This window comes from Sitophilus oryzae, unplaced genomic scaffold (genome assembly GCF_002938485.1).
Source record: "Sitophilus oryzae breed Bouriz unplaced genomic scaffold, Soryzae_2.0 scaffold_1716_pilon_pilon, whole genome shotgun sequence".
Taxonomy (NCBI): domain Eukaryota; kingdom Metazoa; phylum Arthropoda; class Insecta; order Coleoptera; family Curculionidae; genus Sitophilus; species Sitophilus oryzae.
Window position 1 is genome coordinate 1905260 of NW_022146409.1, and position 144179 is coordinate 2049438.

General features: G+C 32.2%; 3 protein-coding genes, 1 long non-coding RNA gene and 1 pseudogene across 6 annotated transcripts in view; 1 reads left to right on the forward strand and 4 right to left on the reverse strand.

The window, feature by feature from the left end:
* Positions 1-4110: 4110 nt before the first annotated feature.
* On the reverse strand, positions 4111-5514 carry LOC115881325 (annotated as a pseudogene).
* Positions 5515-21068: 15554 nt separating this feature from the next.
* LOC115881319 (A disintegrin and metalloproteinase with thrombospondin motifs 18-like) lies at positions 21069-97759 on the reverse strand. 2 transcript variants are annotated; one of them, XM_030898754.1, is made up of 18 exons: positions 97578-97759; positions 88974-89123; positions 86900-87155; positions 83096-83427; positions 80261-80388; positions 75211-75419; positions 71754-71882; positions 70713-70865; positions 60972-61088; positions 49928-50060; positions 47672-47838; positions 47185-47366; positions 44420-44541; positions 44232-44364; positions 41013-41269; positions 40476-40741; positions 38867-39122; positions 21069-21444 (listed from the first exon to the last, which is right to left on the reverse strand). In XM_030898754.1, the coding sequence occupies exons 1-18, from the start codon at positions 97645-97647 to the stop codon at positions 21103-21105; spliced, it is 3402 nt and encodes a 1133-aa protein (XP_030754614.1). In that variant the 5' UTR covers positions 97648-97759; the 3' UTR covers positions 21069-21102. The 2 variants fall into 2 exon arrangements, with proteins under 2 accessions (XP_030754614.1, XP_030754615.1); XM_030898755.1 differs by lacking the exon at positions 71754-71882.
* On the reverse strand, positions 54317-55156 carry LOC115881320. The gene is made up of 3 exons (XR_004050024.1): positions 55124-55156; positions 54769-54835; positions 54317-54407 (listed from the first exon to the last, which is right to left on the reverse strand). It is a non-coding gene; the product is annotated as an uncharacterized LOC115881320 (long non-coding RNA).
* Positions 97760-100187: 2428 nt separating the features above from the next.
* Positions 100188-144179, reverse strand: part of LOC115881311 — a 74896-nt gene continuing 30904 nt past the window's right edge. The window contains exons 1-4 of one of the 2 annotated variants that reach the window (XM_030898740.1): positions 104743-104823; positions 103242-103381; positions 100826-100989; positions 100188-100511 (exon numbers count right to left, since the gene is read on the reverse strand). In XM_030898740.1, the coding sequence (XP_030754600.1) occupies positions 100272-100511; positions 100826-100989; positions 103242-103245 (408 nt within the window). In that variant the 5' untranslated portion in view covers positions 103246-103381; positions 104743-104823 and the 3' untranslated portion in view covers positions 100188-100271. Of the gene's footprint in view, positions 100512-100825; positions 100990-103241; positions 103382-104742; positions 104824-144179 lie in introns of those variants that run through there. The other variant, XM_030898739.1, reaches the window with a different exon arrangement.
* LOC115881309 (cytochrome P450 6k1-like) lies at positions 104109-129166 on the forward strand. The gene is made up of 7 exons (XM_030898737.1): positions 104109-104975; positions 107045-107394; positions 109769-109798; positions 109853-110070; positions 116107-116319; positions 124643-124894; positions 128843-129166. The coding sequence occupies exons 1-7, from the start codon at positions 104715-104717 to the stop codon at positions 129007-129009; spliced, it is 1491 nt and encodes a 496-aa protein (XP_030754597.1). The 5' UTR covers positions 104109-104714; the 3' UTR covers positions 129010-129166.

Consider the following 144179-nt stretch of genomic DNA (forward strand, 5'->3'; position numbering starts at 1 on the left):
CTGCCATAATAATTGCCATATTGCTATCAGTACACTGCACTGATAATATCATTTTTTTAATTGAATATAATTTTTCAGTAAATGTTGTTATAATGTGCAAAAGTTGATAAGAAACTAATATTTTTATAATAAAAGAAGCACTAGAGTTAGGATTCTTGCGTTTATTCTAACTATACTTTCTAAAATTTCTCTATACAGGGTGAGTCGAGTTATAGGTGGTAAATTCGACCCCAGAAACACGTATGAGTTTGTTTTTTGCCAAAAAAAAATGTTGGAAATCTTGGCTTGAAATGAGGTATGAAATGAATTTTCTTTTAAATTTTCCTGTATATTTTAGAAAACTTTTTAGAACTGCCTGTTTGCCGCAAATTTTCCAAATCTCTGATATTGCCATGGTTATGGCTTTTAACCAAAAACTTAAACGTTACGGCACTAAAAGGGATGCAAATACAGAAAAAATTCGGTGGCTCTCATTTTTTTTAAATAGTATATTGTTTTATTAGGAGTAAAAATGACACTTCTCGCGGGGAGGCTGTAAGTTTGACATTGCCACGTATACCGACACAGCCGAGGCACAAAAAGTCATGTTTACTCCGAATAAAACATGTTTTATTTTTTTCAAATACCACAAGTTTTTAAACAATTTCAAACTTACCAAATTATAGAAAAAGTTTTAAATGTCATACCTTGTATGTAATTATATATAGGGAAACTTACGGGGCTCGTTGAATTTGATACTTGTCAGTTTAATAATATATTTTCGTACTTTTATGCTTAGGCGTAAAAGTGCTTTACTTTTATGACTACTAAAATGACTTTTTAAAATTGTCAATCACGTCGCAAAAATTAATACTTTTGTGACGTTTGAAAAAAAAAATTATCATTTGTATTTTTAAATTTTAATAACTCGGTTATTTTGGACTTTTGAAAGATTGATTTTGGATTTGAAAAATAAGCTCTCTTCGATGTCACTTTTAAAAACAAAGGAAGTGAATTAGACTGCGGAAATTACCGGGCAATGTCACTATTGGCTATCAGAGGAAAAATTCTTGCAAAAATTATGTCAAATTGCCTTCACCCACATATAGAAAAAAATCATTCCAGAATCGCAAACGGGTTTTCGCACCAACCGTGGTACCGTCGATTCCATATTTTCCATCCGCCAACTACAGGAAAAAGTAAAAGAGCAGCAGTCTAAACTTTATGTCGCATTCATCGATCTAACAAAATCATCATCGGCTGGTCACATATGCAGAATGCACGAAAACCGCATACCAAAATCTCTGCTTTACGGTGAGCTTGTAGACGGTAAGAGGAGGCCAGGTGGACAACTCAAAAGGTACAAAGACATTTTCCACGAAAACTTAAAGGGAAAACTTAAAGGATTAACATGCAAAATCATTGGGAAGAAGCAGTTCACAATAGAACTCAATGAAGAAGAATTGTAAACTCAGTTAACAGCTACAACCAAAAAGTAAAGAGGCAACAAAGCAATGAGATTTTTGAATGTCCGGAGTGCGGTAGGCAAATAACATCACATATCGGGCTTTTCAGTCACAGAAAAGCTCACGAAAGAAAACGCCTTGTGTAACCATCTTTTGATGCGTGTCGAATACTCGTCAGCGAGAAATGGCAGTATGTCTGTATGTAAAGGAAAGTGATAAGCAGAGAATAAACGTCTTGGAGATGTGGGTATATCGACGGGTGCTGGGAATACCATGGACGGCTCATGGAACAAACATTTCCATTATTAAAGAACTAAAAATTGAGACATGTCTGGTTGCCAAATTAAATCAGTCAATCCTCCGATATTTTGGCCATATTGCCAGGAATGGCACCTCAATTGAGAGACTGATGGTGGAGGGGAAGGTAGAGAGAAGGCGATCACGTGGAAGGTCACCTAAGTGGTGGGTAGACCAAGTCAAAACCCTAGTAGGCCACAACCTCCCCGAAGCCTCACATATGGCGCAGTGTCGAACTACTTGGTCCGAGGAAGTGAGGGGAATCAACACATGATGTCACCATACTCTCACGTAGGGTGAAGAACTGAAGAGAGAGAGACTTTGGATAGCTGGAATGAATACTATTCAAGATGATACCTAACATTACACAAAATTACAGAAAATATAATTTGCCTGTGAATGAAAACGACAGATGTAACTATTACGGTCAGGATGGACTATAATATAAAGATTGTTAAATAATTCTTTTAACAATTTTCAGTTTATCTCACACATTGTTTTAACAAACAATTTTGGTGCTTGTCAGATATAACACCCTCCGAATTTGGCATTTATTTATATATCAGTCGAAAGCATACACTTAAATAAGAATTTTAAGCAAAAAAAAATTGCGGATGAACCACAATTTATTGAAAAATAAATAAATTAAAAGTGCATTTTTAGGTTATGGTGAAGTTGTATAAGCGTGTAATTATTGTAAAATATGACGATTATATGCATTTTTTATTAATATAAACGTCAGACTTAATCATTGAGAATCATTAATAAGTCATAAATCAAAAACAGAGTTGCTGATATCTTTTGTAATATTTGCCTGATCGATTTACTCTTTCGATTCGAACTTGCCGCCGGAGCCGTCTGTCACCATTTGTTGTTAAGGATGTAAGCTGTGTAAGCCACAGAACACACTAAAGAAGAACGCTAACTCCCATGCATTTTTTAGTTTCAAAACGGTTTCAAATTTGTAAAGAAATCTGTAATCTGTATATTGAAGTGGCGCCATCTAGCCACCCAGGAAAGTAACAAAGGTGGCGGCAAATTTAAATAGATGCAATTTATTTTTAAGCAAGACGTATTAACTTGTTCGCCAATTAGAGCCAATCAGATTTCTACAAAATAATGTGTAGTCATCTGATTGGTCCCAAGTTAGCAAACAAGTCAAATGGTAAAAAACAAGGATTTATATATAAGGTTAAACCAGGTTAAACTATTGTAAAGTGTTAAATGGTTTGCTTATATCATTCTATGTGCATAAAAACCTACAATAAATAATTTATTTTAATTTACAGAAAATTATACCATGAAACATTTTACAAACAAATAAAACAACAGATTAAAAAGTATAATATTTATTATAGTACCAGATTTAAGAACACATAACAAATATCGTTGGAATGCAAGAGAAAGTGACGTCCATTAGAAACAATGTTTTATTTACGTGTATTTTTTACATATGGACTTGAACAATTGTGTAATATCACAAATATCACAGTTTATGTACAAAAATATGGAGTTGATCAATTTTTTTTTGTAAAAATATATGGCGTTGTAAATATTACATTGTTAAAAAATAAAATTCACGAATATTTGGACTTGGTTAGGTTACCTCACCTCACTTTCTCGGATTATTAAATAAAATTGTTAGATAAATCAAAGACCTTTAACTTAAACCTTACCTTTAATAAAGATCTTAAAAATCAAACACAAAACAAAGTTCAAAAAAATTCAAAAATACAAAATCACGATTGTAAAATGAAGATTGCAAAAAAACACAACCAAACAACCAGAAAGCAGCGAAACGCACATCCCCGTTCAATTGCAAAACACAACTGAAGAGGAAGCAGTGCTGCCAGATCTAAAATGGCCAAGGCGGTAGATTCAACGTATAGAAAACGGTAGATTCGGATTGAAAACGGTAGCCATCATATTATGATAACATGACGTCATAATTTCGTGCCTGCCGAAACCTATTCCGCGACCTATTCACACTATAGCCGATTTTAAGCGAATAACAGGAATAACCTAATGGTTATGGTTCAGGTTCACAAACAAACAATGCTTTAAACGTCAGTTGTCAAACGATCAATAAACAAAGGACGTTTAAATCATTGTTTATCTCTGTGGTTTATCTGTCAACGTCAATCATAACCAATTATACGCTTTTAAAATCGACTAATCTAGCAAGATTTTTAGTATATTTTCGTAAATTTTTCTATTTAATATTTTTGCAAGAGAAATTAAAAACTGGTAATATGTTTAATTAAATTTTTATTAGACTAAAGGAAAAATAATTTTTAAAATTTATAATATATCTTAACATAAAAACTCAACACTTAAATAATCTAAAACAAAATAAAACTTAGGTACGTAATATTAATAAAGAAAAATAGTTTAATACATTATTCCGAATCGGAATATTCATCAGATTTTTTATACAAGTGATTACTGTTATGGTATGACAACAACTCATTGGATATATTTATGTCATAACATTTTGTTTCGATATATTCTTTGCTATGCATTAGTCCAACTATAGTGCTTGTTGACAACGAATTCCTCTGCTTCGTCTTAAGCAGATTAATTTGGGAAAACTTTCTTTCTGCATTTGCAGAAGAATGCGGCAAACTTAGCAAATTAAATGCAAAGGATGAAAGAAAAGGAAACATTTGTGTTTTATCGGCATATTTTTGTTCCTGGACTTTTAACCAAAAGGATATTACGGACTCATCGTTTTTAAAGTTTCGAATTAGATCTGAATTTTTAAGAAGTCTCCACTCATTGTCCAATTTTTGAAGGTCATTTGGCAAAACTAAATTAGGAAAATGTACGGCTAGAGGGACTAGGGACTCATCATTACATTTTATTATATATTCCGGATTTATTAAACACATAGATTTTAATACATCATTGTCAAAATCATATCTTTTAGATAATTGCTCTGCGGCCTCTATATAAAAATCTAGACAACGCACGCGAAGAATATGTATTTCTTCAGCCGATAAATTATTATTTAGGATATATTGAATAAGATTGGCTCCTAAATATATGTTTTCGATATTCTTATAATTCTCTGGATTTTTGACATTTATTTTTTGTAATTGGGTATTACTTTCCAGTACATTTTTTTTAATAAAATAATCCAGAAGGGTTCTGTAAGTTTCACACATGCGAATATGTAGATTGTATAATTTTGGTTCGATCGACTGCATCTCCTTATTTAAACTATTAAAAAGCGGCAAGATATGTTGTAAAAATAACAGAAAAGCCAAGGTTAAAGGGTCTTGAAGGACTTTCAAAATATTTTCTGCTGCCAACAATTTGTCATTTGTGACAGCATCAATGAAATAGAGTTTCAGGGCATTAAATTGTTCAATAATCCTACACACAACCGCCTCTAAAGAAAGCCAACGGGTTTGAGAAGGGTGGAGAATTTTGTGGATTTTTGTATGCGTAAAATTTTGAAATTCCTTTAAGGTTTCAATTCTTTTGGGACTATTTGCTATGTAATTATAAATATTTCTAATGCAGTCTTCAACTGCCCTTGGAAGTTTCATACAAGCACTTGATGAACATAACGCAAAACTGTGACAAACACATTTCATTAAAAAATATGAGGAATGTCAGTTTTTAACTTTGCCATTACTGATTCGTGTGCCCCAGCCATCACATTGGCACCGTCTGAGGCAAACCCAATTAAGTTGTTTAAAAAAGGTACATTATTTTTATTTAGAAAACTTACAATCTCCCTGTAAATATCAACAGCTTTGGAACTCTTCATTGCTATTAGAGTTAGGAATCAATCTCGTATTCTAAAATAAATAAATAATAACTTGATATATTCGAGACTAAAATATAAAATAACACTTTTTAAATATAAAACTAAATGTTTAGTAGTGCTTAAATCAGTGGATTCATCTATTATTAGTGAGAATTTGACAGATTTCAATATGTCATAAATATTTTTCGAACTTAGCTTCCCAATAATATTTTTTACTATAGATGTGGTCTTGGTCCGACTGCATTTAATATTTTTGGCCACATCTGAGTCGCAACAAACTTTTGCCAGAAGTTGAGGAATGTGTTCCGTGACAGTAAATGGCAAATTATGTTCTGCCACAAAAGCAGAAATATACAAATCTGCTCTTTTGTGGCCACATCTAAACTCGTCCGTTCTTTTCCAGTTTTTATAAGCGATGTTAAAGTTGGCTGTTTTTTACGGACTTGCATTTTTTCCGATGTGCCTCGCTGTCTTGATGTCTTACAAGTTGTAATTTTCCCGAACTGACGCTAATATTCTTTTGGCAAACTATGCAATAGCCCTCAGTATCCGTTTTCCCAGGTGCTAGCCAGTTTTTAAATTCTGATTCCCATTCGCTCTTAAATTTTTGTGCATATTTTTTTCTTTTTGGCCTTACTGGAGGTAGGAACCGATGGGTCATCAGTTAAATAAGATTCATCAGAACTAATAATATAATACATTATAGATGCTTAGAATGTCGATATTGCATATTAAATTACTTACCTCATGGTCGAAATATTAAAAAACCGCACACAAGCTACGTTACACGATACGAATCATATACGAATCAAAATCAAGGGATAAAATATATTACTATTACCCTTGATTATGTATACTATTACGAAACAACATGAACTCAGCTGGCTGGTCGTTTCTGGGAATTCCCGAAATATCTACTTCAATTGTGACTTGTGACGTCTGCATAGAGATGAGGCACCGAATCGTTATTCATAGTTTTATCGATAGTAGATTTATAATAATATTATAATATGCTTTTTAATTTATTTTTTAAAAATTCGATAATAAATTCTGGTAACTTTCTCTCCTTTTAAAATTGCGGTAGAATTAGTAGTCTGTGCGGTAGAACGGTAACTACTAGGGTGAAAACGGTAGATCTACCGTAAAAACGGTGGGTCTGGCAGCACTGAGAGGAAGGAGGAAGCCGGAAACGGAAAACTGATTTGACATACAGAACAATGACAGAACATAATTAATAGGCCTATTTAGGCAACTATAAAAACAATTTTGTACGCAATTGTTAGGCAACTAGAAAAATTAAAATAAAAATATGCCATCTAGCGCCCCAGGAAATTACTACCCCAAAAATAAATCGTTCAAGGTCGTATATCTCAGTTGACTGGCCCTGGTGTAAACGTTGTTGCCAAAGTTATTTCTTGTTTGTATGATACATAATACCGTATGATCGAAAAAAAACGGCGTCCATTTGGCTTGGAAGTGACGATCGATGACATTCCCCATATAATTTTACATATAAAATGACAGCGATGTTCATTTCATAGCCATGGGCTGACGCCGTTTTTTTTCGATCATACGGTACGTTACATGATACAAAAAAAGAGTTGAAACCGAAAGAGTTTTGATTGCGTTGGTTTCAACCTTTTCGTGAGGGTGTTAATCTTTTGTTTTGTTTTTTATTTTAGTACGAATCTGATTGCTTTCACTTGATTTTACGTGCCGGTCGCCGGACGAACAAATCCTTATACAGTAGCGCTGTTACGATAAGAACAGATTATAACTTTGTTAATCAAGACATTGAAAACACTCAGATTCGTATTAAAATAAAAAAAAACAACAGATTAACCCCCAAAGAAGTTGAAACCAACGCAATCAAAACTCTTTCGTGCAACTTTGTAGTTATAAATAGTCAAATCTCGTAGGCAAAATATCAGCTATGTGTAGGAGCAATTCCTCAAACGATCGCCTTTTCTTGATTTTAAAATAATTTATAATCTGTTCTTAACGCGAGTTTTCTTCCGACCAGCACGTGTTTTTTTAATGAACCTTTCAAGAAGAAATGAATGAATCTGTCAACGCCGACAAAATTTGGAGGAGTTTTCGCATAGAAAGTAGCCTGTTGTAGCAATAATTAGATGTTTATTTTTTCATTAAATTATGGATCATCCACACTTTTTTTTGACTTGGAATACTTATTTCGATGTATGCTTTCGAGTGATATAAAAAAAAGTATAAAATTCGGAGGGTGTTATATCTGACAAGCACCAACAATTTTACTTTCATTCCCCTCAAAAACGAAATTGATTAATGTAATCCAATATCAAATCTATTGTGGCTACTACATGTTTCCGCTTTATCAGATGATTTGGAAGCAAATAGATAAAAAAGTTTATTGCCAGAAGTAGACGTCAGTATCCCGTATCATAAATAAATAAAATAAAAATCTCGCAGCCAGTTAATTCAATAAGATAATCCGAGTATTGTTTATATCTTATATGATTATTAATAAATTATTTCTAATCCCAACAATGCGATATCGAAATAATCCTATCGCACACTTGGAAGTTAGACGATAAACACGATAAGATTAAATATGACAATAGCCAACTATTTGTTGTGGTACTATAAATCATTTTGAGAAATTTGAAACTAAATATTTCAAATATTTGCTTGTGAAATTGTTTTCTAACAGGATGATCCCAGGAGTTTTGAATTTAACATACATAAAGCCCATTATTTATTATATATTGTCTTTGTTAATTATTATTACAAATTCGTTTTAAGGAAAGGATGTAAAATTCATGTGTGATATGCATTTTTTGAAAACATAGATAATACGCCTTATATCAACGAAGTTATAACGAAAATATTTTTTAGTAAAAGTAGCAAGTAATTTAAAAATAATAAATTTTGTGAATATACACACATGGCCAAAATATTATTTTGGACCTAAGATGATTTTTTTTATATTTTTGGACATATTGGCTTACTACACGACTAACTAATATAAAATTAAAAATCTAAGTACAACTAGGCTGTTATAATTTTATTTCATAATGATTGAAAATCAACAAAAACAAATTTCATTTTAAACAGAAAATATTGAAAACAATTTTAATTATTTCTCACAACTAATAGGCTGTATTGCCTCCTCGAACCTCAATGCAAGCTGTGAGACGACGTGGCATGCTCTCAATCAAGTCGTCCAGAAGATATTGAGGCATGGCTTGCCATGTTTCGCGCGCAGCAATTTTCAATTCATTTAAGGTACGGGGGGGATCAGTCCTTTTGGCAGTATGGCGTTTTAGCATGTCCCAAGCATGCTCGATCACATTCATATCTGGAGACATCGATGGCCACCACAGTTTTCCTTATACCCTCTTACTCGCAAAATTCGCGAACCGCTAAAGTGTGATGGGAGGAGCATTATCGTCCATGTAAACAAATTCATCTCCCACTGCCCCTCGAAATGGACGTAAATGGCTCTAAAACGTCTCTAAGATATGAGGCACGTGTCATTGTGCCATCAATAAAAACAAGAGGAGTTCGAGCTCCGTGCATTATACCTGCCCATACCATAATGCTTCCCCCTTGAAACGGGACACGGGGTTGAGCTGCATTCAAGCTTGCTCGTCTTCCAGATGCTCTCCAGACCAAAGTTCGTCGCGAGTCTGACACTAGGCCTATTCTTGTTTCATCACTAAACATGACGAAATTCCAATTAGGTCCATTTGCTCTCATCTCCTCAGCCCATTGTAATCGCGTAATTTTGTGCTGTAAATTAAGATTCGGAACATGTAGATGCCTCCTTAAATGTAGTCTCTGTCATGGAGTCTTCTTGCTATGGTCTTCCTTCAAGGCGAACTAATTTATTTTTAATAGCAGTACTAGAAAGCAGGGGATTGCGTCGTGCAATTATGGATATTTGACGGTCTTGCACAGCAGTAGCAACTCTCTTTCTACCTCTTCCAGGCCGGTCTGTAACCTCGTTTGTCTCCCTTGTTGATTTTTTTTAATATTTGCGAAACATCGCTTTGGTTAACTCCTACAATTTCAACTATTGCAAGTTGCCGGTAGCCCTGTTGAGACAGTGTTAATATTCTGACTCTATTAAACTGTGAAATAATGTTTCTAGGCATTTTAAGGCCAAAACAATAGTCAAATTTCTTCTGAAACCCAAGAAACCACACGTCGAAATGTGCAAGAATTTGTAATAATATTGGGTTTGAACGACAAACATTGTTTACCATATCCATTTTAATAAAAAAATGTTTATTACTGATTATCAAAGCTATGTATAAAAAAAGATTCTTTAAATTCCTTTCCGTATATTTTTAAACGATACATAGCTACAATACTTTTGGCCATTATATTTAGTAAAAAATATTCAATTGAATTTTGAATTAATAGTAATGAAAATATTATCATATAAATTTAACACTTTTTACTAATCATAAAATAAATAAAAAATTGTGTGTGCATATTTACTTCTTCTTACTTCCGTCTGTCTGTGTGTCCATCTGCCCGTCTGTCCCCCTGTGCATCTGTATGTCTGAAGACTCTATTCGGGTACCTTTATCCACGTGCCGAGTTTGGTTGCAATCAACCCATAAGTAAGAAAAATCCTGATGATTGCGTCCATTTAGAGGCATTAGTTCGAACCGTCGAGGTCGTCATCCTGCAGCCCTTCCCCAATTATGCAGAAATTGACCCACATTTTTCTTCAATATCAAATCCATAGCCCCACCCTTATGAGGATGTGAACAAAACGTCGTATCCACCTTTGCAGGGTGGGACCGTCGCTCATATAGCCTACCCACCAAATTTGGTCGCGATCGGACCACATTAACTTTTGAAGTTTCTTATATCAAAACTAACTATTACAGTGACACGTGTCGTACACGGTTAAGTTGGCCTTGGTCCAATCTATCGACATACCAAATTTTATTTAAATCGGACAATTTTTTGATTTGATTCATTGATGATGGGGTTTCATAGTGCACGAAACGTCGTCAGAATATCATCAAAAGATAGAGCTCTTTGAGCCCCATTTACATTCTGAGTTTGAGCTCTGTAGCTCACATATGGCTCGAGTTACGACGCTCCAAAGAGCCATCTCAACTTCCTCATTGACCACTTTTTTTCACGCTAGCTCGTATGTCAAGGCCGCGTCGTGTCTCGGCCTCGAATATATTAATCCCATCGCGCCTAAATAAGTTTTACTTCAAAAATGTCTATGCGTCTGTGGCGGATTCATTCCTTCAAAAAATCTAATGGGTATTTCGCCACTTGTACTGTAAGAAAATCTATAAAATAAAATAGTTATTTTTGTAATCACTGCTACGTTAAGCCAACGAAGACCAGCTTGTCAGTAGTGATTTACTAATAAACAAATTTGCCTAATCTCTTGCCGTCGTCGGAAGTAAAATAACACAAAGAACAAAGAAAAAATCTATTTAAAATATCTAAATACAACTATTCAAGAGCAACGGGGAAATCTTCAAAGATTTGACACAATTAACCAATAACTTTATAACTGGATAATTGAACGTCTTTGTGAATAACTTTTCAACAATAAGCACAATACAGGGTGCTACACATTCGAGGTACGAGCTAAATGTATCTCGATAACCGTAATAGATACGAACATGGCTAAATTGGGGCAAAGTTGCGCTTTGGGATGTTCACCAGGATGTCATTAAAAAAGTTTTAAAAATGTCAAGGATTGCTGAGTTTTTTGGTAAAAACGGATTTTTTTTGGAAATCAATTTTATTTTTTCCTCTCGTTACTTTTTAGAAAATCAAAAAACTAGTTGCACATTCTCATAGCCATTTTATTAGGGCTATCTGATAGTATTTTTAGATTTTCAAATTAGCTTATAATTTTTGAGATACAGAGGCAAACTAACTTTTTTTAAATACGGACCTGCATTTTTTTTCAGATTTTGAGAGAACTCGGTCTCACTCGAACTTGAACTACGGTGAGTACAATGATATGCCACACTTAATTTTTTTTTGTTCAGGCATTTGAACACAATTATTTAAACTAATTTCAAGTCCGGCTCTGTTTTTTTTATATTCAATCTATTCATCGTTACAATATTGAGATAAGCTTTCAAACCTAACAATGACGTGGGGTAAAACATTGAATACGGAAAATCAAATGCAATAAAATAATTAATATAAATATAATATAATAGTAGAGTAGTACAATGTCCAGCGAGGTTCCTGGACCTATCGCTACATTATTTGATGTCATTTGTAAAAGTAAAATCAATTCATCTCAACATTTACAACAAAGAATACAAAATGCATTCGGAAGTATAAGAAGAAAGTTCAAAGAGCTATAAATAAAATTGAGCGAAAAATAAATTTGCGCAATAGGGAGGGTGGTAACCCTTTCGAAAATGCAGAACATTAGAAACTAGTTTGTAGAAGTTGATTTATTTATAATAAATACGATTAATAATATGCATGTTATTAAATCGCACACTGAAATTTCAAATTCACAATAAAAGAGTTAAAAATAATAACTTCTTCTGACATGGATATTATTTATTTGAATCTTCCAATTGGCTCGATTTTCCTTATTCAATGTTAATTAGCGCTCATCAATATTCTTGCGATGAATATAATCAGATTAAATAATTTAAGAAACCAGAGTCGGACTTGACATTATTTTAAATAATAATTAAATAGTTTTGCTGCTGTTAAGGTCTCCAAAACAAAAAAAAAAGTATAAAATGTGGCATATCATTGTATTCAGACCGATTTATTTCAAAGCATGAAATAAAAAATGCAGGTCCGTATTGAAAAAAATTAAGTTGGTCTCTGTATCTCACAAATTATCAGCTAATTTGAAAATCTAAAAATTCTATCAGATAGCCCTAATAAAGAATGTGCAATTAGTTTTTTGATTTTCTAAAAACTAACGACAGGAAATAATAAAATTGATTTTCAACAAAATCAGTTTTTTCCAAAAAACTCAGCAAATCTTTAAAATTTTTAAAACTTATTTGATGGCATCTTGATGAACATTTCCAATACGGTAACTTTGCCTCAATTTAACCATGTTCGTATCTATTGCGGTTACCGAGATACCAATGCTCGTACCTCGAATTTGTAGCACCCTGTATACAATGATTTAATTTCAAATTTGTCATATTTTCCAGTGTAAATCAAAATAGAAAATAATTTATCACGTAAGGTGCTTTTCTCCATACAAATGAAAAATATAAAATTGTTATTTATATCGTAATTTATTTACTTTAAGATTTAGGTATACAAGGATTTAAAAAGATCTGCTAATAAAATTAAGTAAATAGGCTTCTCTCAAAATGAGCCAATAATTATTTTGCATAAATATTTTTAATCTGAAATATTTAATTCGATTAATAACATATTGAGAAATACCCAGAATTTTCAACTGAAATAAATACTTTTTATTTCCATCAAGTAGATATTCAAAATAAAAAAATCTTCATCAAAATACAGCCTTCACAGTTAATTTAGGATACTTAAATTCTTTTAAGAAATAACTATTTTCGACTGCTACACAAAATGATTGACATTTGTGGAATTTGCACTAATAAACAATACTGAAATAATTTTATAATGCTATTCAACTTAAGTGTTCGCTTGTAAGAGAGTATTAGATAAACTTCCTTATTATAAAGGTTCTTTAAAAATAGCAAATGCGTAAGAGTTCAATAAAAAATACTCATATGAGTACTTTCGAACGAGATAGATGTCTATCTGGTCAATTTTTTCGTTTTTGGTTCACTTGGGGAAGTGAATTATGAATTGTTTCGTCTTTATTTTGTTATGATTACATGCGCTTTATCAATATGTCTGTCCATTACGGTCACAGATGTGCCTGTCATTTTAATTTACAAGTAAATGTTATTTTCTGTCATTTTCTGAATGTAATTTGTCGAAATCTTCCCTCACTCGTTGGAAAGACTTTAGCTCATGCTAATTTTATATGCAACGGGTAAATTCGATTAGAAATATTGGTATATAACGTTCAATATTTAAATTTATTAATAAAATTAAAGCATCAAAACGAAAGTGTGTAGTAACTAAAGAAATACTTAAAGATTGCTTTTCTATTAACAAAGAATAATAAGATTCTCATGTTATTTGTAACGTATAGGCAGTACAAATCATGGTGCTACTGACAACGGCAAAAGGGTATACCGGTTGAGTCTCAAAAATGGCTCACCCCTATACCTTTTTATTTTTTAGTTAAAAACCGAGATTTGGTATGTTAGTAGATGACATAAATTAGGATTGATTGACGTATTCAATTGTTTTCGGTCACTTCCGGGTTCACCGGAAATGACTAAAACTTTTGATTTTTAAATTATACCCCCGGTATTTTTTTACTTTATTCGATAGAAAATGTCACTCTGACTAAAATGATATATCATATGTCAACTTTTGATATTTTTGCATATGGTTTATTTGAAATTATAACTATGTGGTTCGTAACGAAAATTTGACTCGAAATACCAAGTGTGTGGTATCAAATTATTCATAAAAAAATGCTTTTTCCAAATATGCTAATGAGTCACCCTCGTTCCATTTGAAAAAATTGAGACATGATTAAAAATACGATTTGAGCATTTTCTAACCGGCCAGGAGAAGACATTAAAAACATTAGAGGATCAAATCTATTTTTCTAAGGCTCCTTGATTAATAATTAGCGTTTTTAACATAGCCATGGCACTCTAGATTGAATTTTAAAATACAATTTTTTATTAATCGAGAATGTCAAAAGTTGACATATGATATGTCATTCTATTTAGAATGTCATTTTCTATCGAATAAAGTAAAAGAATACCGAGGGTGCCATTTAAAAATCAAAAGTTGTAGTCATTTCCGGCGAAACAGGAAGTGACCAAAAACAATTGAATACACCAATCAATCTTAATTTATGTCATATACTAACATACGAAATCTCGTTTTTTTATCTGAAGAAATAAAAAAGTTATAGAGGTGACCTACTTTTGAGACGCACCCGGTAAGATACTTAACACTTTTTCAAAAATTTTTAAACTTATTTGATGGCATCTTGATGAACATTCCAATAAGGCAACTTTGCCTCGATTTAACCATGTTCGTATCTATTAGGGTTACCGAGATACCAATGCTCGTACCTCGAATTTGTAGCACCCTGTAGGTATACAATGATTTAATTTCAAATTTGTCATATTATACAGTGTAAATCAAAATAGAAAATAATATATCACGTAAGGTGTTTTTCTCCATACAAATGAAAAATATGAAATTGTTATTTATATCGTAATTTATTTACTTTAAGATTTAGGTATACCAGGATTTAAAAAGATCTGTTAATAAAATTAAGTATATAGGCTTCTCTCAAAATGAGCCAATAATTATTTTGCATAAATATTTTTAATCTGAAATATTTAATTCGATTAATAACATATTGAGAAATACCCAGAATTTTCAACTGAGATAAATACTTTTTATTTCCATCAAGTAGATATTCAAAATAAAAAAATCTTCATCAAAATACAGCCTTCACAGTTAATTTAGGATACTTAAATTCTTTTAAGAAATAACTATTTTCGACTGCTAGACAAAATGATTGACATTTGTGGAATTTGCACTAATAAACAATACTAAAATAATTTTATAATGTATTCAACTTAAGTGTTCGCTTGTAAAGAGAGTATTAGACTTCGCTTATTATAAAGGTTTCTTTAAAATAGCAAAATGCGTAGAGCTCAATAAAAGTACTCATATGAGTACTTTCGAACGAGATAGATGTCTATCTGGTCAATTTTTTCGTTTTTGGTTCACTTGGGGAAGTGAATTATGAATTATTTCGTCTTTATTTTGTTATGATTACATGCGCTTTATCAATATGTCTGTCCATTACGGTCACAGATGTGCCTGTCATTTTAATTTACAAGTAAATGTTATTTTCTGTCATTTTCTGAATGTCATTTGTCGAAATCTTCCCTCACTCGTTGGAAAGACTTTAGCTCATGCTAATTTTATATGCAACGGATAAATTCGATTTGAAATATTGGTATATAACGTTCAATATTTAAATTTATTAATAAAATTAAAGCATCAAAACGAAAGTGTGTAGTAACTAAAGAAATACTTAAAGATTGCTTTTCTATTAACAAAGAATAATAAAATTCTCATGTTATTTGTAACGTATAGGCAGTACAAATCATGGTGCTACTGACAACGGCAAAAGGGTATACCGGTTGAGTCTCAAAAATGGCTCACCCCTATACCTTTTCTATTTTTTTAGTTAAAAAACCGAGATTTGGTATGTTAGTAGATGACATAAATTAGGATTGATTGACGTATTCAATTGTTTTCGGTCACTTCCGGGTTCACCGGAAATGACTACAACTTTTGATTTTTAAATTATACCCCGGTATTTTTTTACTTTATTCGATAGAAAATGTCACTCTGACTAAAATGATATATCATATGTCAACTTTTGACATTTTTGCATATGGTTTATTTGAAATTATAATTTGCGGTTCGTAACGAAAATTTGACTCGAAATACCAAGTGTGTGGTATCAAATTATTCATAAAAAAATGCTTTTTCCAAATATGCTAATGAGTCACCCTCGTTCCATTTGAAAAAATTGAAATATGATTAAAAATACGATTTGAGCATTTTCTAACCGGCCAGGAGAAGACATTAAAAACATTAGAGGATCAAATCAATTTTTCTAAGGCTCCTTGATTAATAATTAGCGTTTTTAACATAGCCATGGCACTCTAAATTGAATTTTAAAATACAATTTTTTATTAATCGAGAATGTCAAAAGTTGACATATGATATGTCATTCTATTTAGAATGTCATTTTCTATCGAATAAAGTAAAAAAATACCGAGGGTGCCATTTAAAAATCAAAAGTTGTAGTCTCATTTCCGGCGAAACAGGAAGTGACCAAAAACAATTGAATACACCAATCAATCTTAATTTATGTCATATACTAACATACGAAATCTCGTTTTTTATCTGAAGAAATAAAAAAGTTATAGAGGTGACCCACTTTTGAGACGCACCCGGTAAACTACTTAACACTTTTTCAAATGCTTTTGATTTCCCTTTTAAAATAAAGTCTGTTCATCTGCCTAAAGAGCCAGAACGGAAGAAGATTAGAAGAATATTGTCGACATCCAAACAATAACAGAAAATACAATTTGTCTGTGAATTAAAATGACAGACAACAATTCAGGAAAAAAGAAAATGGTAAACCTATATTATTAAAAGCGTAGGAAAATGTCGTGTTTTTATATTTTTATCACGTATTTACGTTGGTCTTACTGTTAGCATTATTTTGCGTTTATAAGAATAAAATCCTATTTAATATGTATTTATTTATGTCACATAATCAAACAGAAAAATTACTGATATTTTTGTTGTTTATGTATTAATTTCCTTGAAGAACTATTAAATTCTAGTTACTTGTGTATATTTATCTAGGTTTCTCAAAAGTGGCTCACCTCTATGATTTTTATATTTTTTTCAGAAAAATAAACAAGATTTGGTACGTTAGTATATGACATAAATCAGGATTGACTGACGTATTCAATTGTTTTCGGCTTTTTTTTTTACTTTAATTCGATAGAAAATGAAACTGAGTAGAATGACATGTCATATGCCAACTTTTGATATCTTCGCTTAAAAAAAAATTGTATTTTAAATTTCAATCTCCTGGGCCTGTGTTAAAAACACTAATTTTTATTGATTTAATAATTTGATCTTTAATGTTTTAGTGTCTTGTCCTAAGACCTAATTTGTTTCACATGGAACGAGGGTGGCTTATTAGTATATTTGGAGAAAGCATTTTTTATGAATAATTCGGTACCACACACTTGAGTCAAATTGTCGTTACTTTTATAGTCATGGCACTCTAAATGGAGATATAAAATGCTATTTTTTTAATGAAAATGTCAAAAGTTGATATATGAGACGTCATTCTAGTCAGAATGTAATTTTCTATCAAATGAAGTAGAAAATATCGAGGGTTCTATTTCAAAAATCAAAAGTAAATTTATGTAATATATTAACCGAGATATTAACCTACCAAATCTCGGTTTTTAAATGAAAAAATAAAAAAGTTATATGAGCCACTTTTTAGAAACACCCGGTATTTCAAGTTCTCTGAAACCAATGTGATTGATTTAAATACACTTCGTCGCATAAAACCAATTATAAAATTAAGAAGAAATAATAAAAAATATAAATACACAAAAGTCCAAACCGCCTAAATTAAAACTTCACGTACTAAATTGAAAATTTTTAAGAAGTATAACAAAACAGACTAACAAAGAATTTAAATGAAGATGATTCCTACTCTAATGCACAAATATATACTACTAGCACACTACTAGCGTGTACCAGCGACTTCGTTCGCGTCGAATTAATCATTTGTAATGGTGATGATAAAGCAAAGCAAGAATTTCCATTAACATACAAACTGGATAAAATTTTCTCACATTTATGTCAGAATGAGAAAAAACAATATGGCGATATTATTATATAACTTGGTAATATTTGAGGGGTAATTTCATCTCGTTGGAATTTGACTTTCGAAAAATCCGTTTGCCTAAAATAAGCTTTTTACGTCAAGCAGTTTAAAAAAGCTTAAGTTTTAAAATAAGCTTTTTGGAACACCCTGTATGATTTTTTTAAAAATTTCAAAATATGTAAAAAAACCAAATGAAATATGCTTGTCCAAGCGTTTTCCCGAAAGACTAACCGTTTTTTAAATAACAAATATTGTAATATCTGAGGGGCGTTTTCACCCTCTTGGAATTTGAGATTCGAGAAACCCCTCCTTATCGAACCTCTACACCCCACAGTCAATCTGTTTGCCAAAAATCAGCTTTAAACGTTAAACAGTTTAAGCAGAATCGTGATTACTCAATGGTCATATTTTATGAAACACCCTGTATAAATTTAAAAAAAATCTTAAAATTTGTAAAACAACAAAATAAAATATACGTGTTTAAGAGTTTTTCCGAAAAACTCACCGGTTTTTAAATAAAAAATATTTTAATATTTGAGGTATATTGATAGTTTCACCCCCTTAGAATTCGAGTTTTGAAAAATCCCTTCTTATCGAACCTCTACACCCTAAAGTCAATCTGTTTTCCAAAAATCAGCTTTTTACGTCAAGCGTTTTAAGCAGGATCGTGATTAATCAATGACCAGATTTTTCGAAACACCCTGTATACATTTTTAAAAAATCTTAAAATATGTAAAAAAACAAAATAAAATATACGTGTTTAAGCGTTTTTTCGGTAACTTGACCGTTTTTTAAATAAAAATATTGTAATATTTGAGGGGTGGTTTCACCCTCTTCCAACTGGAATTTCGAAAAATCCCTTCTTATCGAACCTCTACACCCTAGAATCAACCTGTATGCCAAAATTGAGCTTCTTACGTTGAGTGGTTTGAGCAGGATCGTGATTAATCAGTATGTGAGTCACTTAAGAATAGGATAAGAAATTTTAGTTTTAAGTACGCCTATGACCGAAAGCGAACGTCTACCTCCCGCTTCTAATCAGCGGCCATATTTGGATGGAATCAGGGATGAGTAAATATAAAGGACCCTAAAATTAATAAATTTTGCTCGTCTGCTCTGTTCAAACACGTAAGAAATATTTATTGATGGATCAGTATGGCAGAGAACTAATAAAAAGGCCGTTATTATGAATAACAAAATGGTATTTGAACATCATATTATAATCAAATTGAATTGACAATAGATTAATTTATCAGCTATCCGCAGAAAATTGACAATAATAATAGAAACATGACACATGGCAATTAATATAATTCCAAATTCAAAATCGATAAGAGTTCTCATTCATAATAGTAATATAGGTATATTTCAAAGAACTTTACTTAAAATTAACTTTTTTAATTTTGTACTAGTTTATGGCACTTGGTGGTATAACTTAACAAAATAATATCAATCATTAAATAAAGCATAAACGAACCAATAAATAAACAAAAAGGTTAATTTATTTAATAAAACGTACAACGTACAGCTTTGGATGCCGATTGTCGTGTGTATGAAGAATACAGTCAACGTGTGTTCAGTACAATACGATATACTGAAAGAGAAAAGACTATAAAATACGGGAGAAAAATGAGAAGTTTATTACCTATCCACTTAATCCGGATCGGTCGACAATAGAATTTGTGATATTTACAACATTATGTAATTAATTGATTATCGGTCCTATTATGTAACTGAGGATGTACGTAACTACGTAATAGGGCATATTTTTTGGTTAGTTTATTTAATGAAGCGTACACACGGCATTGGTTGCTGATTCTCGTGTGTCAACGTGTTCAGTACAATACGATATACTGAGAGAGATGCTGATGCTCTATTACGTAGACACGTACATCCCTAGTTGCATAATAAGACAGATAATCTATTAATTACAAAACGTATTAAAAGCGCAAATTCTGTTGTCGAACGCTGTAATCAGTATAAGATTATGTATTAAATAATTATGGAGGTGCATATGAAACATTAAACAATTCATCATTGTGTTAAGTTATACCACGTAATTTAAAAAAAAAGATCAATCATTTAATATCTCACTTCACACTGTCTCACTCCATTATTATTTAATACTGATTAGAATGGTCGACAATAGAATTTGCACTATTTACTACGTAATACAGCATATTTTTTGGTTAGTTTATTTAATGATATAACCGATAATGTACACACGGCTTTGGGTGCCGATTGTCGTGCACAGAGTCTATAGACTCTGTTATTGTATAAATGAACAAAGAGAAAAGAGCAAGAATTTTCCCAAGCGCATGAAGTTGAGCTCCGGGTTAAGTGGATAGGTAATAATTTTCTCTCCCCGACTTACAAGATTGCCATAGCGATTCACTTCTAGACATGTAGGTAAATGATGACTAAAATAAACGACCCAAGATTTTCTCTTGCCGACCAGTATATTATCGTATTCTTAAAGAAATTAGAATAAAATTAACTATGTAAAAAATTTCATGTATACTACTAAAATGAAGATAACATATCTAAGCTGAATGTAATCTATTACAGTTGTAGTAAAATGAGTAACTAATTGTCGAAAATCCAGATCCAACCCTAGATGCGACATTTTTTTGAAACGTCTACTTATGCGGTTTGAAATTTTGATGCAAAATCTGGCAATACCGCTCAGAAGAAATGTATCCACCCGTACCCACCCAACTTTTTTCTCTTTTTAATACATTTGATTTGCCATTAAGCTGCCTACATCACTGTCTTAAACGTTAAAATCCTATACACAGAGTTGACCTGTCCCGATGTGTATAGTATTTGAAAATGTAGAATAAATACTCAGTCTAATCTTTAATTTGAACCAGGTCTCTTTGAGAAGAATGGACGCCTTCTTTAAATTTCATATAGTATTTGGCTTCTTGCTGTTTTTTTTTAATTAATGTAAGGAACCAAAATATATAAAAAAAACATAATATAATATATTTTATTACACATATAAAAGATACATAATATTATTCTAGTAATATCTGCGAGGTTTATATCATATTCTGATAGGTCAAAACTTGAATATCATCATGAAAATTATTAACATTCGTAATTCTATCTCTCTTAATATAGTCAGAACAAGATTTGCAACATAAGCTTCTAAATCCTCTCAGCTCACAGTATCTTTGAAGGAGTTCAAAAGCGCAGTATTTCGATGTGTCCTCTTTACACCTCTTCAATCTTCTGCCTTTGCATAGTTTGTTGTTGTGACGAGTGTAGTCTCCTAGGCAGATCTGTCGTTGAGGTGGTGGTGGTTCTCCACAGGTACCATTTTCGTCTGCTGGACAATGTGCCGTTCTGGAAGTAATTCCTGTTCCGCAGGATTCTGAACACTAAAAATAAAAAAAAATATGTTATAAATGACTTCTAGTTATAAAATGCTTGCCAAAAACTTCTTACAAATTAGAGTGATTTTTATTGCTGGACTTTTGAAAAAGGTTGTTATTATAGGAAATCAATGCCAAAAGGGCATAACAGAGTAGTGTATAATGTTGATTTTCGTTACTTTTGACTACTCGTTACTAATCGTTACTCCACTATTATAATCATTTCAAATGTTCGTTACTGTGATTACTTTGTACTCTTTGTACTGATCTGTAGTGTCCAACCGAATGTCAGTTTTTGGCCGAAGCCGATGATTCGACTTTTGCCATAACCTTCGGCAAAAGCCGAAGCCGCAGTCGAAGCCGAAGTCAAAGTCGGAGCCGAAGGTTTAATTAGACTTAATACTACTTAATATCAATGTTGAGTATGCTTACAATAAATAAATTACATTTACAAAAACGATAACTCCGTTTTAATTTTTATTCAAAATATGTGTTTATTAAAATGCAACATAAAGGTAACATAACACCAAACACACAAACAAAACCTGATTTTCTAAAGTAAATTAAATATCATTAAACAAATCATAAACAAAAAAAGTATAAACAAAATAATAATGGCTAATATTCAAAATCAAACAACCTAATGTTATGCCGGGTCCAAACCAAGCAGACAAAACAACGACAAGACATAAACATTCATGTTTTACGACAAAATTGCGACAAATCCAATACATTTCTGCGACATTTTTGACTCATTTTTGTTTTGTTTCAAAATTCGGAGACTTTTCAATGTCCCGTCTCGAGTCAGTAAAGATCAAAGTGTCTATATTTTGTTCATATATTTTACGACAAGTTGTCGGCGCAGTGTGGATGGCGTGTGCTGCCAACAGTAGGAGACCAGTGAAATCACACATGGTTAATAAAACTCATTCGCAACAAGTAAACTTTTGACTTTGTCCTTGAGGACTTTTGTCCTTGCGGTATGGACAATTTGTCTCAAGTTTGTCTTTTCAGAATTCTCCATTTTTTGTCTCAAAATCGTGTTTACTTTTTGTCGCCTTGGTCTGGACCGGGCATTATACGTTGAAAACAAAAGTTTATCAACATTTTCGCCATGTAAATTAGCTCTTCTTTCGTCATAAATTTGACCATCAAAACTGAACAAATTCTTCACTAGAAACACTAGTGGGAGGAGCTGATAAATATTTGGTTGCAATTAGTCTTAAGTGTATATACGGACTGGAATATGGACCAATACTCAAAAATGTCAGCGGTTCTAAGCAGCAAAGGTTCCTTCAAATAGCAAGTCAAATGTTCTTCAAAAGGCACGTGGGAATAGTCAGAATCTTCAGATGCAGTGACATTCAAAGGCATTTTGTCGTGGGTATCTCATAAATGGTCGTTTGAGGAGTGGTTTGAGGTATTTCCAGGAGAGGGGTCTGATCTTGAACAAGAGGGTCCAGGTTCCTCAACATCCACATTCATATATGATCTGTTCGATTTGTTGGTGCACAGTTTTCACGTAGAAATGTCAAAATGTCGGGCTTTGCATTTTTTTTCAATTTCAGTTTCGTCGCTAGTCAAATATTTTGTTTTAAACCTTGGATCGATTAGAGTGGCAATTAACAACGATGAAGTATTTCAACATAAGCAAATCTCTTGTTAACAAACTCACACAAGCGGCTTATCAAAAGTTTTATATCTTCAGTGTCTTCATCCTTCTGAGCAAGTTTTGCATTTAGCATAGCAATCAATGGTATGATTAAGGATACTGAAGAAGAATCGGCCAAAAAGTTCAGTTTCGGTGGCTCCAACGGTCTAAGACACTAGAAAAAAATTCTTAGAACTTACGACCGATAAAAATTAAAGATTTTCTTTGATTTATGTAAGAACAATCTACGGATTGTAACGAGGTTGTCGAGGTTTCGAGGATTAGGACACTGTGTCCTCAACGAATACCTCATTAGATTGAAGCTGAGAAGCAACGGTGAATGCAGATTCTGTGGCGAAAAAAGGGAAACACCAGAACACCTCATCACTAAGTACATCGTGACGACAACCGTTCGTGCCATTAACTTTGGTAAGGCTAATGTCGGAGATTTGGCCTCTGTAGAGCCTCTCAGATTCTAGCTTTTGTCAAAGCCCTGGGTTCTTCAAGAATCTCAAGAAAGGGGAACTACCCCCTAACCTAACACACTAGATCTATAATATTGCGTTGATTAATCCCCCTCGTAAACATTCCACATTCTACGTCCAATAATAATGGCTAGCTTAATAGCATGCTATACAGGGTAAATTGTAAATATTAATTGAGTCAAAAACTTTACATTTTCTTCGAAAATTGCTTTTTAGATAATTTAGCATTGTATTCATTTTGACATTCTTCTTTATAAAAATATTTTTAAAAATCTGGATTAAAAAATATAGAATTATATAGATATTTCTGTATGTGTGTAATTTATAAAATTTCTAACAGATTTCTATTACCTTCAAGCATATACAGGGTCCGGCAATAGTGCGTCAGGCATCTGTAGCTCATAGAATAAATAACTTGAGAATTTTGTTTAAGTGCAAACCTAAAGTATGTACCAGGATGTATTTCAGGAAAATATTTTAACTTCTATAGGGTGGCTCAAAAAAGTGTCAGTGGACCTGGATGATTTTTTTTTTAATGGAACACCCTGTATATAATTGCATTTTTGGCTTCCTTTCAGATCACTTTACATAACCCTAAGATATGAATAAATATATTTCGATAGTTTCAGAGATATTAAAAAATAAATAAAAAATATGTATATTTATTTATATATTTTTCAGCCCTTCTTAAAAAAATTATTAAAAATACAAGAACTGTTCTGAAATCAAAACCATATTAGGTATTTACTTTAGATAGTCTGTTCTTAGTTTGTTATAAATATGGTAATGGTATATCATACAGGATGTTCAATATTCTACGCCAAACTTTCTAAAATATAAAATAATTTTTCTTTGTTATTTTAAATGGAACACCCTGTATATTATATTTTTATTAGATGGAGAGTTAAAAAATAAACATTTTTTGTATTTAGAGTACTTCAAAATTTTGAACGGTTTCGCAGACAGGCGCAGTATTATTTCATATGGCGCTTTCAATGGTAAAATACGAGAAAAAAATCATTGGGTGGCTTTGATAAAAATTTACTGTGGAAAATTCCATATGAAATATAAAACCGCAAATATCTGCGAAACCGTTAAAAATTTTGAAATACTCTAAATACAAAAAATGTTTAAATAATGGTAAAATACGAGAAAAAAATCATTGGGTGGCTTTGATAAAAATTTACTGTGGAAAATTCCATATGAAATATAAAACCGTAAATATCTGCAAAACCGTTAAAAATTTTGAAATACTCTAAATACAAAAAATGTTTAGATAATGGTAAAATACGAGAAAAAAATCATTGGGTGGGTTTGATAAAAATTTACTGTGGAAAATTCCATATGAAATATAAAACCGCAAATATCTGCGAAACCGTTAAAAATTTTGAAATACTCTAAATACAAAAAATGTTCATTTTTTAATTCTCGGTCTATTGAAAAAATAATATACAGGGTATTCCATTTAAAAAAATGAGGAAAAATTATTCTATATTTTAGAAAGTTTGGCGCAGAATTTTGAACATTCTGTATAATTTACGATTTTCATATTTATAGCAAAGTAAGTACAGACCATCTAAAGTAAATACCTAATATAGTTTTGATTTCAGGACCGGTTCTTGTATTTTTAATAATTTTTTTAAGAAGGGCTGAAAAATATATATTTTTGATTTATTTTTTAATATCTCTGAAACTATCAAAATATATTTATTCATATCTTAAGGTTATGTAAAGTGATCTGAAAAGAAGCCAAAAATGCAATAATATACAGGGTGTTCCATTTAAAAAAAATCATCAAGGTCCACTCACACTTTTTTGAGCCACCCTATAGAAGTTAAAATATTTTCTTGAAATACATCCTGGCACATACTTTAGGTTCGCACTTAAACAAAATTCTCAAGTTTTTTATTCTAGGAGCTACAGATGCCCGACGCACTATTGCCGGACCCTGTATATACTGAATCAAATTATATTTCATCATACAGTACAAAATTACCAGATAATAGTAAACAACCATTTGACTTATTATTATTGTAGAAAGCTCCGAAACTGAAAGCTGTAAAATTTTACGCTACACTTTTGAAAAGCAAAAGATAATAAACACTGCACCTGATCAAAAGACTATTTAACTTGGAGTATATTTTAGGCCTGTCAAGCATTTAGAAATGTTTGGGAAGAGAGTTAAAAATATTTTCGTGAAGTTATAGGTGGCTACAGTTTAAATCCTTTTACTGAAAAGTAAATTCAAATATTACACCTACGAATATACCTATTAAAGTTTTTTGACACCTTGAAATACCGTCTTATCATACCATTTCTATTTGCGTTGTGAAATGTTCTAGTTTAAATATTGATAGTTTATTAAACATTCAACAATTCAACATAACTAAATTCTATTTTTAACAAGCAATTGAGAAAAAACTAAGGCTTGTTAATAATAATTTTCTGCTAATTTATAATTGGTTTTATGTAAAATTTATAAATGTAGAAAGACATTTACATCGGTTTGAATTAGGCCAGTATTAGACTGTAAAATATATTTAAACAATGTCTTTGATGATATTTCTCTTATCTAAAATTATTTTCGCTAATTTCATTATAGGCCAGTCAAATAAGATCTATTATAGGGGTCACCAGGAAAATAGTGTTGGAAAGCTCATGTTTTGATTTCTTCAGTTGGCATGAAAGATAATTATCCTAGTTTTGCACGGTTGCTCGACCGCCGCGGCCGCGCCGCTCCACTCAGGAGGACCAAAAGATGGTAAAATTCTTGGACTTTTTTCAGATCTTTGTCTATAATTCCGAAACGTTGCGTTCTAGCGAATATTATATTATTACAAAAATTGAAGACTATTAAATTCTGCGTATAATAAGTATTAATTCGTTAAATTGGCAGAAATCTAAAGATGAAGAATGGTGATATTTACCAATATTGCTTTTTATCAGCATTAAAGTGGCATTCAAACGTTCGTCACACGGAAATGACCATTCTAAATAATAAATCATACAATAAAAGTTGCAGAGCATCAAATTATCATTTTACATCAAATATTTGTGCCCAACTCTCCATGAAATTTCTTAATAGAGTAAGATTCCAGAGCGAGCTGACATAACTTATTTTCACAAGGATGAAACCTTAGGCTCTCAGTAGTGCTCTCATGTGCTGTGAATACCGGCGTGTTTGTGAGTTTCGCCCTGTGAGACCTTGGCAGATACAGGTTGAGAAAGGTAAAACTAAAAGGACTTATATTTATAAATAAGGTAAATATATACATTTTCTCACATAAAACATCATCATCATCATCATCATCATCACGCAGCCCCCTTTCACGTCCATAGTTGAACATAGGCCTCCTCCAAACGTCTCCAGTTCTCGCGGTTTTTAGGTGTTGCAATCCAGTTAGTTGTTATTCGTTTCAGGTCGTCGGTCCATCGGATGGGAGGTCTGCCTTGGCTACGCTTGTCGGCTCTCCGCTCTATAAGTCTTTTGGTCCATCTCCCGTCTGCCCTTCTAGCAATGTGTCCAGCCCATCTTCACTTTTGTTTTGTGATTCGCTGGATAATGTCATCCACTCCCGTACGTCGGCGTATCTCTTCATTTCTTACTCGATCTCTCAAAGTCAGGCCAATCATAGATCTCTCCATCCGCCTCTACAGATTGTGGAAACATTCTATGAAACACTATACACCAACCATTCCACAGGTACCTACAGGGAAAGGTTCAAAATCAGTGTTCTGAGGATGTTCCAGAAATCTCTGTAAGTGAAATTTACAATGAAGATGAAGAACAATAAAGCTCCGGGGGATGATGGTGTCGTCACAGAAGCGATAAAGATGGGAGGAACACTATTAATGACCAATATTCAACGGCTGTTCAATCTCTGTCTGGAAAATCAAAATATCCCTACAAAGTGGAATAACTCAATAATTATCCTCTTACATAAAAAAGGAGAAATAGCAGATCTGGAAAATTACAGGCCAATTAGCCTTCTTAACCATCTTTATAAACTATATACCCGAATTATAACAAATAGACTAGAGGCAAAATTGGACTTCTATCAACCTAAAGAGCAAGCTCGTTTCCGTTCCGAATTTGGTACCAACGATCATCTGCAGTGTTTAAAAACCTTAATAGAAAAAACCATCGAATACAATCGTCCCCTAGCACTGATATTTGTCGATTTTAAAAAGCGTTCGATACGGTAGAATTACCTGCCATCCTAACAGCGCTACAAGAATGTAGAATCGACCATCGATATTGTAACATAATACAAAAACATATATGACAATGCTACAACAACTGTAAATCTACATTCCACAACTAACCAGATAAAAATAAAAAGGGGAGTTAGGCAGGGCGATACCATGTCGCCAAAATTGTTTATTACTGTTCTTGAGCATGCATTCAAAATGCTAGCTTGGCAACAAAAAGGAATAGTTATCGATGGAGAGAGACTCAACCACCTACGCTTTGCGGATGATATCGTTATAATGTCAGATAGTCTGGGAGAGATGAAAGACATGCTTCAAGAACTTAACGATGCATTACACGAGATTGGACTAACAATAAATTTTGACAAAACTAAGATAATGACTAATATGGTGCCCAGCGAACACAAACAAATTCACAACAACAGAATAGAATTAGTCCACAAATATGTATACTTGGGCCATGAGATCAAAATAAGCAGAGATAACCAAACCTGTGAACTGGCTAGACGAATTACCTTGGGATTGGCGGCTTACGGAAAAATGAGGGACATCTTTAGAGCAAATATCCCAATACACCTGAAAAGAAAGGTATTTAACCAATGTATCCTCCCGATTTTGACCTATGGCGCAGAGACACTCACTCTAACAAAAGCAACCGCAGAAAATTGAGAACATAAAACAACCTAGTTTAAAAGAGTATTATTTTATTTAATTTAACCAGGTAATTTTTCTTTCTATCATTTTTTTTTCATAAACTGCACTGAAAATGAGCTTATGCAGCCAAACAAACAAGACTTTACGAACAAATATAGTGTATACAAAACTCACTTTTTTAGAAAATCAGAATGTAGATTACATCTTTTCATATTTTGATCAAATCAAAAAATCGTCCGATTTAAATAAAATTTGGTATGCTGATAGATCAGACCAAGGTTAACTTGACCGTGTACGACACGTGTCCCTGTGACAGCTTTGACGTAAAAAGCGTCAATAGTTGATGTCCGATGGCGACCAAAATTGGTGGGTTGTCTGTGAGCGACGATGCAAACGGTCCCACCTTGCAAAGTTGGATACGACGTTTCGTTTACATCTTCATCAGGGTGGGACTAACAATTTAATATTAAACAAAAATGTGAGTCGATGCGAATGACGCCCTCGACGTTTTGAGCCTCTGAGTTGACGAAATCATCAGAATTTTTCTTAATTAATGGGTCAATTGGAACCAAACTCGGCACGTGGATAGAGGTACCCGAATGGAGCCCAGAGAGGTAGACAGACAGACAGACGTAAGAAGAATTTTCATTTCAAATATGCGCATATAGTATTTTTTAAAATATTTTTTAACACTTTTCACTCCTTTCTTATCATCCTTATTTCTCCAAGAGTTATTTTATATGATACGAGTATGTCCAATCTGCTGATTGTAGAACATTTCAAGTCTTTAGAATTCAGATATTAATAATTTTATTGCAGAATTCACCAAAGCAACTTCTGCGCCATGTCGTTTCGAAAGTGTAAAATCTTTTTATATCACTATTTTTTTTTGTATCACAATTTTTACATCACTATTTTTTTTAATATTTCAGTTACGTTCAGTTACGTTTCATAACACAACTAGTGGTGTTATGAATCTATAACACAACTAGTTTTTATAATAATGAAAAACAACTACGAACACTTGAAACAAAAACATTTTTCTTCAGTGATATTGTGGCTCGCAACATAGAATAAAACGTCCATAGACTTGATGCGCTGTATTTCCGTGCAAGATTATCAAAATATACTAAAATTACTTTTTCATTGCATTGATTTTTCACCTTTTTGTTATCACACCATGTCAAAAACTGGTTGTATGTTTTTTCATATTTTGGTCGCGACTTTTCCGACAATAATGATTCCGTAGCACGTACTGCGGCAAGTTCTACATCTGAAGGGAGACTTTCGGAATCGCTCATCGTAATTTTTAAAATTATTTTTCTGGGCAAAAAGTGCTCGCGTTTACTTGACAGGGCAAACTGACTTTTCAGAAAAAAAAACTCTCTACTTGATAGACAACGTTTGTAACTATAGTCTGAAGCAGGTAACAATTCCCCACAATTATAATTAAAAAAAATATGACAAATGTTATAGTTAAAGGTGGGCGACTAATAAACGAAAATTAAAACAGCATTTTCTTATTTTTCGGTTGTAGATAAAATGTTGTACATGACACGTGCGTTTAAACATGATTACAACAACGAGTGTGAACGGCTAGAACGACGAGGTCGTAGACCGAGTCGTTCTAATCACACGAGTGTTGTAATCATGTTTAAACATTTTATCTGTACAACATTAGATGTACAACATTTTATCTCCAACCGAAAAATAAGAAAATCCTTTTTTAACTTTCGTTTATTAGTCGTTCATAAACACACTTGTACTGTAAATAACTATTATCAAATATAATAGCTTGGCATTACTTTTTATAAAAGATCTTTTATAAAAGATTTTTGAAAGAAAATGTTATAATCTAATACCGGCTTTGCAATAATATTATTGTGAAAAAAAAATGATAACATATTTTATACCATCAACGGAGTCAAGCATCTTGGTGCACACAGGCTTGTCGTATATGACGAACACCAAATTAGCTTTAATCGAGACTGGTTATAGCACTATTCTCTAGTAATCAATCAATTCTCGTATAAATTAAACAGTTTATAATATAATTTAGCAAATACTAACACATTGTTTATGAAAGAGTTATTGTTCCCACACAATTTAATATTCAGTAGATGTACAGGGTGGGTCAAATTCGACGCTTTTAAATGGAAACACCCTTTTCTATAGGAGATAGACGAAAACTAATATCGGTGTCTGGAGCTCAATTTTCATCAAAAACATGATGGTGAAAACCGGACATCAATATCTGTTATCGTTTCGGAGTTACGGGGTGTTTTTCAAAAATGTGCATTTTTAACAAATCGCTGTAACTTTTTTGCTATGGAAAATTTTGTATTTCTATGAAAACATTTCCAAAGCAACTTTTTACGTAGAATTTAATGGTTTAAGTATAATTTTTTTAAAATTAATAATTTAAGAGTTATCAACAGAAAATTGATTTTTTATTTGGGACACCCTCTATATTTTTAATTAACTGAAATGAATTTAAAATTACCTTTCCAAAAATATAGCACACTTGATATTTTGTTATAATCCCCTTTCAAAATACAGAATTTTTAAAAGTTCGCCACTTTTAACTAGTAGGCTTTGGACCCCTTATTGATGATATGCCTTTAATGGAACTCGAAAACATATTTTTCCAGGAAGACGACGGGCGCACCGCCTCTGAACGCTGAATTTTTGCAGCCAATTTCAAGAATAATTGAATAGCTAACCAAGATTTCAGCCGTTGGCCGTCGAGGCCGCCTGACTTAGTGTCCATGGATCTAATCATATGGATATATTTGCGGAAGAATAAAGGTTCATTATTCTTCCGTATAATCTAGACAAAAATTAGAAATACTTAGCAGTTATGAGAGGGTATCTTTCACCCCCACTGAGTTAATGAATTCCGCGAGAAAAGTTCAAAAACTGCCCCGTCTGTCATAACAGAAGACGGTTGATATGTCGAACACCTGTAGCAAAATTTCATGTCTTGGTTTGCTATTTATTTTTAATGTTATTAGATATAGTTTAAATGTGTTGATGTTGGTTAAATATATTTTAAATTGTTATAAAATTCTGCATTTCTCACAGCAAATATTATTTTCGTTTTAATTGATGCTCACAGCTAGAATTTTTTTGCATTACAGCCGGTGCCGTTCAAAGTAGAGATGAGCAGAAAATCGCAAACTGCGATTTAATCGCAGCGATTGTAAATTCGCAATCGCAACCTGTGATTCCTTTCCATAGCAAACTGCGACTTGCGATTGAAACATATATCTGCCGATTTTGGATTTTTAGACAACCAATATTACACCAGTTGCGATTTGCAATCGCAGTGGGCACGCGAACGAAGAGCTGCGAACGAAAATCACAGCATTGCGATTTTCGTTCGCACCGGTGTTGCATCGACACGGCACTGAGAAGCCGAACGATGAGCTGCGAACGAAAATCGCAATATTGCGATTCTCGTACGCCCCGGCCGGCGGCGGCGCGTCTTCAACATGGCAGTGGACAGGCGAACGAGGAGCTGAACGAAAATCGCAGCTCATGCCAGCATTGCGATTGCGATTTTCGTTGGCACCGGCGCGGCATCGGGAGTGGGCACGCCAACGAAGAGCGGCGATTGCGATTTTCGTTCGCAGCTCCCAACACATCGGCCTAGACTAGATCGCAAAATCACATTCGCAATCAGGGCCCCGTAATTTTTATGAAGCGTTGGAAAATAGGCTTATATATGTTTATATACCGCATAATATATATATAATTTATTAGTTTTAAATTTTGATAATAGTTTCAGATTTATAATATAATTATGGATTGAGAAGGTTAAAAAATTCTTGTTTTCGGTTATGACTAATTATAGTTACAGTTGCTCCCAGGTAATGATTCAGGTAAAATGATTCATAAGGACAGTTTTGGATTCAAATTATAAAAAATTATCTATTTTTATCCTTTATTGATTAGAAGATATAGAACACGGAAAGGAAACAGCCCTTTTTATTTATTATATTTTGTTATATATTATATTATTATAAACATTTTTATAACAATCCATAATATAATATAATTTTCTGAAGATACTAACAGTTGTGGATCGGCTGCTATGTTAATTTAAATACATCCTTTACAATCAGTTTTTTCATTTTAGAGAAATTGTAAATATAATAAAATGTGATATTGTCCTTTTATTTATCTAAAAGTTCGAAAGTTTGCACTTGCACTGGACGGGCCGTATCAAAGCCGTCGGCGTCGGCTTCTTTTGAGTTACATATAAAGAAAATGTTTTTAAAAGAAAACAAGATAAAATAAACAGTTTTTTTTTCTAGTTATCTGAATAAAGGTTGGCGGCAACCTTTTTTATAATAAATTTTTCGTTATTATAACTACTGTCTAAAAGCACATTCGAATATTTTATGTATTTTTAATTTCCCTTTTAAATTTATTCGGTCTGTTCTAATCAAAAATGTTTAAAAAAAAAGAAACTAAGTTATTTGTGGATTTTTTTTTGGTAGGTAATTGATGAAAATTTTAAGTGCAATATGTGTGCAGCAAAAATATCATAAAAAACACGCACTACAAATTTTAAAAGGCACATAGCATCGAAACACCCAACAGTTTCTTATTAAAAAAAATTATTCCGCTATTTATTCTGTTTTTTATTAGAAATTTTGGGATTGAGCTTCCCAGATTACAGCGTACCAATTTAAAAATATCAAAATCGCAATCGCAGGTTACAGTCGCAGCGATTTATAAATCACAATCGCAGTTTCAACTGCGATTGGAAAATCGCAGTTTTGCTCATCTCTAGTTCAAAGCCTACTTATTTAAAGCGGGCGAATTTTTATATACTCTATATCTCGAAGAGGAATCGAGCAAAATATCAAGTGTGTTATATTTTTGGAAAGGTAATTTGAAATTCTTTTCAATAAATTACAAATATACAGGGTGTCTCATATAAAAAATCAAATTTTCTGTTGATAATTCTTAAATTATTAATTTTAAAAAAATTATACTTAAACCATTAAATTCTACGTAAAAAGGTGCTTTGGAAATATTTTCATAAAAATACAAAATTTTCTATAGCAAAAAAGTTACAGCGATTTGTTAAAAATGCATATTTTTGAAAAACACCCCGTAACTCCGAAACGGTAACAGATATCGATATGCGGTTTTCACCATCATGTTTTTGACAAAAATTGAGCTCCAGACACCGATATTAGTTTTTGTCTATCTCCTATAGAAAAGGGTGTTTCCATTTAAAAGCGTCGAATTTGACCCACCCTGTACATGCAGGGTGACTAAGTCTGTGACCGAAAAATTATTTTTTTTCTGAATTATTTTGATAATATTTTTGTCAACGAGCACGTATTACCTTTTTAAATTATTAGAAACGTTATTTACACTACATTTTCTGCTAATATGTTTTTGAGATCATAGTATGCTAATTAATGCCAAACTCTTATGCCGGGTCCAGACCAATCAGTCAAAACAACGACAAGACAGAAACATTCAGGTTTTACGACAAAATTGCGACAAATCCAATAGATTTCTGTGACATTTTTGTCTCATTTTTGTTTTGTTTTTGTTTCAAAATTCGGAGACTTTTCAATGTCCCGTCTCGAGTCGGTAAAGATCAGAGTGTCTATGTTTTGTTCGTATATTTTACGACAAGTTGCCGGCGCAGTGTGGATGGCGTGTGCTGCCAACAGTAGGAGACCAGTGAAATCACACATGGTTCTCATGCGCAACAACTAAATTTTTGACTTTGTTGTACTTTTGTCCTTGCGGTGTGGACATTTGTCTCAAATTTGTCTTGTCAGAATTCCCCATTTTTTGTGGCAAGTTTGTCTTGTTTCCTCAAAATCGTGTTTACGTTTTGTCGTCTTGTACAAGTAAAAAATCCGAAAAATAAATATATAATACAGGAAATGCATAAATTGCGATTTTAATCGTTAAGAAAGCTTTAAGTACGAAATTTTTTAAATGCACATTTCTTGTCAAATTTTATTAAATAAAATACAGCATTTGAGACGCAAGGAGAAATCAAATCAGCCTTGTAATGAATTCGTCCATTAAGTTGCGTATCTTCCCAATTCTTTCAATCAACGTTGATACACTTACAGCACCACCTCAACTCAAGGCCAATCAACATAATATGGGCAAGGCAAATATGGCGGCGAAGGCAGCGCATTATTAAATTGTTTACCTTTAACCTGAAAAGCCGGTAGTAGTTTCTCGTTCCGATTGCATACCAGAAATAATTAATTATCTCTAGTTTGTTGTGCTTCTGCAACACGTTTGTTTAGTTCTTAGTGTTCAGTGCATGGTGTGATCAGAAAATTGTGATAAAATAAGAGTGCAATAAAAATCCAAACCAGACATTCCACATAGGGAACTTCAAACTTTTGTGCTTCTCGTACTCCTGTATTATTAATTATTTTAAGGTAAGAACTAGAAGTATTTATCAAGATATTACACCTAAATGAGTAAACCGCCAGTTTGCATAGTACTTTATAATGGTTACTTACAATAATCAAAAGATAGGTATGAAAGGGTTAACATATTATTGTAGCATGCCTTTTACATGCTCTGTTCCAAATTGTCACGGGAATTATAGAGGGGGTCTCAAGGTTTCTGCTTTTATATTCCGCAAAAATGACGTACATCGTAGAAAATGGTTGACAGCTATTAAAAGAGATAATTTCACTCCTACTAGTAGTTCTCGGGTAAGAAAATTGCCTGGAAACTTATATGGTGAAATTTTGATAAAATAATTTAGTACACACTAAAAACACGGTATGTCGCTTGTGGTAGGAGAAATATAGTAGGAATCACACCACAATTTTTTTAGACTAATTAGAAAATACTCTGTATATTGTCAACTTGACAATGATTGCTGATAAATCAAAAAATACCTTTTCAGTGAAATAAGCCCAATTTTCGCAGGAAAAATTTTGATTTTTATTGAATTTGGGCCTGCATCTGGAAATACTCATTTGTTTTTTAGTTCTCTATCTATCTAAATTTTAAATATCATAGTCAGAAATAGTTTTATTATTTATTAACTGTAAAAATGGTGTTTTCTTGTTGCGTTGCATCTTGCAAAGAAACTAACGAAACTGCAAAAATGCACGTGTTTCCAAAAGACGATAAGGTATGTATCATAGATAAAAGAAAAATATATTGTATGTATTCGTTGCTTGATTTTTTTTGTTCGGTTTAAAATCTATAAATCTCGGTCTATTCACAGCCAATCGACTTACGATCATTTACATGAAACTCTGTAAAATAAATAAAAAAATAAACTGTAAAATATATTATATTCTTATGTTTTATTAAAGTTACCCTGAGATACTAATATATCAGTGTAACTTTAAAAATAAATCCTTTGAATTCAAATATAAACATAAAAAACATTTACAGCAGAAAAGGCGAAGGCGCTGGTTAAAACGTTTCATATCTATCTTAATAGTAGATTATTTTCTTTTATCTATGGGTAAGAAGTGCATTAAATATGCCTCAAAAACGCCAAAGCCTCTGTTACCCTAGTGAGGATGTAGTTATGGCTACTGCTTACACTTACTCACTATAAGTAAATTATTGGAAGAAGAATCAAGCTTTTTACATCAAAAAGACCACAGAAAGATATTGATAACATTGACATTTGGAAATATAAATGGCCTGGATGTAAGTCTTTTTTAGGTCACAATTGCCCCTCACATACGTCAGAATTATTATTAAATCCATCTTGTTCAGAATATCCAATATTTTACTGAAGAACTATGAAAAAAAAAAGGAATGACGTCTTTACCACAAAGACAATGCCCTATGTAAGCAAAGAAAACTAAGCTAAGCGTAAGGTTTACTTACGAACCCCCAAAAAGGTATTTAGTTTTTTCTCTATATAAAATCTTGAAACACATATTATACAGGGTGTCCCAGAAATAAGTGCAAATATTTTAAGGGGTGGTAGATCTGGTCAAAAGAAACATTTTTTCTCTTTACCATTTTTCAGATAAGTTCTAAATATCCGAGTTATTTTACTTTTTTGCTTAAATTTTGAGAACCACTGGATTTTTTCTGGATTTTCTTTCATGTAAATTTAATATACTACCTCTGTTGCCATATTATCAAGAAATTATGCTTTTTAACTTAAAACTAAAAAAAAATCCAAAAATTTTTTCAAGAAATTACAAATTTTCAATTTTTTTTGCAAAAAAAAACTTATAGGCGTGTTTCTGATGCTGAAATATACTACCAGTTAAAATATTTGCACTTATTTCTGGGACACCCTGTAGTTTTTAATTTCCTCACCTATTATAGTTTAAATTTATTCCCATTTGTGTAATTATTGCTGCAATACATAGAAAAAATATTCCATATTTTTTGATCCAAGCCAGTGTAGTTTATAATTCCAAGAGCATTTACGAAGGCTTTAACTAAGACAAGTAACTTCCTATACTCTCCATAATAGTATATATTTATCAAACGTTCAGTAAATTCTAAACTATGGTAGGTAAGTGTTTGCAATTGAATATTTAGTTTATATTGCTATTTTCTGTCATATATTTCTGGTTATTTCTTTTTCCGATTATTTTGAACACCCTATATATGCTACCTCAAGTTTGAATATTTTAACACTACCTATTTTCTGACAAAGTAGTCGTTTTTATAAAAAGCAACTAACCGATGTTTTCATAAAAGTAATAATACAAAAAAAATCCATACTTATGTGGAGAACTTTATACTCCCTGTATATTAAAAAATGAGTGAAATATTATTAGTAATTTAACCGGATTTTACGGATTAGTAATCTAACCCGACATTTGTTTGGAAAATGTCTATTTGGAAATAAAACAGGGTTTAAAATACGCGCCAAATAAAGCACTTTTATCTCCGCCATATTGGAAAAGGTTGAATGGCCTTGTGTGGAGGTGGTGGTGGTACTCATCAGTACTATATCAACCTGATACCTATAAAAAACTAATATAACTTATAATCTTAGCAGACATAGATCTTAGCAATAAGTTCGAAATATATCCAAGAACCAAGTCCATTTGTGACTGTCTAATAATAAATGATTTTATGTAGTTTATTTTCACTACAAACACCAGAATTCCGCTTCTAATATACCTTGCATATTTTTTCTCTCTCACCGAAAAATATTACAAACCAAAAATAAACCGCCGAAAAATTTCTCATGCTTCCTCCAATTCGTGGCTTCATCTAGGAGATTAATAAATAAACAAAAAAATAATGTTAATTGATTTATGACTGGGTAAACTCATCGCTGTTAAGAAGCCGTTGAAATAAGCATATTAGTGATTTTCTTTCATATTTAAGTTTTTTTATCGATTTTTCTGTTAAATTGTCGGAAATCCCCAGAGACTTTGGTGTGTTTGTTGATGAATTTGTCATGGGCTGTATTCTTTAGATCTGTGATTTATGAGTTTATTATTTTATTATTTAAGTATAGGTGAAGTAAATAAGTGTGTTAGTATTTGTTATTAAATTTTGTAAGTTCTTATCTTATACAGGGTATTTCAAAAAACATGTGCTATCTCTCGTGGGGAGATTCCTCACGTAAATATAAGATTTATTTTTTTATCTCCTTTGTTTCGTAGGTTCATTTAAGAAAACATAATAGTAGTTCATATCTTTAAAAATACTCTTTTCAGAATAACAGACTACGCCTCGATATAAGAATAACAGAGATACAGGGGATATCCCAAATTGAAAAATTTTCAAAAAGACCCTGTAGCTCAGAAACGAAGAGGGCTATGAAAATTTTGTTTACGGCATCTTCCATTTGACAAAAAAGTGGGACAGGTTTGTGCAAACCGCACCCTTCTATCTTCACTAATAACGCAGATACCGTATGATTTCAACCAAAATGGGACACCCTGTACTGTGGCATATGGTGTAGAGGTTTGGGAGGCGACAGAATACATGGAAATGAGATATGATGCTGTAAACTAACTCTACTAGACAAAGTGAGAAACGACAACATAAGAGAACGAATAAACATAGCAACAACTATTATAGATACCAAAGAAGTAAACAAATTAAGATGGTATAGGCACGTTTGCAGAATGGAGAATACGAGATGGCTTAAAAGAGTTCTGAATTCGAACTCGCCAGAACATTAAAGAAGAGGAAGACCAAAGACAAATTAGCGAGATGGTGTAGAGTCTGCAATGCGAAACAAAGATCTAAATGCAGAAGACTGACGAGATCGAGGGCGATGGGGACTAGGATGCGGAAAACGACAAAATGTTGTAATCTAAATCGCAAATAGATATACAAGAGACCTATTTTTTTAAGTTTTACATTTTTTAAGTTTTACAGTTTTTAAGTTTTACAGTTTTGCTTCCAACGACAATTTTCTATCATTCATAATACTTACGATATTTTGGAATAAAATTAATTTTACCTGCGACCAATTTCCAAATTCCCAGTAATAAAAACACGGCTTCCTGTTACATTCTCTTACATCCGCGGGTTTGTTTTTAGCACATTTTGTGGGGTTGACCATATATTTCCAAGGATTAGCAAGTATGGCGCTAATATTGCTGACTGTGCCAAATAAAGACTCTGGAACGCAATAGATTTCTCTGTACTGTAGTCCATTACTGCCGCAAGTTTGGCTACAAGGTTCCCAATCTCCTGGAACCCACTTAAAATCACATCTGTAAAATAAATGGTCCAAATTACCGTATGACCGCTAAATAAACAGCATCAAAACTGGCCAAATATATATTTACTTATCTATACTAATATCTAAAATCCTTAAGTGACTGACATACTGATTAATCATAATCCTGCTCAAACCACTCAACGTAAGAAGCTCAATTTTGGCATACAGGTTGATTCTAGGGTGTAGAGGTTTGACAAGAAGGGATTTTTCGAAATTCCAGTTCCAAGAGGGTGAAACCACCCCTCAAATATTACAATATTTTTTATTTAAAAAACGATCAACTTTCCGAAAAAACGCTTAATCACGTATATTTTATTTTGTTTTTTTACATATTTTAAGATTTTTTAAAAATGTATACAGGGTGTTTCGAAAAATCTGGCCATTAATTAATCACGATCCTGTTTAAAACGCTTGACGTAAAAAGCTGATTTTTGGAAAACAGATTGACTTTAAGGTGTAGAGGTTCGATAAGAAGGGATTTTTCGAAACTCGAATTCTAAGGGGGTGAAACTATCCCTCAAATATTAAAATATTTTCTATTTAAAAACCGGTGAGTTTTTCGGAAAAACTCTTAAACACGTATATTTTATTTTGTTGTTTTACATATTTTAAGATTTTTTATAAATTTATACAGGGTGTTTCATAAAATATGACTATTGGGTAATCACGATTCTGCTTAAACTGTTTGACGTTTAAAGCTGATTTTTGACAAACGGATTGACTGTGGGGTGTAGAGGTTCGATAAGGAGGGGTTTCTCGGATCTCAAACTCCAAGAGGGTGAAAACGCCCCTCAAATATTACAATATTTGTTATTTATAAAACGGATAGTCTTTCGGGAAAACGCTTGAACAAGCATAATTTATTTGTATTTTTTTACATATTTTGAAATTTTTTAAAAAATCATACAGGGTGTTCCAAAAAGTTGGGTAATTTCTTAACCACGATTCTGCTTAAACTGCTTGACGTAAAAAGCTTATTTTTGGCAAACGGATTTTTCGAAAATCAAATTCCAACGAGATAAAACTACTCCTCAAATATTACCAAGTTATATAATAATATCGCCATATTGTTTTTTCTAATGCTGACATAAATGTGAGAAAAATTTATCCAGTTTGTATGTTAATGGAAATTCTTGCTTTGCTTTATCATCACCATTACAAATGATTAATTCGACGCGAACGAAGTCGCTGATACACGCTAGTATAATATATTATGATAAATATTGTTTATTTTAGATAATATATATGTCTTATGATAAATATTAGAATATGTTTATCATTTAACACGAATTTACATTAGGTGCTTGCAGTTCATTGCATATTTTAAATAATTTAATTTATTTACCCAAATTTATTGCAAGATTCAACTTCTGTTACAGGTTTCTGTATCAACGAGCAATACTTCCGTTTCACCAACTTGTCCTGTTGATTATCCCAGCAGGCCACTGTTTTTTGACGTCTACCACCACCACAGCTTGCTGAACATGGTCCCCAGCCGCCCATAATCCAGACAAATCGTTTTGAAGGCAAGAGAAAGTCTTTTTGTATGGAGTATTGAGTGTTGTATGTGATGTTGATTTTGTTGGAAATGTTCTTTTCTGATGATATCAACTAAAAATAATAAAATATAACATAGAAATTTAAAAAATTTGAATAACCAGTATACATTGATTTTGTTTTAACTCAACATATACAAAGGAAATGTAAAGAAACCTTTGAGTATTTGCAATTTTATTTGACAACAGACTTAAAATAATCTTTTTTTCAAGATTTTACGTCATTGGCGAATTTTCAAGATTATATAAATAAAAAGAAGAGCGTTAAATAAATAAATATCTTTATTTACGTCCAAAATGAAGGGCCCAGAGGAAAGTAAGCTTACCATAATTATTGTTTCAGCTAAAATAGGACCGAAGCCCCACAACTTATACAATCTTCCAATTCTGTTGTAAAAGAAGTTGACACCATCTACAATTTTAGAGTGTATCGACGTGTTCGGCACTGCCACGATGTATCCCTTTTTTCTTCTATTTTTTAGTACGAAAGCTAAACTGGATTTTGCACTGCTGTATTCGTTTACTACGGTTTCCAACCTGATCTGCCTTGCCATTTTCGGTAATACAGATATTTTAGTGATTTCTAAAATTAATAGATTCATATGATGATAGTAGTTAGACTAGAGGGTTTCTGGCTCACTACAGCCAAGATGGCGGCGGTCCATAACATAGCTGTGCTTTGTTTTTTGTTCTTGCTGTTAAGGTGGTTCAACCTGTACCTTAACAGCTATCTTGCGTTTAATGGACCAGAAACACCCTAGTCTAGCTACTGTTAATTTTAAAATATAATACAGTATAATATATCCGCATAATATGTTCCATTTATTCACTTTTCTTCTCAAAAAAACTTTTAACACGTAAATCATACTCTATTTTTCTTCTACATCAGTAAATTTTTAAATAAATGTAATTTTTACATTATCTATTCGAAAAAATGTTACTTAAAAAATCTTACTTATGTCTGGCTCTTTGATATATCTTTTACTTTACTTATCTTTTACTTGCTCTCTAGAACAGCATGCGGCCCGTCTGGCTGCCGGTAAACTTTGCGTTTCCTATTGCGCATTGAAAGAAGATACTATGTTTTATTAGTCCTTTAAATTCTAGTATTGAATATAAATCGAACATGTCTCTATAGCGCAGTGCGTAAGATATATCAAAGAGCCAGACGTCTTAAAATTCTTTCTCGAAAACGTTGCTAGCTCTTAAGGTGCGATTTCGGTGCCGCGGCTGGCTGCGGCGGCTGGCAGAGCCAATTTTTCTTCGGATACCTTAATGTCTGAGCCAATTCTTCTTCGGATGTGATGGGATATTTAACAAAATTTGTTCCATGGATTTTAATATCTTGTTCTATTATTAGTGACAAAACAAATTGGAATTGATCAAGATTCAATCGGAAAAATTCTCTAAATTTTTAGATTCTTTTAGATGATTATTTATTAATAAATGGAACAATCCTTCCTCGCGTCGCCTTTTAAACATTTCATCTACTTTACACCTTTTTCTAGATAACATTTGGTAAAAGTCTACTTCATCTTCCTCTTCTTCTAATAAAATTAATGTAATCAAATCGTCGTAATCCATATTTTTTAATAAACCCCGCGAAATTTAAAATGACAAAAATGCTACAGTACGCAGTCAACGGCTGCCTAGAACTGCGTCACCGAAAACATCCTTTCATCGCGGCTACAGCTGCTGCGGCCAGCGTCTCTAGTCGCGCAGCTCGAGCAGCACCACCGAAATCGCACCTTTAGACGATTATTTTTAATAAATTTAGGTGTGAAGAAAGTTGTAAAAAAATATAATTATTAATAAAAAATATAATTGTTAATTTCGTTCTATTCAGTAACCGTCAAATATTTATGAATTTTCTGTATTTTCATAAAAAACTCTAATGCATTTTAAGTATCTATAATTTTCCCATCTGTATTTAAAGAAATTTATCTTTAACATAAGTGCCAAATATGTCGATGTACAATTTTAACTCTAGTGGCATAAATATGAGCATACATTTTTTATAGATATAATAAAAGCTTGCGCTAAAAGTGATAAAAATATATTTTAATGCATTAAATAAAAAACGAAGAAAGAAGCATATCAACAAAATTATCCCAAAACCCTTCTTGAGGTACAGTCTGCCACGCTGCATTCACGGCCCGAACCAGATCCCTACGAGTTTCACGAGGCATACCCATTCTCAAAATTCTTCTTTGGACCGCGTCCCATACGTGCTCGATAGGGTTGAGGTCAGGAGATTGTGCCGGCCAGGGTAAGATGTTTAATTGATGAGCATTGATAAACTCACTTACCACTCTGGTTGTATGAGGCCGTGCATTGTCATGCATGAGAATGAAGTTTCTCCCAAAATCATTGGCATATGGTAACACGACAGGCTCAAGAGTTAAATCACGATATGTGATTCCTGTTAGAAACCTTTCAAGAAAAACGAGATCGGTTTTGGTTTGGAACTGGACTCCTTCCCAGACCATAACTGTTCCACCTTGATAAGGGTGCACTTCCTGAACATGATCCAACCGAATAATATTTCCCGGTTCTCTCTATACCCTAAGCCTTCTCGAATCCGGATGAATTCCAAAGCATGACTCATCCGTGAAGAGAACATTGGCCCAGTGTTCATTCGACCACTGAACATGATCTTGAGCCCACAAATATCGTACCTCTCGATTTCCTCTCGTTAAGGGTTGAGCTCTCCAGGGGCGTCTGCTTCTTAAGTTGACCTCTCTTAATCTATTGCAAACAGAGTCAGGATTAACGGTTACATTATGTGTTTCCTGGAGAATTAAACTAAGCTCTGGTGCTGTAAGAGTCGGCCGTCGTCGAGTATTTAATTGTAAAAAATGATCTTGCTGAGGGGTAGTAATGTGATGTCGCCCTGTTTCAACTTTCAGCAACATCACCACTTTCACGGTAACGTGCACTTAATCGCGATATTACACTTTGCGTTGTATTTAATGCTCTAGCTACGTCGATTTGGCGCATTCCAGCTTCGAGCATACCTATGGCCCTTAGCATTTCGTCTCTGTTAAGATGTCTACGCTCCATAATGTCGTTTAATACTAAACAGAGTTATTTGAATGAATTCTGACCAGTTATCATAAAAACATAGCCAGTACAGGTTAAATTCGAACAATTGATGCTAGATGCTTTTTATAGATTTGACAAAAAATGTACAAACACTTCTGCAAATATCCCAAATTTAGAAATAACTAGTGTGACTACTTCGTTTCAATCGAAGTAGAAAGAATCGGCCTACAAATATGTGGTTGTTTATTCAAAACATTTATTTTTAACTTTAATAAAATGATATCCCTAGATTTTTCCGGTGTGCGTAGTTTTTTTTTAATAATTTTCATAATTGATTGGTTTACTACTTGTAATATTAATTATACCGGGTGAGTCTTAAATAACTGCAAATATTTTTAGGGGTAGCTTGGGTTGGTTTATCGCGAAAAAAATTGAAAATTAGAATGTTTTTTAAAAAATGGTACAGAGAAAGTATGTTTCTTTTTACCATTTACTATTACCTCTTTTCAAAACTTTATGAACTGTAGAATTTGATTTATAACATTCTGATTCGTCACCTCCACATACTCCACAACTATCTCTTGAGATGGTGGAATTCAGTTTACCATCGCATCCAACTTGATAACATACTCCCTGGAAATGTTGTACATATAATATCATCAAAATCAATAAAAAATACTTTTAATACCTGCACACAAAGATTGTCTTGATTTTCGTAAGAACACGGTGTTCCGTCAGGAAGGTTTTCATTGGTCATAAATATTTCTTTTCTTTCATCACTTATGCAGGAAAATTTACATTTCTGCTCATCTAAACAATAAAATAATTACATATTATTTGATATTATATTAATAAATAATGTAATATGTTAAAATATAAAAAAATACAAAACAATAAACTGTCTAACATTACTGAAACTAGCTTGTCATGTTTTAAATAATAGTTATTTATGTATCTATCAAGGGAATACGAGTATGTTAATTTCCCAGGACAAATCCACTGTAGAGCCGTCTCAGATACTGGCTTTTGTTAAAGACCTGAGACTGTATGATGTTAACGAGTTATAACTCAAGAAAGGGGAACACACAATAGATCTGTAAGGTCGCGGTGATTATCTCCCCTCCTATAAACACTCTAAATTCTACATTCTACTCAGGACAATGTTTCTGTCAATTGTTTCGGACAACACCCGTTTATAAATTGACGGTTATTGTCAATTGACTTCAGTTGTTTGCCAAAAAAACGCCTTTCGCAAAAGAGATATAAAAATACTAACCTAAGAGCTAGCAACGTTTTCGAGAAAGTATTTTAAGACGTGTGGCTCTTTGATATATCTTTTACTATGTTCTCTGGTACAGCATGCGGCCCGTCTGGCTGCCGATACCCGTTGCGTTTACTACTGCGCATCTTCCCCTAGGAGATGCAAGACCTTGTCGTTGGTGGGGAAGCTCCTGGTCAGGTGCTGTGGGGAATCCCCTCTAGCACTTGGCTTGGTCTAAGAAGCATCTCACTCATCGTCTTGTCCCTGACTGTAGTGTCGTGGCGAGGGAATTGCACCAAGACATATAACGATACCGGGCGGGGCTACGGACAGCCTCAACCTTGGGGCACCTTACTTCTACATGCGGGGCTCTGTAGAAGTGGACCGACTGTCCCTAGCGACTCATAGGAACACTATGAGATCTGGTAATAATAGTAATAAAAACATCACCGGTGAAGCTGTGGGGAAATCACCTAGCGACACTGGGAACAGTAACAATGAAAGTTCCAAGGGGCCAAACCCAAAGAGAACTACAGGAGAGGTGGCTGACACTTGCGTGAGACCATCCTCCGCAAGTGGCATACAAGCTACCACCTCCTCCAAGGGTCGGGAGCCTACCTCCTACCTCTAAACCCAACAGGCGACACAAGCTACCGTTTCGTCTACCCGGCCTGGTTGTAGCTCCTCGACTGTGAGGGACACGGGTCTCCGTAGGAAGTCCTGGGACTATATGATGAGTTATAACTCAAGAAAGGGGGACACAATAGATCTCTAAGGTCGCAGAGATTAACCCCCCTCCCACTTATTCTAATTCTAATTCTACTACTGCGCATCGGAAGAAGATCCTATATTTTTTATTAATTTAGTCCTATAAATTCTAGTATTGAATATAAATCGAACATGCCTCCATAGCGCAGTGCGTAGAGTTTCCGACCACGAACCGATGATTCAGAGTTCGAATCCGGGTCAGGTCAAAGACTTTTTTATTTTATTTTCGTTTATATTCGGATAGTAAAGTATTAAATAATTCTGGTAATTAAAAAAACAAATATAAATTAAAGGACCAATTAATTATTTATAATACAGGGTGTCTCAGATTTTAATCGGGAAAATTTAATAGACGATAGAACTTGCAAAAATAAAACAAATAGTTCATATCAACTTGTAAGATTTAAAGCTCCCTTTTCGAGATACAGGGTGTTAAAGTTACTTAAAAAAGAAAACAAATTTAAGATATTTCAAAAACTATTTAATCGATTTTGATATAACTTGACCCGTTTATAATACTTACTATGGGACTTAATTTGATGTAATTAGATTTAAGTTTAATGGCCAGGGGCGGCGGTGGGGCATCACTGTTAAATTATTTTAAAAGAAAAAATAGGCACGCCACTGCTTTTTTAGAAGTTTAATATTATTTTTGGATTTAGTAATTAAAAATATTATTTTTTTTTGTCTCCTGCCTTTTTTGTCTATCTTGCTTACTTCTTGCGAAAAAAAATAAATTCTAATTGGTAATTAATATTATAATTGGTATTCTAATGGTACTCTGTATCTCGAAAAGGAAGCTTTAAATCTTACAAGTTGATATGAAATTTTTGTTTTATTTTTGCAAGTTCTATCGTCTATTAAATTTTCCCGATTAAAATCTGAGACACCCTGTATAATTAAAGGACCAATAAAAATATAGGATCTTCTTTCAATGCGCAGTAGGGAACTAGGCGCAACGTTTACCGGCAGCCAGACGGGCCGCATGCTGTTCTAGAGAGCATAGTAAAAGATATATCAAAGAGCCAGACGTCTTAAAATGCTTGTTTTTCCGACGTTGCTAGCTCTCATACTATACCTTCAGTGGCTGGGACAGAAAAATATTGTAGCTGGGGATGTCGTTGAAACTGTTCTCTTGTACACTTGTATTATATATGACATTAATGATGTAAATAAATTATTAGAGTGCCTATAGTTAGATGAGTGTCCATTTTCATTTTATATTATTACTACTAAATCTCTATTGTATTTAATGGTTGTTACCAATAAAAGGCAGAGGAAATTATGGCATCTTAATTTCTGCTAATAATGTGCGAGTTATTTATGGTTAGCGTAACCAAGACGATATAAGCTTATATTAATTCAGTAAAAAATAAATGTTATTACGAAGCGTAACATAAATTAATTAAAAAAAAAAACATTACCTTGGTCACTTTCATAAGGTAGCCATGTATCAGTGACTTGTAATTCAGGATTAGGAAATATTTTAGGCAGCATCTTGCACTGCTCAGCTCTCAAATCTACGTAAGAATTCTTACATGGACCTTTTGAACATATTTGCCAATCTTCAGTCCTGCCTTCACAAGTTTTACCGCCATATGATGGTCTGTGAATTAAAAACTTTTATTACCATATTTGCTACCTTTTTTATTTATTTACCAAACATAGCTCAACAGGATGAAACAATCAGAAGATATCATTTAATACGAAGATTAAATAATTCAAGTTACTCATTTTGAAAAAGACCAAATTAAGGGTCGAAACGTCATTAAATTACTTTGTTTTATCAATAAATAATAATTAATGGATTAAATCTCTAAAATATTAGTAAGTTAATTGTTAAGTGTGTGTTGTTAATGTCAATTATATTATTACCAAGAATAAAATGTAATTAAAATTTATTAAACATACTTTGGATTATCACATTTTCTTGATCGATACTGTATTCCGGTTCCACAAGAACGAGAACAAGGTCCCCATGGTCCCCAGATACTCCATCCTCCATGTTGGGGGTTTAACACAATCGGAATTTTGCTGATAGTGTCTGTTATTTCACTGCAATATCCGTTGAAACACCACTAAAAAGTTTATAATTTAAGTAGGAAAAAATAGTAAGCTATATTTTTTTTGTGAATTATTAACCAACGCGAACTACCAATTTAATTTATACACTATTAATTTATTTGCTTTATAGTTGCAGATAATAACGAATTATGAAACATCGTACAATCGAAAAAAAACGGCGTCATAGACGGCTAGGGAGTTATAATCAATGATAATGTTACCGTGGTCATTTTCTAGAAGTAATTTACTAAAAATTGACATAAAACTTGTCACAAATTACACTAATTATAGAAGGATTAAAAAGGATAGAACGTTCCCAGACACACAAATCTATTTCCAAAAAAATATTTTTTTTCTCGAATTTACCATTTCTTGCCGTTACCATTTCTTTACCATTTATTCGAAGTACACCATTTAAAAGATTTATTTTTATTCAATATAAAAATAAATTAAAAACTTCTTAAGGCGAACTGGCAGTAAGCGTCATTAACAAATAAAGAAGTGTACAGCTCAAGTAAATGACGATCAGCGCAAAATTGTCATCAATTGTCATTCCCAGCCGTCGGTGTTCTTTAGCATTCGTGTTTTAGTTGTATTTTTTGCATTTAATAAAATTAAATGCTGGAAGTATCTTCTCGCCCTTAATTATTTTTGCGCGGATAATATGCTCTCTGAAACCTTTCCCAAATAGCATTTTTAGACACAAAATCGAAACAAAAATCTCTTCTGAGAAACATTGCGAATCAGTTTCGTCATATTTTTCATACATATGTAATATAAATCGCTTTTTGTTTCGAAACATTTTACCAAAACATGGTTTTTACTACATTAGCTATAATAATAAGGATCCTCAGTGTCACAAATTTTTCGAAACTTTTAAGAAACAGAGGTGGCCCACATTTACAGATTTCGTACCCGTTTTGTGCCTGGAAAGTTTCCATAATTTATTTCATATTCTGTCAAATATGAGAACATAACCTTACTTTATTGTTTGGATTTTGTTCTGCAGTTTTTGCATTTAAGCATTCTTCAAGTTTTACACATATGTGGTACATATGGACATATGGTAAGTACAAATACAGATATTTTTCTTATGCGACCCAACAGAAAACCGAAGAAACGGGAACATGTTGGACAAATTGCAGAAAATGTTTCGAAACGTTTCCTCTAAAAGTTTTGATTTTGCATCGAAACAATTTAGGAAATGGCTAGTGCTACCACACTGGAAACACATGTAATAAAATCATATAAAATATATAAGTTTCGAAAATGTTTCATATTTGTGGCCTCGTTTGTGGCATACCGTTTCATACCGTTTTGGACACAATTATTCGAAACATTACCTAAAATGTATCCAAAAATGCTACTTGGGTTATACAGTATGTCCCCTGATTATCAAGAGGAAAACTTTTGTATTAATGACATTTCGAGAAAAATGCATTATTCATTAAATTTTTTTTTTCTAAAACGGTTAATCCCGTTTATTATTTTCCAAATTGCCATACCGTTTTAAAGAAAATAAAAAAAAGCATCAAAACATGGTTGAATTTTTTTCCTAAAAAGTCCTAAACATCAAAATGCGTTTCTTTCCCTAGCATTATTCTTTTAAAAACATTTTAAAACAGCAAAAATATGACTTTAGTTAAAATTCTATCAATAACAATCTATCAACGAATTACGTTACGAAATTACATTACCATAAAACCGCGTTTTAATTTTTCTAAGGACTTTTTAGGAAAAAATTCAACCATATTATCATGTTTTTCTTTAATTTCCTCTAAAGCGGTAAGGAAATTTGGAGAAGTATAAACGTGATTAACAATTTTAGAATAAACAAAAAAATTTATGAAGATGCATTTTTCACAAAATGTCAATAATAAAGGTTTTTCCTCTTGTATAAAGAAAATCCGGGGACATACCGTAATTATATTACTTTCAACAGTTAGTTGTACAGTTTTAATAGGTTAAAATTATTCCTAACGTTTATTCATCTTAATAAATGCTTTATTATCCTGGATTTCATACGTTCTATTAGCAAATAATCCACGTATTTACCCAGGTACAGAACAAAAACAAACAGCATAAAATATGGCTTTTACGAACCTTTCCAAATCCACACTCCGTCCCTTCGAGCGGAGGCCCTTTTTTGGTTTTGCACACAAAAGGATTGTGTTTATGGCCGCACCACAAATGGGAACAGGGTTCGCTCACATCAAAGGCTCGGCACATCGAATATCTATACAGAGACAAAGGGAATTACTGTTAATTAAAAAACTCTTTGATTACTTATAGCCAATCACACAATCTGTTTTAATAAAGTTATTTTATTTTAATAATAATATTAAATAAAATCTGTTTATAATTATTTTCTCCTTCTATGTTTCTTTACTTTAGATTTGGTTTAGATTTTTAAATTTTACTATTAAGAGTCCATTTTACTAGTAGTTAAAGATAAAGGATTATATCCGTATTGTAACACATTTTTAGACAATTTCTTTATTTTTAAGATTTTGATCAAATGATCAAACATCAACAAAATATTCCTTATGTTTGGGCTAAGTTTTCTCGAAAATAAAGACATAATTTAAAATTCCGTTACAATGTGGAAATAGACTGAAGTTTTGTGATTACAGTGATATATAATTTAGATGGTTCTGTAACAAATTGCTCGCTATTTTATGGCAAATGCTGAAGCACTGCAAACCTTAATCAAGCCTTAATCAAAGCACGTGGAATTATGGGCGTGGCTTAACACGACAGGATCGAGCTAAGCCTTAGGCAGATTTCTGAAATATAGTAATAGTCTTGTAATAGGTATATATTATTTAAACTGTGGCAATAGACTCTTAATGATTAATCGGTTATTCAGAGAATAAATTGTAACGTACTCTATAATTTACATATGGAACAATCAACGATCATTGACATACTTGGCAGTACTGTGTTAGAGGATTTTAGGATTACTTATTGGTACTGATACTAAACAAATTATCGATTGAAAAATTTTAGCTAATTATGTCAATTCAATATTTTTGCCTTATTATACAGAGTGGTCCGAACTGTATTCCGGAAACTTTGGCAGCATATTCTGCAGACAAATATAAGTAAAAAAGTTCGTATAAATGTACACTGATAAAAAAGATAGACTTGAACTAAAGTCGTCATCGTTCTTGAAAAAAGAAATTTAGTGGTAAGAGAATTTATTTTAGCGCAAAAGAAAATATTTTGCCTGAAGAAAAAATCTCTTAACTCAAGAAAACTTGTTCTCTTGAAAAATTCGAAAATTTCTCTTGAATCTATTTTCATTCAACCAAGTGCAAGTTATTTTGTTTTAAGATAATAACAAAAATACGCTAGGAAGTACTTCATTCAAGAAACATGGCCATTTTTCCAATAGCTAAATACTCTTTTGATGAAAAATAATAACGACACGCAAAGACGATGACGAAGGATGGTATTATACAATCAGTCGGCAGTCCGATCAGTCACACGTCGCATTTCATAGGTCGCACATCATAGTTCCTACGGGTTTTGTTGCTTGGAATTTTCCACTTGGAATTTTGCATAATTTGCTTTTTAAACGCATATCGTATAACAAATTAGTGATCGTTATTAACATGCATTTGTCATTTTTTATGGACAAATATTAGGATATATGGATTCTTTAAAGGATTTTCTGAAACAATGGAAATTAGAGCACTTATTTGCTATATTTAAAGGTAAGAGACATTTACCTAATATACCTGTTTAGATAATGCATGCATGACTATAGACAGAATAAGAGTATAGGTATCGATATTTTTATGCAAATAATTATTACAAAAATTTTAGAATTTCAAGTCGTCGTATTAAAAAATTGAAAATGTGACCAAAGCTTAAAATTTTAATAATTTGTTTGCTTTATTTTGATTAATTGTGATGTAACATTTTTTTGTAATTTGTAGAGTGATGAACCACCCCAAAAAATACCAAGGAGTGAAGAAGCAGAAATAACTACTATCGAGGAAAATAATATCACTTTAGACCAGGAAAACCTAAATTTATCAGAAAATAATATACCTCGTAATATGCCTGTATAATGCCTGTACATGATGTATAGACTTCTCTTAGATCAAAATAAATTTTAGTTGAGTCAATGGTATTTGCTATTGGTTGAAGAAAAGTGTCTCTTTAATCAAGAAATCTCCCTTTTCAATCAAGAATTTTTGCATGAATCAAAGAGACTATTGTTCTTGTAGCAAGAACTTCTTTGCATATTAATTTTGGGTCAGGAGTGAAATACTTTGAACAGATAGATTCTCCTATTCCCTAAAGTAATTTTTTAAAGCTCATGAGAAGATAGTTAATGCTTTGGGCAAAGAAACGTCGTTCTTGGCCCTATTGAACAGCGCCAATCTTTTGGGTCACAGTCATATTCATTTCGACTGAGAGATTCTTTTTTTCAGTGTATGTCCTAAAATGCTTACTTTCAGAGATACAGGTTGTATGTAGAAGTTTCATTTTTATTTCGATTTTTTCCAAATAATTTCTGAAGTAACGTCAATATTTGGATGAAAATTAGTGTCTGGGAGTTTTTGATATGAGAAATTTGATTTTGATGGCAATTTGTCTACTATTTATATGTGTTTAACTGTTTTGAAGAGTAATCACTTTTCGTCCATCCCGTATAAAACTACTGAGTGAAAAAATATACATTTCCGTTATAAAATAGTTTCTGTTGAACTACATAGCAGCACAAAAACATTTCAGATTTATGATTTCAGTCTAATACCTATTTAGCCAACATCTGTAATTTATGTCAATGATGACAGGTTTTGACAATTTAGTTTCCAAATATCTTAAGAACCATTACTCGTAGCGATTTTTACCAAGACACCTTTTTTACGTAAAAAACGTCGTAAATGTATATTTTTTTACTCAGTAATTTTATACAGGTACGGACGAAAAGTTAATACCCTTCAAACTAAATAAAAAATATGTAGGTGGCGGACCCTACAAGTAGGAGTCAAAAATCAAGTTTCTCATGTCAAAAAACTCTTACACACGAATGTTCATCCAAATATTGACGTTACTTCAGAAATTGAAATGGTACCACCATTTCTCAAATGAATAAGCTTGTAGAGGGTAAGAGGAAACCGGGTGGACAACTCAAATCATCAAGGATATTTTCCATGAAAACTTAAAGGGGATAAGCATGCAGACATCAGTGGGAGGAAGCAGCGCACAATAGAACGCAATGGAAAAGAATTATAAACTTAGTCAACAACGATAACCGAAAAGTAAATAGGCAACAAAGTAATGAGATTTTTGAATGTCCGGAGTGCGGAAGAGTGAATTGTGATCATGTATCGGGCTTTTCAGTCACAGAAAAGCTCATGAAAGAAAACGCCTTCCGTAACTATCTTCTGATGCGTGTCAAATACTCGTCAGCGAGTAATGGCAAAATGGAAGTAAGTTATTGGAAAAAACTCGAAATAAAAATGAAATTTGTACACCCTGTATTTCCGAAACGGGTAAGCATTTTAAGACATACATTTATACACACTTTTTTATTTATTTTTATCTGCAGAATGTGCTGCCAAAGTTTCCGGAATACAGTTCGGACCACCCTGTATATCTTCTTGATTTTTTTCTTTTTATTTTCACACTGGCGTTCAAAACAAAATGTACAGAAATAGATGATTTTTCTTCTATTTCCTATTTTCTAATAAGAATAAGTTACTCTAAATGCGACATCGCTCCATTATATCGTATTTAAACAGATGACGAAAGATGTTTCATTTAGAATTAACTTATCCTCATCAAAAAATATGAAATAGATAGAAAAAACAGATATAGTTAATAAAATAAAAATAATTAACTGGATATGTTTAATACTAATTAATTATTAGTAATAACTTTATTAAAAATAGTAAATACAATAAAATAAATAAAATTTCTTCTTCAGACGAAGGCTCGCACGGCACTGCTATACACTTAACTTGTTCATATAAATACAATAACAATAATAAATCAATACAATTAGCATTAAATAATATAAAATACAACTAACAAAGTTTTGTCGCGAACTTTGAATTGGATCAATGGTATCTATGTATAAAAATATAGACCCACGAATTAAAGCGAAGTAACGGGAAGAATCAAATACGTGCAATAAATCCAATATCATTTTGGCCGCGCCGGCGCTTCGCAAAAGTTTAAAGCATGATGCGCACTTGAGCGAAGCGCGCCGAAGCCGAAGCCATATGCCATATGCGAAGCACTGTTTTTCGCACGCGATAGATAATTAAAGTTGTTTTAAGCTGACCTTTTTAATTTTAGTATTATGCGTACAGAAATATTATCTATGTGACGATTTGATAAAAACATTGGATTCGTAACATTAATATAAAAATGCCTTTTATTCTGCATTTTTTCTCAATTTCTACCCAGGTATTGTCTCGTCTCAATTCATTATGATAATTTGGATTCTCAACATAACTCTTTGTAGCTCTGTATAATCTTAATGAATGTTTCATCATCCTTGATCTCAGTAATTAAACTGAATTCACAGGTTGTACGATTCCTTTGCTATGCTTGAGGTCTGAAACAAATAAATTTGTATAATTATGTGACACATCAAAAAAACCTCGAGTATGGTTTATAGGATGAAAAAATTAAAAGTGGATGCCGTTGAAGGGCTCTAAAATCTCAACAGAAATTGGCTATGAACTTTTTATCTTAGTCTTTAAGTTAACACAGGCATTATTTTTCATAAGAAATAATTATGGTGTTTATATGCCTTTTAAAAATAAGCAGGATTCAAAAACAATTGCTGATAAAGCAAATTTACATTTTTGAGTAGTATGCTCCACTTATTGTATTTTTTAATTCTTACCTAACTTGGGTGTAAACAACTGTCTGGGTAAATTCTTAAAAGAAGTCTTACAAGAGACAGATCTTACCTCACTCACAAAAACTGCAACATCTGCACTCTGGAAGATTCCTGATTTGGGTTATCTGATCCTTTCTCTAAAATGATAGATACAATTTAAAAAATCTAAAACGATAATTTTAACAAACCAAATTCAGTTTGGATTAGTAATACATATTAATATTTTTAATAAACTGTGGAATATCTAATAATTGAATCACTCTCTGCCAAATTAAAGTAGCCAGTGCCATAACTTGTTTATTTACAGCTCAATTAAAATATTTTTTGTTATAAAGTTGATATGATATTTTTTTTAAAATAATAATGTTCATCTTCAGTACTGAATATTTTGCGAGTTTAATTTGGCCCACGGTGTAGGTACCTACCCTTTTCAGTTACTGTTTTTCTCAGGTAACAGTCCATGTCTAATACCAACGAGAGAGTGGTCTACCAACAAGTTCTACAACAAATGTTTGTCTTTAAATACAGCGTTTGTACCTGGATTGACATCACTGGACACCAAATTACCAGTAGGTTGATCATCTAAAAGATTATTTTAATTTTATTAGAACAAAATATCTGGAAACGTTCTTTATTTAACTAAATGCATATACTTACCCATATGAACTGGTGTATATAAAAACTCAGTTGGAAGAGAATTAACTTCTAAACCTTTTTTTATTCCAGGTACGATCTTGATTACAAAAATGTAAATCACAAACTCTATAAATCTTTTAAATATCTTGCTGTGTTGTATTTTCCATTTTAAGGTTTCGCACTTTATATCACTTTTGAAATAATGTAGGATCGTTCTTCGAGAATGTATGTCTTTTGGAAAACAAATCCATACATGCCGGCATCGGAACAACATACTTATGAAATGGCTTACGGCCTGATTCCATCAATGTTTTTAATAAAAAGTTTAAACAATCTTTAAAATTTCAGTAAAACTTTTTTCGATCTTTGACGGTGCATATTATTTGATTAAAACTGACTTGATTTGATTTGAAAAACGCTAAAAGTCATAATATTTTTCCCTCCAGCGCGACCGGTGGTTCGTCACAGAACTAATAAATTTGTGTATAACTGGTTGCGGTGAAAAAGTCCTTTCAAAGATCTCAATTTCAGTTTCCCATATATTTTAGTTTGTATATGACTGACACTCACTGCCAAAATGACACGCTTTTTTTGTCTTTAATTTTTTGGCATAGGGTATAATTCACACTTAATATCTACAGAAAAATTAATATTGATATATGTATTGACCGTGTCAGGCCAACTTACAAATATTGATAAAATATTGACAATAAAAAACATTGACAATATTATTGATCGTGTGAGGGCCGCTTAAGATCTTAATACTAATTTCAAATGTATTTTATTGTATATTGAATACAGCCCAACAAACATTTTCACAAAACCCAGTATCTGAGACGGTTAATGTTCTCCATCTCTGATATCAGTCGTATCAAAGTTTATGGCACGAATGGATGTCGTCTCGGCACACTCAGTGTTGAGGTGTTCTGGTGTTTCCCCATTTCCCCACAGAATCCACCGTTTATTGAGGAGAGAGTGTCCTGTTAAAAACATCGTGAGAATCCAACGATTGTTCTTACTCTAATCAAAGAAAATCTTTGATTTTTCCCTCTCTTTGCTTTTAGGCTAGTAGAGTAACTCTGATTGGAAACGTAAAAGTTTTATATTGACTTTTATATTGACTAAAGAATTCTCTTATGGTTGGAACGCATTTTTTCCACAACGGATTAACGTAACCGTACCGAAAACGGTTCTCTGCTGTGTTGGAACAAACCTATTCCGCTCTTATTAATCATTTATGACATAAAATTATGATTACTTTTTTTCTTAAAAGGTCGTAAAAACTATCAATTTTGTTTTTATGAGAAACAAATAACATCATGTAAAAAACGCTGCTTTTAGATTGGCTGTGTTGTTTTTACGAGAGACATAAAACGGATTTTCCCTCACACAAAGAGCTTTGTAAAAACTATCGTTTCCCAGTCTGAAAGTATAATTAATTTTATGTTTGTTCAGACCGAGGAACAGAGGCACTTTATTGAAAAGCAAACCCCGATTTTATAATCCACTGTTCAGTTTGTCTTTTTCATTTGTATGATGTGTTATTCGTTTATTTACAAAAATTTAAAACTCCAATAAATACAAAAGTCCTAGATTTTGAATTTGAATAAGTTGTTTGAGAGTTTAAAAACTTGCCATAGTATGTCTCTCTTAAACCAAATTTATAAGTTTAGTTTGAGGACAGAAAACAAAGTGCGAATCGCGCCTTGTAGCCCGTTCTGTTTGAATAAAAAGAACAACGAGAAAAGAAGAAAGAAAAAGTAGAAACAAAAAAAAAGAAAGGAAAAGTGGTAAAGGCAGTGTTGCTACAGCCAGCTCATTCCGGGTAGATCTGACCCTTTATAAAACAATTAATTTTTTTTTCAACAGTTTTTGTAGACCGTATATGTTTTAAAAAAACTAAAGTGTTCTCAAATAGTTGCATTTAGATATTTTAAATACATTTTTTTCTTTGTTCTTTGTATTTTTTTTGCTTCCGACGACGAAAATAGATATACTTTCCGAAACGTTAAGCATTTTTTGTCCGTTAGACAAATTTGTTTATTAGTAAGCCACTGCTGACAATTAGTCTCCGTTGGATTAACACAGCAGTGTTTACAAAAAATAACTATTTTATTCTGTAGATTTTCTTACCGTGGCGAAATACCCATAGGACTTTTTGGAGAGAATCCGCTACAGAGGTATAGACATTTTTTACCCTTTGGATATATACCGAGTGCAAAAACTTGGGTATTTACCCAAATTTCAATATACTGGGTACTTGCCCATCCTTAGCCACAACTCAGCAACGCGTAACCAGGTCTGCTAGTTATTCAATAAATATCAATTTTATAGGTATAAAAAAATTGTCCAAACATAAATTTGGATAAAACTTGTAATATGTGTTCTTTTTAAAATAACTAAAGAAAGGTATCTACTTTACCAATCAGCCTTTATTGTCTAAGTTTCTAATTTAGCTTGTTTTAGTATGTTGAAATATGAAATATTAAAATACATATCCAAAGTCACTAACTCATAGTCACTCTTTGATCGGGCTCGAAACAGCAATGTAGAAATTAGTTTAGTAAATTTAAAAAAAATAGTTTTGTGTTTAAAGAAAAGTAATGTCGTTGGATATTATTATGTTATATATTTCAAAAAGGATATTATAATACGTATGGATATTTTAATATTTCATAACGGAAATGTCCTTGTATTCTAATGTCATATGATGCTAGTTTTAAGGCTTTTTTGTGCAGAGGATGTTTTTTTTTTGCTAATTGACTCAGTCAAACTGTCCTGATGATGGGAATAAAATTCTCGAAAGCTTGACAAATTTGAAAAAGTAGTTTCATTAGCCTGTGTGGAGATTATTGACTGCATCCTCACTTAAATTTTGAGTTTTTTCTTAACTTAGTCAGTCACGACTAACCTGCTATTTTTAAGCAATTTAATGTAAAAATATACTTAAATTACTCTATATAGAGGGTGAGTTTTAAATAACTGCACAAAATATTTACAAGTTACAAAGACACTGAAAAGCTATACATTTTTTTTAAATATCCTTTTCTAAGAAAACATTCGTGCACAACCGGGTGCGTCTCGGAAGTGGCCAAACCAAACCTCTAAAACTTTTTTATTTTTTTCCCTTACCAACCCCCAACCCCCACCAAAAACTAATGGCCAGATTCTCGGGTGCCACAGTATTTTTGTGCCAAATTTGGTTAAAATCGGTTTAGCGGTTTTTGAGTTATCGTGTTACAGACGGACAGACAGACACCATGAACATATTTTGTATTTAGGTCATTTATGACCCAAATAACCCATTTTGAGTAAAATTAAAAAAATTTTTTTTTGCCGATCATAATAGCCTACCATACCTGTTGGTATGGTCAATTAAAAAACGAGATTTGGTATATTAGTATTTATATTTTTTTTTTATATATTTTTTTTTTATTATTTTTTATTGTTTTTGGTCACTTCCGGTTTTATCGGAAATGGCTACAACTTTGGATATTTAAATGGCACCCCCGGGAAATTTCTATTTTATTCGATAAAAAATAACACTCTGAATTTTTCAAATAGAACAAGGGTGGCTCGTTAGCATATTTTGAAAAAAACATTTTTTACGAATAATTTGATACCACACACTTGATATTTCGAGTCAAATTGTCGTTATGAAACGCATGTTACAATTTTAAATAAACCATATGCGAAAATGTCATAAGTTGACATATGATATGTCATTCTATTCAGAGTCTCATTTTCTATTGAATAAAGTAAAAAATACCGAGGGTGTCGTTTAAAAAGTTGTAGTTATTTATGGTGAAACAGGAAGTAACCAAAAACAATTTTGAATACGTCAATCAATCCTACTTTATGTCATATATTAATATATCAAATCTCGTTCTTTTATGCGAAAAAATAAAAGAGTTATAGGGGGTGAGCCACTTTTGAGACGAACCCCGTAGGTATACTATATACAGGGTGCTACAAATTCGAGGTACGAGCATTGGTATCTCGGAAACCGTAAGAGATACGAAGATGGTTAAATTGGGGCAAAGTTGCGCTTTAGAATGTTCACCAAGATACCATCAAAAAAAAATTAAAAGTTTCAAGGATTGCTGAGTTTTTTGGAAAAAACCTAAATTTTTTGAAAATCAATTTTATTTTTTCCTGGCGTTACTTTTTAAAAAATCAAAAAACTAATTGCACATTCTCATGGCTACTTTATTAGGGCTATCTGAAAATATTTTTAGTTTTTCAAATTAGCTGATAATTTGTGAGATACAGAGGTCAACTTAATTTATTTAAATACGGACCTGCATTTTTTATTTCAGATTTTGAAAGAACTCGATCTCCTGAGTACAATGATATGCCACACTTAATATTTTTTTTGTTTCGAACATTTGAACACAATTTAATTAAACTTATTTCAAGTCCGGCTGTGTTTTTTTTAAATATTTAATCTATTCATCGTTACAATATTGGTAAGCTTTCAAACTTAACAATGACGTGGAGTAAAATATTGAATACGGATAATCAAATGCAATTAAATAATAAAAAATAATATAGGCATTCCTTGACGTAATTTTTAAAAGTGACAATACATTTCAACATTACAATAAAGAGTACAGAATGCATTCGAAAGTATAAGAAGAAGATATGTTCTAAGAGCTATAAATAAGATTGAACGAAAAATACATTAATTTGTGCATTAGGGATGGTGGTAACCCTTTCGAACATGTAGAGCATTACTAGTTTTAGAACCTAGTTTGCAGAAGTTGATTTATTTATAATAACTACGATTAATATTATGCATATTATTAGATAGTATACTGAGATTTCAAAATCACAATAAAAAAAGTTATAAATAATATTTTTAAATTGCTGACCTGGGTATTATTTGTTATCTTTCTTTTTGGCTCGATTCAATGTTAATTAGCGCTGATCCATATTGTTGCGATGAATATAATCAGATTAAATAATTTAAAAAACCAGAGTCGGACTTGAAATTATTTTAAATAATAATTAAATAGTTTTGTTATTGTTAAGGTACCTAAAACAAAGAAAAGTATCAAGTGTGACATATCATTGTACTCAGGAGATCGAGTTCTTTCAAAAATTCAAATAAAAAATCCAGGTCCGTATTTAAAAAAATTAAGTTGGCCTCTGAATCTCACAAATTATCAGCTAATTTGAAAATCTAAAAACACTCAGATAGCCCTAATAAAGTAACCGTGAGAATGTGCAATTAGTTTTTCGATTTTCTAAAAAGTAACGCCAGGAGAAAATAAAATTGATTTTCAAAAAAATCCGTTTTTTCCGAAAAACTCAGCAATCCTTAAAATTTTTAAAACTTTTTTGATGGCATCTTGGTGAACATCCTAAAGCGCAACTTTGTACCAATTTTACCATCTTCGTATCTCTTACGGTTTCCGAGATACCAATGCTCGTACATCAAATTTGCAGCACCCTGTATATTTCTTATGTTCCAGAATCCTTCTGAATCCAGTTGTTTGTCAGAGGCGGAGATAACTAATCTAATTATTCGCCAGTTTACTCTGTGTGAATTCTCAAAACGTCTCCTTCTCGTTTTCCTTCAACACGTCCGTCTGAGAACGGCCGAATCGTCTTAACAAGCGTGTGGAAACTTACCCGTCCCCAAATTCCATCCGACACTGTTCGTCCATGCTGAAAATGGTCTGCAGCGTGGCGTTTAATAATATTTCGCCCTGGGTAGAGGACGGCGGATTCGTCAAACAATCCCAGTTACTGAAACATAAAAAGTTTAAACTAATTTTGATATTTCACCAAACACAAAAGTCATCTAAAGGAAATAAGATGAGGCGATATTAATTTTGTTTTATTTTCCTGCTCTGTGACTATACACAGCAGCATTTTCAGATTACATATATAAAAAGTAATCTCTTTCAGATAGCGTTCTTTCTCGATTAATTTTGTAAAACTTGGAAAATAAGTTGGTTATAATAATGGTTTTATAATTCGGAAACTCTCTATTTATTTATCTAGTAATTCTAAAACACTCTATTTGAAAGTCGATTAGAGAAAATAGTATGATTCATTGGCAAGTAATATAAATATTTACGATCCGGTAAAATTGTGATGTAAGAGGAGGCTTAGCTTGCCGGAGGCGAGTCAGTAGCTGTGTTGTGTTGTGTTTTGTCATAGAGCTGATATTTGGGGGTTGAAAGTCTTTTGACTATAAACGTTGCATGTACTGTAAGGCAACGGGTCGTTTGACCAGAAGAAAACCTCTTGTGACGTCTTGCCTTCGGGGTTGGTCTTGAGAGTTTGAGGTCTCCCTTGTCTTCTCGATTAACGATGCGGCGTTGGGGTAGTGAACTACCCCAATTAGCTTATTCGATTGGGATGCGAATCTGTTTAGCGGTAGAATTGCGTCCGGGGGAGCCCCTATACTATTTCAGGTGACACTAGCTAGTTGTTGAAGATGATTAACCAATATATAACCGAATGATATTTGAATTAGATGGAAAATATGGAATGGGATATATTGAATAGAATATATCAGTAGCTAGGGGGCGGAGTACCCCCGGGTGAGTCTTGCTATTTAACTATCAATTTTATCCAGATCAGTAAATGTTTGTTTTGTTATTTTCATGTACAATGAGAGAGTGCTTGCCAATGACCAACTAAATGGATATTTGAGGTGAATTTGCATTGTGAGACCCGGTTGAGTAAGCCCCAAAAATAGCGAATTTACAATTTTGAACCTAAAATCATATGGTGTTTTTCAATCCACGTACTTTTTTTTGGTGTTCTTTAAGTTTAATAACCATTAGACTCTTTATTTCTTCAATACAGGAAGCACACGGAACTTGATATGTAAAGTTTTTGTTTGATCTGGATCTCGAAATTTTGTAAGGGACTTCTCAGAGTGTATAACATACTGAAATGGACCTTGATATTGTAACTTAACTTCCACAATTGGGGTTTAGCTCTCCATACCCTTCTGCTATGTAAGTGACGCTATGTAGTCTTACCATCCATTTGACTAAAATTATATTTGACATTATTTTTTTCACATGAATATTATATTATACCAACTCGGCCTTAATTTTGGTTCTTGTCATTATAGTATCGTAAAAGAAATTCTCTTTTATATCCTATTAGTCAACCAAACAACAGGACGACAATTAGACAATGTATTAGATATTATTTAAAACAGCAACTGACTAAACTAATTAAACATATCTTTTTCTACCAAAGAATATCCGACGAATGGCAAACAAGTACTACTATCCTTATGCTTAAGAAGAAGGATAAAGAAAGGCTAGAAAACTTTAGAGGCATAAATCTTCTCAGCACAACATTAAAACTAACAACAAAAATAATAACAAACAAATTAAACAACATTATATCTGTATCAGATGAGCAACAAGGATTTAGAACGGGTAGATCATGCCCTGATGCGATCTTTGTTATAAGACAGATTGCAGAGAAATTGATTGAGTACAACAAACCAGCTTACGTGTGTTTCATAGATCTGCAGAAAGCATTTGATCGGGTTCAGTTAGAAGATATTGTACATTTACTTTATGACAGACAAATACCCCATAACTTAATTAAAGTCATAAAAAAATATACAGTGCTAACAAAATCCAGGCTAATATCCACGGGATCTTACTGAACCAATACCTGTAGAGAAAGGCATACGACAAGGCGATTCATTAAGCCCACTTCATTTTAATATAATCATGGACGAAATAATCAAACAAGTACGCCGTTTAAATGGATACAAAATGGGAGACTGCAATATGACAATTCTATGTTATGCCGACGACGCTGTGTTATTCGCAGAAAATGAGGATGACCTCCAAAGACTAGTATTTCGCTTCAATCTAGTAGCAAAATAGCTTATAACATGATAATTTCTGCATCCAAAACAAAGAGCCTGACAACATCAAAAATACCTATCAGAAGCAAGATTGTCGTGAATAACGCAATAATACAGCTAGAAATGAAATTTAAATATTTCGGTATAGAGTTATCCGGTTATGGCGAAATCGAAACAGAGGTAAAACAACAAACAACAAAAGCAATGAGAGTGGCTGGATGTCTGAACGACACCATATGGAAAAATAAATACATAGGTATCGAGGTCAAGTCAAGAATATACAAGGCTATCGTCAGACCCATAATGACCTACACAGCAGAAACCAGACTGGATATAGCAAAAAAAAAGATAGACAAAAAGGCAAACATGCAAGGTGAATAGCATTAATGAATGGGTATTTAGCAGAAGACGCGAATGGAATAAACATATAAGCCGAATGGACGAGGGAAGAACAGTAAGGTCAGCTCGAGGCAAATCACCACTGGGAAGAAGAAGTACGGGAAGGCCAAGAAAAAGATGGTGTGATAACCTTACCATCGATTGAAACTGTGTAGCAGAAAGAAAAAGACTTAGAGGAAGAGATGAAAAAGAGACAAAACTATAAAGGGAAATGATTTATCACTGTCTTGAATCTCTGTTTAATAGTCATTCAGTGTTTTTATTGTTTTCTGTTTTCCTATTTTTATGTGTAAAGTTGCCTTTAGTTATTGTACGTGTGGGACGACCTTAAGAGTCTGTCTGTCAAAAAATAAGATGAAAGAAGATGGCGGAACAATAAAGTTGTCATTAGTACGTCCGCTGTTTTAATACAAGTTTTTAATTGCAATAGTAATACCTCTGAGTAATACTATCAACAAAGAAAAAGTTCAATCTCCAACATATTGGTCCTTCGAGCCTGATAGCTGGGTGAAATCTTCAATTATTTCAAAGATTCAAAGAAAATCCATACTTTTCCGATCAATTTCTATCGTTCAAGGTCGAAGCCGGACGAGTCCATGTGCGCAAGACGATCTGGAATAGGGGAGTTTCGTAGTAAAAACGCAACTGGTCCAACTACATCGAAAAAGGGGAGGACACATCGACGAAAGCAGAGAAAGATACGTTTTGAGATTGCGCCTGGGATTGGTAAAACTACGACGCAAATTGCCGGTGAGTCCGTTCCTATTTACCTTTATTATTCTTTTCTTTCAACGGGAAGATAGGTTTGCTCCAAATTCTTATTAATAGGTTTTAATATCAAAATGCAAAAGGAGGAGACAAATAATGTTGGAAAGAGGAACTTTTGAGAAAAATTATTTTAGTTTATTAGTTGCGTGCAAGGAATTCTTAAGCATCTTTGACAAGGGAATTCCAAATTCTCATAGCGAATCGAGTAATTCAAGTAACTTTGATGTAGGCTCAAGTAACAATAATAAAAATGATTTCAATGTAAAACTACCAGAAATAAAATTACTGAAATTTACAGGTTGTTACAATAATTGGTTAGAATTTCGAGATACATTCGATTCACTTATCAATGAAAATTCAAGTATAACAAACATTCAAAAATTTCATTACCTGAGGGCAGCATTGGAAGGCGGTGCCATGCAAGTTATTCGTTCTATAGAATTTTTGGCTGATAATTACCAGATAGCGTGGAATGCTTTACTTCAAAGGTATAATAACAACAGCGTTCTGGTAAACAATCATGTCAAAGCTATATTCGAAATGCCCACATTATCTAAAGAGTCAGCAAGTGACTTAAGAAAAATGTTAGATAGTCTCTCTAAGCATTTGTGCTCATTAAAAAACTTAAATCAACCGGTAGAGTACTGGGACATACTTCTTGTTTTTGTATTAAGTCATAAGTTAGACAAATCAACACTTCGAGCATGGGAGCAAGTTAAAGCAGCGACAACTCAGGGCAATTCGGATGCGGTGACATTAAAAACCTTCAGAGATTTTTTACGTTCAAGAGCCGATTTCTTAGAAACAGTTTTAATGACCAAAGAGGTCAAGATACAATCTCATTCATACCAAATTTCAACAAAGTTCAAAACTGAATGCATTTTTTGCAAGGGTTCAAATCATTATATACAAAATTGCAATAATTTTTTAAAGCTTTCAACTCAAGATCGTCTTAATCAGCTTAAGAATCGAAAATTATGCTTAAATTGTTTACGCGGTTTTCATACGATCAACAATTGCCTAGCAGGACATTGCAAAAAATGTACTCAAAAGCATAATACAATTCTTCATAACGACTTTCAAGTAAATTCAAGACCAGAGCGTCCAACAACTTCATCAAATAACGCATTTTCTGCAACTTCAAGCATTGCTTAGGATAATATTCTATTATCTACAGCACTAGTTCAAATTAAAAATTCAAAGGGACATTTTCAAACGTGCAGAGTTTTATTAGATTCTGGGTCCCAATCCAATTTTATTACAGAAGATACATGTAAGAGATTAGGTCTAAAGACATTTCCAGTAAGTATTTCTGTTTCGGGTATCGTTCAAACTCCTTTTCAAATCAAACAGCGATGCAATATTACTGTAGTGTCCATGCATAACTCATTCAAAGCTGATATTTCATGTTCACTTCTACCTACAATTAATAAAGGTTTACCATTCCAGTCATTCGACATTTCAAATTTAAATATTCCTTCAAATTTGAGGTTAGCTGATCCTTGTTTATCGATTTCTTCAAAGATTGATATTCTAATTGGTGCTGAATGGTTTTACAATTTATTATGCATTGGTCAGTTCCGCTTAGGAGCTAATTTACCTTCGTTACAAAAAACTGTTCTAGGATGGGTAGTCTCTGGAAAATTATACAATGATGTGCAATTTTAGTACAAGTTCAAACGACGAAATCTATTCTATATTGAAAAGGTTCTGGGAAGTCGAGGAAACTGTTCCACCTGGTTCAAATGTGAAATTCTCCTCAGATGAACAGCTTTGCGAGGACATATTTTCTAAAACAACCGAGCGAAAAGACGACGGTAGATTTATTGTTCATATTCCCTTAAAACGCGATCCTATTATTCTAGGTGATTCTCGTGAAATTGCTACCAAAAGATTCTATTCTTTGGAGAAGAAGTTGAATCGTGAACCAAAGTTAAAGGAAGAATATGCAGCATTTATGAACGAATATATTCAACTTGGTCAAATGCGAGAAATATCTAAAATAGACGAACATTCTAATTCTGGTTTTCTGTCACATTCATTTTCCATTTTATTAAGATTCTGACAAGGACCTATTGTCATCTGTGCGGATATTGTTAAAATGTATCGGCAGATAGAGATTCATAGATCACAAAAACATCTCCAAAATATTCTATGGCGTTTCGATTCTTCAGAGGAATTAAAAACTTTCGAATTACAAACAGTAACTTACGGTACTGCATCGGCTCCTTGGTTAGCTACCAGATGTTTAAAGCAATTGGCCATAGATTATTCCAAAATATTCCCACAATCATCTCAATTTCTGGCATCCAGTTTCTATATGGACGATTTGTTGATAAGTTGCAATTCAGAAAGTGAGGCTTTAATAATATGTGACGAAATTTCAAAAATACTCTCTTCAGGCTGTTTTCAGCTTCAAAAATGGGCAACTAATAGTACCAAAATTCTTCAGCACATTCAAAATCCTTCTACTATTCTTAAAATTGGCAAGGATCAACGAACCAAGATTCTAGGTTTCTATTGGTCTTATGAAGACGATCAGCTAATGTACACTATTGCTGATTTTGTCAGTTTAAATAAGTTTACCAAGCGTACTATAATGTCTGATGTAGTTCAGATTTTTGGATCCCTTGGGACTCTTGGGCCCATGTATCATTTTAGGAAAAATTCTTCTACTATCATTTTGGTCCTTAAAGCTTGACTGGGATGAGTCTCTTCTGGCTACTATAGACAATCAATGGCGGCAATTACGGCAAGAGCTACCAGTACTGAACATTTTAAAAATACCCAGATTTGTTTCAAATACGTCAATCGTTAAGTTGGAGTTACACCGGTTTGCCGATGCCTCTTTACAAGCATATGGCGCATGTCTATAGTAGTATAGACATTCGTAGTATATCTTCCAGCGGAGAGATTCAGGTAAAGCTTTTGACAGCTAAAAGCAGGGTTAGTCCTCTAAAATCGTTAACAATTCCAAGATTAGAACTGTGCGGTGCTCTCTTGTTAGCACAGCTAGTTGATCGAGTGAAAAATGCAATGACTTTTACTTTTGATGATATATTTCTTTGGTGCGATTCCACTGTCTCTCCTGCCTGGATTCGTACTTCTCCAAGTACTTTGCAAGTTTTTGTTCAAAACAGAGTCGCTCAAATACAAAGGTTAACACAACCTAACCAATGGCATCATGTTCGAACCGCCGACAATCCTGCAGACTTTCTTTCCCGAGGTATTTTGCCTAGGGCTCTTTTGGATTGTACTGTGTGGTGAAATGGCCCACAATGGCTTAGTCAACCTAAAGATCAATGGCCCTATTCTGCAGCTACTTTTGAAGGAGAACTCGCAGAAGTTAAGAAACAAAAAATAATTCTCGCAGCTTTTCAAACTTCAAATTGGATTAATATTAATAAATTTTCAAACTTAATGAAACTTCAACGGGTTTATTGTTTTAGATCCATATACAATTGTCGAAATCCCACTGACAAGCAATTTAAACCTTTCAAGGCAAAGGATTTATCTGATACTCTTTGATACCTTATTACGATTTCTCAAAAGGATGATTTTGCCGAAGAGATTCAAACGTTGCAAAGGAGTCATGCGTTGCCAAGGCAATCTAAGCTACTTTCTCTAAATCCTTTTCTAGACGCTTAGAGTATTTTACGTGTTGGTGGACGTCTTAGTCAATCAAATTTTAGTTTTGATATCAAACATCCAATCCTTCTTTCGTCCAAGCACCATCTTACAAAATTACTTTTTAGACACGAGCATCTAAGGTTATTCCATGCTGGACAACAACAACTGCTTTATTCAATTCGTCAACGTTATTGGCCACTGGCTGGTCGCAATTTGGCTAAAAGAACTGTTTATTCCTGCATAAAATGCTACCGCTGCAAACCACTGCAACCGTCTCCAATCATGGATAATCTTCCAAAAGCGCGTGTTACTCCTGCTCCACCCTTTTATAATACTGGCATAGACTACGCTGGTCCAGTATATTTGAGTTCAAAAAAGGGAAGAGGAGCCAAGGTTTCTAAAGCGTATACTGTGAAACGGAGTTTTGCTAAGTTTTGTGTATTGCCGACTGAGGTTGAAAGCTGACTCTTTCAAGGCCGGGGGCATGTTTAATAGTCATTCAGTGTTTTTATTGTTTTCTGTTTTCCTATTTTTATGTGTAAAGTTGCTTTAGTTATTGTACGTGAGGGACGACCTTAAGAGTCTGTCTGTCAAAAAAAAAGATGAATGATTATTTTTTGCAGTCGTCAATGATTCTTTTTTGCAGCATAGTGGAATAGAGACGTCGTCAAACTTGGAATTAATACATTTTTATAAAAACCACACAGTTAAAAATTTCAATGCACTTTTTGAGTTTAGTTTGGTGGACGAAGACATTATATATAAGTATTTACTGGATATTAAATCGGAAGCAATTGGCATTGACGACGTGTCCATAAAAATGATTTTGCTTTGTTGTCCGTATATATTGCCTATAATAACAAATATTATCAATAGCTGTCTTTTATCTAACACATTTCCAGATGAATGGAAAATAAGTAAAGTTCTACCAATGCCAAAGAAGTCACATCCCTTAGAGCTTAGCGATTTGCGTCCGATAAGCATTTTACCAACGCTTTCTAAGTGCTTGGAAAAGATAATGAATGCTCAAATTAAAGTATATCTAGATAGAAATGTTTTACTTCCGAAGAGGCAATCTGGTTTCAGACAGGGATATAGTTGCACAACTTCTTTACTTGATGTTGTGTGGATGATGTTCTTAGAATGACAGATATTGGAAAAACAACAGTCTTAGTTTTACTGGATTATACAAAGGCATTTGACACCATTTCTCATAAACTACTTTTGGCAATATTATCCTATACAGGTTTTTCCGCGGACGCGGTTGCAATGATTCATAGCTATTTGTCTAATAGATATCAAATTGTTCATACGGAAAACAGGCAATCTACTAAAAATAAAATTCTGAGAGGTGTGCCTCAAGGAACCATATTGGGCCCATTACTTTTTAATATTTATGCAGCACAAGTTTCTACGGAAGTGGTTACATCTAAAACATACTTTTACGCAGACGACACACAGTTAAGTTATTCATTCTATCCCAATGACATAGATAATGCTAATAAACTCTTAAATAGTGATATAGATAAATTGGTTAAAGCTTCCAGTAAACATGACTTAATTATTAATCCTAATAAATCTTCAGTGTTAATTTTTGGTTATAAACGCCAAGAAGTACAAAGTAAATTAAAGATAATGGTTGACAATAAAGAATTAAGTGCTGTGTCATGTTTTAAGAATCTGGGAGTTGAACTGGATGTGGATCTTAGATTTAAAAAACATACTGCAAAGCTACTTCAGAGAGCATATTGTAACCTTAAGATGCTTTATCCCCTTCGTAAAATACTTGATATACCAACTAAAATAAAAATTACCGATACATTAGTTCTTAGTCATTTTAATTATTGTGATGTATTGTATGGGCCTTGTTCAGACGTTAGAGATACCGCCAGAATAGAAAAAGTTCAGAAATTTTGTTTGCGTTATATATATGGTATTCGGAAATATGATAGAATATCTCATAAACTTAAGGAGGCAAAATGGATGAACATGGCAACTAGGCGTAGACTGCACTCTCTGACTCTGTTCCATTCAATTATAATAAATAAAAGTCCACCTTACCTTTATGAAAAAATACAGTTTCGTACTGATATTCACAATTTGAATTTAAGGCACAGGGGTCTCATTTCACCCACTCCGCACCGATCTGCATTGTTTGAACGATCTTTTACATTTAATATTTATAGTATGTACAACAATTTAGATGTTAAGTGTAAGAACTCCTCTTTGGGTGAATTTAAGATAAAAGCAAGAAAAATACTTTCTGAATATTGATTAGGTTGCATGTTGCGTGTAGGTGCTGTTTTCTATCTGATTTTTGTGGGAAATTTTAGATTGCCTTTAGTTGTTTTGTTTTTATTATATTTAAATTATTATTTTTTATATTACTTTTTTTTTAACTTTGGGGCTGGAACTTGATCAGCAACTGTTGTTTTTCCAGCCTTTTTGTAGTTTGTAAGATTATATTGTTGTTTTTTGTATGATAATGTTTTTTAAACTCATCTGTATAAATTTGTTGCATTGTATATATACAAACTTCAATAAATATATTATTATTATTATTATTATTATTAAAGAAGATGGCGGAACAATAAAGTTGTCAGTAATACGTCCGTTGTTTTAATACAAGTTTTTAATTGCAATAGTAATACCTCTGAGTAATACTATCAACATAGAAAAAGTTCAATCTCCAACAATCTCCAATATTCAAAAATTTCACTTACCTGACTTTTTCTTGAAATTCCTTCTTGGAGCACCCGGACCAAGAAAATTTGCTAAAAGTAGCTGCAACCATGGGTGCCATTACGCTACCTTCCAAAGCGTCTTCATCGCAAGTGTTGCCCGCTTTTTTATCACCATCATGGGTCAACCCCAATCTAAAGAAATAACAATCAATCAGTTACCTCATATTTATATGAATATTAATTAAATATTTATTGTTTGGAAAAAGCTGCATATTTTTACTACAGTTTTGTTTATAAAGCATGCTGGCATGATAGCACATATTTACTTCAGAAATATTTCTGTAACACCGTGACATTCAAATATACTTTTAAACTAACATTATATTTTTCATATTTGCCTTTCTTGGTTCAATTTTTCCACTATTTTCCGTTTAATTTTTTGTTTTGTTTATCACATACGAGTAAGTCAGGATTGACTGATGTATTCGATTAGTTTTGGTTGCTTCCTCTTTCACCGGAAATGACTACAACTTTTGATTTTTAAATGGTACCCTAGGTATATTTTTATTCAAACGTCCCTGTTGAATATGTCGACACTTTTTTAGCTTTAAAATATGTCGCATTTATAGTAACTTCTACCCTCAAAATTTCATTCGAAACGCTAAAAGTACTTGGAAGAAAATTATAGTAAATCGAAAAAATATTAAAACTTTAACACCCTGTAGCTACGAAAAAAAAATCAGAATCGGACCTATGTTGATATGAAAAATAAATCTTAATTTTACGTGAGGAATCTCCCTACGAGAGGTGGCACATGTTTTTTGAAACACCCTGTATATTTGCGAGCGTGTGGTATTTGAATCACCTTGTTCCCGTATTATTTTATAAACAAACTTGGAGTAAAAATATCAAGTAGAAAACATGATATGTTGCATTTTTCAGAACACACTTTAACAGTTTTTTTTATTAAACTTATCCAGCTTGGTAAAGTTTTAAAGGTAAAAAAACAAATTTCACGGAAATTTTTCCTTTAAAACAATAATTTTCCGGGGCTTTCCGAAGTTCCTCGCAAAGACTTACATGTGCGCCATCTCGTGAGCTATGATAAAAGCGCTGGTAAGTCCCTCGTCCCGGTTCAGGGAGCAGCTCCTCTTCGGATCGCAAACGCCGCCGACCGGAGCGTATCCCGAGGGACCACCGATGTCTGACCTAAAAACCAACACTTTATTCCCTTGCCGTACCTTTAAAAAGTAAGCTAGGAAGATATGGTAATACAGATACCGCCAAAAAGTTCACAAAATAAATGATTTGTTTTATTATTTATATATGGAAAAAAAAGTTTATGCAGAATCAATTTTCAGCATATCCGTTAAAAAAGAATGATTTATCTTGTCATATTTTCGACGCATCTTTTTAAAGTGGTAAAAGGCAAACATTAACATTGTACTCAAAAAAAACTATTAGGAGGAATGTTTTGGGGTAGTTCTGAGTTTCTTCTGTTTATTATTGTTACGGATTCCGTGGGTCCATTAATTTAAACTCACGATAAAATACTTAACGAATTTATTATCTCACTTTATGCACACAATAACTAACTATTTATAAAATTCCTTCACCAAATTGTCCGATTCGTAATAATTTAAAGCGCGGTATATTCAAACATCAAACTTAAAAAACTGTCCCAACTGCCGGTTACGCCGGCTTATATACTCTATTGACTGCTTCTCGAAACTTCTACAATTCTCGGAGAGCGTTGTACTTCATACTGGACAATTTCATTGTCTGATTCGCTTACTTGTCGACTTGATTAAGAGATGGCGCCTAAAAATGTATTTTACTTATCATTTCCCCCGAAGATGGATTGGGAATGATAGAGCAGTATAATGGCCAGCGAGGTTCCTGGACCTGTCGCCAAGTCATTATAGTAGTTGACGTTCCAGGGGGTCATTACTTGACGTTATTTGTAAAAGTGAAATTAATATTTTTCAACATTTACCATAAAGAAATAAATATTAATTTACTAAATTGAATTCGGAAGTATAAGAAGAAGATAATATGTTCAAAGAGTTCAATTGATAAAAAAAGAATGGGTGGTAACGTGGCAACTCTTTCGAACATGTAGAGCATTAGAAACTAGTTTATAGAAATTGATTTATTTATAATAACTACGATTAATATAATGCATATTATTAGATCGTACACTGAGAATTTCAAATTCACAATAAAAAAAAGTTAAAAACAATATCTTTAAATTGATGACCTGGATATTATTTATTTAAATCTTTCAATTGGCTAGATGTTCCTTATTCAATGTTAATTAGCGCTGATCAATATTGTGGCGATGAATAGAATCAGATTAAATAATTTAAAAAAGCAGAGTCGGACTTCAAATTATTTTAAACAATAATTAAATAGTTTTGTTGTTGTTAAGGTACCCAAAAAAAGTATAAAGTGTGGTATATCATTGTACGTAGGAGACCGAGTTCTTTCAATACCTGATATAAAAATGCTGGTCCGCATTTAAAAAATTTAAATTGGCCTCTGTATCTTACAAATTATCAGCTAATTTGGAAATCTAAAAATACTATCGGAGAGCCCTAATAAAGAGGCTATGAGAATGTGCCATTAGTTTTTTAATTTTCGAAAAAGTTGCGACAGAAAAAATAAAATTTACTTTCAAAAAAATCCGTTTTTTTTTTCAAAAAACTCAGCAATTCTTGAAATTTTAAAACTTTTTTGATACCGTCTTGGTGAACATCCCAAGGCGCAACTTTGTCCCAATTTAGCCATCTTCAAATCAAATCAAATCATTTATTGCATGTTAATAGATACAAGTATCCTTACACAAAGTCATATTTTGTAAAATGCAAAATTATAAAAGAACCACAACAATTATCAAACAGTAATTTAAAGTACACAAAAAAACAATAAATACACAATGTAAAAAACGCTATAACCCTTCACTGCTTTCTAAAAAATCAGTAACACTAAAATAAGCCATATCAAGAAGGTAGCCTTTAATTGTCGTTTTAAATTGATGTCTTGGTAAATTTCTGACATTTTGAGATAATTTATTAAAGCATGCAGGGGCATAATGAAGGCTGGAGTTCCAAGATCTTCCGAGGCGCAAATGAACAGGCCTTATATTCATTCTGTTTCTGGTTGCATAATTGTGTTGTTCATCATGCGTAGTATATAGTTCTAGGTTATTCTTCACAAATAAAAGACACTGGAGGATATAGCAACATGGAAGTGTCAGTATTCCCATTTTTTTGTAATCTTCGTATCTATTACAATTTCTGAGATACCAATATTCATACCTCGAATTTGTAGCACCCTCTATAGTAAATAACCTATAGTAAACAACTAAAAATCACTATAAAAATCAGACTGCACTGAAACATTTTGAGGTACAGATGATACATAATTTCGTCTTATAAAAATAACACATAATATTGCTTCACTGTGCAATAATACTCACTTAGAGTTATTTCAAGTGCAAGAGGTGCTATCCAACCAAACATATACTACACATATAATGAGCAAAAAGTAAATCCAAACGAGTGGAAGTAGAAAAGCACATAAAAAGCTTTCGTTCCAATGCTAACCACATTGAAGCTTGATACTGTACTACATTCTTGCAAATGCAAGAGAGGCTGTCAACGCAATTGTTAATGCAGGAGGGAAGAGGACTGTAAACAACAACATTTTAGATTTAATTGCTATACGAATGTAATATTACTGCATTAGAGGCGGATCGACATCATGATTCCCCATTTTTATAATTTTGTTTGGCATTTCAATTAATATATTTTTAAATTTGATTTTATATTTTTCGGATTTGTTGGGCTTTTCTTAGCTAATTTTATTTTATTTATTATTGATTCTACAATTGGTTTTGTTCAGAGCTAATCTATTGCCAGATGAAGTGCCAGTGGTCTATATTAATCATTGCGAGATGAAGAGCTTTTTTTATACTACAATTTCTTTATTTTTTGAGTAATTCTACTTAAAATAATGAATGGAAGTACGACTGGGGACCATGTAATTGAGGACATAGACCATAGTAGCAGAAAAATGAAGAAAAATTTCACGTCTAAAGGACACTCAACATTTTTTTTTAAATTTTTTTCAGATAATATCATCAAAACTAGATTTTTCACATGTAGGTGTACTGTTTTTATGATTTTTTATCCATTTTTCAAGTATACTAGTTTTTCGGTAAATTTCTTGCAAAAATCTTGGCAGTTTTTCTTTGTTTGCCAAAATTAGAAAAAATGGTACAAAATGCATCTAGAAAGTCTGCTCATCAGTTAGCTGTGCAGCGTACAGTAGATCTCGGTCAAAAATATTTACTTCAAAAGTAAATAGTTATTTTCTGTCAATTTTTAAATGTTGTCTTTCGAAAAGCTCTCTTCGCCCTCTGTGCAAATTTTAGATTTGACAATATATGATAATATAATAGAGATTTTAATAAATAAAAACTTTAAAATAAAACTTAAAATCCTAACCTGTGCGATACGTGTCATTTTCTTACCTTGTAAGCCACACGGCAATATCATGCCTCGGCTGATCCGGTTTCAAAGAGGCGTGGAGCTTTCTGTTCCAAATATTTACGTTCTCCAGAGATTTCTTGGCGTGGCCCGTTCTTACCACGCCGTGTTTGTTGTGCTCGTAGAGCAAAAGCCGCGATATTACCAGCTTCAAATTGGCACCTAAAGAGGGGTCTTGATAAATAGCGCTCACCTGAAAGAGAAAAGAATATACGGTATGATCTAGTTAAATGTCTTAGGTTAATTATTTTAATGGAAATTAGTGACTTGTAGTAGTGCATTGTTATTTTACTTACAATATTATATTTATGTTTTGTTAGTAACATACGTAAAAAGCTTCTTGAAAAAAATAGAACCAAACCAAACCAAACCAAATCAAATAGAAAACGTTTTTAATGTGGGACAATAATTACCTAGATTAAGGTGGACTATTTTTTATAGATGGGAATGCCCTTTAAGGTCGGGTGTGAGGATCTCCCTCCCTACTCTGCCCAGAAGGAGGGCCTACCTAGTAAAAAATCATCTTTTCTACGTAACTCTATTCTGGAACTGCCGTGAAGCATGACATCGGGATAGTAAGTGATTCTAAACTATTCTAACATTCATTTCCATATAATATACACACATATAATAATCGCAAAAAAATTTCCGATGCACGTGATCAACTTTGAGTGACAAGCGATGGGAACAGCGCTGCCAGATTGTGATGGATTTATGAGATGAATCTTAATTTAAAAGTGACAAACAATATATTTATTATATAATTTTTAAAGATTTTTACCTTTTATTTTTAATTTATTAACTAGTATTTTAGTAATTTTATTTATTACATATTGGCAAAAACTTGTGAAGACTTGAAGATTATTTTAAGCGTTATTTATTTATTTATTGCTGAACATATTACAACGCCATAAGTGGTACCTAATAACAAGTAAGAGGAACTATTAATGCAAAAACTAATAATCACAGAATTTAATAAAAACTAACGTAGAAATAACTTTGAAAGTGGTGTAATGTGCTTATCAATCTGCAAACCAAACCAAACTTACTTCTCTGACTGCAATCAAGGGTAATCAAGAACCTTTATTGTCACGTTCTCGTTCAAAATATTTTATCAGAGAAGCTACAAGCTCTTTTCTCCGACTGTTTAAATGATTAGGCATATTTCCAAGACAGGCAATATAAAAACTCGAAAATTTAGTTCCTAAAAGAACTGTTTGTGCTTAAAAGTACAATTTTTAAAAAAAGACTATGAAAATAGGCAGAAAAACGAGAATGACTGACATTAGGATATTTGTCAAATAGTAAACGACAACCTTGTGACCAACATAGCGATAATAAAATTCGGTTTAAACTAATTTTTGCAGCTTTAATCTAAATAAAATATATATTACATATTACCAACTGTGTTTTCCTCCTGTTTCGTTTGGCATATTTCTTCTGTTTCTTCCCTTATCGTTTGCCACCTAGGACAGAGAAATATTTTATGACCCGGGCTATCCACATTATTACAATAAGAGCAAACGTCGCTGTCCTTTTTGCCTTTCTTTTTAGGTAGGTGTCAAACACCCCGAGTCCGGTAATGAATTGTATATAGATCTTACAAAGTGGTCTATATTAATCGCCTTGCAGTTTACCCAGAACCTTACATCTAAAATAAAGTTTTAGACCATCCTTAATATTGCGGCCACGCATCCTACCACTGGTCCAGTATATTTTTGGCGTCAAATCTGAATTGGTTTTGTTTGCCGATTAAAAGTTGTCTCTAGATATTCTAGCGATTTCGGCCTCCTTAATGAGATAAAAGCAATTTTATTAACGTGCCTTGATCCAAGTCTAATAGCAACCTTTAAAAAATGTTAATATCATTAACTTATTACAGTTGAGGGTTGGAACCTTTGGTGTTACATAGATTTCCGCCACTAGACTCTAGTGGCGGAAATCTAACTGTTACGCTAGTGACTAGAGTAGTAGGAACAAAGAACTTGAAAGAATTGGACCGTTGTCTCTGTTCATACTATCTTTACATTTATTAATTCTGATGCTTTCACATGCATCTAATTGCCTCTAATTTGAGACTTGTTTAATTAATTTTAAATTCTTAAGATCTATACAATGTTCTTTATCAACGATATGTTCAGAAACGCAAGATTTATCCGGTCTACCATATCTTATCTGAGCTAAATGTCCTTTAAACCTAGTTAATATTGATCTTCTAGTTTGCCCAACATATTTCTGATTACAATCTTTACAAGAAATTTCATAAATACCCGACCCTTCCAGTGGAGGTGTTTTATCTTTTAGATTACCTAATAATTGTTGTAATTTATTAATAGCACTATACACAAGTTTATAATTGACATTCTTAGAAATTCCTTTTAGACCACGGGATAACTCTCTATCAAACGGTATTAATGGAAAAATATTTTGACATATCTTTCTCCACTTGAAACTTCGAATTTTCAGAAATCAAAAACGTATACCCACGTTTTCTAATTATTTTATCAACCAGTGAAGGAGAAATCCATTACACTCAGCTACATTCCTAATATAATCTCTTTCTATTTCATATCTTTCGTTGGTACTTGGAAAACTAAGTAATCTATGAACTATTAACTTGCTAATGAATCATTAACTTGCGAAAGTTTTAAATAAGTACTCATTAATTTCTCATCAAAAAATATGAAAAAAAGTTCCTATAAACATGGGTATGGAATTGCATTTTAGAGTAACAGGATGTTAAAACTTTTTACAATTGGGTTTTTTAAATTATCTTAAATGCCATTATTTCTTTATTTGAAATTGCTGTAGGTTGTAGCAAATACATAGTGATAATAGCTAATAGTAATAATATTTAATAATAAATTAAGTAAAATATATAATTTATTACTTTTAATTTTTAAATTTAGTACAGTAAGTAAATACAGACCCATTTGAGACCTAAAAGTTTTCGATAATGATTAAATTAAATATTAAGAAACTCTTTTTGAAACTTTATTGTAAGTTATTGGAGATAAAATTTTCGTATTGTCAATAGAATCGTTGGACACACCGCTGGCATTGTGCCAAAGCTTAATAAGGAAAATATTTGTTTTTAATTAAAACTGAAACCGGCAAAGTTTTATTTCTATGAAAACAGGTTTAAAATTTAACAAGGCAGTTATATGAAAAAATTTAGAAATTCTTTTTCAATCCATGCAAATAAAATTAGTTATAATCAAGCTCGGTAATATCCTTAATATAATGCTCGAAATTTGATATTGGCCAAAGAAAGAGATCATTCAAACAAAGAATATCTGAACATAAAAGATTATTTGAGTATTGTAAAAACGATTGAAGTTCGTTACATTCTTACCAACCTTTCAAAAAGTTACAAAGGTGTCATTTTTTTATTCAAATTTTTGGAAGGAAATAAAAGTATTTTTTTATTAAAATAGTTTTAACCCTTTATAGGTTGATGCTCGCTAAATCAACCATTTTAATTTAACCTACCAATCTGTCGCGTGGAAGTGTATTATCGCCCAGTATATTTGCTATGCTTATACTAAGGGCTGGCAAAGGTTAGTCTTGGGTCGAGATTTCCGTATGTAAGAAGAGTACAATGCGTTTATAATGTACTGAACAAAGAGAGGACAGTAAACACGTTGCCAAACGTATAAAATAAACCGAGAAACTGTGCACATCGCTAAGAGACGTGGAAGCACGTGGAAGGGAATATATCAGATTTGTCGCAGTTGATCGGTCGACCCAATCAATACCTCTGTCAGTACTTAAAGTTCTAGGGAAAGGTGTACGTCATGCGTTCAGCTTCACGATTTAATTACGTCTCGTGATACTTGATTTGTTTATTTATTAGCGAGTCGTATTTTTCCCTCTAGCTTGAATTTTTTTAAGTGCAAGCTAGAAGCACTTGCATTTTTGGTAAAAATAAGTGGAATTGAGTGGGTGTTCGATAGTGGTCGCGCTATTAGAAATCTGAATTCAAAAATCGATATCTCGAAATCTATTAGAAATAATAGATTGTAGTTTTTTCAACAACATTGTTAATATTTCTGCTGTATTTTCTTTGTAGACAGTATGTGAAAATCTTTATCAATAAAAAAATTACACAATTGCTGAAAATTTTTCTTATGTAAACATATTGTAAAATATCCGATCTTGAAAATAAAAAAAAGTTTCAATATCTAAAATGGTTCTTGAGTTATGGCCTGTTATGTGTTAAAAAGTTGAGTTTTTAAATTATCGCGATTACTGACGTTTTCTCGTTATAAAAAAATGACACCCTAACGATATCCTTATAATTCCATTTCAGATGCTCAGAAACATGTCCAATGATTTTATCTAGTTATCTCTTGAAAAAAAAGTATTTGAAAAATAAGCGGTTTGCGATCGTGATTTTACTTTACTTGATAGGGAAAGGCGTATCGGCAACGCCGCAACAGCACACCGTCGCGCGTCGCGTCGGTCGGTCGCATTTCTCTCACTCCGACTTAATAAGATCCCTATGCTATTTACTTCCACACATGTAAATGCCGACCCAAAAGTCAACACGATATATTTCTATATGTGTGGCATATAGGTAATAATTGTCGTCTAAGCACTTTCTATGCAAATTTTGTGTGATAAAAATTTAAAAATATAGAAACAAATGTATCTGTGATGTTTATTTCTTTTTATTTGGTGCACCAAATTTACGGCTCGAATAACGTTAAGTCGTTAACATATTCTGTATATTTTCAATCATTTTTCGACACTGTGCATTTGACAGCGGAGAGTAATATAAATCTTTGCATATTTGAAAAGTTGTAGTTGTGTAAATCAAAAAAATAAATCAATGGATTTTTTTTCCATAATAAACTATTATATGATTCACCTTTTCTTACTAATACGTCTAATAAATACAATGTGTATTGTTTTAACTATTACTACAAGTTGCTAGATTTCTGAGTCCCATCCACAAGCGTGTTTTTTACACATGCAATTAAATTAGTCAAATGCATTAGCAAACGTTCTTATACTCTACCAATCTCTTACAATGTTCATCAGCGAGAGAACGTATTGCTGCACTTTGTCTTTCCCATGGAACTGGATTAATGTATGGTCAACTGCTACGGCAATTTCCAGCCATCTAGTCGGTAAATTATTGCCATCCCATCTATGAGCTGTAAATCATGTAATAGCGTTAGGAATAAGCTGACCGCAGGCTATAATAATGCAAATGGCCGTGGTGAAGCGTTTAAAAATCGAATGTTACAATATTTGAAGGCTGTGTTTGGAACTGACACGCAAATTCTGGTGAGAATTGTTTAATTGGTTTATTTAAATATGAGTTTTTTTAATTAATGATCATATATTCATACAACGTTCACTCATATTTAATATAATTTTATAGCCTTGGTTGCTTTCTCCGCCGGTGCTGCCACTATCGAAGACTGATATCGTAAATAACTGATATATATGTTACGGTTAAGGTTCGATGTCTAGTTAATGTCGACATTACCCGGTTAATCTCGAGAATAACACACAACAAAACCACCAAAAACATAACCTAACCCAAACATTAACATGTTAATGTCGACATTAACTGGACATCGGACTTTAACCGTAACATATACAAATACACGGTGCATAATATTAAAAGTAAGTAAAAGTGTTAGAAAGGATAATTTCTGAAAATTTTAAAAATAAAAATAAAAAAGTAAATATTTTCAGAAGATAACATTTTCAGAAGGTCTATATTAAATATTAAATATGTTCAACTATGGTAGCGAGCATAGTTTTACGCACCAGCTTTGCTAGTGGGGTCATAATTGGGGCTATTTCGGCTATAACGAAAGTTTTTAAAGGTACATAATTATAATTTTAGATGTTCATAAAACTATGTTCATCACTAGTTGATTAGATTAGATTGATATTTATTTTACATAAGAACTTTGTTATTTCAAATACGACAACCTATTTTTTAAAGTAAATCGAAACAGATTCAAATGATCTTTCAAACTACATATATTAGGGTGCCCTATACCTATCTAGCTCTGATTTTGAATAAAGAGCAATTTTTCAATGAAATGGCAACAAAGAGGGCTGATGTCGTCATGGCAAGTTTCTAGTGACAGTAGCTATTTTCAAAATCGAAATTAGTTTATGGACTTTATTTATTTATAGCAAGTACTTTAATCACTAGTTGATTAAAAAAAGTATAACATTGATATTGCCCAAATTATATTTTATCCTCTCATAGTATATGTCTATTTAATTTTTTGATTATGTTACAAAGACTTTGTTTACTTACTTGTTTCGTCAAAATGCATGAATCCATTTTTGCTTTTGATCAAATCGGTGTGAGAAACTATAAGCTATAAAATGTTGTTCCGGGAGAGTTGAATAGCCGGGAAAGTTGAGTTGTTGAATGTTATTGCAACCAACAATGCCCTAATTACGCTCTCCTTTGCGCGTTAACATTCTTTCGGCAATATTCTTAACATTTGAAATTGCTACAACACAACACGACGCCTAGTTCGGATTCTTTTTCACTTATTTTTTACTACCCGAAGCAGCGTTTACACAAACCTCGTACCTGAGTGTTATATATAGTTTCGATAACTGCACTAGCAAAAAACTAAAACGCTTAAATATTATTACAAAGCCACAATTTCAATATTATTTTAATACGATCAAAATGAACTGTAACCGGGACGGCGTAAAATATATAGCGAAAATTTCTGATTTCTGCCGTATGCAGCACTGCATTAAGAATTTTCTTAAATCAAGCATCATACCATACCAGTAATAATCTCCTGCTCTCTTGAATCAATCATGAATGCGCCAGTGCAAGGAAGAAAGACAATGATTAGGAGATAAGGCCTATAGCTTTTCCTTAGCTGATTCTTTTAAAATTTGAATATAATATTTTAATGAATACCAATAAAAAATACTAATAGTGAATAACTACACTCACCGGCACGAAAAACGGACAACTTAAAATTTTGATATATTTTTTTAATGTTTTATATATTGTATTCTACTGGGCCGATTTTGATGATTTTTTTAAGAAATTTGTAGCTAAATTATTTGGCTTTTTAGTGTCTCTTTCTAAATTAAAAATGAAGTTTTCTTCTCTCAATTATACGGGGGAAAACAAAATGTTAGTATTTTGGTGAAAGTTTGAATCACCCTGTGGAGTAAGTTAGCAATGCAAGGAATTTAAAAATCATATTATCATCTAGCTATATCTTTTTTCGGTAGTTTGTTTTTGATTCATCTCAATAGCTTTATTTTTATTGGGGATATTCGCTTTTAAACAAGACAGTAACGATCTACACCAATTTTAGCATTGATTTTGGATCATCAACACAGTTATAAAATAGTGTTTACTGTTTTTATAATGTTACGTCCTAGAAATTAAACATAATTTATTTAATGCGTTTCTTTTAAATAACTATCTTTAAAACCCCCCTACATTTAATCGAAATTTTTATAATTATACATGGTGATCCACATTATATTCGGGAAACTTCGGCAGCATATTCCACAGATAAAAATAAGTAAAAAAGTTCGTATAAATGTTTCTTCTAAACTGTTTTGTTTTGAAGATACAGGGTGTAGAGGTGTCATTTTTATTTGGATTTTTTTCCAAATTTTCTGATTTTATAAAAATGTACCTAAAAATGATACGTGTTAATTTTTAATTTAAAATCGCGCCAAAAGACCGAACAATTTACGTAATATATAATATATTAATTTTATTGGCTTACTTTAGCGTCATTCTTATTCAACAAGCTCCGACTTTTTCGTACGCAAAGATCGAACTTTCTATCACCCTTAATTTACATCCCAATATCGCCCTTTCCTTCTATTAAACCCACTTACTGTGAACAGACAAAGCCGACCAGGCACTGTCATAAAAATATCCGTTTTCTTCATCGTATCTCCTATCCACTCCCTCAGCACTCGGCCCCTTCCGCAAATACTCCAACGGAATCTCGCTTTCGTCATTTTCGGGAAGAGTTTTATTTAGGCTGGTGACGTCAGAGGCGGGAAGCGGTCCGTCCTGATGATGTTGATAGCGGCGGAGTTCGAAATCGGTGTCTGGGTCGTCGCCTGGGATGTCGAACGTGTCGCCTGTGAGGTTGAAAAGCCAATCTGGGTTGGATGGGGGTACTGAGCGGGTTGATCTTGTATGGGAAGGTTGGATCTCTTTTCTGTAAAGAATAAAATAGTACAGTATGATCGAAAAAGCGGCTTTAAAGACGGCTGGGAATGACAATCAATAATTTTGGCGAGGTCAATATGTAGACGTCATTTACTAAAAATTAATATAGAACAGCGTCTACACTATGCGAAAACAACAACGTTTGACCTATTGTGCTATTTAACAGCCCCTACACTATCCCCGAAATGTTTACGAAGTATTTCCAGAAATATTTCGTAAAACATTTCGCAAAACATTTCTGAAAATAATACGATAAATATAAGCTCATGTTATAAAAATTAGTTCCCACGTTTCCTGAAATTGATCGAGACCTGCCGTGATTGGTTGTCTGTTTTTTATTGTTAACCCAGATTTTCTTCAGATTCCACCCTATACTTATAGGGACTTTTTTTACTATTTTTAGGAGTACTATCACCCCACGACACATTTTTTACACCATTTCAATGACACCCTGTATATATCGTGCTATTTTTTGAAATAGAACGAGGCAATCAAGATCAAACGTTGTGGTCGCTTCAGGAAAATAAGTAAACATGGAAAAACTGATATGAAAACAATTACCGATAGTAAATTAAATTGGCCATTCCTCGAAGGTTACACAAGAATATTTAGTTTTAATCAATGTTTAATATTATTAATTACAATATAGTAAAAAACAAATAAAACAGTGACTAACTAGCGGTCTACCATTTATGGGCTTATAATCTACGGTATTGCGTTTCATGAACAAAATATACACAAAATTATTTAAAAAATCGTCTAATTATTTATTATTTCTGGTTATGGCAAAGTAACATTTATACTGTAGTCTGTAGCAAAGTGTAGTTTACGAATTTGGTTTTGTTTTTCTAGTTTTAATTGTCTAAATTCCTGCATAATAAATACTAGTTGAATTGATTTATATCAAACCATCCTGGGTGCTAATGAAACTATCGTTTGCAGATTTTCTAAGAACAATTTCTGAGAAAATTTTCTTAGAACAATAAAAGAACATTGCTTTTAAATAATGTGCGTGAACCATACTTTTGTTGACAATAATTTTCACAAGCGGATATTTTGATAATGTTACCAGTATTACTCATCAAGCAATACTACTGTTATATTAATCAATTAAGGCCGTAAACAAACATATCATATACAATTTTATATGCTAATTCATTTTAATAAAAATAAATCATAAAAATATTGTAATTATATTCCTGCAGTTTAAGTGAAAAGTTTGTTCATAAAAATCTACTATATATAATAAACGCGTGTTCAATACACGAGATGTAATTAACGAAATATAATCGTAACAATAGCTATTTTAGAAAGGTCTAGATTTACTTATTTCACTGAGATTTATGAAAAAAAATCCTTTGTCTCCGGTACAGATACCGCCACGTTTTGAAAATACTCAAAACTAAACAAAATTGAACGAGTCAAGAAAAAAAAGCCAAAAAATCCCCCCTCGCCCCCCTCATGAGTAGTTTTCAGGCGCTTTTAAGAATCGAAAATAGGTCGAGGCAAATCGAAGTGGGTCAAGACAACTGGAAATAAATCGAAATGCGTTCAAAGTTGGGCGACGAAATGCGACCTTGACTGATGATGTTTCAAATTGTTTCTGGCTGTATATATACTGTATACGCTGTTTTTCACTAAATAGTACGATAAATATAAGCCCGTTTTATAAAAAGTAGTTCCCACGTTTCCTTAAATTGATCGAGACGCGCCGTGATTGGTTGTTTGTTTTTTTATTGTTAACCCAGATTAAGAATACCTCTCGTGGGTTCCGTAATAATAAAAGTTTCAGTTTGGTACAACACAGTTAGGGTAAAAAACGCTATTCTTTGAATCGAATAGCAAAGTTTCCGAAATGAAGAGAACTGAATAATTACTAAAAACCAACAATAAATATCTGTCACAGTGTTAATTACTAGTTAAAATTTCATTAACTTCTCGAAGTTTATGCAACTTTTGCTAAATATAATCGCATTATAAAGTTCATATTGCGCCATCTATTTTAATTCGCTATTTTAATATTTAATTATCTCCGAAATTCGTGATAAAATTTATTTAGGAAAAGTAACTTAATCTTGGTATACACTTTATTACTTCTAGATTATCATCATATAAGTACTTATTTTTATATTTTTTTTTAATTTAAAATAAGAAAAGAGAACAAAAGTAACTAAAGACATTAAATATTTGTAGGTTTTAGTGATTTTAATTGTACTCCTAATGTTTAATAGTCATTCAGTGTTTTTATTGTTTTCTGTTTTCCTATTTTTATGTCTAAAGTTGCCTTTAGTTATTGTACGTGTGGGACGACCTTCAGAGTCTATCTGTCAAAAAAAAATACGAAAGAAGATGGCGGAACAATAAAGTTGTCAGTAATACGTCCGCTGTTTTAATACAAGTTTTTAATTGCAATAGTAATACCTCTGAGTAATACTATCAACAAAGAAAAAGTTCAATCTTCAACACCTAAGATAGTTTCCAATGTAATATCCTCTTGCTAATAAACTCACTGTTAACAATTTTCTTATTAAATTATTCTCAAGAAAACGCACTTTGAAGTCTTAAAATTTTAATTGCATTATAGTACACTTGTAATTAACTTAAAATAGTTGACGCCTTTTTTATTTTAAAACAGTTTTGTAAAAAAATGACAGATAAAAACTTAGCAAGATACTAATTTAAAGTGTAGTGCTGGTTGTTTCGATAATAGTAAGATATACAGGATCTGACAATAGTGCGTCGGGCATCCTAGAATAAAAAACTTGAGAATTTTGTTCAAGTACAAAACTAAAGTATGTACCAGGAGGTATTTGAGGAAAATATTTTAACATCTATAGAAGGGCTCAAAAAAGTGTTAGTATATCGGGATGATTTTTATAAATGGAACATCCTGTATATTATTGCATTTTTCGCTTCCTTTCAGATCACTTTACATAATCCTAAGATATGAGTAAATATATTTCGATAATTTCAGAGATATTAATAAGAATAATCTGTAAAACCTTTTAAAACCTTAAAAGATTTGAAATAAAACTCTAAACACAAAAAAAAAATATTTTTTAATTTTCTATTTGTTGAAAAAATAATATACAGGGTGTTAAGTATATATCATCTAAAGTAAATTCATAATATGGTTTTGATTTCAGGGCAGTTTAGGATTAGGTAAAGCGATTTGGAAAGAAGCCAAAATATGCAATAATATACAGTGTGTATTTTAAAAAAAACATCTGAGAAACAAACCACCTCCCGATTTTTTTTACATTTTTTTACTTTACACCCTGTATAAACGCCATCCTGTCTATATGTAATACATGTATCTGTGAATATATTTTTGATGTAGCTTCCAATATTATGCCTCTTTTATTTTACAAAAAAATACCTGTATTTTTTAATATTTCCAGACTTTTACGGAATAACTTAATATTTAGATTTCCTGTTTTTTTTTCTTGTTTTTCTCTGACCTTTTAAATAAATAATGTCTTCCTTTCCTCTCGTAATCCGGCTGGAAAAAGTAGAAATTCTCTTTTATCTGGAAATATCCAGTCAGCAACGGGATATCCTGCTGGCAAATGGAAACGGCAGCCCTACTGGTTGTTTCCAGCGTCTGAACAGTTCCAGTTTTGTATTCGCACTGAGGTAAGTTTTCTTTGGATGAGCTTGTGGAATCGTTTTCGTGTATCCATTGTATTTCCAGGTCAGTCGAAAGGTGCAAATTTTCTATAAAAAATAATTTTATTAAAATGATTTATATATGGGGTGGTCCGAACTGTATTCCCGAAACATCGGCAGCATATTCTGCAGATAAAAATAAGTCAAAAAGTTCATATACAGGGTTGATTCCTGTAAGTTGGTCATGATTTCGGGGAATGATAGGAGATGTCGAAATATTAATTTTGATATAGCACACTATGGATGGGAAATGCCTCTTATGCAAGATACAGGGTGTTAAAGTTTTTGAAAAATTAAAGATATTTCTTAAACACTTTATTTTACTCTAGGTATAATTATATATTTTAATATTAATAATATAATATTAATTATATATTTTAAAATATCTATATATTTTTTAAATGGGACACACTGTATATAATTGAAGATCTCTAAGCAGTGTAACATAAGACACTGGTATCGGGAATTTTTATGTACAGACATTGAACTTAAATATGTAGGTATATGTTTAAAGTCATCCTATTTTTACAAAAAAAATATATATTCACATTCCTTTTACTAATAATAATACCTTCTTTAATAGTTTAAATTAATAAAGTTAATTTTTAAATTTATTAATGATAGCTTTAAATAGAGCTAATTATTATAACTAGAGGGCAGAAACACATATGTAGCGTTAGCTCCCTTCATCATTTACATGTTACATACCTTGGGTAACATTAGCATTTTTTTACTTTAAAATTCTCATTAAAAAATTTATTTATTTTTAAATTGTAACAAAATGGTGTTAGATAGGAGAAAGTTAGAAGAGACATTTTTTTCTTGGAAATAAACGAAGTAAATAAAAAACATTCTGAAATTTTTATTTTTACCAGTGGCTTACTGTTTTTTTTTTGAAAAAATTACCCGATGCGTTACAACTAAAACCTCTTGTTTTTACACTTAAAGCGTTTCTGTTAGGTAGACCTCTATAATAAAATTTTATAACTATACCTTCAACTGATGAACTATTAAAGAATATCTTTAATTTTTCAAAAAATTTAACACTCTGTATCTTGCGTAAGAGGCATTTCCGACCCATAGTGTGCTATATCAAAATTAATATTTCAACGTTCCCCATCATTCCCCGAAGGCATGACCCACTTACAGGAATCACCCTGTAAGTAAATGTATGTTCTAAAATGCTTAGTTTCGAAGATACATGGTGTAGAAGTTTAATTTTTGTTTCGATCTTTTCCAAAAAATTTCTCAAGTAAAGTCAATATTTAAATGAAAATTGATGTCTGGAAGTTTTTTGACATGGGAAATTTGATTTTGATGTCAATATGACCTACTCTACTATGTCCTACCTGTAGGTGGCGCCACCTATATTTTTGTCCGTACCTGTATAAAATTACCGAGTGTAAAAGTATACTAAGGGTAACAATATAACCTAAAATGGGGTCAAATTCCATTTAGAATTCTTACGTTATATGCATATTATATAATACTTACATAAAAAGTTATTAAATAAAATAAAAGTTAATAAATAAACAATTCGATTTTTTTCAAAGGGGTTATCCACAAAATCCACAATCGAAATCTTTCAAATTAAATATCTCGGAAATTGTGTAGCAATTGTATATAATTGTATAGCAAAAATGTTTATTTTTATAAAATTACCAGTTAAGAGTCATATTAACATCGCCATCAAATTTCCTGATGTCAACTCCCAATACATAACGCTCATGCATTATTGACATCGACATCTTATTTCTACTGTCAAAAAAACTCCCAATACATAACGCTGACGCATTATATATTTAATAAAAGTTCTTTATTATATTTAGTATAAATAAAACATAAAACTTTGTAATATATACCTACCTTCCTCGCCAAAAGTAAGTAACCATTTACTTATCTGTATAAGAGTAATTTCTTCTCCAAATATCGTACTTCTAGACACTTCAGGATATACAATTTCCGCATCATTTACGTCACCAAACGTTTTATCGTGAAAAATGGGCGTACTAAGCTCTGAAAAACAGTTGAAATGATTGCACGTTAAAATAAAAATGCAGGAATGTCTGTTTCTATATGGGGTTTCATTGTTCTTAAATTATTATGGCTAGTTATAACGTTGATTGAAGAAATATTTTTTCAATCAACGGTTATAATCATTGACAAAACTAAAATTTAGAAGATTACAACAATGCTATAAAAATCGTAGAACTATTGGAATATGTCGCGGAATTCAATTACCTCGGCGGCAGTTTGATTTCGGAAAAAGCCAATATCGAATTTGAAATTCAGCACAGGATTAGCAGCGCCTCAAGAGCGCTCTGGAAATTAAAAGAAAAGGTTTTCTATAACCATGACTTGAGCACAAAAACGAAACTTGTAGTGTACCCAATAATAATCCCCACCATGTTGTATAGGAGCTAAACCTGTCAAGTTACAACAGAGATACCTTAGACAACTCTTAAGAATAAAATGGTTCCATCATGTCTTAAACGTATCGGTCCATAAAAAAACTCACTGCGAGAATATCGGAGTCGTGGTTTCAAAATCCCGCTTAAGATGGGCTGGTCACGTATGTAGAATGTAAGAAAACCACATACCAAAATCTCTGCTTTGTGGTGAGCTTGTAGATGGTAAGAGGAGGCCGAGTGGACAACTCAGAAGGTACAAGACATTTTCCACGAAGGGGATTAACATGCAGAATGAGTGGGAAGAAGCGACTCATAATAGAACTCATTTGAGAAGAATTGTAAACTCAGTTAACAGCGACAACCAAAAAGCGAAGAAGCAACAAAGCAACGAGATTTTTGAATGTCCGGAGTGCGGTAGACAGATAACATCACGTATCGGGCTTTTCAATAACTGAAAAGCTCATGAAAAAAACGCCTTGCGTGACCATCTTCTGATGCATGTCAAATACTCGTCAGCTAGTAATGGTAATAGTATGTATTTATAATCATTGAATTACTGTTATGCCTGAAGGAAATATTATTTAGGCAACAGAAAAATACTCAAATATTTCGAAAACTATGAGATTCAGATATAGCCTGCTAATATAAGTTAGTCTTAGTTTTTGATGCTGAATAAAACAATTGAACATGAGGGTTTCCATTTAAATTAGTCGATTTTTTATAGCTTCTTGGATATAATATTCATGTACACCCTGTATTATGTTTAAAAATGTGTTAGAATAATTTAAGCCGAATGCAGAATGTTTAGGAAGGGAGTTAATCACCGCGATCTTACAGATCTATTCCGTGTTCCCCTTTCTCGAGTTACAATTCATCATACAGTGTCAGGGCTTTGACAAAAGCTAGTATCTGAGACGGCTTCACAGAGGCCAGCTCTACATCTTCGACATCAGCCCTACTAAAGTTTATAGCACGAACGGTTGTCGTGTGGGCACACTCAGTGATGAGATTTTCTAGTGTTTCCCCATTTTCCACAGAGATTCTGCATCCGCCGTTGTTTCTCCGCTTTAATCTACTGAGGTAAGTTGCAGGAGTCAATGTCCAAGATGCAGGAATCAGTGTCCTGTTAGAAACCTCGTAACAATTCAAGGATTGTTCTTACTTAAATCAAGAAAAACATTTTAGAGATAGAGGAGATTTTTTAGATATGAGAGAACTTTTTTAGATAGGAGCACTTTTTATTAGTGCTCCTATCCTTGTGCCTCTTTTGGTTTTGAAACCATGCCACGTATGGTCTTTTACCTGCTGAGCAAATGTTTCACTCTTCCAAATCTTTTTATTGCGCAATACTACAGTGAATTGGGCTCCTCAAAATTTTAAATTCTTGTTATGTTATCCACTGGAAGTTCGAGGATTGGAATTTTCCTTTTGAGGACGTTCCAAACTCCTCAGCTAACAATTCTCTCTATACCGTTTCCGTAAACTAACTGCTAGCATGTGTAGAACAATGAGTACAGTAGGTGACACGCGGTTACTTGAAAACAAGAGAAGATAGCCAGCTGGTACTGAATAAGCTGTGATAATCTCTCTCTCTCCCCTACATGAGTAGTGACATCATGTGTTGATTCCCCTCACTTCCCCGAACCAATTTGTTCGGTACTGCGCCATATGTGAAGTTTCGGGCAGGTTGTGGCCAATTAGGACTTGGTCTACCCACCTCTCAGGTGACCCTCTACCTCCCCCTCCACCATCAGTCTCTCAATTGAGGTGCCACTCCTGGCAATATGGCCAAAATATCGGAGGATTGACTGGTTTAATTTGGTAACCAGATGTGTCTCAATGTTTAGTTCCTCAATAATGGAAATGTTTGTTCGATGAGCCGTCCATAGTGTTCGCAGTAGCCGTCGATACACCCACATCTCCAAGGCGTTTATTATTTGCTTATCATTTTCCTTTAGTGTCTATGTTTCAGAGCCATACATAGCTATGGGGAATATGAGGGAGTTCGCAATGCACAGTTTAGTTTTTCGTGTGATTGCTGAAGTCTTCCATCTTAGCCAGCTTTGTGTTTGCATTCCTCGCCATTGCCACTCTGCGTCTGATTTTAGCCTCGCATCCTCCAGAGTTTGCTATCATGGAACCCGAGATGGAACTTAAATAGTTCAACTGGTTTATCAAACGCTTTGGAGTAGTCCACGAAGCACAGGTACATCTCGATCTTGTATTCTCTGGCTTTTTCTATGATCTGTAGAAAAGTTAGGATCTTTTCTCTAGTGCCTATTTCGGGGATAAAGCCTGTTTGTTCATCTGATATCTGCGGGAGGAGAAAAGGTTTAAGACGCTCGTTGATAATGGTTACGAATATTTTACTGGCATGGGGAAGCAGAGCAATTGTTCTGTAATTACTACAGTCTAATTTTGATCGTTTCTTAAAGATAGGTACGAAGATGGAATTGCACCATTCATCGGGCCATTTGCCGGCATCCCAAATTTGTTTGTATAGCAAATGTATTAGGTCCATTCCTGCTTCTCCCATTGCGTTAGGTACCTCAGCGGTAATACCGTCAACTCCCAGAGCCCTGTTGTTCATAAGTCTAGTTGAAGCTCTTTGGACTTCTGTTCTTAGTATGGCAGGTCCTTTGATTACATCTCCAAGGTCAACACTATTGTCGGAAGTGCTCGTGTTTTCGCCAAACAGCCCTAAGCAGTATTTCTTCCAGATTTTAAAAATCTCCAGAGGATCCGTTGTAGTGTTTCCAAATTCATCTTGAATAATTTGCGTTCGAGGCTGAAACTCTTTCGATAAATATTTGATTTTGTTAAAAAGCTCTCGAGATTCGCTTTAGTTTGCTTGTTCTATCTCACCGTTGTGATAATAGTATTGTGCTAATATTAAACTTCAACAATAAGGTGTCTAATAGGAGATATTAAATAATAATTACCGAACTAAATATAATGTTAGTTAACTTACATTATATTAAATACTTCTTAAAGGCGAGCCTAATTAAAGATCAAACGGCTTCAAAGAACAAGTGCTTCTCAGATTTCAATTTACGAGCTAAAAATAGCTTTGGACAATTATACCGAAGTGCCGTTTTTCTGATTCAATCTATTATCGGTGATAAAAATAAATTTTAAATTATGCCTCCCAAAAAAATAATGAAATTTTCAGTTTCCTTCATACTTTTTATCGAATAATTTGCATAATAATTATTCAAACAATTGAACAGTTCTAAAAAATTAACTTTAATTTCTTTTGGGTTTGCTTCTCTTTTGTGAATGTTATTATTAATACAGGGTGTAAATAAATAAATAAAAAAATATAATTATGAAATTTGTTCAAAAGAAAGTGTTGACATTTGGTTTGGTTTGAATCACTGTGACATAAAGAGAAAACATGTGGCTATCTATTTCAAAAATTAAATTGTTTGAATATTATACAGGGTGGGCCACTGAAAACTTACAATAGCTATAATTTTTAAACCAAAAACGATATCAAAAAAATAAAAAAATACCTTTCTATAATATCGAGGGGGAATACATATGACGTATTTTTTGAACCACCCCGACCTACCCCTACGGCGGCACCACTACTCACTTGAAAATCTTAAATGGCAACACCCCACTTGTGGCGCCTTTTTGGAAAGCCCATGAAAAATGCTAAACGTTGATCATAAAGTTTTTAGGGTGAAATTGAAAAACTAACCCTTACACGAAAAATTAGGTGGACATTAATGAGAAAAGTGATTTTTTCAGCATAAGTTATAAATTGGGACCCAGCTAAATGAGGTTTTTTTCAAACTACCCCGACCCACCCCTAGGTGCCACCCCCTCACTTCTAACCTCAAGATAGCGATATCCCACTTGTGACACCTCTTTGGAAAGCGTATAAAAATGCTGAAGGACTGTCATAAAAAAGAACGAAAAAAATAGAGCCTAGAAATAAAACAAAAATGTCAAAACGTGTCAAAATCAACAGAATGAATTATTTTTGTATCCATGAACCATTGCGGGAAAAAAAGCTTGTACAAAGAAATTTGTTATAGCTCTTAATGAAGACCTCATACACTTCCAGCAAGATGGAGCCCCTTCGCATTATTCTATTGTCACAAGGCGGTGGTTGGATAAATATTATCCAAGGCAATGGATTGGCAGAAGGGGTCTAATCGAGTGGCCGCCAAGGTCACCTGATCTCACTCCTTTAGACTTTTCCTTGTGGGGTTACACTAAATCCATAGTCTACAAGAGAAAATCAGGTTAGTTGCAAGAATTGCGGCAGAGGAGAACTGAAGCATGTCGAAATATTCCGAGAGAGATTTTCCAAAATGTGAGAGAAGAATTTGAAAATCGTTTGTATTTTTGTATGGAACAAAACGGCTGTCATTTTGAGCAATGGATATCTAACGTCTGGTATACGTCGCGTTCAATAAACCCGACGTCGGGTACCCGACGTCGGGTTTACCCGACGTACCTGACGACCCTTATTTGCACCTAAATGGGGAATACAGATTCGGGTCGCATCGACGTCGGTATCTGACCTAATAGGGAATGTAATTCTACCAATTACCAACGTCATATTACGTTGGATTTTAGTTACTTAAAATTCGTCGCTAAGCACTTACGTTACGTTTGGTTTGATATTCGCTACCAAGAATACATAAAAACCTAACCAAACTACCTAAGTACAAATGGATTCATAATCACTCCTCGAATAGAACTATAAGTGCCTATCTAATTTCATATTATAATAATTCTGAATCATTAATCCAGACATCAGTTTTGTCAACGGAAGTCACTTTTTTTATATATCTGATTAAAATACCCCGGAAAACAACAAGCGCCTTCAAAAGTAGGTAGATTTATGAAATAAAAATATCTATAACAAAGTAACTCGTAAAATATTTTTTTTTATTTTCTAGCTGGTTTAATCATAAAACTGTACTGTGGTTCCCCCCAAACTCAACCTTATCAATATTATTCTACTAGAAATCGGAATGTCAATATAAATTTTAAAAACAAAAAACGATTTTAAAATGGCTGACAATCGGATACCTGTCAAGAATGGCGGATTTCTGTGTCCGACTTAATATGAACTACCAATATACCAATTCCGACCGGGTCTCCAACATTAGTCATCTCACACGACCGAAGTCATCAAACCGGACGACCGGCAATCGTATTATGACGTATATAATTCCAACGTACGCCACGTAACCTCACTTTGCGTATCAGTGATTTGTGGATTTGTGCAACTATATTTTAGTTTTTGTTTTCTCTTTAAAACAATGGGCAGCCACTTTTTTAAGATAATATATACAAAATTTAAAAGAATTGGAACCAGTACCTCACATGTGGGAGGAGGATGCTGGTTTCCTAAGCTAAAAAATGAAATTAAGATGCATCAGTGTAATGCAGCATCTCTTCCGGATAAAAAGCATTCGTGGGCGGAGGGAAGACATCACTACTACTATTATTATTTTGCAAAAGCCTCGACCTCTTTCTGTAAAATGTAGATGAATGTCTAAATGCATTTTTAGTGTTTTTTTAGGCATAATAAAAAAAATTAAGTTTGTTTACAAAAACTTTTTATTAGGTTATGTTTATGATGTTTATTAGGCCGCAAATGCTACTTAATGGATTGTATTTACGGACGTAAATACAGATACGTAAATTAGGTTAACAATATGAACATAAAATACAGCAAAATATAATTGGACGTTACTTTAGGGATTATCAGTGAGACGTATCCTATTCGGACAACGGGTAGACGTCGGGCTAGTTCAAGTATAGGTACGTCGTGCAAGCCAACGTTGGAACGACGTTGGGAAATTAATAAAAATGGTACGTTGTTACTTTGTACGTCGACAGATCGTTGGATTTACCGACTGGGAACCAACGACGTCACTTTTAATAGGAAAGCGACGTCACAAGTCGTATTACCAGCACCCGACCTAAATTTGCACAAAGTCTGACGTCGCTTCAGGTCAGATTTAGTTCGAAGTCAGATAGATGCTAGTTGGGTAAGTTGAAGTCTGTATGACCATCGTTTAGCAATTTCAATTAGCTTTCCAAAGAAGTGTCACAAGTGGGGTATCGCTATCTTGAGATTCGAAGTGAGGCGGTGGTTTGAAAAATACTTCATTTGCGTCATTTAGCTGGGTCCCAATTTGTAACTTAGATAAATTGTTTTTAAGTTATTTAACATTTAGTTTTAAAGCGTATATTTTTCTTCATTTATTTTATCTAGCTTCCTTTGACATTAAGTGTAAATCAGACAATTTATTTCATTTTGTCAGAAAACTAATTATTTGAATTTCGTATTACGAATACTGCTGCTTAAAACTTTATAAAGTAAGTATTTATAAAAAATATATCTCCGTATTTTCGTTCTTTAGTGATATCTAATAGTTCTTATTATTAATAATATGCCATATGATCGGAAGAAAAGAAACGGCACAAAGTTGGCTTGGAAATGACGATCGATGACAAATTGATTTTTTAACAAAGTGTCATAGTATGACATGGCCAGATTATATTGTTTTACATCAGTTGACGTTTAAAGTTATAGACTACTGGTTAAAATCAAGAAAAATATACGCTTTAAAACTAAATCTTAAATAACTTAAAAACGATTTATTTTAAGTATAGGAACATGTATAACGAATTGAATTGCTAATATTATATGACATTCCAACAATTAAATTCATGAAGTAGATAAATAAATCATTAAATTTAACTTTTAGGCTATACAAATTTCTTTGACAGGCAGTTGTTTTCATCCAAAATTTTTTTTTCTCAAAAACGGTTAATGTTAGGTATTGAGTGTTTTATATCATAATTGATAAAATTTTAAAGATAATTTAAGTATGTAATAAAAATGGTAGGAGTACCTATTAATAAGAAAGTTGCTGTCAACTTCCGGCATTTTCGGAAGTGCCGCCATTTTGAAATTATTTTTGATCAACAGATCTCGTTGTGAAACAATAAAGTAAAGTAAAGATTTCAGTTAACGTCTCCTTTTTGCTACCATGGCTAATCTGGACTGGGCCTACTTTGTTTACGCGGAATCCGAACCGCGGTCCTCGGCCTTATCATGGTCAATGGCCTACCGACTTGGCAAGTGTCTTAATGAACTCTTACTCACGAGATATCCGATCTTATCCGGCCTCGAACCGACCTCGAACCGGCGTGAATGAGCATTGTGGTGAAACAATAATGTGCAAAAAATCTACAATCTAGATCTAAATCATATAGGTAAGTTTTATAGTAGTTAAGAACAAAAAACTAAAAATGAAACTCAAATCAGAGATGATTTAACAAACTGTAAAGTAAGAATCAAACGAAATTTAGCAAACTATATCACAAATAAATTGAAAAAATAAAAGAATATACTTAATACTAGCAATGTAGGTGGAGTTAAATGATACAAATAAATATAATGGTCATAGATAATAAAGCATTCAAAAAAAGAGAATAATTTTTGGATCGAAACGACGTTGGATAGCAGCCTAATTTAGTACAAACTGCACGTTGTTCAAAATCCTAATTCACAGAAATACAAAAAATTAACAATATGGCGTCTAAGTCGCGTTTTATCCTAAATTGGGATAATTATAGTAAAAATATTATTTTTATGATTTAGTTAGAGACATATGCCAGATGGCAGTAAAGGAAAACAAAACAAAAGTATTTAAGTGTGGAGGATGTTTGAAGATCATAATTATTGAAACACTTTGAGCAACTCTGTAACTGGTTACCCAAGGCAAAAAAGTTAAACGAAAACAACTTTATTGATAAATGTATTGTTTCTACTTTGAAAAATACTAATAGGTCTTAAAATTAAAGAAGCGTGTATATTGAGAAAATATGAATTTGAAAAAGTACCCTGAAAAACATATAAAGCGTTTTTTTTTCGCAAACAACAGAGCACTGCACAAATAAAAAAATAACGTTGAGTTTTATTTAGCAGAGTAATAGTTACGAATAATATAAAAACTACAGAATTTAAAAGAGACATTAATTTGATTATGCTTTTTGTAAAAAGATATATTTGACTTACCGACAAATTGAAAAAAGTTAACTAACAATATAACATAAAAATAACTAAACAAAAACAAAGCGTACTTCATATTTTTTGTTATTAAAAACACTAGCACATATCTGCTTTAAGCCGAACAGAGAATGAACCGGGCACTTAACGACAACAGAAACCATGTGTAGTGAGTGATTTTTAGAATTTTATTGGCATGCCGCTTTAATTAGTTTAGTAGCGCAGCTACACTAAGTTTCCTTGATGTGTTTACAGACTATTTTACTCCAGACAATCAACTTCATTATATATTTCTTAAAATATGTTTGTACGTTAGAGCAACTACAGAGAATATATGATTATATTTTTAAAATATATTTGTTATTAAGGAAGTATAATTTCCTTACTGTACAAATCGAAAGTACTCATGATATTTATATTTGAAAGTAGCTTAAATTAATTTAAGTTTAACTATTGTAAATTATACAGGGTCCGGAAAATAGTGCGTCGGGCATCTAACATCTAGAATAAATAACTTCTGAATTTTGTTTAAGTGCAAACCTGAAGTATGTACAGGATGATTCAATCTTCACGCCCTTGGCTTATAACAGGAAAAGGAAAACTGCAAATGCAAATTTCGAAGACAGGATTTGAATGGCAGTGTGTAAAGTATATTTTTTTCGTATTTAAACATTTTTCAACTATTTTCAAAATGGTGGAAATGACGTAAAAAAAATATTTTTTTCACAAAGTCATCATTTTTTTTTTCATATTCTGAAAGAACATATTTTTTTAAACAACTTTCATTAAAAAAGTTTTTTTATCTTTATTTGTTTACAAGCTATGAGTCTCTAAAGATAAAATCTATACTAATATAATGAAATCCTTAAGTGACTGACTCACTGATTAATCACGATCCTGCTCGTCCACTCAACGTAAGACGCTCAATTTTGGCATACATGTTGATTCTAGGGTGTAGAGGTTCGATAAGAAGAGATTTTTCGAAATTCCAGTTCCAAGGGGGTGAAACCACCCCTCAAATATTACAATATTTTTTATTTAAAAAACGGCCAAGTTTCCGACAAAACGCTTAAACACGTATATTTTATTTTGTTTTTTTAATATTTTTTAGATTTTTTAAAAATGTATACAGGGTGTTTCGAAAAATCTGGTCAGTGATTAATCACGATCCTGCTTAAAGCGCTTGACGTAAAAAGCTGATTTTTGGAAAACGAATTGACTTTAGGGTGTAGAGGTTCGATAAGAAGGGATTTTTCGCAACTCGAATTCTAAGGGGGTGAAACCACCCCTCATATATTAGAATATTTTTTATTTAAAAACCGGTGAGCTTTTTGGGGAAAACGCTAAACACGTATATTTTATTTTGTTATATTACATATTTTAGGATTTTTAATAAAAATTATACAGGGTGTTTCATAAAATATGACCATGAGTAATCACGATTCTGCTTAAACTGCTTGACGTTTAAAGCTGATTTTTGACAAACGGATTGACTGTGGGGTGTAGAGGTTCGATAAGGAGGGGTTTCTCGATTCTTTTTCTCATGCTGACATAAATATGAGAAAATTTTATTCAGTTTGTATGTTAATGGAAATTCTTGATTTGCCTTATCATCACCATTACAAATGATTAATTCGACGCGAACGAAGTCGCGGGTACACGCTAGTTTTTAAATAAATCTCAATAATAAAAAAAAATAACTTCGCATTTATTGTTAATAGTATTAATTTACCAAAAAACGATACTAATGACAAAATATTATTTGGTTTAATCAGCTTAAAACGCTCATTTTTTACCTGGCCGACTTAATTCCTATCACAGGGTGAGTTGAGATTTATTTCAAATTTTAAATTTAGAGTCCCATAGCTTGTAACAAAATAAAGATAGAGAAAAACTTTTTTAATGAAAATTGTTTAAAAAAATATGATCTTTCAGAATATAAAAAATGAGGAATATTTTTTTTGACGTCATTTCCACCATTTTGAAAAAAGTTGAAAAATGTTTAAATACGAAAAAATATACTTTACACACTGCCATTTGAATCCTGTCTTCGAAATTTGTATTTGCAGTTTTCCTTTTCCTGTTATAAGCTAAGGACGGGAAGTTTGAATCACCCTGTACTAGGATGCACTTCAGGAAAATATTTTAACATCTGCAGGGTGGCTGGTATATACTTACTTTGCTTAAACATCGTATTGAATCGAAACTATTGAAATTTATTTACTCATATCTTAGGATTATGTAAAGTGATCAGAAAGAAAGATAAAAATGCAATAATATACCGGGTGTCCCGTTTAAAAAAAAGTCGTCCCAATCCACTCACACTTTTTGAGCCACCCTGTAGAAGTTAAAATATTTTCCTGAAATACATTCTAGTATATAATTTAAGTTTGCACTTAAACAAAAGTTTTTTTTATTCTAAGACCTACAGATGCCCGACACATTATTGCCATACCCTGTATAATATAATTTTTAATTCAGATACATGATATTATAACAATTAAATTTTCTCATCATATTATCATTAATAAGTAATAATAATAAGAAATAAAACGCACATTATATACAAGTTAAGATTTATTATATTATATTATATTATTCTAATAAATGTATTTTTTTCAAAGTTTTTTAGTCAACGGGAGTTTTCAAATAGCAATATTTAAGAATTATTATCATAACTTTAAAAACAGAGCAATAAATACATTATACAATTAAAAACCAAGTTCTTATAAATTCCAAAATATTCCTGGACCTAGTAGCTCCACTTCCTGCATTGCAAAAATTATGTTCATCGCAGCACGTTATGCAGGAATGCAACTTTGTTCTCTCTCCTATAACTATGCAACCGGATTCGCAAGTTTCCGAACAGTTTCTCTGCAGTAACCACAGTTTCGGTTTTCCGGTTACTTCTTCAGTGCTGGTGGACATAGATATTCTTCTTACCTATTAAAACATAAAAATAAAAAATTGTATCATAAGGATAAAAAATATTAAATTTAAAATAATTATAAACATGAATATGAAATTTACATTAACATCTCGCATTTTAATGAATTTATTATTCATATTTTTTACAATTTTTTTTGTATTTTCATATTACTAATTAAAATATATTCACCAAAATGTCAAGAAAAATATATTCAGTTTACACTAATCTACAGTAATATTACAAACTAACTTTTAAGGTCTGTGATAGTACCATAAAAATAACTTTATTACAATTTTTTTTTAAATGGCTGCTATTTTATGATAGATACCTGACATTTTTTCTGCTCTTTGTGACATTTGTGATGTAGATGACTGTAGTTTCCTGTCAAATCCAGACATTTCTCGCCATCTACCATTGAATCACACCTGTAGCACCATAAGTCGTGTTGTTTTTCTGTGGCAGCTTTAGTTCTATGTTGCGTTTCGATACAATCTGCAAAAAATTATCATAATTAAGAAATATAATGATAGCACTATACTATGCTAGCCAAATAAAAATATATAAATTATATTCTGATTAAAACGCCTTTACTTTTTTTGGCTTTGATAAATAACCTAATTTAGGTAATATAACTTTCTCATTAATTTGTACGTGCTTATTAATTATGTAATTCATATTGTTAATTTAATTATTGTAATTATAATTTTTAATTTGCAATTATCATGCTATACTTTATATTGGATAATTATCACTGTTAGTTTAAAACAATGCCAAAATAGCATATTTATTGTTGCTACTTTAATTCCCTAAAATGAAACGTACAGAGTGGGTCAAATTCGACACTTTTAAATAGAATCACCCTTTTCTATAGGAGATAGACAAAAACTAATATCGGTGTCTGGAGCTCATTTTTTGTCAAAAACATGATGGTGAAAACCGCATGTCGATATCTGTTACCGTTTCGGAGTTACGGGGTATTTTTCAAAAATATGCATTTTTAACAAATCGCTGTAACTTTTTTGCTATGAAAAATGTTGTATTATTATGTAAACATTTCCAAAGCACCTTTTTACGTAGAATTTAATGGTTTAAGTATAATTTTTTTAAAATTAATAATTTAAGAATTATCAACAGAAAATTTGATTTTTTATATGGGACACACTGTATATTTTTAATTTATTAAAAAGAATTTAAAATTGCCTTTCCAAAAATATAACACACTTGATATTTTGCTCGATTCCTCTTCGAGATATAGAGTATATAAAAATTTGCCCGCTTTAAATAAAAAAGGTAACTAGGCTTTGAACGGCACCGGCTGTATTGCAAAAAAATTCTAGCTGTGAGTATCAATTAAAACGAAAATAATATTTGCTATGAGAGATGCAAAATGTTATAAAAATTTAAAATATATTTAACCAACATCAACACATTTAAACTATATCTAATAACAATAAAAATAAAATAGAAAACAAATTTCTTGCAGTATAGGTATATAATAAAATTATATAAGGATTCTTGCCACTTAATTGCTTATATAGAAATTTAATTCTACATTTACCCTCTTACCGCAGATACCCTTTCATAACTGCTAAGTATGTATTTCTAATTATTATTGTCTAGATTATACGGAAGAATAAGGAACCTTTATTCTTCCGCAAGTATATCCATAGGATTAGATCCATGGGCACTAAGTCAGGCGGCCTCGACGGCCAACGGCTGGGATCTTGGTTAGCTATTCAGTTATTCTTGAAATTGGCTGCAAAAATTTGCTGATAACTTCAGCATTCAGAGGTGGTGCGTCGTCTTGCTGGAAAAATATGTTTTCGAGTTCCATTAAGGGCATATCATCAATAAGGGGTCCAAAGCCTACTAGTTAAAAGCGGCGAACTTTTAAAAATTCTGTATTTCGAAGGGGATTATAACAAAATATTAAGTGTGCTATATTTTTGGACAGGTAATTTTAAATTATTTTTAGTTAATTAAAAATATAGAGGGTGTCCCAAATAAAAAATCATTTTTTCTGTTGATAACTCTTAAATTATTAATTTTAAAAAAATTATACTTAAACCATTAAATTCTACGTAAAAAGGTGCTTTGAAAATGTTTTCATAGAAATACAAAATTTTCCATAGCAAAAAATTAACAGCGATTTGTTAAAAATGCACATTTTTGAAAAACACCCCGTAACTCCGAAACGATAACAGATATTGATGTGCAGTTTTCACCATCATGTTTTTGATGAAAATTGGGACTCCAGACACCGATATTAGTTTTCGTCTATCTCCTATAGAAAAGGGTGTTTCCATTTAAAAGCGTCGAATTTGACCCACCCTGTACAATAACCAAAATAAATTATTTAAGTGATTTTAGTAGATCATATTTAATATGATAGGTATTATTATAATCTTAATTTTCCCTACTATTTGTCAAATTGTTAGAGAGAGAATGATTGATGATGAATGCATGATTGATGCGCAATAAACAAGTTGATCTACTGATTACAATAATAATTGATACTTATGATTCATCGTTTTGTCAGATTGTAATATAAATATGAGAGTTATATGAAATATTTAGTCTAGTCAAATATTATACAGGGTGACGCCTCCCATACTATGCTGAGGATCCGCGGAGAACGACAATGTATTGAAATGAAATTTTCTGACCATAATATGTATCTAGGTTAACTTAAACCATTTTTTTAAATATACAGAGTTCTACAGGGTGTTCGCAAAAATACTTACACATCAAACTTTTATTTTTTGTAATGGAACACCATAGGTATATGTATATTAACACAGATATTAATTGAAAATAAAGGTGCGTTTCAGTAGATACGCATATGACTAAAATAATGTAAGGATTTTGACATATTTAACATATTCTAAAAATGAAGAACAAGATTTAAAATTCAGTTAAAGGTACCTAAATTGGAAATTACCCGGTATAGCCTAATATACCGGGTGCGTCTCAAAAGTGTGAATATAGCCCTATAAGTTTTTTTTTTATTTTTTAAGATAAAAAAAACGATATTTGGTATATGAGTATACGACATAAATTAGAATCGATTGACGCATTCAGTTGTTTTTGGTCACTTCCTGTTTCACCGGAAATGACTAGAACTTCTGATTTTTAAATAATACCTTCGGTATGTTTTTACTCTATTGGATAGAAAATGACTCCGAATAAAAGGACCTCTCATATGTCAACTTTTGACATTTTCGCATATGTTTTATTTGAAATTCTAACATGCGGTTCATAACGACAATAATTTGACTCGAAATACCAAGTTTGTGGTACCAAATTCTTAAAAAAATGCTTTTAAAAATACGGTTTGAGCATCTTTTAACCGCCCAGGACAAGACACGAAAAATATTAGACGATCAAATCTAATTTTCCGAGGCACCTTGATTAAAAAATAATGTTTTTAACACAGCCTAGATTGAAATTTAAAATACGATTTGTTTAAGCTAAAATGTCAAAAGTTGACATTCTATTTAGAATGACATTTTCTATCGAATAAAATAAAAATATACCGAGGGTGCCATTTAAAAATCAAAACTAGTAGTCATTTCCGGTGAAACAGGAAGTGACCATTTTTGAGACGCACCCGGTATAGGTAAAATAAGCATTGTACTTTAAATAAAACTAAAACTTGGCCCAAAAAGTTATACAGGGTGTTATAATAGAGTGTGGTTATAAACAAAAACGCATAATCTACCCCTGCGGTAAATAGCTGATTACCCACGGTAGGCAAAACATACGGAGCTGTCATCATAGCAACTGTCAAATACAAGCAAACCTTTACTATTTTACTCCCAATGAATAATTTGCTCGTATTTTTGAGCGTAGATAAATATTATTGACTCAATTCATCACATTTAAAAATGCTATTGAAACAATTCAACAAATTAGTCTTCTATTACAAAAATGAGTTTATTGAAAGCGTAGTGGGCCATATCTATTTTTATATCTTTTATAAAATAAAAAAATACTGAAAAATAATCTATAGAAATATACTTATAATAATTCATACACTAGAAAAGGATTATAACGTGAAACAAAATTAAATTTAACCAGAACTGATAAAAATGATGAATTACTTTCATAATCTATAATTCTATTTTCTAAAATCAAAAATTAAAGATTTATTCTAAATATACAGATGTTCTAAGTCCAGCACGATCAGAAACGAAACCTAAAATATTTATTTCAGAATGTTTACAGTTTGCACATTTATATTACTATGTTTAGCATATATTTTAACATATATGTATTTGAAGAAGAAGTTCCAGTATTGGCAAGATCGAAATGTAGCTTTTGTGGCCCCAAATATGATCTTGGGCAACTTGTACTCCCTTCTCTCTTTAAAGAGAAGTCCTGGTCACTGGCTGATGGACCACTACAAACGCTTCGGCACTAATTATTTTGGATTATTCGCATTCACGAAACCTATTTTAGTTATTAAATCACCAAAGGTTAGTACATTTCTTTTCTTTTTACTAAATCTCATTTTTTAATAAGAAACTCGACAAAACGCACTTCATGAATTTTTAACGAGTTGAACAATTTTTTGTTGTGCTCTCTTTAAATATTGATCTTTATCTAATCAGAATGAAATCAAGTTTGTTTTTGAACTGATAAGTGGTATCTAAAGATTGGAATCTTGATTTCTAGTGCTAAATTAATATTTTTCTTTATATTATCAAAGCAATAATTAAGGCTTAATATTATTATCAAGGCAAACAAGACCGAACCATTTTTTAAATTAATATACAGATAGATATAAGATTTTTGAATAAAATATGAAATTAAAATGTTGCAGATCAAATTACACAAAAAAAAATATATTTGCAATTAAATCTAATATCTTGAAACACATATGGAATATAAGATATAACAATTTGAATAATTTCCCAAAGTTTTAATAAAAGAATAGATGACTACAAAAAAATGGCTATCTAATCTAAATCTAAAAATCTATCAAGTATATAAAGAATTGTCTTTGTACTCTAAGTGTCATAGTAATATTCTACAATAGTTTTATTTAAATAAATTACTTAAATATCTGGGCACAGACAAGAGGTATTTTTAGCAGATTTGTCCTCTCGCCAGTCAATCCCTACTATTTAGCAGCACGTTAGTGACTCATTCTCAGATCATTTTTAAAATTTCTCATTTTTCCCATGTCCACGAAGTAATGATTTGTGCCCATATTTTTGTTTTTCTTGGGCCCCATTTTTGTCCACTTAGATCGACTTATTGAAATGAAACTTCTTTACGCATGATAGGAGTAAGAATTCAAGGCCGTGACACACGAGACACGAGAGACAAGACGCGAGAGGAAAGGTGGTAACGATCGGAGGTTACGACGGAGCGTCGTAACTTGTGTCCTATGTGAACTAGGGGGCTAAAACTTGGAATGCAGATGGGGCTGTTCAAGAATTTCATTGTATTTTGTCGACATTTTGTGCACTATGAAACTCCATCATCAATGGCGAAAAATCGTCTGGTTTAATGAGTCTTTGGAGCGCGTCGTAACTCAGGCCCTATGTGAGCTAGGGGGCTAAAACTCGGAATGTCTTCGAGCCTCATTTTTTCATGATATTTTGTCAACGTTTTGTGCATCCCATCATAAATGAATCAAAAAATTGTCCGATTTAAATGAAATTTGGTATGTCAATAGAATGGATGGGTCAACACCAATTTGACCGTGTACCTCGCCGTGTACGATACGTGTCACTGTGACAGTTAGTTTTGACATAAGAAAGTTCAAAAGTTAATGTCATCCGATCGCGACCAAATTTGGTGGGTAGGCTATGTGAGCGACGGTCCCACCCTGCAAAGTTGGATACGACGTTTCGTTTACATCTTTATAGGGTGGGACTAACGATTTGATATTGAAGAAAAATGTGGGAAAAATATGCGATTTTGGCATAATTTGGGACGGGCTACAGGATTACGCCCTCGACGTTTCAACCCGATGCCTCTAAATGAACAAAAACATCAGGATTTTTCTTAATTGTGGGTTGATTGGAACCAAACTAGTCACGTGACCGAATAATTTAAACTAAAAAAAAATCTCAGACGGAGAGACGGACAGACAGTCAGTCCGACAAACAGACGGAAGTAAGAAGAAGTGCCACTTCAAATATGCGCATTTAGTGCACACACAATTTTGCCACCTTTTTTACTTCCCCATTGCTTTTGCCGAAAATCTGCCAAAATTACCAGTATAAAATATCTAACCCGCAGTTCAATCCCTTCAAAATTTGAGAGAACTTGCAACTAACTAACCGACTTGTCCCTTCACAGAGCAATTCCGTTCAGAAAATGAGAGATTTGATATTTACGTTAGTGGGCAATGAAAGAAATATCTATCCCCTCACAGACCAAATCGGTGGGTTTGAAATTACAGATCGAGCAACGGAACAGATCGTTTAAAAATAACTCTCGTGTGTGCCCACCTAATGGTCGTCCGCCAAAACAATTTTATTTGAACATAGCTGAAGAATTTTGTGTATTTATTTGTAATACTTCTTTACAGATAATAAAGGATATTCTCATAAAAGACTTCTCATATTTCGACAACAGAACGGCCACTGTTAGCACACATGACAAAATAATGTCCAATATGCTTTTTACCAAGCAAAACCCAGCATGGAAAAAGGTTCGATCAAAAGTGACCCCGTTGTTTTCATCCGGCAAACTGAGACTCATGTTTACGCCAATATTGGCCCAAGCTGAACACATGGTCCGCAACGTTCGGCTATTAGTCAGCTGCCAGGAATCGATCGAAATAAAGGAGATATGCACGAAATATTCCACGAACGTTATCGCCAAATGTGCATTTTCAGTCGATGCGAGAACATTCGAAAACGATAAAGCAGAATTTAGGTTAGTATGATCGTTGCTAGTTTAAATAAATTTGTAGGAAAAAGGAGAAATGTTTGTTGCTATTACATTGTACTGAATGCACCCAGTGGGGTTTGAAATTGATATTTTATTCCAGAATTATAAAATCTAAAGAACTATAGAGAAACAGTGTTACTCTAATCGATAAATTTATTTGGTTTGTATAGTCAAAAGCAAGCCCACTATATTTTGTTTTTATTTCTCATCAAATGTATTTAGCTAACCCAGTTTTTTGCATTTGTTACAAATTTTAGGAATATTAGTAGAAGACATGCTATTACAGTAATGACTAACATGATATTGCAAATTGAATAATTATGGACCTAGAACCTCAAGATAACTCCACCTTCCTTAAGGAGCGTCCAGACATGACGAGACGAGAGCAAGACGAGCGCGAGACATTCCAAATTTGCTAAGTGTGAACGAACAACCCACAGAGCCTCGTTACTATCCGTCCCCTGTTGGTTTCTCAAATTTTTTAAATAGTAGACCGTATGTATTATCATTTTTTCTGATAGAATTTACAAATTTTGCGTCACTGATAATTTTTGTCGTACCGAAATCTAACATTTCTTTAAATAAAGTGAATTATTACAAAATCTATTAATTTTAGATAGTATCATATATGCAAAAAAAGTTACCGAATTATTGAAATTAATTAATTATTGAAAACAAATTAGGGTATTCCCATTAAAAACATATGTTATATCCAACCTGTATTCTCTACAGTAATTTAAAAATATGCTTCTTTACCTTCCCTATAACTTTTCTATTTAACATTTTGTTCTACAAAACGTTAAAAAACGTATTTTATAAAAGACGTCGTATTTCGAAACAAATGAAGGGTTAAAGGGGAAAACAACAAAAGGGGAAAAACCGACGATGAATAAAATACTACGAACCAAATACCATGATAGATACAAACATTTATTACACTATTCGTTATTATTTGACCGTCGTTTGTTATATTCAATTACAAGTTCCTTTTACTATGATCCAACTCGCTTGTCTAGTGGCTGTTGGTTTGCCTTAAAAAATGGATAGAAGATGTCTCGCTCTTGCTTCGCTCTCGTCTCGCTCTTACCTCGCTCTCGTGTCGCTCTCGACTTACTCTCGTCTCGTCAGATCTGGACGCACCTTAAAATGTCTAGGAAAATGCGAAAATAAATAAAACAACAATAATTCAATATGCGAGACCATATTAATCATCACTTAGTAACAAAAGTAAATACGTTTAAATAGTTTCTTAAAGGTAATTATCATAAGTCGAAAAAAAGCCACATAAATGCAATGGACAAGCAACCTGTAGAAAAGAAAGACCTAAATCTCCCACAATACAAGTACAGTTATATAATAGGTATATAAATTTACTCTAAAATAAATATATTAACGTTGATTGAAAGAATTAAAAAGATACATAACCTAATGGGAAAATTCATGACAAGACTGATTTGATTTCCTCTTACGTCTCAAGTGCTGTACGGTGGAGCCTCTAATCGTTCTGCGGCCAACGCATAAAACACTTATTTTCTCTAATTCGGCTAGCGAATGTATATCAAAGACGATGTGGAACTCAAAGCGACAGTGTTGCCATATTAAAACGTGTAATATCTGTAATACATTTGACGAAAATACCTTTGGATAAAAAAATCCACTTTTATGTATTGAAAATGTATTCATGTTAAAAATAAAATAAACAACAAAAATAAAAATATTTATAGGTACTGAATATTTCATGTGATCGAAAAAAGTCGTTTAGTTGGTTTGGAAGTGACGACTATTGACATTTACCATAATATTTTACACATGAAATGCGGCGATCTTTATTTCCAAGCCAATCATATAATATTATATTATTTTTTTTAATGATAGAAAATCCGTATTATTAATGTATCCGTAAATCCGTAAATTTACGGATTAATCCGTAGTTCTGGCAACACTGTCTCCGGCAACCACCCACCTGTCGACTGAGAGAAGAACTACGATTCTTTATCCGCTGCGCTGTAAACAACAAATTTAAACGAAATCAGCGCGCAGCGGCGCATAGTTAAACTAAATCTCAGACAGGTTGACTTACAGCGATGGTATCGCCAGCTACATCTCAGACAGGTTATGTGCCACGAAATCGCCCATAAGGTGCGCATCTTCTTATTTCTTCAATCAACGATATTATGCTTTTTATACAATAATAATAGAGGAATTTATTTAGTTTTCAAAATTGCTGGATTGTTTTAAAACTAGCCAAGTACCCATTTTAACCTTAACAAATACAACAGGTATTATCATTTAATTTTCGTCCATAAGTACTGAAATGAGAAACATATTATTAGAAATAAAGTAATTTTTCTTTTTGTAGAGAAATTGGAAGATGTCTTTTTGATTCACGGTTAGTTTCAATCCAAATTATTTAATACAAAATTATTCAAGTTTATATTTTTAGCTTAGAAAATCGTCTCAGGTTTTTTGCAGCAAGATTTTTACCAAGTCTTGTAAAATCTTTCAATATATTCCTTGTGAGGCCTACTGTCAGTGAAACATTAAGAAATATTTTCACTACGATATTCGACGTTAGGAAAAAATCACGAAAGTCAAAAGATAACGATTTGATTGACATATTACTTCGAATTGAGGATTATCACAAAGATGATAAGGATTTTGGTAAGCCCCATTGAGATTGCATTAGCTTTTAGTATTTAATCACTGGCTTTTGATAATTTCGATAAAATATTTGATATTACTTAATCTGAGATACTAATACCATTTTTGCTAATATTTGCACTACAGTGATTTAATTTTCTTCAAAGGTCATTTCTTCATCACAATTATGTACTTTTTAATGCTTTTTAAGTTTATTTTAATAGCATTATCTATACTAATATATAAAATCCTTAAGTGACTGAAATACTGATTAATCACGATCCTGCTCAAACCACTCAACGTATGAAGCTCAATTTTGGCATACAGGTTGATTCTAGGGTATAGACGTTCGATAAGAAGGGATTTTTCGAAATTCCAGTTCCAAGAGGGTGAAACCACACCCCTCAAATATTACAATATTTTTTTATTTTAAAAACGGTCAAGTTTCCGAAAAAAACACTTAAACACGTATATTTTATTTTGTTTTTTGGCATATTTTAAGATTTTTTAAAAATGTATACAGGGTGTTTCGAAAAATCTGGTCATTGATTAATGACGATCCTGCTTAAAGCGCTTGACGTAAAAAGCTGATTTTTGGAAAAAAATTGACTTTAGGGTGTAGAGGTTCGATAAGAAGGGATTTTTCAAAACTCGAATTCTAAGGGGGTGAAACTATCCCTCAAATATTAAAATATTTTTTATTTAAAAAACGGTGATTTTTTCGGAAAAACTCTTAAACATGTATATTTTATTTTGTTGTTTTACATATTTTAAGCTTTTTTATAAATTTATACAGGGTGTTTCATAAAATATGACCATTGAGTAATCACGATTCTGCTTAAACTGCTTGACGTTTAAAGCTGATTTTTCGCAAACAGATTGACTGTGGGGTGTAGAGGTTCGATAATGAGAGGTTTCTCGAATCTCAAATTCCAAGAGGGTGAAAACGCCCCTCAAATATTACAATATTTGTTATTTAAAAAACGGCTAGTCTTTCGGGAAAACGCTTGGACAAGCATAATTTATTTGGTTTTTTTACATATTTTGAAATTTTTTAAAAAATCATACAGGGTGTTCCAAAAAGTTGGGTAATTGATTAACCACGATTCTGCTTGACGTAAAAAGCTTATTTTTGGCAAACGGATTTTTCGAAAGTGAAATTCCAACGAGATGAAACTACCCCTCAAATATTATATTGAACGAATGGTTTGGCCAGCTCGCAGTCCTGACTTCAACCCCATTGAACATCTGTGGGACCAACATCAAAGGCGCATTCGTTGTCGACCTGTTTTACCCGACAGCCTTCAAGATCTGCGAATTGCACTTCAGGAAGAATTTGATGTCATTCCACAAAAATTTGTAACAAACCTGATTGATCAAGTCGACTAAAAAAAAACGATTTTGCAGCGAGGAGGCTACACTAGATATCAGTCCCTTAAAATTTCTTTACCTTTTTTAATTTTCATGTTTTAGTTAGTTTTCAGATTAAACTTACCTACGTTCTGATGTTTGCTTGATTTGTTTTTAAAGCTTTTTTCGAGGCGTTTGTTTTAAAGCAGCGTGTCTCCAATACAAACAGAGATAATGGCATGATTAAAATAACAAAATGCTCACAAAAATTTGATTTAGCAATAGCTACTGCAGCTGCTGCACCCTACAGAGTGTTACAAAGTTCGGGCAAAAAACTTTGTCTTATTGTTGTGCCCTGTATATGCTCAAAATAAATTCGGAATAAAAATTTCTGATATAGCATCCGTTAAGAAGGAATTAATTTACAATTTAAAAAAAATCATCAAAGTCTAATGAGTGGTTCGCGAGAAATCCAACTTTGAAATTGGGACTAGTTTTTAGTGGTCGGTTTTTTTTGCCTGTGAGTGTATTAGAAATCTGATGTAGGTAGACTTTTTTGCGGAAGCTGTTGTCATTGACTGAAATCAAATTATAATTATCGGAATTATGCTTGTTGGTATTTCATAATCAATATTTTTTTATTTAATAAATTATAATTAATTAGGTCAATACTGATATTTTTTATTATTCACAAAAAACACAATAAAATAGAATAAACAAAAGAGAATATATAATCCACAAACAAACTGGCATCTCTATTTATTTTAAATTAATTTCGAAAACATTCCATTTGGATAATAATAATTGATAAAGCCCAATTCAATTGCAAAACGGGTAAATTGAAAATTAAAATTTGATGGTATCGATTTAATATTTGTAACATACGTCATTGCATTATACTATTATTTCAACAAACATTATTAAAAAGTAATTTAAAATCAGTAAGTGAGTTTCAAATTTAAATAACACTAAATATATATAGGAATATGGAAAATGTTTTAAAAGGTTTTTAGCCTGAAGGATTTTATAATTGTGTTTTATTTCAGTTTTCACTTGCACTAAATGAAGGATGAAACGAAAAACAAAAAAAAATAATAAACACTATTTTGTAAATGTAGTGATGAGGATCCAAAATCAATGCTAAAATTGCTGCAAATCGTTACTGTCTTACTTACTGATTCAAAAGCGAATATCTCCAATAAAAATAAAGCTATTGCGATGAACCAATAACAAAACTATCGAGAAAAGACGTACCTAGATGATAACATTTTTAAAATCCTTTCATTAATAATATATTTCACAGGGTGTTTCAAACTTTCACCAAAATATCATCATTTTGTTTTCCCTCGTATAACTGACAGATGGAAACTTTCATTTTTAATTTAGAAAGAGATACTAAAATGTCAAATATTTTAGCTACAAATTGCTTAAAAAATAATCAAAATAATCAGTTTAAGATGTCCGTTTTCCGTGCCGGTGAGTGTATTATCTACAAATTGAATGTTAGTTATAGGCACTCAGTTGGAACTGACCAAGCGTGACAAAAATAGGCAAGCGAGTCGAAACCAATCGACGGTAACAATTAATTACAGAGACTAGGATAATAGGAACAGAGAACTATAAGGAATTGGACCGTTATCTCTGTTCATATTATCTTTACATTTATTTATTTTATGATAGCTTTCATATACAGAGTGACCCAATGTTTCGTGGACATAGAACTACAATAAGTTCATTGGATACAATTTACCTCTGTACAAAAGTGCTTTGTATGTCTGTCAATGGGGATGAAACTTAAAAAAATAACACATTTTTTAAAATATGGTAAAAAAGAAGTCCTAAAAACCAAAAGACATTTCTATGGTAATGGCGTTCCGATTTCATTCTTTGATAGATTGTTATTAATAAAATTTTAATTAACGTCATATTTTTGTTGTTTTAAAATGTTAAAGAAGCACTAAATTTATTTAGTTCGGTGCTACGGAAAGGGTGATAATAGTTACCGGAAAATGTGATAGTAGTTTAACATCAGCAAAAAATATGACGTTAATCAAAATTATTAAAAACCATGTATCAAAAAATGAAATCGAAATGCCATAGTAACGCTTTTCCATTTTTAGGACTTTTTCTTTAAAACGGTATCTCGTTGAAATATCAATAATATATTTTTTTTCTCTTGTAAAGACAATACTGTATATGGCAGCATCCAGTTGATTTGGTTTTAGTAAAATTTGACCGTACCAACCAGGTTTTAGAGAAGCAATTTAGTAGTCATTTCCGGTAAAAAAAAGCGCCAAAAAATGAAATTTTTTTTCTAAAGAAAAAACAGAAAATCTCCAAATATTCTTAACCTTAAAAATATTGTCACGTTTTCGTCGGTTCCGTATGGATAGAAAGTCTAATTTATTTAAACACAATTTATTTTACATTAAGTAACAAAACAATAACGATAAAACTACTTAAAGAACTATTTACAACTATTTATCTAAAAGAAATTTATTTTGAATTTAGCGCGGCAATTGTACGCGTCAACCGAATCTGTTTGTTTTCTGTCCTCCTCGTACTGATGGCCTTGGGTTATTGGTATAGCCACAGACAGAGAGCCTAGAACAATGAGGTTATATACAGGGAGATGCTATGAGCATTTAAAGTGCTTGCGAAAAATGGTAACACTAGGCGTGGCTTAAGCCAGCACCAATATGGCGGCATTAGCAGGGCTGGATTACAGAAACTTCTTTGAAAAATTTTATTTTACACAATATAACGACCTCAACTTTTTTAAATAAAAAATTAATTAATCAAAATAACTACAAAACCTACAATTTTTTCAAAAATATAAATTACAAGATTAATTTTAATGACTATATACTATGTATAGTTAAGGAGGAAACACAAAAAAATAATACACATTAAATAAATTAAATTTTATTGCTCACTAAATAACACTGTTTTGTTGCTAGTATGTCTTAAACTAATTGCCTTGTTTTTATTGATGTATCTAACAATAATAACCTTAACATTTTTAAAAAAAATTAGAAAAAAAGCGGAAAATAATTAAACATGTTTACTGATTTACCATAATTAACATTTTGATAATCATTAAAATTTAGAAATCTTAGGAAATGATTATTTATTTGAGATATTTTATTGAGATGTTCTGTCAAAACAGCTATAAGAAAAATGTTTCGAGCATAGAACACTACCTGATGTAGCTTGCCAGTTTCTCCTGTTCACAAACTTCACCCAAGCTTCTCGACGGATGGGATTTTTGAAACCTAAAAATCAGATTTAATATAATATTTATTTACTAAATTTAAAATGTTCTGATATAAAATTTTATTAAAATAATAAATGTTTATCAATAAATATAAGTCGTTAAGACTTTATCTGCAAAAAATAAATTTACTTTGTTGATGTTATAATATTTATCTAAAAATTAAAGCTATACTATATAAAGTTTGTACATAGTATATGCTAGCAGATGCTAAAAAGGAATGTAAATAAATGTTTAAGTACAAAATCTTAGTGTAAAAATAGAAAAATAAACCGTAGTTAAAACAAAACTTTTAAATTTGGCCTAGCAAAATACTCTTTCCTGTCAAAAAAAGTATATGTAGTAAAAATAACAGATATTGTTAAGATTTTTTTTTACAAGAATAGAAGTCGAGGCATGTTTTAATTACTTAATTGCCTCTAACAAAGTATTAAATAACTAAACACTTTGTCAATATAGAAACACTTAATATTTAATTAATAAACGCATAACTAGTTAAATGGAAAATACGAAAATAATTTAATCAGGTTTGGTTGTGATGTATGTATTATGTTTACACTTACCTGTGAAATGCAATTTCAGTAGATTTCTTCCTCTCTACACGTTGTCGACTGCAACAACTACTTACAGCACACGAAGACATGTTCGGAAAGTCCAAATATTCAAATAAAAAAAGTCTTGGAAAATTAAAAAAACACTCGCAGAAACGCACTTAACCTCAAAAACTGAACTGTCAGAATTGCCAGTACCAATATAGCGTAACTGGGTACATTTCTCGATAGCTTATGTCGCCTTCCCCCCTTATAACCTCATTGGCCTAGAATAATCCAGTTCATAGATCATTCGGTGCATAGAGAAGATTTAGAATGTTCTCGTATATACGCCGCCATTCCAGTGGAACTCGATTGTTCTCGAACGTTCGATCGGCTGAGTCACTGCGGTGTCTCTTCTTTAATGCGATATTAAGGTTATATGGGTGCGGAATATATGTTATTAGAACGGGTTAAGGCTGATTCATGGTACACCGGACCGTACCCGAGCCGGGCACGGACGGGGCACGGACGCGCTCTGGCGAAGCTCGGCCCGTGCTCGGCTTAGCATGAATGCATACGTATAAATAACATTTGACAATATTTGGCCGTGCCTTCACCGTCGCACGGCCCGGGCCCGTCACGGTGTACCATGAATCAGATTAAACTCTAACAAAACTTTCAATATGAGCGGTTTATGTAAAAAATTATATATGCAAAATATAAAATATCGCATTGTTCTTATTTTAGTTTATTATAAAGCTTATTTTAAAGTTTATTATGACAAAACAAAAAATCATTCAAAAATGAATGTATTGTTAGTTTATAAAATCTTATCACATTATATTCTTCTCTTCTCTACTGTATAAAACTAGATACTTAAAGCAAATACATGTCCTCTAGGAGCAGAAAGTCTGCTGGGTGCAGCGGTTAACTTTTTTGCCGCCGGCTTTGAAACTGTAGCGACGACAATGGCCTTTGTTCTGTACGAACTTTGTATAGCTCCGGAGATCCAGACAAAACTGCGCGACGAGATCGCATCGAACGTCGAGAAGAATAGAGGATTAGTTTACGAGAACATGAACGAAATGAAATACCTTGATATGGTTGTTTGTGGTAAGTAGGAAATTGAGAAATTTATACCGGGTGTCCCACTAAGAATAGCTCTCGGCTGTATCTCGGAAAGTATTAGCCGTAAGGTTTACGGAAAAAAATATTTATAACTAAAGGGGCTATTAGAAATTGCTGGAAATTATTTTCAAGTTTGTAGAACGACCGCTAGGGGGCGCAACTGCAACAAAAAATATGAAAATGGAGTTTTTACACAATTTTGCCTAGATAAGGTGTACTATAAGTAATAGCTATATAATCTTCAGTAAATTTTGAATATTTTTTGTTAGAGCCATTTTCCCCTATTTACCAAAATAAAGTGGTGGGGGAAGTTTAGGTCTGTTTTTATTTAAATATTAATAACTCTGGACTGGATGATCGAAATCCAACAATCGAGGGCTCGTTTAAAAGAGCGTTTCTTACTCTATATTGAACCGTATAAACAATAATAATAAGCTTTTGAACCTAGACGCTAGGGGGCGTTAATTTACAATTTAACAAACATTGAGCGTTTTTTCAAAACAATTAAATGCAATAGTATATGTAATTTTAGCTGATAGTAAAGAGTAGTAAAAGCTTAAAATGTCAGCGAAAACCGCATCTTGATATCTTCTTTCAAACCGAAGATATTAGCAAAATTATAATAAATACCAAAAAATAAGCCCTTAATTACCTTATTTTGACAACACGGTATCAGTGGCCCTCTTGATTATGCCCATTCTAACAAAAAAATAAGATAGAAACAGTTAGTTTATTTTAAAATCGACGAAATCTAATAATTAAGATATTAATAACAGTGAACAAGAAACGATGATTCAGTGAAGTCATGGTAGGCTTTGGCAAAAAGTTGCTTTTGACGTATTAGTATAAACATCAAATTGTTATTAGATCAACATTTTGATAGTCTTATCAGCGTTTTTTATCTTTTAATTGCTTTTTCAAAATGCCTTTATTATTTGAAATAGTTAAAGTTGTTGGTATTTTGAAAAAGCAATCAGAAGATAAAAAACGCTAATAAGACTATCAAAATGTATATAATAAAAATTTGACGTTTATACTATTACGCGAAAAGCAAGTTTTTTCCAAAGCCTACTATGACTTCACTGAATCATCATTTACTTGTTCACTGTTACTAATGTCTTAATTATTAGATCTGGTTTTATGGTATTCTGGTATTTCGTCGATTTTAAAATAAACTAACTGTTTCTATCTTATTTTTTTGTTAGAATGGGCATAATCAAGAGGGCTACTGATACCGTGTTGTAAAAATAAGGTAATTAAGGGCTTATTTTTTGGTATTTATTATAATTTTGCTAATATCTTCGGTTTGAAAGAAGATATCAAGATGCGGTTTTTGCTGACTTTTTAAGCTTTTACTGCTCTTTACTATCAGCTAAAATTACATATACTATTGCATTTAATTGTTTTGAAAAAACGCGCAATGTTTGTGAAATTGTAAGACAACGCCCCCTAGCGTCTACGTTCAAAAGCTTATTATTATTGTTTATATAGCACAATATAGAGTAAGCAACGCTCTTTTAAACGAGCCCTCGCTTGTTGGATTCCGATCATCCAGTCCAGAGTTATTCATATTTAAATAAAAACAGATCTAACCTTCCCCCACCACTTTATTTTAGCAGATAGGGGAAAATGGCTCTAACAAAAAATATTCAAAATTTACTGAAGATTATGAAGCTATTACTTATAGTACACCTTATGTAGGCAAAATTGTGTAAAAACTCCATTTTTTAAATTTTTTGTTGCAGTTGCGCCCCCTAGCGATCGTTCTACAAACTTGAAAATAATTTTCAGCAATTTCTCATAGCCTCTTTAGTTATAAATATTTTTTTTTCCGGAGCCCCTACGGCTAATACTTTCCGAGATACAGCCAAGAGCTATTCTTAGTGGGACACTCTGTACAGAAACTGTATAAACTTGACTTTTATTTAATAATAGAATACGCTTTATACCATCAAAAATATAGAATGTAAAAAAAGTCTGGCAACGCAATTCTTCCACTAAAAGAAGTTGTGAGATCTCATGTAAAACCAAGTCAGTTGATTTATTTACTTTTTATGGAAGCACATATTCATCAATTTTGTTATACAGGGTTGTTCACCACATACGACACGGAGTATTGTAGCTAAGAGAGTATTGTAGCTAGATTTTTGCAAATTGTAAGTTTTGGGTTCGCTGAAGGATTATTAGAGCTACAATTTAAAAATATTTTTACAAGATACAGAGTGTCCCAAATAAATAAAAAATATCAAAATTATATTTTTTTAAGTGAATCCCTGTATATTATTACATTTTTAGTTTCTACGATTAAAATAAAGGTAAATTTGATTAAGGTTTACCGCATTTCAATTTGCCGTTTTTGAAATATTTAGATTTTTGTCAAAATACAGTAATTGGTAATTTAATTAATAAGTTTAATGCTTCATTTCTCATTTCTCTAGGCGTATTTAAATTTTTGAAACCAAATATTGTACTGAAGTATTTCTATTTAGTAAATTTACAGAGTGTCTAAAAAAATATTTTAAATAATTACTAGCTTTGAACGGCAATAACTTGTTTAATTTAAATGGAACACCCTGTATGTTTTATGGGAATCAGATGCACAATTTAATTGTCTATCAAATTGTATTATATCATGTTTTACCTATATCTTCAAGTTTTCGTAGAAAATCCATATTCTTATCATTTAGACCTCATTTATCTCAATATACCCATGGAATATTGAGATTTTAGATCATATTTTTAAATACCTATGTAACAATTTTTTAACGAGTACAGATACTAATATTGTCGATATAGTTCGTTTATTTCATGAAAAAAATAAAAGACACTGTTAAAATATTTGCCAAAGAGGACCAATTAATATTATGATTTTAGTATTCAAACTACATTAATTGACTGTTTGCGTTGATTAATAATAATTGATCCAAATAAAAAATTGATGATGATTTTCTATGTGTATCTAATACACATAGAAAACTCAGTTTTTTGGTATTTGGTGTGGTAAAAAGTAACACTAAAAATTTTATTTCATTTTTTGACTAATGCTTAACAACCATGCTAACAACTATGCTAACAACTAAGCAACTATGCTAACTATAACTAAGCAACTATGCTAACAACAGAGACGTTCATTTTCATAAATTATTATTATATTGATTTAAATCCACATTTATTTAGAATAATTTATTAATTGGGGATATTGATAAATAAGGTCTAAATTATAAGAAAATGTATTTTCTACGAAAACTTGAAGGGATAGGTAAAAAATGGTATAATAAAATTTGATAGACAATTAAATTGTGCATCTGATTCCCCTAAAATATACAGGGTGTTCTATTTAAAACAGCAACATTTTTTAACATCTTTAAACAAGTTATTGCCGTTTAAAGCTAGAAATTATATAGCCTTAACATTTTTACTGCAATTTTACAAAATTGAAAATATTTCAAAAAGGTAAGGTTTAAGTGTGATAAACTTTAAACAAATTTAGCCTTATTTTAATCGTAGAAACTAAAAATGTAATATAATACAGGGTGTTTAAAAAAAACAACTTGGTTTTTTTTTTTAATTTATTTGGAACACTCTGTATCTTATAAAAATATTTTTAAATTATAGCTCTAATAGTCCTTCAACGAACCCAAAACTTACAATTTGTAAAAATCTAATCGTTTAGCTACAATACTCCGTTACTATTATTGTATCTTATCAATATTAGACATCTTTATATCTGTAATAATTATATTGACTTGACAATTTAACGATATGATATTCTACAAATTAAAAAACTTTATTCTTAATAGTCCGAGACACTTATTTTCTTTTATATTGTGCTCGTGGAACAAAATCCCCTAAAGCTGAATTTGTGTGGCCTAGATTAGTGATAGGAACACTGATTCCACATGAGTCGCGTTACAATAGCGACTGTTCCAGAGAAATACCGCGACAAAATACCGCGATTTTGTAACCGAGGTTCCGGCTTCCAAAGTGCCGCTGTTCTCGCTTATGCGGTATTTCTGGTAGCTGCATTAGTACCTACCTACTCCCATCCCTGCCGTTATCTCTGTGGCAATATCAATTCATAAATAAATTTGTAAACAATAAACAGCATGCAGATGGCTAGAACAATTTAGTTATGTTAGCTTTCAATTTTGGAAATAAAATTATTAAATAAGTAATATACTTTATTGGTATATTCAATAGTTTTTATTCGCCAGCTTTTCTTCAGAGTGAAGAATAGGTTTTTATAAATTTTATATTTTTTCCAATAATTAGATTTATATTCTTCTGATACGCGTTATAACCGTTAAAATTTAAATTAAAATACATACAATTATAAAATAAGTATATTTTTCTACCTTTTTTTGGTTTAGAACTACTTTAGCTTAAACTTAAACAATAAAAAGTACTTAACATAATTTGCATCATTATTCAAAATACCTGCGCCATATGCTAATTTTTTTATCTGCGTATATTTCTTATTAAAGTTTAGAAGTAAAATGTTCATGTCAGATAATCAAAATAAAATCAGTCTTACTTTCGAAAGGCCTTACAATCACAAAAGTAGTTTTACAGATTTCCTTCGGTCATATTTCTTCTTTGTTTTTTCTTTTTTTTTTGTAAAAATATTTATTTGTAACTATCTAATATATCTAACATGTCTGTATTATTAATCAAAAATGCCTAGTATCTAGACCAATGACTAAAGAATCCAAGGACAAACAACACCCGAGAGCAAATTGTGACGATATCACCAAACAGTGCCGTGGCACATATTTTTCTTAACCTAGCTGTTTGAAGAGATATTCAGATTTTTTGGTAAATGTTTTAACTACGCCTGTGGTGTATATGGTGGTATCAAACTAATTAATTACGAAAAAAACGTATTAAAATGTTAACAAAAGGTACAAAACTAGTCTCGACGTATAGCACACATCAAGTACATATAATATCAGAGAAATAATTATTGAATTCATTAAGTAAAAACGCTAAAAAGGTGGAGCGGACTGTTTATTTACCTATGAAACGTGACTCCTGACTCTTTCTTATCGCTGTGACTTTTACACTTGAAAGCTGAACAACTAATCAACATTGTAGTAAAATGTATACAAAGTTCACTACACACAAACTATTAAAAATCGCTAAAATTGTCGCTGATGACCAAATGATGACTCATTGTTTGCCTTCAAAAGAATGGCGTCTAAGGTCACAAATTCTGCTGCAGCCCGTAGATGGGGGTTACATGTCCTTATATTCTTTAGTCATTGATCTAGACCTACCAAAAATCGCGATCTCAAAAGTAACATAACAACTCTAACGGGAGCATCAACGCCAATAGTGACCGACCAAAGCGCGACTGACGAAAACTCGACTCTAGGAGCGCTCCAGCAGTCGCGCGACGGCTGGAGAGAAACACGTCGCAGTCTAAGTCGCTACAAGTTACATATGTTTCGCGACAGACAAAACCGCGACTCTAGGAACGCGACGAGTGGAGCGGAACATGTCGCGTTCGAGATCGCGCGTTACTACGTAGGTAACAGTTACTTCTGTTCGCGATCAACGAAATCGCAACCCTAGGAACGCGACAGCTGGAGCGAAACACGTCGCTATACAATTACTGCGGTTCACGCCAACTCTAAGAGCGATTATTAATAATTTAATAGCAAATTATAAGTAATATATAATTTCGTCGTTATTATGAATGTCATTCTACAGTAATATGTTCCTAAATAGTAGTGGAGAACGACACGACGTTATAAAAAAATACCGCTCCAAAATCGCGTTACTCAAATAGGGACACATCACCTAGTCTAGTTTAACATACTAAAAGTCCCCATCCCTCCGTCCGTGGCAACCACCCCAAACCCACTTTTAAAGGTACAATTTTATAGTTTTTGTTGAATATCTTCGATACTGTCAACTTTATTAATAAATTGCTAGTTATCAAAGTTATTGCTTATAAAATTACCTATAAAACGGTGATAAGTGCATAATTTGATTAAACCAGCGACAGGCAGAGGTGGGTTAAATCTCTAAATTTATTACGGTACTCAAATTCATGGTTTATATAGCAAATAATGTCTATAAATTTATTTTTAAGACGGTAAAACATGAAAGCATATTAAAATATTAATACTAGTAAATAAAAGCTTTTTTCCAATGGCGTGCAACAAGTACATAAAAAGATGTAGATTATTTCAAAAACAAGGTATATGCAGTGATTCTAAACGATTCGATATATCTAAAAAAAAATATAAAATTAACAAATCGAAAATACATTATAATATATTGGGAACATCGACGTACGGCAATGGGTTGTACGTTTATAATAAATTAGAAATGAAAAATTTACATATAAAAATTTCGACAAAAAGTTACAAAAATTATTTTCTTTCTATACAGGGTGAGTTTCCTACGATGTTCTCTATGGGTATCTCGGAATCTACTGGAGATAGAGAGTCGGTTAAATAGGGAAAGAATTGAAGTTTTGTGGGGTCATAAATATGCGCCTTACAGATTTTTGAAAAAGTTCATGGCTTACTAGATATTTAGAAAAACAAATTTTGGCTATTTTAAAAATTGTCCCTAACTCCATTATAATATATTTTGGACAAAAAGTTTTCAGATAAAAGTTGTAGATAATCACATCCCTAATGAGTTTTTGTTCTTCGATTTTTTCTAAAGCCTGTCATTTTTGACATATGATACAAACATATGTTTTTTAAATGGAAACTATAGTTAGCCATGACTTTATAAAAATCGCCATTTTTATGCTTTTCAGCGACATAAACTAATATTTTTTTTTCAGAAAATTACTGAGTTATAGCCAATTCTTATCTTTCTTGACTAATTTCACTTAGTTAGCAAGGAAACAAGTTCAATCGTCGTTGCTCTCAGAAATGTGAAACTGTCACATCCAAACTTTGTAAATTAAAATTAACAAAAATTGAAAATATGAATTTTTCAAATGAAGAAAAGCGTGTACTATTATTGCTTCAACTTTTCTTGGCCATACAGTTTCGAGGATACGTTGATCGGTGACCTTTACTTACGTTTTTTAGAGAACAGTTTTCAAGAAATGTTAGAAAAGTTAAATTTAGATACTCGCCCATTAATAGAGTGGTTCCAACATGACTTTCATTATGACACACCACCCTCCCCTCCCCCCAGCCCCCAATGAAAGAAATGTTAAAAATTGTTTATATCATAATTATGTAGACTCAGGGATAGAAAGAGTTGAACCAATTGCATGGGCCTCCTCGATCACCTGACCTATCCATCTTAGATTTTTTATACGGTATGGTTAACAACAAGGTTTACAAAAGAACTTATGAAGAGGCCCTCGAAGAGGCGATACAGGAGAAGTTTAATTAAGCCGACCGGTCGCTCTGTGAGAATAGCTAGAAATTCAGTTTTAAAAAGACGCATTTATGTACTCAAAACAATGGCGGATTTTTTGAACATTTTCTAAAATAACTGAAAGGGTATGTAGTGATATTATTTTTGTAAGTTGTAGTTTGTGTAATGTAAATTGCAAAGATCCGTTTAATAATATATTTTGTCTTTTTATAAGTTATAAATCATAACAAAATAAGAACACCATGCCAACTAAGTGAAATTAGTCAAGATAGATAAGAATTGGCTATAACTCAGTAATTTTGTAAAAAAAAACATATTTTAGCTTATATCGCTAAAAAGCTTAAAAAAATGGCGCTTTTTATGAAGTCATGGCCAACTATGGTTTCCATTAAAAAAAACATATATTTGTGTCATATGTCAAAAATGACAGGCTTTAGAAAATATCGGAGAACACAAACTCATTAAGATTGTAATTATCTACAATTTTTATCTGAAAACTTTTTGTCTAAAATAGATTATAATGGAATTAATTTTTAAAATAGCCGGCAACAGAGAGTAATTTATAATAGTAATAATAGCTCCCGTATATAGCGTTTAACGCCTTGGAAGTTGCAAGATACAGCTTGCCATACTAGAGCCGTTCGGTATACAAGGAAGGTAATGTGGCTAGCACTACGCTTCAACCGCCTATTATTACCTCAGGATTGTGAATCCCAAGTACTCATTTAAGGCTGAGTCGACCTAGGTACCCAAACTATTTTTATTTTAAATAAATATAGTCGGCTGATGCAATACCGGGTGTGGGATTCGAACCCACTACCTTGCGATTGGTAGACGAGAGCCTGTACCTCTACGCCACCGGGCACAAGTAAAAGAGTAATTTACAAATTAAAATAATTCACAGTTATAATAAAAGCACTATATCTAAATCTTTATATTATTTATTTTCTAGAAACTCTACGAAAATATCCTGTTTTGCCATTCTTGGACCGAATGTGTAATTCCGCTTACAAAATCCCTAATACCGATTTAGTAGTGGAGCAAGGGACGGTAGTGTATGTTCCGCTGTTCGGTCTCCATTATGACGAAATTTATTTTCCTAATCCGGAGAAATTTATCCCGGAGAGATTCGAACACAAATGTGAGATTAATAACGATGGACTGTATTATCTTCCATTTGGAGAGGGGCCTAGAAACTGCATCGGTGAGTGTAAAATGTGATAAAAAATTACTTTTTTGCATCTAGGTGTAACTTGAAGGAAAAAATTATGTGTACACTATGAGCGCATATTTGAAGTGAAACTTCTTACTGACTGCTATTAAATTGAAGGATTTGAAGGACATGTTTGAAAAGTGTGTAATATGAAATGTTGAAAAAGCAATATACAGGGTGGCGCCTCTCATACGCCGCGGAGGCTCCAAGGAGAACGACAGTTTGTATTGAAATGAAATTTTGTGAGCATATGTAGGTTAATTCAGAGCACTTTTTCAAAATATAGAGAATTCTACAGGATGTCCCCCAAAAAAGTTACATATCAAAGTTGTGTTTTTGTAATTTAACACCCTAAATATTAATTCATTTTCGGATTCTGGGAGATAAATAAAGGTGAGTTTTATAAGAGAAGTATATGAATAAAATGTAAGGTTTTTGACATGTTTAACATTTTCTAGAAATAAAGAACGATTTTTAAATTACAATAAAAGCTACCTAAATTGGAATTTACCCGGTATAGACTAATATGTAGTTAAATTAACTATTGTACTTTAAATCAAATTAAAACTTGATCGAAAAAGTTATACAGGGTGAGACAAAATTAATATTGAACATTGGTAACCTTTAAAAGCATGTTACTCTCTTATTTTAAATGGAACACCCAGTATATTATTCCGATATTCAATTGAGAATTCATAGTCTGTTTTATTTATGGGGATATGTTAAAGGACAGCGTTTACAAAACTCGACCAACTAGTGTCGACAACATGAGAGAAATTATTGTAGCTGCTTTTCGAGATAGAACTCCACATATGCCTTTTAAAATGAAAAGATCCTTTTGAAAAGACAATCATTTTATGCAGTTAGCAAGAAAGGAAGCAATTTGAGCATTTTATTTCATTTAGCTAATTTTTGTCGCATAATTATAGGTTTATATCTAGTTTTAATTCTGTAATAATTATTAAAATATGTTTTAAACGTGTATCTTTTTATTACCCTTGAGTATTTTACTCTACAATCTTTAATTTTTGTTAAATTAACAAAAGGTATATCACACAGCCACCTTGATTTTTTCAAATAATAAAGATTTACTGACGCAAAGTCATAAAAATTAAAATATCTGGAAAAATCTTTGTCTCAGGGTTAGGCAACCTTAAATAATATTTTGAAGCTATATAAATTCTCCATTGAACACCGGAAAAATATACTGGGTGTTCCATTTAAAATAAAGGAGTAACTTGCTGGTAAAAGTGACTAATGTTCCATATTAATTTTGTCTCACCCTTTATAACTTTTCGGGTCAAATTTCAATTTGGTTTAACATACAATAGTTACTGTAATTAAATATCAGGCTATACAAGATCAACTAAAATTTAGGTAGCCGTTATCGAAATTTAAAATTTACTCTTCATTTTCACAAAATGTGAAATATGTCAAAATCGTTAGATTTTAGGTATATGCTTCTTTAATAAAACTCACCTTTATTTTTTTCCGAGAATCCGAAAATCAATTAATATATAAGGTGTTCCATTAGAAAAAACACAACTGTGATGTGTAATTTTTTTGGGGGAACACCCTGTATAATTCTATATATTTTTATAAAATGCTTTCAGTTAACCTACATACGCTGCCAAAATTTCATGTCGATATAAAATACATTTCTCCTTGGAGGTTCCGCGGCGTATGAGGGGCGGTTTCAAATTTTTTTGTAATAAGTAAATAAAAATGTTTTAATTATTTTGACCTTAAGTTTTGATTGGCGTTATTGACAGGTGACTAGTTCGAAATTTCTACACAGACAGCGCTAAATCGAAACATTTTGGAAACGAGGTTTTCAAAAATTTTCAAAAAAAAAAATATTTTGTAACGACAAATAATGATATATAGAAGGGGCATACAAATTTGAAAGTACAGCTGGTTCCAATAAAATTGAGTACGATTTAAAACATATTTTTATTATTTCGGGCAGTATATTCTATGATACCTGTCCCCCATTTCTCTACTCATGTCATGCTGACGTTCTGAAAAATATATTTGCCACTTTGTCAAAAGCAAAGTTGTTTTATACAATGTCACAATAACCTTAACATGTCAAAATACTTGACACATAAATATACACTGCTCAAATATTCGAAAAGAATGTGTAAAGAGTCGTATTCATTTTTTTGGAACCAACTGTACATTATTAAATTAAACGATAAATTTGCTTTTGCCACACATTTTTTGTGCGAAAAAACCTAAAAACAAAGATTTTAAGACAAAAAATTATGGCGGAGGTCGACATTGTTTATGGTTGTTTACATTTTGAAATCCACACACAGATATAGACTATTTTAGTTTCTTCACATTAAGAAACAGGGGCTGCTGAAAACGGGAAAATCTTGGACACAAATTGCAGAACATGTTTCAAAACATTTCCTCTAAGTTTTGATTCAGCATCGAAACATTTTAGGAAACGGCTAGTGCCACCACTTTGGAAACACATGTAATAAAGCCATATAAAATATATAGGTTTCGAAAATTATTAGAAACATTACCTAAAATGTGTCCAAAAATGCTACTTGGGTATAATTAAGGAAAATCCTGATAATTTCGTCCATCTAGAGGCATCAATTCGAAACGTCGAGCGTCATGCTGTAGCCCGTCCCCAATTATGCCGAAATCGACCTACATTTTTTTCAACATCAAATCCTTAGTCCCGCCATGATGAATATGTAAACGAAACGTCGCACAGTGGGGTATTTGACACAGATAGTTGATCGAATTTTTTTTATGTAGACCTTATATAAATTATTGCTATTTTCAATTAAAGAGGAAATAATATGAACAAAATAAAGGATAATTCGTCGATTCCAAAAGAAAAAAAAATCACTGTTCCAGTGTTTCCACGGTCAATGCCACTAATGCCAGTAGTAATATCGCAACTAATACTACTAATGCTACGACTGGTCCGCGAGCAATGCCCATACCACTAAAGTCGCTACTAATGCCAAACTGTGCTATACTGCTAATGACACTAATGCGATCGCTTTGTACACAACAATGCCATCGCGGTTTACACCTCGCATTAGTATATCACTGATTGGCAAATTAGAGGAAACCAAGAATGTTTTTCTCATTTTATCAGCAAAGTCGCAAAAAGTCGCAGTATTTTATTTTACTGTATGAAATCCCAATGTTTAGTAAGTAAAACGTATATAGACAATATGCTGAATTCTTCGAAATGCGCAACTAAATCTCTAAGTATAATAAAAATGTCACAAGTTTAATCAAATTTTCTGATCGCCTAACTTTTAGTTGCAAAAAAAAAGTTGGTATAGAGAATATCAAAATAAATAATACGTTTTTGTAGAATACATACCTGCAGCTTGCTGAGCCATTTTCAATCAAAACAATAATATAAACGTAAAAAGAGCACAAGAACAACAACAATTTATAATTTTAAACCTAAAATTTAGCCATTTACCTCCTATCTGTGAGAAGTAACAACTTTGACATCTCGTTAAAACAAATGAATGCAACTAAACACACCCATAGCAACGCCATTCATGGTAGAGATGATTTAACTTATCATTTATCTTTTTTTGGAAAATCTTAAAGACATTTGCTTTTTCGAATTTCGATCACCTTTTTCATGCTAATACCCCACCGTGCGTGGTATCCAACTTTGCAGGGTGGGACCATGTGCACCGCCGCTCACATAGCCTACCCACCTAATTTGGTCGCGATCGGACTAGTTAACAGGAGACATTCTTGGTCTTCTGGTAGTCGTTAAAGTTTCTACCGAGAATGTTTTAAGTTATCTAACGAGAAAAGTAATAAATATACTATTTTTATCTATTAGTGTAATTTTAAGAGACAAATTTAAGAGGTTATATTATTGTAAAATAAAATTTATAATACACGAAACAAATTAGACAATGATTTTTCTATTTTTAGGAACAAGATTTGGACTAATGACTTTAAAAATAGGAATTATACAGATGTTACTGAATTTTGAGCTTAAACTTTCGGCCAATACTCCAATACCTCTAATATATGACCCAAAAGCAATTATAGTCTCTTCCAAAGTTGGCCTACCAATGAAAGTCTTGCCTTTAAATTGATGACGAACAAATTTTATTACACTTGTATTCTTTACATATAGGTATGCTAGTTTTTGTATCATTTGTATTATATTTTATACAAAAAAAATATATTTAATAAATTACGTCTATTATTTAAAACATTTTTTAAAGTTGCATTATTTTATTTGTTGTTATTGAATAAAATAGTTTAAGAAGCAGTAAACTGAAGTTTTATTTTAAGTAAACTTCTTCTTGTCCAGGCCAACTTTAGAAGAGACTAGTCAAACCATTTGTCTATAATAGTTGTTAATTGAAATTTAAATTTATACCTACTTGTTTCTTTTAAATATTAGTTGTTTATGTCTTTGAAGTACAGAGAAAAAAAAATATTAATATTAGATGCGCAGCCTTATGAGCAATTTCGTGGCACAAAACATGTCCGAGATGTAGCTGACGTTACCGCCAGAATGTCTGAGATTCAGTTTAGCTCTGCGCCGCTGCGCGCTGATAGTGTTTTACCATAGTTTAAGGAAAAGAGTAGTTGCACTCTCGCAAATATTTTCTGCCAGTTTTTGCAATCTGTCGAATATCGGCAGATTGCAAAGCGTTTCAGTTGAATTTCGTCCGTCGATCTGCGAGGTTCGAGCGTTGCGTCCCAGCACAGAGACGGATTGACAAAAATGAGAGTGCCTTACTGTGTGCTGCTATTAATTGTAGTAATAATTCAAAAAATTGTTCTTTGAGTTTTTTTAGTTTTCCATCGGATGTAAATCGGCAAGCTGATAGTAATTATCAATTAACATTTAATTATATTTGTTTATTTTAGAAGCTGAGATATTATGCAATTAATTAAATGTTATTATTCTTTTTAGCATGTGGGCAGATTTTAAAAATAGTTTTTTAGATATATAGGTTGTCTCAAATATGCGCATGAAAATATTTTTGGTCAGGGATTTGCCATAAAATTTTCATTCAATAATAATTTACGAGATAATTTATATAGATTGGTTTTTGAAACAATTTTAGAGTAAATATTTTGTACATCTAAAGTCTCCGCAAATTATTCATATTTTTTAATTGAAAGAATTTTATAATAGCATAATCTCTTATAAATTTAGTGGACTGTATTTTTTTATGTTTGTTTTATCTATTTTTTATTATAAGTGGTCGTAATATAACAATATTCAATATATTATAGACAAAATATTGAGTTTATATTTGAGGGAAGAAAAGTGCCACACCTAGCTTTAAACCACCGTAAATATACAGGGTGTCCCATTAGTGCGAGGAAGTCCAATATTGTCGTCGTTGTCGAAGATGTAAAAAAAGTTTTATTCATATGTTTCAAAAAAAAAGGTTTATAAAGGTTATATATAAGGATATATATATATATATATATATATATATATATATATATATATATATATATATATATATATATATATATATATATATATATATATATATATATATATATATCCTAAAAGTATTTTATATATATTTATATACAGGGTTTCAGAAAAAAAGTTATGGTAAAGTTAGTTTTTTTTAATTATTTTACATTATTCTATATAGGGTATTTTTTTTGGCGTCATCAAAATCGGAATACCTAAAATGGTATATCTCAATTCTTCAATCAACATTCTGTATTTTATTTTTCTGTCAGATGCAGAATTAAAAAGTGAATATTTTTTTATTTAAAGTGTTTCTAAAATTTTAACGGTTTCGCAGATATTCCCAGTATTATATTACATATGGCTCTTTCAACAGTAAATTTTTATCAAAGCCACCTAATATGATCTGTGTCTGATATTTTATCGTTGAAAATCCCATATGTAATGAAATATAGAAAATATTTGCAAAACGGCTAAAAATTTAAGAACACTTTAAATACAAAATTGTTCACCTTTTAATTCTACATCTGAAAGAAAAATATTATACAAGGTGTTGCATTTAAAAAAATGAGATACAACATTTTAAATATTACGATTTTGGTGATGCCATAAAAAATATCCTGTATACAATAAAGTAAATTTTTCTACACGAATTTATTCTGGTATCCTTCATGTTTAAGAAAACATAGCTACGTATTAGTTGTTTATGTCTTTGAAGTACAGAGAAAAAAAAAATATTAATATTAGATGCGCAGCCTTATGAGCAATTTCGTGGCACAAAACATGTCCGAGATGTAGCTGACGTTACCGCCAGAATGTCTGAGATTCAGTTTAGCTCTGCGCCGCTGCGCGCTGATAGTGTTTTACCATAGTTTAAGGAAAAGAGTAGTTGCACTCTCGCAAATATTTTCTGCCAGTTTTTGCAATCTGTCGAATATCGGCAGATTGCAAAGCGCATTCAGTTGAATTTCGTCCGTCGATCTGCGAGGTTCGAGCGTTGCGTTCCAGCACAGAGACGGATTGATAAAAAATGAGTGCATTACTGTGTGCTGCTATTAATTGTACTAATAATTCAAAAAATTGTTCTTTGATTTTTTTTAGATTTCCATCGGATATAAATCGGCAAGCTGATAGTAATTATAAATTAACATTTAATTATATTTGGTTATTTTAGAAGCTCAGATATTATGTAATTAATTAAATGTTATTATTTTTTTGGCATATGGGCAGATTTTAAAAATAGTTTTTTAGATATACAGGTTGTCTCAAATATGCGCATGAAAATATTTTTTGGTCAGGGGATTTGCCATAAAATTTTCATTCCAATAATAGTTTACGAGATAATTTATATAGATTATTTTTGAAACAATTTTAGAGTAAATATTTTGTACATCTAAAGTTTCCGCAAATTATTCATATTTTTTAATTGAAAGAATTTTATAATAGCATAATCTCTTATAAATTTAGTGGGCTGTATTTTTTTGTTTTTTTATTTATTTTTTATTATAAGTGGTCGGAATATAACATTCAAAATATTATAGACAAAATATTGAGTTTATATTTGAAGGAAGAAAAGTGCCACACCTAGCTTTAAACCACCTTAAATATACAGGGTGGCCCATTAGTGCGAGGAAATCCAATATCGTCGTCGTCGTCGAAGATGTGAAAAAAGTTTTATTCATATGTTTCAAAAAAAAAGGTTTATAAAGGTTATATATAAGGATATATATATATATATATATATATATATATATATATATATATATATATATATATATATATATATATATATATATATATATATATATATATATATATATATATATATATATATATATATATCCTAAAGTATTTTATATATATTTATATACAGGGTTTCAGAAAAAAAGTTATGGTAAAGTTAGTTTTTTTAATTATTTTACATTATTCTATATAGGGTATTTTTTTTGGCGTCATCAAAATCGGAATACCTAAAATGGTATATCTCAATTCTTCAATCAACATTCTGTATTTTATTTTTCTGTCAGATGCAGAATTAAAAAGTGAATATTTTTTTATTTAAAGTGTTTCTAAAATTTTAACGGTTTCGCAGATATTCCCAGTATTATATTACATATGGCTCTTTCAACAGTAAATTTTATCAAAGCCACCTAATATGATCTGTGTCTGATATTTTATCGTTGAAAATCCCATATGTAATGAAATATAGAAAATATTTGCAAAACGGCTAAAAAAATTTAAGAACACTTTAAATACAAAATTGTTCACCTTTAATTCTACATCTGAAAGAAAAATATTATACAAGGTGTTGCATTTAAAAAATGAGATACAACATTTTAAATATTACGATTTTGGTGATGCCATAAAAAATATCCTGTATACAATAAAGTAAATTTTTCTACACGAATTTATTCTGGTATCCTTCATGTTTAAGAAAACATAGCTACGTATTAATAAAGTTATATTCACTCTAGTTTTTTACCACTTTTCGTATATAATGTTTTTAACCAAAGTTTTAGTAAATAAGAAATAGAATGGCAACACCGCAGTGTGCTTTAAATAAAGAAAAAAAATCAAAAATCAAAAAAAAGTTGCAGAAAATCTCTGAAATAGATAATAATATAAAAATATGTCATTATATATTTTTTCCGCATTTCTTCCCATCAGAAGATTTTCAGATATAGAAGAATTGTTACCTACACGAAATGTGAAAATATTCTGTTTTGAAGCAAGTTTTTACTCAATGATCAATTTTTTTTATTTAATTTTATTGTGAACTCATTTTTTCCTAAATACATATCTGTGAAACTATGGCGAATGCTACGACTATACTTTGCCTAGTTAATAGACCACGACTATACAGCTACGTCAGTGGTCACGGGAGGCGAGAACAAGGTCATATAAAGTGGCAGAAAAAGAACAAAGAATTTGACAAGGTGTAAAACTACTAGTTTCCTTATACGATGGTTTTACAGCGCAGTGGATAAACAATACTGTATTATAGTTCTGCTTTCAGTCGACAGAGTGGGTGATTGCCGGAGACAGTGTTGCCAGAACTACGGTTTAATCCGTAGATTTACGGATTTTGGGTACAGTACGTTAATACGGATTTTCTATCACAATTTAATATAATATGTATTAAACAATTATTAAACAAACAACGGCGTTAGAGTTAGCTTGGAAATGAAGATCGCTGTTATTTCACATTATGTAAAATATTATGGTAAATTACAACAATCGTCATTTCCAAGCCAACTAAACGACTTTTTTTGATCATACGAAATATTCAGTACCTATAAAAGAATTTTTATTTTTGCTCATTAAGTTGCGTATCTTCCCAATTCTTTCAATCAACAATAATGTCAATTTTTGCGATATTAAATTAAATGTACTTAAATAAAACTGACTCTCTCTGCTCTATTCTCCATTAAACTACAAGAAATGTATGTTTTATTTCATATACTTCTCTGAAATCAATGGATATAACAAGTCTTAAAATTTTATGGAGTGTTTTATGAGCTTATGACTCGAGTTTTATAGATCTTTTCATTTAATGTTGGTTTGAAGATTGAGTCTGTGTATAAATGAAATATTTATATTGTATTTTTCTTGCCTAACGCAATAATTGTCTGAGATTCTGTAATTATCAATTAAATATTTTAAACTATTTACTAAAGCGTAATATACAGGGTCCGGCAATAGTGCGTCGGGCATCTGTACCTCCTAGAATAAAAAACCTGGGAATTTTGTTTGCAAGTGCAAACCTAAATTATCTACTAGGATGTATTTTAGGAAAATATTTTAACTTCTATAGGGTGGCTCAAAAAAGTATAAGTATATTATTGCATTTTTGGCTTTCTTCCAGATCACTTTACATAATCCTGACAGAGACATGAGTAAATATATTTCGATAATTTTAGAGATATTAATAAATAAATAAAAATTATAGATTTTTCAGCCTTTCTTAAAAAAAATTATTAATAATACAAGAACAGTCCTGAAATCAAAACTATATTAGATATTTACTTTAAATGCTCTGTCCTTACTTTGCTATAAATATGGAAATCGTAAATCAAAAAGGATGTTCAAAATTCTACTCCAAACTTTCTAAAATATAAGATAATTTTTCTTCGTTTTTTTAAATAGAACACCCTGTCTATTATTTTTTCAATAGATGGAAAATTAAAAAATGAATATTTTTTGTATTTAGAGTATTTCAAAATTTTTTAACGGTTTCTCAGATTTTTCCGGTTTTGTATTTCATATGGCCTTTTCCACAGTAAATTTTCATCGAAGCCATCTAATGATTTTTCTCTTGCATTTTACCATTGAAAGCGCCATATGAAATAATACTGCGTGTATCCGGAAAACTATTAAAAATTTTGAAATACTTTAAATACAAAAAATGTTCATTTTTTAATTCTCCATCTAAGAAAAAAAGAATATACAGGGTGTTTTATTAAAAAAAACGAATTAAAATTATTTTATATTTTTGAATGTTTGGCGTAAAATATTGAACATCCTGTATGATTTACGATTACCATATTAATAGCAAACTAAGAACAGACCATCTAAAGTAAATATCTAATATAGTTTTGATTTTAGAACAGTTCTTGTATTTTTAATAATTTTTTAAGGAGGGTTGAAAAATATATATTTTTGATTTATTTTTTAATATCTCTGAAACTATCGAAATAGATTTAATCATATATTAGGATTATGTAAAGTGACCTGAAAGGAAGCCAAAAATGCAATAATATACAGGGTGTTCCATTTAAAATAAATCATCCAGATCCACTCACACATTTTTGAACCACCCTATAAAAGTTAAAATATTTTCCGGAAATACATCCTGGTACATACTTTAGGTTTGCACTTAAACAAAATTCCTAACTTTTTTATTATAGGAGCTACCCGACGCACTATTGCCGGACCCTGTATGTATTTACATACTTTTAAAGGGTCTGTTCAGCAAAATAAAACAGTAACTCAACAAAATACTTTTGCACTAGACGCACGAAATATGTTGGGCAAACTAGAAGGTCAATATTAACTAGATTTAAAGACCATATGGCTCAGATAAGATATGGTAGACCAGATAAATCTTGCGTTGCTGAACATATCGTTGATAAAGAACATTGTATAGATATTAATAATATAATAATAATAGCTCCCGTATATACCGTATATAGCGTTTAACGCCTTGGGAGTAGCAAGGTATAGCTTGCCATGCTAGAGCCGTTCGGTATACAAGGAAGGTATATGGCTAGCACTACGCTTCAACCGCCTATTATTACATCAGGATTGTGAATCCCAAGTACTCATTTAAGGGTGAGTCGACCTAGGTACCCAAACTATTTTTATTTTAATAAAAATAGTCCGGTTGTAGGATTCGAACCCACTACTTTGAGATTGGTAGATGAGAGTCTGTACCTCTACGCCACCGGGCACCCTAGATATTAATAATTCAAAATTACAAGTCTCAAACCAAGGCACTTATATGTCTCATTAACCAGTCTCAAATTACAGGCAATTAGATGCGTATGAGAGCGTCAAAATTAGTAAATGTAAAGATAGTATTAACAGAGACAATGATCCAATTCCTTCCAGTTCTCTGTTCCTATTGCTGTAGTGTCGGTAAATAATTGTTACGCTCGGTTAGTTTTGACTCGCTTGGTTAGTTTTTACCACGCTCTATCGGTGCCAACTGAGCGCCATATAAACGCTTAACTTGTAGATAATAGTTTAGGTTTAATCATCTGCTGATGATGTTAACATGGTTAGCGATAAAAGTAAAAGTGTTTTGTGTATTGTGGTGAATTACAATGTTTTATTTGTGTTTATTTAAAGTAAGCGTCTCTTCATGTTCTCAAAGTGGTGGCTCATGATCAAACTTAAATCTAGTTAAGAAAAACCAAATATCAAACCACTATATTTTTCCTTCGTGACCGGTTTCGTCTATTCAGCCATTGTCAAACCTTTGTCAAAATCACTGTTTGTTTGACATAGGTCTGATGATTGCTGAATAGCCGAAACCGGTTCCGAATAAAAAAAAATTATAACGGTATATTGGATTGTGCTAATCACATTTAAGTTTAATAATTTTTAGATTACTTAGTTGCCTGTAACGTGTCTAACGACAATAATGTGGTTCATTTAAATTACCTTATCAATTATTATTCAATTATGCAGTGTTTGCATTCAGAGGTTAATAGTTATATAATTACTCTATGATAATTACTACGTGCGCCATTCAAACGTGTTTGATAGCACAAATTAAAATTTCATATATGTATGCAAAAGTTGTTTAATTTGTATGCTGTATTGTATATTATATTTTGTATACTAGTAAGCACAATAACTTTGTAAATAATGTCTATGTTACGGACAATGATGTATACAGGGCATTTGTGATAACAATTTCATCGAATAATATCGTCTTTGCCCGGATAGTTTCGAAAATGGTCATGAATTTAGGGCAATGTTGAAAACGTTACTCTTTTATTGGCTTTTGTCAGACATTGTCCTGAAAACAACGTTATTGACCACATAATATTGGGAAATGCTGAAATAGGTATATTGCTATGCGACTGCTAATGGGAAATGCTGAAATATAACAGCTATCAGCAGTGACAACTATACAACAGCTAACATTTTCTCAATTTCTCTGTTAGCCCTTTCAATTGAACTCTGACTTTGACATTCAATTTTCAATCAAAACATTCAAAGCAATCAAATTCATATTAAAATTTAAAAAACAGAAAATCACGAAAAAGGTTGTAACCAAAGCAATCACAACTCGTTCGGTGTCGACGGGATAGTCAGGTAATAGGTAGTAGCTAGATGATTGAACACGTTCTTCAAACTTCCAAACCGTCGTTTGTACACCTGGAAATCTCCGCAAGACAACAAACAAAATATAGTCAGGAACCAAATTAATTACATCCTGATAAACCACAGATATAAAAATGTAATCAAATCAGTAAAAACCTACCCAGGGGCAGATGTCTCATTGGACCATAATCCCTTAGTAGCCCGGTTTTTAATAACACTTAAAAAACAACGAGTAATACCAACAGCAAATCGTATAGACGTATCGGGTCTAAAAATCCAAGAAACAAGGTAAAGGCTACAAAATAAGATCAACGATAACCTCAGAACCCTCAAAAACAATCAAATAACAACGGAAGAAGACACGGACAAACAATGGGAAGATTTAAAAAATGCATTAATTGAGCCGAGCAAGACCATTCTGACAGAACAGAAAATAGGGAAAAAACAGGAATGGATCACTCCAGAAATTTTGAAATTGATGAACGAACGACGTGGTGTAAAAGACAACAACGACGCATATAAGAATATTCAGAAAGAAATCCGAACAAAAATGAGAGAAGCAAAAGAGGTGTTCTACAAAAGAAAATGCGACGAAATAGAAGCCCTTCAAGAAAAGCATGACAGCTTCAATGTCCACAAGAAACTAAAACAACTGGCAGGATTACAGAAAAAAAGACAACCGTCAATACTCACTGACCAGAATGGCAAAATCATTATGGAAATGGAAGAAAAACTAAGAACGTGGAAGAATTATATAATAGAATTGTTCGATGATGAGAGAGATGTAAACAGAATAGTAACAGAACAAGAAAACAGTGGACCGGAAATAACTAAAGAAGAGGTCATCCATGCTATAAAAATCACAAAAGATGGAAAAGCCGCAGGGCCTGATGAGTTACCCTCTGAAATTCTCAAGTTGATAGAAGAGGAAAACATACACAGTCTAACAGATCTGTTCAACACCATATACAGAACAGGTATTATACCCAGGGAATGGTTGCTATCAGCGTTCGTCACTATCCCGAAAAAACATAATGCAAGGCAATGCACAGACTTTCGAGCAATCAGTCTAATTAGTCATACGCTAAAAATACTTCTGATACATCACAGGATTTTCAAAACATTAGAACAGGATATCAGCGAGACTCAATTCGGTTTCCGAGATGGCTTAGGCACAAGAGAAGCACTATTTGCTTTGAACGTTCTCGCCCAACGATGTATGGATATGAATCAGGATCTCTATATATGTTTCATTGATTACAACAAAGCCTTCGATAGGGTCAGACACGAACAACTTATCCAGCTTCTGAAAGAAAAGAACTTAGACACCAGAGATATAAAAATTATTACGAATCTTTATTTTAATCAAAAAGCAGTGGTAAAAATAGAAGGGAATAACACCGAAGAAATAGAAAACCGTCGAGGCGTTAGGCAGGGGTGCGTGCTATCACCGATGTTATTTAACCTCTATTAAGAGGAAATAATGAAACGAGCATTGGACGATGAAACGAAAGGACTAAAAATTAACGGAGTGCCTATCAACAATATAAGATATGCGGATGATACGATCCTGATGGCTGCTAACCTAAACGATTTACAGATATTAGTAGATAAAGTTAATACATCGAGTGAAAAGCTCGGACTGTCACTAAATGTAAAAAAGACAAAATTTATGATAATATCCAAAACAACACAAAACAATTCACAAATTCATATAAATAACCACACCATAGAAAAAGTTGACAGTTATAAATACTTAGGTACAATTGTAAATAAAAATAACGACTGTTCTGAAGAAATTAAAACTAGAATAGGACAGGCGAGAACAATATTTGTGAAAATGAAAAGAGTGCTCTGTGGCAGCGATCTCAGCTTGGATTTAAAAATCAGAATGGTGCGATGCTATGTTTTGTCGGTGCTGTATTATGGTGTAGAGGCTTGGGCTCTGAAGAAACTTGACATAGGGAAACTAGAGGCATTCGAGATGTGGTTGTACCGTAGAATACTTAGGGTAAAATGGACCGATAAAGTGACCAACATGGAATTTCTGAAAAGAATAAAAAAGGAAAAAGAAATTATCATAACGGTAAAAAAGCGTAAACTTCGGTACCTTGGACACGTCATGAGAGGAGAAAAGTACCACCTACTCCAACTGATATTACAAGGAAAAATTCAAGGAAAGAGAAGTGTAGGAAGAAGGCGCCACTCATGGATGAGAAACATACGTGACTGGTTCGGGTGCACCACAAACCAACTATTTCGGTCGGCTGTGTCACGAATACGTATAGCACTGATGATTGCCGACCTTCGCAACGAAGAAGGCATTTGAAGAAGATGATGATTGAACGGTGGGTTTTGTTTTGTTTGGTTTGGTCCAAAACAAGTCCAACCTAAGTGGGCATATAAAGTACGTCTACTGCATCTGTGTCTATGAAAGAAATTTCAAGAATGCGGATACAATATTGGAGTATCGTAATAAATTTTGTAGTTAATTGATCATTAACTACAAAATTTATTTAAATAAACAGCAATATATATATTGGAGATCGCTACCTATGTTATATACATACGGCAGAGAGTCCACATGGACTTGACGAGCATGTCACCGCAAAAGACAATCCGTCCACTCATTACATTGACTACTTGCAAATTTGTCGAATTTTTATTGACGAGGCGCGTCATCTATTTTTTTGCGAGAAACATCGATTAAAACGGTAGCAGACCGAGCTTGGAGAACAGTGCAGTCGTTATCGGTAAAATAGTTGCGGGATTTTATTGATTTTTTATTGTTTTTAAAAAAAATATTAATTGCTTTTTTTGGCAAATACATAGACTTTTTCCAGATATAACTTTTTAAATATAACGTACCTTTATAATCCAAACACGAGTATAGTCATCATATCTGTTATAAGTACACACTTTCATCCCTTATTTTCCAACTTGGCGCCGTTTTTCCAATCATATAGTATATCACAAATATGTATAAGCTCTTACAAAAACTCGTTCTATTTTTTGAAAGTAATAAAAATGTCTAGATTTTAACCTTTGCCTGATCATTTTAATAAATAACGAATAAAACGTAGGTAGCATTATACTTTCAGATTAATCGATTTCCGTCATTATATACATTTTCCGAATTTCTAAACAAGCTTCCGGAATTAATAATTCAACACACATTAAAAATGTATTTGTTGTTTTAATATTCATACGATTTTGTCTGTCGGTTATGGAAAAAGATGGAAAAATGTTGATTTTGGTATTTTCAAATTTTAAATTAAATGTGTACTATTGTTATTTTTATTCCACTGTATAACATTCTACTTCACTATATAAAATATAACTTTACATGAGTGAGTAAAACTAACTTTAAAAGAACTGAGATAAATATAATAATTACTATTTTAAAATTAGTCAAAAAAAATTAAATCCTTCTACATTGGATGCCAGCCCACCAAGAGATATAAGGAAATAAAAAATCCAACGATCTAGCTAGAAAATGAGCGAACGCTCACTAACTGGACCAGAATCGTTCTGCTTCAAAAGTGGAAACCTACTTAAAGCAGAATTCAAGAACATGGAATACTTGAAAAACTGAAATGGAAATCCTCCAACGGTCTAAGACACTCGAAGAAAATGAACACCTCATTAGATTGAAGCTAAAAAAAGAACGGCCAATGCAAATTCTATAGGAAAATTGCACCCAGAGTAGGAGGACTTTATTTACTTTGTCTAATTTTGTTCAGCTTCTCTATGCATTCTTTGACCAACTTCGAATTGATGGTTACTGAGTTGATCGCTTTTAATGCTGTTTGACTGTCGGATAAGATGGCTATTTCCTGTTTCCTATAATTCCTATCTAAGATAAGTTTTACGCATCTTTCGATAGCGTAAATTTCTGCCTTAAGGATGTTAGTGTAGATGTCTATTGATTCGAAGTATTTAGTTTTCTTCTATTCCTGTCCCCACTTTGGTTTTGAAAGCATCAGTATACCACGTTTTGGACATGCTCTCTTATCTGCTGAGCAAACGGTTCGAATCATTTTTATTGCTCAATACTACAGTGAGGGTATTTTTCAAAGTTGTACTTTCTTGGTATGTCATCCACTGGGAGTTGAAGAAGTAGAATTTTTCTTTTGTGGCCGTCTCAGATACTGGCTTTTTTTCAAGCCCTAAGACTGTGTGATGAGTTATAACTCAAGAAAGGATGACCCAATAGATCTATAAGGTCGCGGTGATTAAGGTGATTAAACTTAACCCCTCCTATAGGTATAACCTACAATCTGTAACTTTTATTTAATAAAACACATTTTAGATGTTAAAACAGTATAATTGCATAGTATTGATACAAGACACATTATTAAGTAAGTGAATGCTTGCGCTCTGTCTACATTTACCCACCGTTTTTTTATTCTTGTCTGGAATAATTTCTCGCAATTGCCAGAGGATTAAACAAGGAAGAGCTCAAATAGCCTCAATGTCTCAAGCTCAAATAGACAAAGCTAAATGTATAATGGATCAAGATGTTAGTAAAAAACTGTCTCGAGAGAATGGGAATTAGTAAAACGAATTACGCTAAAGAAATACTTCCTCTAAAATGTAACTTACGGTCGTTTAAGAGTTACATTTACAGACGAACAAGAACGAGAGACTGTTGAATATTGCTTGGAAATGGAAAATCTCCTTTATGGAATCCAGACCATGCAAAAATTCCTTATTCAATATGCAGAAAGAAATAAAATTCCTAATCGTTTTAAAAAAGTCTCCAAGACAGAGTGTACCAAATTCACATACCTTGGGTTACTTGAAAGAATTACTGTTCGCAAATGTTCCCCACAACAGAGTTGTGACTGAAATTATTGAACTTTCATCGCTCTGCATGAAACAAAATTGTTTTCAGTTTAATAACAACTTTTTTGAACAGAGGGAAGGTATGGTAATGGGTAATCCATTGTCGCTATTTTTAACTAATTTATTCATGAGTAGGTTTGAAGTAGAGGCTAAAACAGATTTAGTATTTTCCACGAGTATGGATGACGTATTTGTCTTTTTGACACACCATAGACAACTTGATTCCTAAATTAATTAATTGTTTTTAAATTAAATAATCATCTATTAAATTTACCTATGAAATTGAAACGATAAATTACCATTCCTATTATTAGTTTATAGAAATACCAATAATTGCCTGGAATTTGATATCTACCGGGTGTTGCATCGTCGGACGGGACATAGGAAATCCCATGTAAATTTTAATGGGGTCAATTATTGGCTTTCCTAATTATTTTAGAGAATAATTCTATTTAGGTTTATTGAAGAGCACTAAAACCCACATTCAAAAGAATAACTTTAGATATTTTTGATTAAGTCGTTTACGAGTTATCGCCGATTTCTTTTTAAATATTTCTCCTTTCTTATGGCCCTGTATTTACTTATGACCACCAATCAAGGTAAAAGATAATCAAATGAAGTTGTCATTTCAGAAATTTACCTATTTAGTGCTTTATTATTATTGAAAACTCATTCCTACATCGAAAATCTTAAAGATGTATTTATAAATACAAATTAATATGAATTAAAGTAAAATAAAGTAATCAATTACAAGGTTAATTATAGTATTATTACAATATTCAATAACTTATTAATTTAGGTACTACTAAATTGTTCGAACTTTAGGATTTAAGAAGATGTTCAAATATTCCATACCCAGGTGATCATAAAATTCTCTTCTTATATTCGCTAGTTGGTAAACTGAAATTCTATTGCATTTGGCAGAAATAGCATTTTTTAACTCGTCTAGATTTGGGTATTTTTTAACCTTGTATATCCTGTTTTTTAAATGGCCCCAGAGAAAGAAATCATTTGGCAAAATATCAGGAGACCTTGCTGGCCAATTTACTGTATGATTTAGGCCAATAACGTTTCCGTTAAAACTATTGTCTAAATATTCCCGAACAGCCAGGGTACTATGTGCTGGGCAGCCATCCATTTGGTACCAAAATTCCTGATTTTCCCTAGCGGCATCATGTAAAGCCGGTAACATTGGGTTCATTATTTAAGGTAAACGTGCCTTCGTCAGTGAAACATATGTTTTTTAAAAATTCTCTATCCGTGTTTGCTCTTTCCGTCATATCAAAACAAAACGCCTGCCGCCGTATTTCGTCCCCATCTCGTAGCTCTTGGTGCTTTTCATATTTGAAGGAATAGTATTTATGTCGTTTCAAAATTTGAAACGCTGTAGTGTGATCTATTCCTATTTCATCCTCAAGTTTCCTTGTGCTGGTCTTTCCATCGTTCTCTTCTACGCACAATAAAACTTCCAAGTCGGTATCATTTCTTGCATCTTATCTTTGTTCCTGCCTTGCTTCACATCTGCAGTTATTTATTAGGGTACCTTTGGTCTCAAATCTCTGGATATTCCTTGCGATTGTAGATTTTCCAGGTATCGGTCTATTCGGATACAGAGCAGCAAACATGTCCGACACCTTTTGATAACTATTTCCTTAATAATACCATTTAATCCTCAATACTTTTTCTTCGGTAGTGTAATTCATGGCTAATATTTTCGATGTAGGTATGAGTTTTTAATAATAATAATAAAGCACTAAATAGATAAATTTCTGAAATGACGAATGGTACTCAGTGATGAGGTGTTCTGGTGTTTCCCTGTTTCCCCACAGAATTGGCATTCGCCGTTATTTCTTAGTTTTAGTCTACTGAGGTGTTTGGTTTGGTTTGGAAAACAGCGCCCTGTTAAAAATCCGGTGACATACCAAGGATGGTTCTTACTTAAACCAAGGGAAAATCATTGATTTTTTAGGTCTTCTAAGTTCTGAAAAATTTCTTCGAGTGTCTTAGACCGTTGGAGGATTCCCATTTCAGATTACGGATGGAGTTTTCCAGGTTCTTGAGTTCCAATTTAAGTTGGTGTCCACTTAGGAAGCAGAACAATTCTAGTCCAGTTAGTGGAGTTCTCGCTTTTTC

What these genes read in the sequence shown, in the direction of transcription:
- LOC115881319 (XM_030898754.1), bottom strand. Translation starts at nt 97,647, where the DNA reads ATGAAGTACGCTTTGTTTTTGTTTAGTTATTTTTATGTTATATTGTTA. An exon ending in TAACTTTTTTCAATTTGTCG is followed by an intron (nt 89,124 to 97,577) that starts GTAAGTCAAATA and finishes ACTGTTTTTCAG; the next exon opens with AGCTTAGTACGCCCATTTTT. An exon ending in ACTTACTTTTGGCGAGGAAG is followed by an intron (nt 87,156 to 88,973) that starts GTAGGTATATAT and finishes TATTTTTTATAG; the next exon opens with AAAATTTGCACCTTTCGACT.
- LOC115881309 (XM_030898737.1), top strand. Translation starts at nt 104,715, where the DNA reads ATGTTTACAGTTTGCACATTTATATTACTATGTTTAGCATATATTTTA. An exon ending in AACGATAAAGCAGAATTTAG is followed by an intron (nt 107,395 to 109,768) that starts GTTAGTATGATC and finishes TTCTTTTTGTAG; the next exon opens with AGAAATTGGAAGATGTCTTT. An exon ending in GGGGCCTAGAAACTGCATCG is followed by an intron (nt 124,895 to 128,842) that starts GTGAGTGTAAAA and finishes TTCTATTTTTAG; the next exon opens with GAACAAGATTTGGACTAATG.